Source organism: Pongo pygmaeus, chromosome 7 (assembly GCF_028885625.2).
Source record: "Pongo pygmaeus isolate AG05252 chromosome 7, NHGRI_mPonPyg2-v2.0_pri, whole genome shotgun sequence".
Lineage (NCBI taxonomy): Eukaryota > Metazoa > Chordata > Mammalia > Primates > Hominidae > Pongo > Pongo pygmaeus.
The window spans coordinates 54,197,604-54,341,782 of NC_072380.2; positions in this window are offsets into that span (position 1 = coordinate 54,197,604).

Below are 144,179 nucleotides of genomic sequence, written 5' to 3' on the forward strand. Positions count from 1 at the left end.
TAGTGTCCTTAGAAGCTTTTCTTCAAACATCAATGATTTCTTCATTCTTCCACCCAAGCTTCACCGTCAATTGGATGTTTGCTCTTGCTGCAATTTTAGCGGAATTCAAGTTGCACTGATAGGAGGCCTTTTCAGTGGATGTCTCATCCTTCTTAGTGCCTCCAATGAGATCCAGTTCAGAAAGGTTGTAAGAAGTTAGTACATGTTTATTTTAGTGAAAACGAATTGAAATCCATGCATAGATTTCTCACCATGTACATTTTCTATGAACTTTCGGAAGACCCCCTGTACTGAATATTGCCCAAATCCTGGGAGAGAAGTGGATGCGGTCCACTTCCTGTCTTCAGTTTGCCCACAGTGGAGGAGTGCACAGAGCAGGGAAAGGCAGCCCCAGAGAGAGGCATGCCCTCCAGCATGCAGCAGACTGCTGGCCCAGTCCTGGCTCCATGGGTTGCTGTGTGGGCCCAGCAAGCTGACCAACCTCCCTGAACCTTAATTTAATCCTAGGTAGCCCAATTCCACTCGCTATTATAGGACTGCTGTGCAGGGACAGTCAATTAACTTAAGAAAAGGAACCTAGCTCCAAGGTTGGCAACCGGGAATTCCAGTTGATTCCATGGGCGGACCCCCTGAGGAATTCCCAAGCTGAAGTCTCGTGGAAGATGAGGTTCAGTGTGACTAGACTGAAGCACCAATCCAATGAAGGGGAAGTCCCACCCACTCTGCCCTGTGCCTGTATAAAGGTGAGGCGGGGCGGCCGCGCCACTCATTGAAGCCGCCAGTTGGGAGAGGAGCAGAGCCAGGCCGGTGCTCCCGAAGGCAGCAAGATGTTGCGAGCCACAGCTCCCTGCTGGTTCCCACCTGCATACCCAGAAGCTAAGAAGGTGGCCGAGGAGGCGCCCCACGAGGCAAGCCGCCATTTGGGAGTGGAGCAGAGCCAGGTCGGTGTTCCCGAAGGCAGCAAGATGTTGCGAGCCACAGCTCCCTGCTGGTTCCCTCCTGCTTACCCAGAAGCCAAGAAGGTGGCCGAGGAGGCGGCCCTCGAGGCTCCAGAATTCCCACTGCCCTCTCATCAGCCTGCCCAGAGCTTCGGGCTCTGCGTGCCCCAGATGCACAACCAGGCCTCAGCACTCATGGACATCCGGGCGGAGCCCCAGAATAGGGGTCCGGCGGTGCCCCCAGCGTGGCCCAAGATGGCGACGGAGGCGTGGTACTTCCCCGCGCAGAGGGGGTCGGCCTGCTGCTTGCCAGCCGCCCCAAGGCTGACAGAGAGGCCCTGTGGAGTCCGCATCTCAGCCCTCAGGGAGAGGAAGAGGATCGCCCACTTTCCCAGCCCCTGCTTGGTCGCAGGTCGCACCGATGCCAAGAGAACCCGGGTGGCCGGCAGCAGCCAACGCTCCAATGGCTCCAGGGTCAGCACACAGCCACGGAAGACTGGTCGCAACAGACGGGGGAGGGCATGCAAGACCTCCACCACACTCAGCTCTAAGCGAATCGTCCGTCGTCCATCCTTACCGACTTGGAAGAAACCCATTATCCTCCGAAGGTCTCGCTGCCAAGTCCCCACCGTCATCCGCCGAGGCTATCTCCAACTGTTCACCAAAGAGTGTCTCAAGTTCTGCGCCTCCCAGCAGGAGGCCGAGTAGAAGGCGCTGAACGAGGAGAAGGTGGCCTACGACTGCAGCCCCAACAAGAACATGTACCTGAATGTGGTCCTGAACACCCTCAAGAGACTGAAGGGCCTGACCCCCAGCTCCATGCCGGGCCTCAGCAGGGCCGCCCTGTACAGCCGCCTCCAGGAGTTCCTGCTCACCCAGGACCAGCTCAAGGAGAACGGCTACCCCTTCCCGCACCCCGAGCGGCCCGGAGGCGCCGTCCTCTTCACTGGCCAGGGGAAGGGGCCCGGCGACTCCTCCTGCAGGGTCTGCTGCCGTTGTGGCACCGACTACCTGGTGTCCTCCTCGGGCCGCTGTCTACGCGACCAGTTGTGTTATTATCACTGGGGGCGGGTCCGCTCCAGCCAAGTGGCTGGAGGCCGGGTTAGCCAGTACACCTGCTGTGCAGCTGCTCCTGGCTCAGTGGGCTGCCAGGTGGCGAAGCAGCACGTGCGGGATGGCCGCAAGGAGAGCCTCCATGGCTTCGTGAAGACCTTCAAGAAAGAGTTTTCCACAGACGCTTATCCAGGAATCTACGCCTTGGACTGTGAGATGTGCTACACCACGCATGGCCTGGAGCTGACCCGCGTCACCGTGGTGGACGCCGACATGCAAGTGGTGTACGACACCTTCGTCAAGCCCGACAACGAGATCGTGGACTACAACACCAGGTTTTCCGGAGTGACCGAGGCCGACGTCGCCAAGACGAGCGTCACGTTGCCCGAAGTCCAAGCCATCCTGTGAGCTTTTTCAGCGCCCAAACCATCCTCATCGGGCACAGCCTGGAGAGCGATCTGCTGGCCCTCAAGCTGATCCACAGCACCGTGGTGGACACGGCCGTGCTCTTCCCGCACTACCTGGGTTTCCCCTACAAGCGTTCCCTCAGGAATCTCGCGGCCGACTACCTGGGACAGATCATCCAGGACAGCCAGGACGGCCACAACTCCAGCGAGGACGCAAACGCCTGCCTGCAGCTGGCGATGTGGAAGGTTCGACAGCGCGCCCAGATCCAGCCACGCCACCGGTCCGCCTCTCCCGCCGCCCTGGCCTGTCCTGAGCCCCAGGCCTCTTCCCAAACTGCCATCGATCCCGAGAGCTAGCCCTGTCCACCTCGCCGCAAAGCGAAAGAAACTGGAGCAGCCGGCGGCAGGAGAGGGCCAAAAGCCAAGACTAACCCCGACCCCGGACTCCCAGTCCCCCGGAGTCCCTGCCGCGGGCCGTCGTCCCTGTCCCCATCCCTCTGCCCCTCCCAGACCTCTGTCCTTCCACCAATGGGCTCCCCGAGGCCCCAGCCGCCACTCCCAGTCCCCGGAGACCCTGCCGCCGCCCCTGGCGCCTGTGCCCATCCCTCTGCCCCTCCCAGACCTCTGGCCTTCCACCACTAGCCTCCCCCAGCCCACCTGGACTTCCCCGGCCTCTGACAACAAGGCCAGCCCCCAGGCCCACCAGCCTCCTGATCGTCTTCGTTCTTGGGCCTCTTCCCCTTCTGTGGGGCTGTCTGAACCTCCCCTCCCCCACCCGATTTTTCCCCCGCCCCCGGGGCAGGCGCAGAATAAATGTCTGTATGAAGTTAAAAATTAAAAATAAAAAAAAAGCTAAAAACAACTCAAAGTCCTTTGCTTTTGAATGTGCGCTTACCTGGTTTTCTCTAGAGGCACCACTGTGAGGTGGCTCAAGCCCTTAGGCTCTGGAGTTAGACATCTGGGTTCCCATTCCAATTCCACCACTGACTAGCTTTGTCATATTGGACGCATAACCTTTTTGCGCTTCTACTTCTTGATCTTTCAAGTGTCATCAGAAGATAATTAGACACCCACACAATAGCAATGGGAGATTTTAACACCCCACCGTCAACATGAAACAGATCAACGAGACAGAAAGTTGAAAAGGATATCCAGGAACTGAACTTAGCTCTGCACCAAGCAGACCGAATAGACATCTACATTAACTCTCCACCCCAAATCAACAGAATATACATTCTTCTCAGCACCACATCACACTTATTCCAAAACTGACCACATAGTTGGAAGGAAAGCACTCCTCCGCAAATGCAAAAGAACAGAAATTACAACCAACTGTCTCTCAGACCCCAGGGCAGTCAAACTGGACCTCAGGATGAAGAAACTCACTCAAAACCGCTCAACTACACGGAAACGGAGCAATCTGCTCCTGAGTGACTACTGGGTACATAGCGAAATGAAGACAGAATAAAGATGTTCTTTGAAATCAATGAGAACAAAGACACAACATACCAGAATCTCTGGGATACATTGAAAGCAGTGTGTAGAGGGAAACGTAGCATTAAATGCCCACAAGAGAAAGCAGGAAAGATCTAAAATGGACACCCTCACGTCCCAATTCAAAGAACCAGGGAAGCAAGAGCAAACACAATGCCTGAATCAGTCAGTCAACTTCCAACAGGGCTCCAAGAGAGAATGAACCACCATGCCTCTTTAAATCCACGTTTCTATTTGGAATCTTCAATGAGAGATGAGACACTAAGCAGCTAGTTTTGGTGGAATGGCTGATTTTGTCAATGTTTTCGGTGTGTGAGTGTGTGTGTGTGTGTGTATGTATAGATAACTAAATTAAACGGATAATCTGGATGCTTACATTTCCATTCATTTAATTTGTGTATGTGAGCCCACGCACACGTATATACACACACACTAACACTTCCAGAACACTGACTTAGTGAAGAACTGGATTTCCAGTGTGTCAGACAAATTTCAGAAAGCGCTGAAGAAGGGCATTTCTGATGGATTTCACCGTTCCTGGAATTTTATTTTCCTTTATAACTTAGAGTTCTTCTCTGGAGATTTAATAGATAAAAGTCTTTTGCAGTGTACGTTATTTCATTTTATTTTTATAATTTATTTAAATTGTCATTTTAAATTGACAGATAAAAATGATATATATTTATGGTGTACAACATGATGTTTCATTTATGTATACATTGTGGAATGACACAAAAATCAAGCTAATGAACACATTCGTTTCCTCACATACTGATTTTATGGTGATGAGAACATGTTTCAAATCTACTCTGATAGCACATTTCAAGTATACAGTACATAGTTACCCACTGTGGTTGCCGTGCTGTTCAACATATCTCTAGAACTATTCGTATCTGAAATTTTGTATCATTAGACTAACATCTCCCAATCCCTCCCCGGCCCCTGCCTCGGGTAAGCAGCGTTCTGCTCTCTACGACTCTGAGTTCCACTTTTTTACATTGCACATAGAAGTGAGATCGTGCAGTATTTGTATTTCTGTGTTTGCTTTTTAAAACTTTATGATGTATTGATGTATTTTTTCAGACAGTGTCGGAGTCTGTCACCAAGGCTGGAGTACAGTGACACAAACACGGCTCACCACGGCCTCCACCTCCCGGGGTCAAGAGATCCTCCCACTTCAGCCTCCTGAGTAGCTAGGACTACAGGCGTCCAACACCACACCTGGCTAATTTTTGTATTTTTTGTAGAGATGGTTGATCTCCAACTCCTGGGCTCAACTCTTCCTCCTCCCTTCTCCTCCCAAAGTCCTGGGATTACAGGCCTGAGCCACTGTGTCTGGCCTTTGCTTTATTTCACACAGTAGAACATCCTCTAGGCTCATTCATGTTGCTAATGATAAGATTTCTTTCTTTTTCAAGGCTGAATAGGATTCTATTGGATATATGTACCTATATAGATAGAGAGATAGATAGATAGATATTTATTATTATTGTTTTGGGGGGGATATGGTTTCGCTCGTGTTCCCCAGGCTGGAGTGCAGTGGCATGATTTCGGCTCACTACAACCTCTGCCTCCCAGGCTGAAGTGATTCTCCTGCCTCAGCTGAGATTAAAGGCATGTCCCATCATGTGCGGCCAATTTTGTGTTTCTAGGAGAGATGGGTTTTCACCATGTTGGCCAGGCTGGTCTCGAACTCCAACAATTCTACTTCAACTATTTATTGGATACAAATATTTATGTGTGAGAAACAAGATTTTCAAGAGTGAAAGATTTAAAAACGACTTAATTGTACATCAGTAAGAGGCTGGCTAACTAAATCAGAGTACGTTCATCCTTACAGAAGAATACTATGCAGCTAGAACAAAACCAAATGGAGGAAACTCTTCCAAATGGTAACTTGGAATGATGTTCAAGACTTATTGTAAAATAAGTTTACAGTAAGGTGTAAGGTACATTATGGCAAAATTCTCTCAGAAATGTGTGTGTGTGGATTTCAAGTCATCCCAGTCCTAGAACATTGTGCTCTTTAGAGATGCCATACCTGTCTTTCCCTTTGTAATATCAAAGCAGTAATATCTTCTCTGGAGGCTTGTTGGGTGAATTGAATGGAAGAAAGTTAAGGAGGTACCAGAACCATTGCTGTTTCCCCTCCGTAGCCCTGCCACCCACTAAAGAAAGTTGGATGAGATTACTTAATGATTTCCCATTAAGTTGTATTTCCAAATATCATGATTACCATTTGAATGTAGTTGGTATGGAGCTTCGTGAGTGTGTGCTTCGTTTATTATGCATCACGTTCAGCTCCTTGTTATTTGCCTCCTAGTTATCATAGTAAAACTCTACTCCTCTACTCCGAGGAGCCCCTACCATCCGTATCGTCACTTTCCGGCCCAGCACTCTTCATGCTCGTTCGTTTAAAGCATTCTACATTGGGCAAATGAATCTTGGAAGGCAAAAGCTACTGAATTTAGCGAGTTTGTGGAGGCGTTCCCACCGATCAGCCAGGTGGAGTTCCACACACCCGATGACTGCACAACTCCTATAAGGCAGCAATATGCTGCAAACCCAGACGGCCACTCTTCTCACCCCTCGTCCCTTTGCTGTTCTGGATAATGAGGTCAATAGTCACCTAGGCAACTTGCAAAACTAACTGAAATGGAGAAAGGCCTTCCGGCTGGTGACTAGCCGAGGTCCACCTGGCCCCAATAAGCTGCTGAACAAGAAGGGCTGCCAGAAATTTCCCCCTAGGGAATTTGGTGGAGACGAAGACCTGCTCACTGGACAACGGTTCCTCCCAGGATACCCCCAAGCTGAAGAAGCGGGCTCTGAGCCACCCCCTTTCACCCTCCTTTTCCCCACCCTGGCCTGCTGAAGGTGCGCGTCAGGATGCGGACTACTGAGCCCTAAAGAAATAAGTCCTTCCACTTTGACCCCACGGAGGATTGCCTGTGCGGATCTTCAACGAGTCTACCAGTGTCTAGACACGGGAGCAGTTCTGTCTGGCACAGCAGCTCCCTCAAGGAAGACAAGAGTGAGGAGAAAGGAAACTCAAGTCTGACCATTCTGTCCTGGGAGACAAGAGGAGGATCTCATCTCTCATCTTTCCAAGCAAGGCAACGAGACTTTCTCTCATCTTTCCAAGCAAGGCAAGGAGACTTTTTCTCATGAGGAAACAAAAAGAAGTTGGAAGGAACGAAACCAGCCTGGAAGGTGAATTCCTAAGGATTGCCCATTGAAACTGACAAAATGGCCCTTGTTTGACGAGAGGAATGAGCAGAGCATTGATGTGGTCAAAAAGGACTCGAGTGAGACTTTCCCAGCATGTTTCTACCAAAGCTTTGTCTAAGTTTCGCAAAACACTCTCCTAATAAGCAGATGTTTGGCTCTTCAGAAAGTCAACATGCAAAATGCCTTGAGCGTCCCATAACACTGATGCCATGATGTTGCCTTTGGTCTGCCCTCCTTTTCCTTTGACTGGACCACTGCCATCTCTTGGTAGCCATCGCTTTGATGACGCTTTGTCTTCAGGATCATATTGGCAAAGCCATGTTCCAAATTCCGGTTACAATTTGTCAAACAGGTGCCCCAGGATCGTGATCCCTCCTGTTGAAAATTTCCACTGATAGCTCTCGTCGTCACTGCAGCTGATCTGGGCACAATGGTTTTCACAGCCACTGCAGGATTCATCTTCCACATCTTCTCATCTCTTCTTGAAACAAGCCATACCTCCGTAAAGAGTTGATTTCTTTGGGCTAGTGTCCTTAGAAGCTTTTCTTCAAACATCAATGATTTCTTCATTCTTCCACCCAAGCTTCACCGTCAATTGGATGTTTGCACTTGCTGCAATTTTAGCGGAATTCAAGTTGCACTGATAGGAGGCCTTTTCAGTGGATGTCTCATCCTTCTTAGTGCCTCCAATGAGATCCAGTTCAGAAAGGTTGTAAGAAGTTAGTACATGTTTATTTTAGTGAAAACGAATTGAAATCCATGCATAGATTTCTCACCATGTACATTTCCTATGAACTTTCGGAAGACCCCCTGTACTGAATATTGCCCAAATCCTGGGAGAGAAGTGGATGCGGTCCACTTCCTGTCTTCAGTTTGCCCACAGTGGAGGAGTGCACAGAGCAGGGAAAGGCAGCCCCAGAGAGAGGCATGCCCTCCAGCATGCAGCAGACTGCTGGCCCAGTCCTGGCTCCATGGGTTGCTGTGTGGGCCCAGCAAGCTGACCAACCTCCCTGAACCTTAATTTAATCCTAGGTAGCCCAATTCCACTCGCTATTATAGGACTGCTGTGCAGGGACAGTCAATTAACTTAAGAAAAGGAACCTAGCTCCAAGGTTGGCAACCGGGAATTCCAGTTGATTCCATGGGCGGACCCCCTGAGGAATTCCCAAGCTGAAGTCTCGTGGAAGATGAGGTTCAGTGTGACTAGACTGAAGCACCAATCCAATGAAGGGGAAGTCCCACCCACTCTGCCCTGTGCCTGTATAAAGGTGAGGCGGGGCGGCCGCGCCACTCATTGAAGCCGCCAGTTGGGAGAGGAGCAGAGCCAGGCCGGTGCTCCCGAAGGCAGCAAGATGTTGCGAGCCACAGCTCCCTGCTGGTTCCCACCTGCATACCCAGAAGCTAAGAAGGTGGCCGAGGAGGCGGCCCACGAGGCAAGCCGCCATTTGGGAGAGGAGCAGAGCCAGGTCGGTGTTCCCGAAGGCAGCAAGATGTTGCGAGCCACAGCTCCCTGCTGGTTCCCACCTGCATGCCCAGAAGCCAAGAAGGTGGCCGAGGAGGCGGCCCTCGAGGCAAGCCGCCAGTTGGGAGAGGAGCAGAGCCAGGCCGGTGCTCCCGAAGGCAGCAAGATGTTGCGAGCCACAGCTCCCTGCTGGTTCCCACCTGCATACCCAGAAGCTAAGAAGGTGGCCGAGGAGGCGCCCCACGAGGCAAGCCGCCATTTGGGAGTGGAGCAGAGCCAGGTCGGTGTTCCCGAAGGCAGCAAGATGTTGCGAGCCACAGCTCCCTGCTGGTTCCCTCCTGCATACCCAGAAGCCAAGAAGGTGGCCGAGGAGGCGGCCCTCGAGGCTCCAGAATTCCCACTGCCCTCTCATCAGCCTGCCCAGAGCTTCGGGCTCTGCGTGCCCCAGATGCACAACCAGGCCTCAGCACTCGTGGACATCCGGGCGGAGCCCCAGAATAGGGGTCCGGCGGTGCCCCCAGCGTGGCCCAAGATGGCGACGGAGGCGTGGTACTTCCCCGCGCAGAGGGGGTCGGCCTGCTGCTTGCCAGCCGCCCCAAGGCTGACAGAGAGGCCCTGTGGAGTCCGCATCTCAGCCCCCAGGGAGAGGAAGAGGATCGCCCACTTTCCCAGCCCCTGCTTGGTCGCAGGTCGCACCGATGCCAAGAGAACCCGGGTGGCCGGCAGCAGCCAACGCTCCAATGGCTCCAGGGTCGGCACACTGCCACGGAAGACTGGTCGCAACAGACGGGGGAGGGCATGCAAGACCTCCACCACACTCAGCTCTAAGCGAATCGTCCGTCGTCCATCCTTACCGACTTGGAAGAAACCCATTATCCTCCGAAGGTCTCGCTGCCAAGTCCCCACCGTCATCCGCCGAGGCTATCTCCAACTGTTCACCAAAGAGTGTCTCAAGTTCTGTGCCTCCCAGCAGGAGGCCGAGGAGAAGGCGCTGAACGAGGAGAAGGTGGCCTACGACTGCAGCCCCAACAAGAACATGTACCTGAATGTGGTCCTGAACACCCTCAAGAGACTGAAGGGCCTGACCCCCAGCTCCATGCCGGGCCTCAGCAGGGCCGCCCTGTACAGCCGCCTCCAGGAGTTCCTGCTCACCCAGGACCAGCTCAAGGAGAACGGCTACCCCTTCCCGCACCCCGAGCGGCCCGGAGGCGCCGTCCTCTTCACTGGCCAGGGGAAGGGGCCCGGCGACTCCTCCTGCAGGGTCTGCTGCCGTTGTGGCACCGACTATCTGGTGTCCTCCTCGGGCCGCTGTCTACGCGACCAGTTGTGTTATTATCACTGGGGGCGGGTCCGCTCCAGCCAAGTGGCTGGAGGCCGGGTTAGCCAGTACACCTGCTGTGCAGCTGCTCCTGGCTCAGTGGGCTGCCAGGTGGCAAAGCAGCACGTGCGGGACGGCCGCAAGGAGAGCCTCCATGGCTTCGTGAAGACCTTCAAGAAAGAGTTTTCCACAGACGCTTATCCAGGAATCTACGCCTTGGACTGTGAGATGTGCTACACCACGCATGGCCTGGAGCTGACCCGTGTCACCGTGGTGGACGCCGACATGCAAGTGGTGTACGACACCTTCGTCAAGCCCGACAACGAGATCGTGGACTACAACACCAGGTTTTCCGGAGTGACCGAGGCCGACGTCGCCAAGACGAGCGTCACGTTGCCCGAAGTCCAAGCCATCCTGCTGAGCTTTTTCAGCGCCCAAACCATCCTCATCGGGCACAGCCTGGAGAGCGATCTGCTGGCCCTCAAGCTGATCCACAGCACCGTGGTGGACACGGCCGTGCTCTTCCCGCACTACCTGGGTTTCCCCTACAAGCGTTCCCTCAGGAATCTCGCGGCCGACTACCTGGGACAGATCATCCAGGACAGCCAGGACGGCCACAACTCCAGCGAGGACGCAAACGCCTGCCTGCAGCTGGCGATGTGGAAGGTTCGACAGCGCGCCCAGATCCAGCCACGCCACCGGTCCGCCTCTCCCGCCGCCCTGGCCTGTCCTGAGCCCCAGGCCTCTTCCCAAACTGCCATCGATCCCGAGAGCTAGCCCTGTCCACCTCGCCGCAAAGCGAAAGAAACTGGAGCAGCCGGCGGCAGGAGAGGGCCAAAAGCCAAGACTAACCCCGACCCCGGACTCCCAGTCCCCCGGAGTCCCTGCCGCGGGCCGTCGTCCCTGTCCCCATCCCTCTGCCCCTCCCAGACCTCTGTCCTTCCACCAATGGGCTCCCCGAGGCCCCAGCCGCCACTCCCAGTCCCCGGAGACCCTGCCGCCGCCCCTGGCGCCTGTGCCCATCCCTCTGCCCCTCCCAGACCTCTGGCCTTCCACCACTAGCCTCCCCCAGCCCACCTGGACTTCCCCGGCCTCTGACAACAAGGCCAGCCCCCAGGCCCACCAGCCTCCTGATCGTCTTCGTTCTTGGGCCTCTTCCCCTTCTGTGGGGCTGTCTGAACCTCCCCTCCCCCACCCGATTTTTCCCCCGCCCCCGGGGCAGGCGCAGAATAAATGTCTGTATGAAGTTAAAAATTAAAAATAAAAAAAAAAGCTAAAAACAACTCAAAGTCCTTTGCTTTTGAATGTGCGCTTACCTGGTTTTCTCTAGAGGCACCACTGTGAGGTGGCTCAAGCCCTTAGGCTCTGGAGTTAGACATCTGGGTTCCCATTCCAATTCCACCACTGACTAGCTTTGTCATATTGGACGCATAACCTTTTTGCGCTTCTACTTCTTGATCTTTCAAGTGTCATCAGAAGATAATTAGACACCCACACAATAGCAATGGGAGATTTTAACACCCCACCGTCAACATGAAACAGATCAACGAGACAGAAAGTTGAAAAGGATATCCAGGAACTGAACTTAGCTCTGCACCAAGCAGACTGAATAGACATCTACATTAACTCTCCACCCCAAATCAACAGAATATACATTCTTCTCAGCACCACATCACACTTATTCCAAAACTGACCACATAGTTGGAAGGAAAGCACTCCTCCGCAAATGCAAAAGAACAGAAATTACAACCAACTGTCTCTCAGACCCCAGGGCAGTCAAACTGGACCTCAGGATGAAGAAACTCACTCAAAACCGCTCAACTACACGGAAACGGAGCAATCTGCTCCTGAGTGACTACTGGGTACATAGCGAAATGAAGACAGAATAAAGATGTTCTTTGAAACCAATGAGAACAAAGACACAACATACCAGAATCTCTGGGATACATTGAAAGCAGTGTGTAGAGGGAAACGTAGCATTAAATGCCCACAAGAGAAAGCAGGAAAGATCTAAAATGGACACCCTCACGTCCCAATTCAAAGAACCAGGGAAGCAAGAGCAAACACAATGCCTGAATCAGTCAGTCAACTTCCAACAGGGCTCCAAGAGAGAATGAACCACCATGCCTCTTTAAATCCACGTTTCTATTTGGAATCTTCAATGAGAGATGAGACACTAAGCAGCTAGTTTTGGTGGAATGGCTGATTTTGTCAATGTTTTCGGTGTGTGAGTGTGTGTGTGTGTGTATGTATAGATAACTAAATTAAACTGATAATCTGGATGCTTACATTTCCATTCATTTAATTTGTGTATGTGAGCCCACGCACACGTATATACACACACACTAACACTTCCAGAACACTGACTTAGTGAAGAACTGGATTTCCAGTGTGTCAGACAAATTTCAGAAAGCGCTGAAGAAGGGCATTTCTGATGGATTTCACCGTTCCTGGAATTTTATTTTCCTTTATAACTTAGAGTTCTTCTCTGGAGATTTAATAGATAAAAGTCTTTTGCAGTGTACGTTATTTCATTTTATTTTTATAATTTATTTAAATTGTCATTTTAAATTGACAGATAAAAATGATATATATTTATGGTGTACAACATGATGTTTCATATATGTATACATTGTGGAATGACACAAAAATCAAGCTAATGAACACATTCGTTTCCTCACATACTGATTTTATGGTGATGAGAACATGTTTCAAATCTACTCTGATAGCACATTTCAAGTATACAGTACATAGTTACCCACTGTGGTTGCCGTGCTGTTCAACATATCTCTAGAACTATTCGTATCTGAAATTTTGTATCATTAGACTAACATCTCCCAATCCCTCCCCGGCCCCTGCCTCGGGTAAGCAGCGTTCTGCTCTCTACGACTCTGAGTTCCACTTTTTTACATTGCACATAGAAGTGAGATCGTGCAGTATTTGTATTTCTGTGTTTGCTTTTTAAAACTTTATGATGTATTGATGTATTTTTTCAGACAGTGTCGGAGTCTGTCACCAAGGCTGGAGTTCAGTGACACAAACACGGCTCACCACGGCCTCCACCTCCCGGGGTCAAGAGATCCTCCCACTTCAGCCTCCTGAGTAGCTAGGACTACAGGCGTCCAACACCACACCTGGCTAATTTTTGTATTTTTTGTAGAGATGGTTGATCTCCAACTCCTGGGCTCAACTCTTCCTCCTCCTTTCTCCTCCCAAAGTCCTGGGATTACAGGCCTGAGCCACTGTGTCTGGCCTTTGCTTTATTTCACACAGTAGAACATCCTCTAGGCCCATTCATGTTGCTAATGATAAGATTTCTTTCTTTTTCAAGGCTGAATAGGATTCTATTGGATATATGTACCTATATAGATAGAGAGATAGATAGATAGATATTTATTATTATTGTTTTGGGGGAGATATGGTTTCGCTCGTGTTCCCCAGGCTGGAGTGCAGTGGCATGATTTCGGCTCACTACAACCTCTGCCTCCCAGGCTGAAGTGATTCTCCTGCCTCAGCTGAGATTAAAGGCATGTCCCATCATGTGCGGCCAATTTTGTGTTTCTAGGAGAGATGGGTTTTCACCATGTTGGCCAGGCTGGTCTCGAACTCCAACAATTCTACTTCAACTATTTATTGGATACAAATATTTATGTGTGAGAAACAAGATTTTCAAGAGTGAAAGATTTAAAAACGACTTAATTGTACATCAGTAAGAGGCTGGCTAACTAAATCAGAGTACGTTCATCCTTACAGAAGAATACTATGCAGCTAGAACAAAACCAAATGGAGGAAACTCTTCCAAATGGTAACTTGGAATGATGTTCAAGACTTATTGTAAAATAAGTTTACAGTAAGGTGTAAGGTACCTTATGGCAAAATTCTCTCAGAAATGTGTGTGTGTGGATTTCAAGTCATCCCAGTCCTAGAACATTGTGCTCTTTAGAGATGCCATACCTGTCTTTCCCTTTGTAATATCAAAGCAGTAATATCTTCTCTGGAGGCTTGTTGGGTGAATTTAATGGAAGAAAGTTAAGGAGGTACCAGAACCATTGCTGTTTCCCCTCCGTAGCCCTGCCACCCACTAAAGAAAGTTGGATGAGATTACTTAATGATTTCCCATTAAGTTGTATTTCCAAATATCATGATTACCATTTGAATGTAGTTGGTATGGAGCTTCGTGAGTGTGTGCTTCGTTTATTATGCATCACGTTCAGCTCCTTGTTATTTGCCTCCTAGTTATCATAGTAAAACTCTACTCCTCTACTCCGAGGAGCCCCTACCATGCGTATCGTCACTTTCCGGCCCAGCACTCTTCATGCTCGTTCGTTTAAAGCATTCTACATTGGGCAAATGAATCTTGGAAGGCAAAAGCTACTGAATTTAGCGAGTTTGTGGAGGCGTTCCCACCGATCAGCCAGGTGGAGTTCCACACACCCGATGACTGCACAACTCCTATAAGGCAGCAATATGCTGCAAACCCAGACGGCCACTCTTCTCACCCCTCGTCCCTTTGCTGTTCTGGATAATGAGGTCAATAGTCACCTAGGCAACTTGCAAAACTAACTGAAATGGAGAAAGGCCTTCCGGCTGGTGACTAGCCGAGGTCCACCTGGCCCCAATAAGCTGCTGAACAAGAAGGGCTGCCAGAAATTTCCCCCTAGGGAATTTGGTGGAGACGAAGACCTGCTCACTGGACAACGGTTCCTCCCAGGATACCCCCAAGCTGAAGAAGCGGGCTCTGAGCCACCCCCTTTCACCCTCCTTTTCCCCACCCTGGCCTGCTGAAGGTGCGCGTCAGGATGCGGACTACTGAGCCCTAAAGAAATAAGTCCTTCCACTTTGACCCCACGGAGGATTGCCTGCGCGGATCTTCAACGAGTCTACCAGTGTCTAGACACGGGAGCAGTTCTGTCTGGCACAGCAGCTCCCTCAAGGAAGACAAGAGTGAGGAGAAAGGAAACTCAAGTCTGACCATTCTGTCCTGGGAGACAAGAGGAGGATCTCATCTCTCATCTTTCCAAGCAAGGCAACGAGACTTTCTCTCATCTTTCCAAGCAAGGCAAGGAGACTTTTTCTCATGAGGAAACAAAAAGAAGTTGGAAGGAACGAAACCAGCCTGGAAGGTGAATTCCTAAGGATTGCCCATTGAAACTGACAAAATGGCCCTTGTTTGACGAGAGGAATGAGCAGAGCATTGATGTGGTCAAAAAGGACTCGAGTGAGACTTTCCCAGCATGTTTCTACCAAAGCTTTGTCTAAGTTTCGCAAAACACTCTCCTAATAAGCAGATGTTTGGCTCTTCAGAAAGTCAACATGCAAAATGCCTTGAGCGTCCCATAACACTGATGCCATGATGTTGCCTTTGGTCTGCCCTCCTTTTCCTTTGACTGGACCACTGCCATCTCTTGGTAGCCATCGCTTTGATGACGCTTTGTCTTCAGGATCATATTGGCAAAGCCATGTTCCAAATTCCGGTTACAATTTGTCAAACAGGTGCCCCAGGATCGTGATCCCTCCTGTTGAAAATTTCCACTGATAGCTCTCGTCGTCACTGCAGCTGATCTGGGCACAATGGTTTTCACAGCCACTGCAGGATTCATCTTCCACATCTTCTCATCTCTTCTTGAAACAAGCCATACCTCCGTAAAGAGTTGATTTCTTTGGGCTAGTGTCCTTAGAAGCTTTTCTTCAAACATCAATGATTTCTTCATTCTTCCACCCAAGCTTCACCGTCAATTGGATGTTTCCTCTTGCTGCAATTTTAGCGGAATTCAAGTTGCACTCATAGGAGGCCTTTTCAGTGGATGTCTCATCCTTCTTAGTGCCTCCAATGAGATCCAGTTCAGAAAGGTTGTAAGAAGTTAGTACATGTTTATTTTAGTGAAAACGAATTGAAATCCATGCATAGATTTCTCACCATGTACATTTTCTATGAACTTTCGGAAGACCCCCTGTACTGAATATTGCCCAAATCCTGGGAGAGAAGTGGATGCGGTCCACTTCCTGTCTTCAGTTTGCCCACAGTGGAGGAGTGCACAGAGCAGGGAAAGGCAGCCCCAGAGAGAGGCATGCCCTCCAGCATGCAGCAGACTGCTGGCCCAGTCCTGGCTCCATGGGTTGCTGTGTGGGCCCAGCAAGCTGACCAACCTCCCTGAACCTTAATTTAATCCTAGGTAGCCCAATTCCACTCGCTATTATAGGACTGCTGTGCAGGGACAGTCAATTAACTTAAGAAAAGGAACCTAGCTCCAAGGTTGGCAACCGGGAATTCCAGTTGATTCCATGGGCGGACCCCCTGAGGAATTCCCAAGCTGAAGTCTCGTGGAAGATGAGGTTCAGTGTGACTAGACTGAAGCACCAATCCAATGAAGGGGAAGTCCCACCCACTCTGCCCTGTGCCTGTATAAAGGTGAGGCGGGGCGGCCGCGCCACTCATTGAAGCCGCCAGTTGGGAGAGGAGCAGAGCCAGGCCGGTGCTCCCGAAGGCAGCAAGATGTTGCGAGCCACAGCTCCCTGCTGGTTCCCACCTGCATACCCAGAAGCTAAGAAGGTGGCCGAGGAGGCGGCCCACGAGGCAAGCCGCCATTTGGGAGAGGAGCAGATCCAGGTCGGTGTTCCCGAAGGCAGCAAGATGTTGCGAGCCACAGCTCCCTGCTGGTTCCCACCTGCATGCCCAGAAGCCAAGAAGGTGGCCGAGGAGGCGGCCCTCGAGGCAAGCCGCCAGTTGGGAGAGGAGCAGAGCCAGGCCGGTGCTCCCGAAGGCAGCAAGATGTTGCGAGCCACAGCTCCCTGCTGGTTCCCACCTGCATACCCAGAAGCTAAGAAGGTGGCCGAGGAGGCGCCCCACGAGGCAAGCCGCCATTTGGGGGTGGAGCAGAGCCAGGTCGGTGTTCCCGAAGGCAGCAAGATGTTGCGAGCCACAGCTCCCTGCTGGTTCCCTCCTGCATACCCAGAAGCCAAGAAGGTGGCCGAGGAGGCGGCCCTCGAGGCTCCAGAATTCCCACTGCCCTCTCATCAGCCTGCCCAGAGCTTCGGGCTCTGCGTGCCCCAGATGCACAACCAGGCCTCAGCACTCGTGGACATCCGGGCGGAGCCCCAGAATAGGGGTCCGGCGGTGCCCCCAGCGTGGCCCAAGATGGCGACGGAGGCGTGGTACTTCCCCGCGCAGAGGGGGTCGGCCTGCTGCTTGCCAGCCGCCCCAAGGCTGACAGAGAGGCCCTGTGGAGTCCGCATCTCAGCCCCCAGGGAGAGGAAGAGGATCGCCCACTTTCCCAGCCCCTGCTTGGTCGCAGGTCGCACCGATGCCAAGAGAACCCGGGTGGCCGGCAGCAGCCAACGCTCCAATGGCTCCAGGGTCGGCACACAGCCACGGAAGACTGGTCGCAACAGACGGGGGAGGGCATGCAAGACCTCCACCACACTCAGCTCTAAGCGAATCGTCCGTCGTCCATCCTTACCGACTTGGAAGAAACCCATTATCCTCCGAAGGTCTCGCTGCCAAGTCCCCACCGTCATCCGCCGAGGCTATCTCCAACTGTTCACCAAAGAGTGTCTCAAGTTCTGCGCCTCCCAGCAGGAGGCCGAGGAGAAGGCGCTGAACGAGGAGAAGGTGGCCTACGACTGCAGCCCCAACAAGAACATGTACCTGAATGTGGTCCTGAACACCCTCAAGAGACTGAAGGGCCTGACCCCCAGCTCCATGCCGGGCCTCAGCAGGGCCGCCCTGTACAGCCGCCTCCAGGAGTTCCTGCTCACCCAGGACCAGCTCAAGGAGAACGGCTACCCCTTCCCGCACCCCGAGCGGCCCGGAGGCGCCGTCCTCTTCACTGGCCAGGGGAAGGGGCCCGGCGACTCCTCCTGCAGGGTCTGCTGCCGTTGTGGCACCGACTACCTGGTGTCCTCCTCGGGCCGCTGTCTACGCGACCAGTTGTGTTATTATCACTGGGGGCGGGTCCGCTCCAGCCAAGTGGCTGGAGGCCGGGTTAGCCAGTACACCTGCTGTGCAGCTGCTCCTGGCTCAGTGGGCTGCCAGGTGGCAAAGCAGCACGTGCGGGACGGCCGCAAGGAGAGCCTCCATGGCTTCGTGAAGACCTTCAAGAAAGAGTTTTCCACAGATGCTTATCCAGGAATCTACGCCTTGGACTGTGAGATGTGCTACACCACGCATGGCCTGGAGCTGACCCGCGTCACCGTGGTGGACGCCGACATGCAAGTGGTGTACGACACCTTCGTCAAGCCCGACAACGAGATCGTGGACTACAACACCAGGTTTTCCGGAGTGACCGAGGCCGACGTCGCCAAGACGAGCGTCACGTTGCCCGAAGTCCAAGCCATCCTGCTGAGCTTTTCCAGCGCCCAAACCATCCTCATCGGGCACAGCCTGGAGAGCGATCTGCTGGCCCTCAAGCTGATCCACAGCACCGTGGTGGACACGGCCGTGCTCTTCCCGCACTACCTGGGTTTCCCCTACAAGCGTTCCCTCAGGAATCTCGCGGCCGACTACCTGGGACAGATCATCCAGGACAGCCAGGACGGCCACAACTCCAGCGAGGACGCAAACGCCTGCCTGCAGCTGGCGATGTGGAAGGTTCGACAGCGCGCCCAGATCCAGCCACGCCACCGGTCCGCCTCTCCCGCCGCCCTGGCCTGTCCTGAGCCCCAGGCCTCTTCCCAAACTGCCATCGATCCCGAGAGCTAGCCCTGTCCACCTCGCCGCAAAGCGAAAGAAACTGGAGCAGCCGGCGGCAGGAGAGGGCCAAAAGCCAAGACTAACCCCGACCCCGGACTCCCAGTCCCCCGGAGTCCCTGCCGCGGGCCGTCGTCCCTGTCCCCATCCCTCTGCCCCTCCCAGACCTCTGTCCTTCCACCAATGGGCTCCCCGAGGCCCCAGCCGCCACTCCCAGTCCCCGGAGACCCTGCCGCCGCCCCTGGCGCCTGTGCCCATCCCTCTGCCCCTCCCAGACCTCTGGCCTTCCACCACTAGCCTCCCCCAGCCCACCTGGACTTCCCCGGCCTCTGACAACAAGGCCAGCCCCCAGGCCCACCAGCCTCCTGATCGTCTTCGTTCTTGGGCCTCTTCCCCTTCTGTGGGGCTGTCTGAACCTCCCCTCCCCCACCCGATTTTTCCCCCGCCCCCGGGGCAGGCGCAGAATAAATGTCTGTATGAAGTTAAAAATTAAAAATAAAAAAAAAAGCTAAAAACAACTCAAAGTCCTTTGCTTTTGAATGTGCGCTTACCTGGTTTTCTCTAGAGGCACCACTGTGAGGTGGCTCAAGCCCTTAGGCTCTGGAGTTAGACATCTGGGTTCCCATTCCAATTCCACCACTGACTAGCTTTGTCATATTGGACGCATAACCTTTTTGCGCTTCTACTTCTTGATCTTTCAAGTGTCATCAGAAGATAATTAGACACCCACACAATAGCAATGGGAGATTTTAACACCCCACCGTCAACATGAAACAGATCAACGAGACAGAAAGTTGAAAAGGATATCCAGGAACTGAACTTAGCTCTGCACCAAGCAGACCGAATAGACATCTACATTAACTCTCCACCCCAAATCAACAGAATATACATTCTTCTCAGCACCACATCACACTTATTCCAAAACTGACCACATAGTTGGAAGGAAAGCACTCCTCCGCAAATGCAAAAGAACAGAAATTACAACCAACTGTCTCTCAGACCCCAGGGCAGTCAAACTGGACCTCAGGATGAAGAAACTCACTCAAAACCGCTCAACTACACGGAAACGGAGCAATCTGCTCCTGAGTGACTACTGGGTACATAGCGAAATGAAGACAGAATAAAGATGTTCTTTGAAACCAATGAGAACAAAGACACAACATACCAGAATCTCTGGGATACATTGAAAGCAGTGTGTAGAGGGAAACGTAGCATTAAATGCCCACAAGAGAAAGCAGGAAAGATCTAAAATGGACACCCTCACGTCCCAATTCAAAGAACCAGGGAAGCAAGAGCAAACACAATGCCTGAATCAGTCAGTCAACTTCCAACAGGGCTCCAAGAGAGAATGAACCACCATGCCTCTTTAAATCCACGTTTCTATTTGGAATCTTCAATGAGAGATGAGACACTAAGCAGCTAGTTTTGGTGGAATGGCTGATTTTGTCAATGTTTTCGGTGTGTGAGTGTGTGTGTGTGTGTATGTATAGATAACTAAATTAAACTGATAATCTGGATGCTTACATTTCCATTCATTTAATTTGTGTATGTGAGCCCACGCACACGTATATACACACACACTAACACTTCCAGAACACTGACTTAGTGAAGAACTGGATTTCCAGTGTGTCAGACAAATTTCAGAAAGCGCTGAAGAAGGGCATTTCTGATGGATTTCACCGTTCCTGGAATTTTATTTTCCTTTATAACTTAGAGTTCTTCTCTGGAGATTTAATAGATAAAAGTCTTTTGCAGTGTACGTTACTTCATTTTATTTTTATAATTTATTTAAATTGTCATTTTAAATTGACAGATAAAAATGATATATATTTATGGTGTACAACATGATGTTTCATATATGTATACATTGTGGAATGACACAAAAATCAAGCTAATTAACACATTCGTTTCCTCACATACTGATTTTATGGTGATGAGAACATGTTTCAAATCTACTCTGATAGCACATTTCAAGTATACAGTACATAGTTACCCACTGTGGTTGCCGTGCTGTTCAACATATCTCTAGAACTATTCGTATCTGAAATTTTGTATCATTAGACTAACATCTCCCAATCCCTCCCCGGCCCCTGCCTCGGGTAAGCAGCGTTCTGCTCTCTACGACTCTGAGTTCCACTTTTTTACATTGCACATAGAAGTGAGATCGTGCAGTATTTGTATTTCTGTGTTTGCTTTTTAAAACTTTATGATGTATTGATGTATTTTTTCAGACAGTGTCGGAGTCTGTCACCAAGGCTGGAGTACAGTGACACAAACACGGCTCACCACGGCCTCCACCTCCCGGGGTCAAGAGATCCTCCCACTTCAGCCTCCTGAGTAGCTAGGACTACAGGCGTCCAACACCACACCTGGCTAATTTTTGTATTTTTTGTAGAGATGGTTGATCTCCAACTCCTGGGCTCAACTCTTCCTCCTCCCTTCTCCTCCCAAAGTCCTGGGATTACAGGCCTGAGCCACTGTGTCTGGCCTTTGCTTTATTTCACACAGTAGAACATCCTCTAGGCTCATTCATGTTGCTAATGATAAGATTTCTTTCTTTTTCAAGGCTGAATAGGATTCTATTGGATATATGTACCTATATAGATAGAGAGATAGATAGATAGACATTTATTATTATTGTTTTGGGGGGGATATGGTTTCGCTCGTGTTCCCCAGGCTGGAGTGCAGTGGCATGATTTCGGCTCACTACAACCTCTGCCTCCCAGGCTGAAGTGATTCTCCTGCCTCAGCTGAGATTAAAGGCATGTCCCATCATGTGCGGCCAATTTTGTGTTTCTAGGAGAGATGGGTTTTCACCATGTTGGCCAGGCTGGTCTCGAACTCCAACAATTCTACTTCAACTATTTATTGGATACAAATATTTATGTGTGAGAAACAAGATTTTCAAGAGTGAAAGATTTAAAAACGACTTAATTGTACATCAGTAAGAGGCTGGCTAACTAAATCAGAGTACGTTCATCCTTACAGAAGAATACTATGCAGCTAGAACAAAACCAAATGGAGGAAACTCTTCCAAATGGTAACTTGGAATGATGTTCAAGACTTATTGTAAAATAAGTTTACAGTAAGGTGTAAGGTACCTTATGGCAAAATTCTCTCAGAAATGTGTGTGTGTGGATTTCAAGTCATCCCAGTCCTAGAACATTGTGCTCTTTAGAGATGCCATACCTGTCTTTCCCTTTGTAATATCAAAGCAGTAATATCTTCTCTGGAGGCTTGTTGGGTGAATTGAATGGAAGAAAGTTAAGGAGGTACCAGAACCATTGCTGTTTCCCCTCCGTAGCCCTGCCACCCACTAAAGAAAGTTGGATGAGATTACTTAATGATTTCCCATTAAGTTGTATTTCCAAATATCATGATTACCATTTGAATGTAGTTGGTATGGAGCTTCGTGAGTGTGTGCTTCGTTTATTATGCATCACGTTCAGCTCCTTGTTATTTGCCTCCTAGTTATCATAGTAAAACTCTACTCCTCTACTCCGAGGAGCCCCTACCATCCGTATCGTCACTTTCCGGCCCAGCACTCTTCATGCTCGTTCGTTTAAAGCATTCTACATTGGGCAAATGAATCTTGGAAGGCAAAAGCTACTGAATTTAGCGAGTTTGTGGAGGCGTTCCCACCGATCAGCCAGGTGGAGTTCCACACACCCGATGACTGCACAACTCCTATAAGGCAGCAATATGCTGCAAACCCAGACGGCCACTCTTCTCACCCCTCGTCCCTTTGCTGTTCTGGATAATGAGGTCAATAGTCACCTAGGCAACTTGCAAAACTAACTGAAATGGAGAAAGGCCTTCCGGCTGGTGACTAGCCGAGGTCCACCTGGCCCCAATAAGCTGCTGAACAAGAAGGGCTGCCAGAAATTTCCCCCTAGGGAATTTGGTGGAGACGAAGACCTGCTCACTGGACAACGGTTCCTCCCAGGATACCCCCAAGCTGAAGAAGCGGGCTCTGAGCCACCCCCTTTCACCCTCCTTTTCCCCACCCTGGCCTGCTGAAGGTGCGCGTCAGGATGCGGACTACTGAGCCCTAAAGAAATAAGTCCTTCCACTTTGACCCCACGGAGGATTGCCTGTGCGGATCTTCAACGAGTCTACCAGTGTCTAGACACGGGAGCAGTTCTGTCTGGCACAGCAGCTCCCTCAAGGAAGACAAGAGTGAGGAGAAAGGAAACTCAAGTCTGACCATTCTGTCCTGGGAGACAAGAGGAGGATCTCATCTCTCATCTTTCCAAGCAAGGCAACGAGACTTTCTCTCATCTTTCCAAGCAAGGCAAGGAGACTTTTTCTCATGAGGAAACAAAAAGAAGTTGGAAGGAACGAAACCAGCCTGGAAGGTGAATTCCTAAGGATTGCCCATTGAAACTGACAAAATGGCCCTTGTTTGACGAGAGGAATGAGCAGAGCATTGATGTGGTCAAAAAGGACTCGAGTGAGACTTTCCCAGCATGTTTCTACCAAAGCTTTGTCTAAGTTTCGCAAAACACTCTCCTAATAAGCAGATGTTTGGCTCTTCAGAAAGTCAACATGCAAAATGCCTTGAGCGTCCCATAACACTGATGCCATGATGTTGCCTTTGGTCTGCCCTCCTTTTCCTTTGACTGGACCACTGCCATCTCTTGGTAGCCATCGCTTTGATGACGCTTTGTCTTCAGGATCATATTGGCAAAGCCATGTTCCAAATTCCGGTTACAATTTGTCAAACAGGTGCCCCAGGATCGTGATCCCTCCTGTTGAAAATTTCCACTGATAGCTCTCGTCGTCACTGCAGCTGATCTGGGCACAATGGTTTTCACAGCCACTGCAGGATTCATCTTCCACATCTTCTCATCTCTTCTTGAAACAAGCCATACCTCCGTAAAGAGTTGATTTCTTTGGGCTAGTGTCCTTAGAAGCTTTTCTTCAAACATCAATGATTTCTTCATTCTTCCACCCAAGCTTCACCGTCAATTGGATGTTTGCTCTTGCTGCAATTTTAGCGGAATTCAAGTTGCACTGATAGGAGGCCTTTTCAGTGGATGTCTCATCCTTCTTAGTGCCTCCAATGAGATCCAGTTCAGAAAGGTTGTAAGAAGTTAGTACATGTTTATTTTAGTGAAAACGAATTGAAATCCATGCATAGATTTCTCACCATGTACATTTTCTATGAACTTTCGGAAGACCCCCTGTACTGAATATTGCCCAAATCCTGGGAGAGAAGTGGATGCGGTCCACTTCCTGTCTTCAGTTTGCCCACAGTGGAGGAGTGCACAGAGCAGGGAAAGGCAGCCCCAGAGAGAGGCATGCCCTCCAGCATGCAGCAGACTGCTGGCCCAGTCCTGGCTCCATGGGTTGCTGTGTGGGCCCAGCAAGCTGACCAACCTCCCTGAACCTTAATTTAATCCTAGGTAGCCCAATTCCACTCGCTATTATAGGACTGCTGTGCAGGGACAGTCAATTAACTTAAGAAAAGGAACCTAGCTCCAAGGTTGGCAACCGGGAATTCCAGTTGATTCCATGGGCGGACCCCCTGAGGAATTCCCAAGCTGAAGTCTCGTGGAAGATGAGGTTCAGTGTGACTAGACTGAAGCACCAATCCAATGAAGGGGAAGTCCCACCCACTCTGCCCTGTGCCTGTATAAAGGTGAGGCGGGGCGGCCGCGCCACTCATTGAAGCCGCCAGTTGGGAGAGGAGCAGAGCCAGGCCGGTGCTCCCGAAGGCAGCAAGATGTTGCGAGCCACAGCTCCCTGCTGGTTCCCACCTGCATACCCAGAAGCTAAGAAGGTGGCCGAGGAGGCGGCCCACGAGGCAAGCCGCCATTTGGGAGAGGAGCAGAGCCAGGTCGGTGTTCCCGAAGGCAGCAAGATGTTGCGAGCCACAGCTCCCTGCTGGTTCCCACCTGCATGCCCAGAAGCCAAGAAGGTGGCCGAGGAGGCGGCCCTCGAGGCAAGCCGCCAGTTGGGAGAGGAGCAGAGCCAGGCCGGTGCTCCCGAAGGCAGCAAGATGTTGCGAGCCACAGCTCCCTGCTGGTTCCCACCTGCATACCCAGAAGCTAAGAAGGTGGCCGAGGAGGTGCCCCACGAGGCAAGCCGCCATTTGGGAGTGGAGCAGAGCCAGGTCGGTGTTCCCGAAGGCAGCAAGATGTTGCGAGCCACAGCTCCCTGCTGGTTCCCTCCTGCATACCCAGAAGCCAAGAAGGTGGCCGAGGAGGCGGCCCTCGAGGCTCCAGAATTCCCACTGCCCTCTCATCAGCCTGCCCAGAGCTTCGGGCTCTGCGTGCCCCAGATGCACAACCAGGCCTCAGCACTCGTGGACATCCGGGCGGAGCCCCAGAATAGGGGTCCGGCGGTGCCCCCAGCGTGGCCCAAGATGGCGACGGAGGCGTGGTACTTCCCCACGCAGAGGGGGTCGGCCTGCTGCTTGCCAGCCGCCCCAAGGCTGACAGAGAGGCCCTGTGGAGTCCGCATCTCAGCCCCCAGGGAGAGGAAGAGGATCGCCCACTTTCCCAGCCCCTGCTTGGTCGCAGGTCGCACCGATGCCAAGAGAACCCGGGTGGCCGGCAGCAGCCAACGCTCCAATGGCTCCAGGGTCGGCACACAGCCACGGAAGACTGGTCGCAACAGACGGGGGAGGGCATGCAAGACCTCCACCACACTCAGCTCTAAGCGAATCGTCCGTCGTCCATCCTTACCGACTTGGAAGAAACCCATTATCCTCCGAAGGTCTCGCTGCCAAGTCCCCACCGTCATCCGCCGAGGCTATCTCCAACTGTTCACCAAAGAGTGTCTCAAGTTCTGCGCCTCCCAGCAGGAGGCCGAGGAGAAGGCGCTGAACGAGGAGAAGGTGGCCTACGACTGCAGCCCCAACAAGAACATGTACCTGAATGTGGTCCTGAACACCCTCAAGAGACTGAAGGGCCTGACCCCCAGCTCCATGCCGGGCCTCAGCAGGGCCGCCCTGTACAGCCGCCTCCAGGAGTTCCTGCTCACCCAGGACCAGCTCAAGGAGAACGGCTACCCCTTCCCGCACCCCGAGCGGCCCGGAGGCGCCGTCCTCTTCACTGGCCAGGGGAAGGGGCCCGGCGACTCCTCCTGCAGGGTCTGCTGCCGTTGTGGCACCGACTACCTGGTGTCCTCCTCGGGCCGCTGTCTACGCGACCAGTTGTGTTATTATCACTGGGGGCGGGTCCGCTCCAGCCAAGTGGCTGGAGGCCGGGTTAGCCAGTACACCTGCTGTGCAGCTGCTCCTGGCTCAGTGGGCTGCCAGGTGGCGAAGCAGCACGTGCGGGACGGCCGCAAGGAGAGCCTCCATGGCTTCGTGAAGACCTTCAAGAAAGAGTTTTCCACAGACGCTTATCCAGGAATCTACGCCTTGGACTGTGAGATGTGCTACACCACGCATGGCCTGGAGCTGACCCGCGTCACCGTGGTGGACGCCGACATGCAAGTGGTGTACGACACCTTCGTCAAGCCCGACAACGAGATCGTGGACTACAACACCAGGTTTTCCGGAGTGACCGAGGCCGACGTCGCCAAGACGAGCGTCACGTTGCCCGAAGTCCAAGCCATCCTGTGAGCTTTTTCAGCGCCCAAACCATCCTCATCGGGCACAGCCTGGAGAGCGATCTGCTGGCCCTCAAGCTGATCCACAGCACCGTGGTGGACACGGCCGTGCTCTTCCCGCACTACCTGGGTTTCCCCTACAAGCGTTCCCTCAGGAATCTCGCGGCCGACTACCTGGGACAGATCATCCAGGACAGCCAGGACGGCCACAACTCCAGCGAGGACGCAAACGCCTGCCTGCAGCTGGCGATGTGGAAGGTTCGACAGCGCGCCCAGATCCAGCCACGCCACCGGTCCGCCTCTCCCGCCGCCCTGGCCTGTCCTGAGCCCCAGGCCTCTTCCCAAACTGCCATCGATCCCGAGAGCTAGCCCTGTCCACCTCGCCGCAAAGCGAAAGAAACTGGAGCAGCCGGCGGCAGGAGAGGGCCAAAAGCCAAGACTAACCCCGACCCCGGACTCCCAGTCCCCCGGAGTCCCTGCCGCGGGCCGTCGTCCCTGTCCCCATCCCTCTGCCCCTCCCATACCTCTGTCCTTCCACCAATGGGCTCCCCGAGGCCCCTGCCGCCACTCCCAGTCCCCGGAGACCCTGCCGCCGCCCCTGGCGCCTGTGCCCATCCCTCTGCTCCTCCCAGACCTCTGGCCTTCCACCACTAGCCTCCCCCAGCCCACCTGGACTTCCCCGGCCTCTGACAACAAGGCCAGCCCCCAGGCCCACCAGCCTCCTCATCGTCTTCGTTCTTGGGCCTCTTCCCCTTCTGTGGGGCTGTCTGAACCTCCCCTCCCCCACCCGATTTTTCCCCCGCCCCCGGGGCAGGCGCAGAATAAATGTCTGTATGAAGTTAAAAATTAAAAATAAAAAAAAAGCTAAAAACAACTCAAAGTCCTTTGCTTTTGAATGTGCGCTTACCTGGTTTTCTCTAGAGGCACCACTGTGAGGTGGCTCAAGCCCTTAGGCTCTGGAGTTAGACATCTGGGTTCCCATTCCAATTCCACCACTGACTAGCTTTGTCATATTGGACGCATAACCTTTTTGCGCTTCTACTTCTTGATCTTTCAAGTGTCATCAGAAGATAATTAGACACCCACACAATAGCAATGGGAGATTTTAACACCCCACCGTCAACATGAAACAGATCAACGAGACAGAAAGTTGAAAAGGATATCCAGGAACTGAACTTAGCTCTGCACCAAGCAGACCGAATAGACATCTACATTAACTCTCCACCCCAAATCAACAGAATATACATTCTTCTCAGCACCACATCACACTTATTCCAAAACTGACCACATAGTTGGAAGGAAAGCACTCCTCCGCAAATGCAAAAGAACAGAAATTACAACCAACTGTCTCTCAGACCCCAGGGCAGTCAAACTGGACCTCAGGATGAAGAAACTCACTCAAAACCGCTCAACTACACGGAAACGGAGCAATCTGCTCCTGAGTGACTACTGGGTACATAGCGAAATGAAGACAGAATAAAGATGTTCTTTGAAACCAATGAGAACAAAGACACAACATACCAGAATCTCTGGGATACATTGAAAGCAGTGTGTAGAGGGAAACGTAGCATTAAATGCCCACAAGAGAAAGCAGGAAAGATCTAAAATGGACACCCTCACGTCCCAATTCAAAGAACCAGGGAAGCAAGAGCAAACACAATGCCTGAATCAGTCAGTCAACTTCCAACAGGGCTCCAAGAGAGAATGAACCACCATGCCTCTTTAAATCCACGTTTCTATTTGGAATCTTCAATGAGAGATGAGACACTAAGCAGCTAGTTTTGGTGGAATGGCTGATTTTGTCAATGTTTTCGGTGTGTGAGTGTGTGTGTGTGTGTATGTATAGATAACTAAATTAAACTGATAATCTGGATGCTTACATTTCCATTCATTTAATTTGTGTATGTGAGCCCACGCACACGTATATACACACACACTAACACTTCCAGAACACTGACTTAGTGAAGAACTGGATTTCCAGTGTGTCAGACAAATTTCAGAAAGCGCTGAAGAAGGGCATTTCTGATGGATTTCACCGTTCCTGGAATTTTATTTTCCTTTATAACTTAGAGTTCTTCTCTGGAGATTTAATAGATAAAAGTCTTTTGCAGTGTACGTTATTTCATTTTATTTTTATAATTTATTTAAATTGTCATTTTAAATTGACAGATAAAAATGATATATATTTATGGTGTACAACATGATGTTTCATATATGTATACATTGTGGAATGACACAAAAATCAAGCTAATTAACACATTCGTTTCCTCACATACTGATTTTATGGCGATGAGAACATGTTTCAAATCTACTCTGATAGCACATTTCAAGTATACAGTACATAGTTACCCACTGTGGTTGCCGTGCTGTTCAACATATCTCTAGAACTATTCGTATCTGAAATTTTGTATCATTAGACTAACATCTCCCAATCCCTCCCCGGCCCCTGCCTCGGGTAAGCAGCGTTCTGCTCTCTACGACTCTGAGTTCCACTTTTTTACATTGCACATAGAAGTGAGATCGTGCAGTATTTGTATTTCTGTGTTTGCTTTTTAAAACTTTATGATGTATTGATGTATTTTTTCAGACAGTGTCGGAGTCTGTCACCAAGGCTGGAGTACAGTGACACAAACACGGCTCACCACGGCCTCCACCTCCCGGGGTCAAGAGATCCTCCCACTTCAGCCTCCTGAGTAGCTAGGACTACAGGCGTCCAACACCACACCTGGCTAATTTTTGTATTTTTTGTAGAGATGGTTGATCTCCAACTCCTGGGCTCAACTCTTCCTCCTCCCTTCTCCTCCCAAAGTCCTGGGATTACAGGCCTGAGCCACTGTGTCTGGCCTTTGCTTTATTTCACACAGTAGAACATCCTCTAGGCTCATTCATGTTGCTAATGATAAGATTTCTTTCTTTTTCAAGGCTGAATAGGATTCTATTGGATATATGTACCTATATAGATAGAGAGATAGATAGATAGACATTTATTATTATTGTTTTGGGGGGGATATGGTTTCGCTCGTGTTCCCCAGGCTGGAGTGCAGTGGCATGATTTCGGCTCACTACAACCTCTGCCTCCCAGGCTGAAGTGATTCTCCTGCCTCAGCTGAGATTAAAGGCATGTCCCATCATGTGCGGCCAATTTTGTGTTTCTAGGAGAGATGGGTTTTCACCATGTTGGCCAGGCTGGTCTCGAACTCCAACAATTCTACTTCAACTATTTATTGGATACAAATATTTATGTGTGAGAAACAAGATTTTCAAGAGTGAAAGATTTAAAAACGACTTAATTGTACATCAGTAAGAGGCTGGCTAACTAAATCAGAGTACGTTCATCCTTACAGAAGAATACTATGCAGCTAGAACAAAACCAAATGGAGGAAACTCTTCCAAATGGTAACTTGGAATGATGTTCAAGACTTATTGTAAAATAAGTTTACAGTAAGGTGTAAGGTACCTTATGGCAAAATTCTCTCAGAAATGTGTGTGTGTGGATTTCAAGTCATCCCAGTCCTAGAACATTGTGCTCTTTAGAGATGCCATACCTGTCTTTCCCTTTGTAATATCAAAGCAGTAATATCTTCTCTGGAGGCTTGTTGGGTGAATTTAATGGAAGAAAGTTAAGGAGGTACCAGAACCATTGCTGTTTCCCCTCCGTAGCCCTGCCACCCACTAAAGAAAGTTGGATGAGATTACTTAATGATTTCCCATTAAGTTGTATTTCCAAATATCATGATTACCATTTGAATGTAGTTGGTATGGAGCTTCGTGAGTGTGTGCTTCGTTTATTATGCATCACGTTCAGCTCCTTGTTATTTGCCTCCTAGTTATCATAGTAAAACTCTACTCCTCTACTCCGAGGAGCCCCTACCATCCGTATCGTCACTTTCCGGCCCAGCACTCTTCATGCTCGTTCGTTTAAAGCATTCTACATTGGGCAAATGAATCTTGGAAGGCAAAAGCTACTGAATTTAGCGAGTTTGTGGAGGCGTTCCCACCGATCAGCCAGGTGGAGTTCCACACACCCGATGACTGCACAACTCCTATAAGGCAGCAATATGCTGCAAACCCAGACGGCCACTCTTCTCACCCCTCGTCCCTTTGCTGTTCTGGATAATGAGGTCAATAGTCACCTAGGCAACTTGCAAAACTAACTGAAATGGAGAAAGGCCTTCCGGCTGGTGACTAGCCGAGGTCCACCTGGCCCCAATAAGCTGCTGAACAAGAAGGGCTGCCAGAAATTTCCCCCTAGGGAATTTGGTGGAGACGAAGACCTGCTCACTGGACAACGGTTCCTCCCAGGATACCCCCAAGCTGAAGAAGCGGGCTCTGAGCCACCCCCTTTCACCCTCCTTTTCCCCACCCTGGCCTGCTGAAGGTGCGCGTCAGGATGCGGACTACTGAGCCCTAAAGAAATAAGTCCTTCCACTTTGACCCCACGGAGGATTGCCTGTGCGGATCTTCAACGAGTCTACCAGTGTCTAGACACGGGAGCAGTTCTGTCTGGCACAGCAGCTCCCTCAAGGAAGACAAGAGTGAGGAGAAAGGAAACTCAAGTCTGACCATTCTGTCCTGGGAGACAAGAGGAGGATCTCATCTCTCATCTTTCCAAGCAAGGCAACGAGACTTTCTCTCATCTTTCCAAGCAAGGCAAGGAGACTTTTTCTCATGAGGAAACAAAAAGAAGTTGGAAGGAACGAAACCAGCCTGGAAGGTGAATTCCTAAGGATTGCCCATTGAAACTGACAAAATGGCCCTTGTTTGACGAGAGGAATGAGCAGAGCATTGATGTGGTCAAAAAGGACTCGAGTGAGACTTTCCCAGCATGTTTCTACCAAAGCTTTGTCTAAGTTTCGCAAAACACTCTCCTAATAAGCAGATGTTTGGCTCTTCAGAAAGTCAACATGCAAAATGCCTTGAGCGTCCCATAACACTGATGCCATGATGTTGCCTTTGGTCTGCCCTCCTTTTCCTTTGACTGGACCACTGCCATCTCTTGGTAGCCATCGCTTTGATGACGCTTTGTCTTCAGGATCATATTGGCAAAGCCATGTTCCAAATTCCGGTTACAATTTGTCAAACAGGTGCCCCAGGATCGTGATCCCTCCTGTTGAAAATTTCCACTGATAGCTCTCGTCGTCACTGCAGCTGATCTGGGCACAATGGTTTTCACAGCCACTGCAGGATTCATCTTCCACATCTTCTCATCTCTTCTTGAAACAAGCCATACCTCCGTAAAGAGTTGATTTCTTTGGGCTAGTGTCCTTAGAAGCTTTTCTTCAAACATCAATGATTTCTTCATTCTTCCACCCAAGCTTCACCGTCAATTGGATGTTTGCTCTTGCTGCAATTTTAGCGGAATTCAAGTTGCACTGATAGGAGGCCTTTTCAGTGGATGTCTCATCCTTCTTAGTGCCTCCAATGAGATCCAGTTCAGAAAGGTTGTAAGAAGTTAGTACATGTTTATTTTAGTGAAAACGAATTGAAATCCATGCATAGATTTCTCACCATGTACATTTTCTATGAACTTTCGGAAGACCCCCTGTACTGAATATTGCCCAAATCCTGGGAGAGAAGTGGATGCGGTCCACTTCCTGTCTTCAGTTTGCCCACAGTGGAGGAGTGCACAGAGCAGGGAAAGGCAGCCCCAGAGAGAGGCATGCCCTCCAGCATGCAGCAGACTGCTGGCCCAGTCCTGGCTCCATGGGTTGCTGTGTGGGCCCAGCAAGCTGACCAACCTCCCTGAACCTTAATTTAATCCTAGGTAGCCCAATTCCACTCGCTATTATAGGACTGCTGTGCAGGGACAGTCAATTAACTTAAGAAAAGGAACCTAGCTCCAAGGTTGGCAACCGGGAATTCCAGTTGATTCCATGGGCGGACCCCCTGAGGAATTCCCAAGCTGAAGTCTCGTGGAAGATGAGGTTCAGTGTGACTAGACTGAAGCACCAATCCAATGAAGGGGAAGTCCCACCCACTCTGCCCTGTGCCTGTATAAAGGTGAGGCGGGGCGGCCGCGCCACTCATTGAAGCCGCCAGTTGGGAGAGGAGCAGAGCCAGGCCGGTGCTCCCGAAGGCAGCAAGATGTTGCGAGCCACAGCTCCCTGCTGGTTCCCACCTGCATACCCAGAAGCTAAGAAGGTGGCCGAGGAGGCGGCCCACGAGGCAAGCCGCCATTTGGGAGAGGAGCAGAGCCAGGTCGGTGTTCCCGAAGGCAGCAAGATGTTGCGAGCCACAGCTCCCTGCTGGTTCCCACCTGCATGCCCAGAAGCCAAGAAGGTGGCCGAGGAGGCGGCCCTCGAGGCAAGCCGCCAGTTGGGAGAGGAGCAGAGCCAGGCCGGTGCTCCCGAAGGCAGCAAGATGTTGCGAGCCACAGCTCCCTGCTGGTTCCCACCTGCATACCCAGAAGCTAAGAAGGTGGCCGAGGAGGCGCCCCACGAGGCAAGCCGCCATTTGGGAGTGGAGCAGAGCCAGGTCGGTGTTCCCGAAGGCAGCAAGATGTTGCGAGCCACAGCTCCCTGCTGGTTCCCTCCTGCATACCCAGAAGCCAAGAAGGTGGCCGAGGAGGCGGCCCTCGAGGCTCCAGAATTCCCACTGCCCTCTCATCAGCCTGCCCAGAGCTTCGGGCTCTGCGTGCCCCAGATGCACAACCAGGCCTCAGCACTCGTGGACATCCGGGCGGAGCCCCAGAATAGGGGTCCGGCGGTGCCCCCAGCGTGGCCCAAGATGGCGACGGAGGCGTGGTACTTCCCCGCGCAGAGGGGGTCGGCCTGCTGCTTGCCAGCCGCCCCAAGGCTGACAGAGAGGCCCTGTGGAGTCCGCATCTCAGCCCCCAGGGAGAGGAAGAGGATCGCCCACTTTCCCAGCCCCTGCTTGGTCGCAGGTCGCACCGATGCCAAGAGAACCCGGGTGGCCGGCAGCAGCCAACGCTCCAATGGCTCCAGGGTCGGCACATAGCCACGGAAGACTGGTCGCAACAGACGGGGGAGGGCATGCAAGACCTCCACCACACTCAGCTCTAAGCGAATCGTCCGTCGTCCATCCTTACCGACTTGGAAGAAACCCATTATCCTCCGAAGGTCTCGCTGCCAAGTCCCCACCGTCATCCGCCGAGGCTATCTCCAACTGTTCACCAAAGAGTGTCTCAAGTTCTGCGCCTCCCAGCAGGAGGCCGAGGAGAAGGCGCTGAACGAGGAGAAGGTGGCCTACGACTGCAGCCCCAACAAGAACATGTACCTGAATGTGGTCCTGAACACCCTCAAGAGACTGAAGGGCCTGACCCCCAGCTCCATGCCGGGCCTCAGCAGGGCCGCCCTGTACAGCCGCCTCCAGGAGTTCCTGCTCACCCAGGACCAGCTCAAGGAGAACGGCTACCCCTTCCCGCACCCCGAGCGGCCCGGAGGCGCCGTCCTCTTCACTGGCCAGGGGAAGGGGCCCGGCGACTCCTCCTGCAGGGTCTGCTGCCGTTGTGGCACCGACTACCTGGTGTCCTCCTCGGGCCGCTGTCTATGCGACCAGTTGTGTTATTATCACTGGGGGCGGGTCCGCTCCAGCCAAGTGGCTGGAGGCCGGGTTAGCCAGTACACCTGCTGTGCAGCTGCTCCTGGCTCAGTGGGCTGCCAGGTGGCGAAGCAGCACGTGCGGGACGGCCGCAAGGAGAGCCTCCATGGCTTCGTGAAGACCTTCAAGAAAGAGTTTTCCACAGACGCTTATCCAGGAATCTACGCCTTGGACTGTGAGATGTGCTACACCACGCATGGCCTGGAGCTGACCCGCGTCACCGTGGTGGACGCCGACATGCAAGTGGTGTACGACACCTTCGTCAAGCCCGACAACGAGATCGTGGACTACAACACCAGGTTTTCCGGAGTGACCGAGGCCGACGTCGCCAAGACGAGCGTCACGTTGCCCGAAGTCCAAGCCATCCTGTGAGCTTTTTCAGCGCCCAAACCATCCTCATCGGGCACAGCCTGGAGAGCGATCTGCTGGCCCTCAAGCTGATCCACAGCACCGTGGTGGACACGGCCGTGCTCTTCCCGCACTACCTGGGTTTCCCCTACAAGCGTTCCCTCAGGAATCTCGCGGCCGACTACCTGGGACAGATCATCCAGGACAGCCAGGACGGCCACAACTCCAGCGAGGACGCAAACGCCTGCCTGCAGCTGGCGATGTGGAAGGTTCGACAGCGCGCCCAGATCCAGCCACGCCACCGGTCCGCCTCTCCCGCCGCCCTGGCCTGTCCTGAGCCCCAGGCCTCTTCCCAAACTGCCATCGATCCCGAGAGCTAGCCCTGTCCACCTCGCCGCAAAGCGAAAGAAACTGGAGCAGCCGGCGGCAGGAGAGGGCCAAAAGCCAAGACTAACCCCGACCCCGGACTCCCAGTCCCCCGGAGTCCCTGCCGCGGGCCGTCGTCCCTGTCCCCATCCCTCTGCCCCTCCCAGACCTCTGTCCTTCCACCAATGGGCTCCCCGAGGCCCCAGCCGCCACTCCCAGTCCCCGGAGACCCTGCCGCCGCCCCTGGCGCCTGTGCCCATCCCTCTGCCCCTCCCAGACCTCTGGCCTTCCACCACTAGCCTCCCCCAGCCCACCTGGACTTCCCCGGCCTCTGACAACAAGGCCAGCCCCCAGGCCCACCAGCCTCCTGATCGTCTTCGTTCTTGGGCCTCTTCCCCTTCTGTGGGGCTGTCTGAACCTCCCCTCCCCCACCCGATTTTTCCCCCGCCCCCGGGGCAGGCGCAGAATAAATGTCTGTATGAAGTTAAAAATTAAAAATAAAAAAAAAGCTAAAAACAACTCAAAGTCCTTTGCTTTTGAATGTGCGCTTACCTGGTTTTCTCTAGAGGCACCACTGTGAGGTGGCTCAAGCCCTTAGGCTCTGGAGTTAGACATCTGGGTTCCCATTCCAATTCCACCACTGACTAGCTTTGTCATATTGGACGCATAACCTTTTTGCGCTTCTACTTCTTGATCTTTCAAGTGTCATCAGAAGATAATTAGACACCCACACAATAGCAATGGGAGATTTTAACACCCCACCGTCAACATGAAACAGATCAACGAGACAGAAAGTTGAAAAGGATATCCAGGAACTGAACTTAGCTCTGCACCAAGCAGACCGAATAGACATCTACATTAACTCTCCACCCCAAATCAACAGAATATACATTCTTCTCAGCACCACATCACACTTATTCCAAAACTGACCACATAGTTGGAAGGAAAGCACTCCTCCGCAAATGCAAAAGAACAGAAATTACAACCAACTGTCTCTCAGACCCCAGGGCAGTCAAACTGGACCTCAGGATGAAGAAACTCACTCAAAACCGCTCAACTACACGGAAACGGAGCAATCTGCTCCTGAGTGACTACTGGGTACATAGCGAAATGAAGACAGAATAAAGATGTTCTTTGAAACCAATGAGAACAAAGACACAACATACCAGAATCTCTGGGATACATTGAAAGCAGTGTGTAGAGGGAAACGTAGCATTAAATGCCCACAAGAGAAAGCAGGAAAGATCTAAAATGGACACCCTCACGTCCCAATTCAAAGAACCAGGGAAGCAAGAGCAAACACAATGCCTGAATCAGTCAGTCAACTTCCAACAGGGCTCCAAGAGAGAATGAACCACCATGCCTCTTTAAATCCACGTTTCTATTTGGAATCTTCAATGAGAGATGAGACACTAAGCAGCTAGTTTTGGTGGAATGGCTGATTTTGTCAATGTTTTCGGTGTGTGAGTGTGTGTGTGTGTGTATGTATAGATAACTAAATTAAACTGATAATCTGGATGCTTACATTTCCATTCATTTAATTTGTGTATGTGAGCCCACGCACACGTATATACACACACACTAACACTTCCAGAACACTGACTTAGTGAAGAACTGGATTTCCAGTGTGTCAGACAAATTTCAGAAAGCGCTGAAGAAGGGCATTTCTGATGGATTTCACCGTTCCTGGAATTTTATTTTCCTTTATAACTTAGAGTTCTTCTCTGGAGATTTAATAGATAAAAGTCTTTTGCAGTGTACGTTATTTCATTTTATTTTTATAATTTATTTAAATTGTCATTTTAAATTGACAGATAAAAATGATATATATTTATGGTGTACAACATGATGTTTCATATATGTATACATTGTGGAATGACACAAAAATCAAGCTAATTAACACATTCGTTTCCTCACATACTGATTTTATGGCGATGAGAACATGTTTCAAATCTACTCTGATAGCACATTTCAAGTATACAGTACATAGTTACCCACTGTGGTTGCCGTGCTGTTCAACATATCTCTAGAACTATTCGTATCTGAAATTTTGTATCATTAGACTAACATCTCCCAATCCCTCCCCGGCCCCTGCCTCGGGTAAGCAGCGTTCTGCTCTCTACGACTCTGAGTTCCACTTTTTTACATTGCACATAGAAGTGAGATCGTGCAGTATTTGTATTTCTGTGTTTGCTTTTTAAAACTTTATGATGTATTGATGTATTTTTTCAGACAGTGTCGGAGTCTGTCACCAAGGCTGGAGTACAGTGACACAAACACGGCTCACCACGGCCTCCACCTCCCGGGGTCAAGAGATCCTCCCACTTCAGCCTCCTGAGTAGCTAGGACTACAGGCGTCCAACACCACACCTGGCTAATTTTTGTATTTTTTGTAGAGATGGTTGATCTCCAACTCCTGGGCTCAACTCTTCCTCCTCCCTTCTCCTCCCAAAGTCCTGGGATTACAGGCCTGAGCCACTGTGTCTGGCCTTTGCTTTATTTCACACAGTAGAACATCCTCTAGGCTCATTCATGTTGCTAATGATAAGATTTCTTTCTTTTTCAAGGCTGAATAGGATTCTATTGGATATATGTACCTATATAGATAGAGAGATAGATAGATAGACATTTATTATTATTGTTTTGGGGGGGATATGGTTTCGCTCGTGTTCCCCAGGCTGGAGTGCAGTGGCATGATTTCGGCTCACTACAACCTCTGCCTCCCAGGCTGAAGTGATTCTCCTGCCTCAGCTGAGATTAAAGGCATGTCCCATCATGTGCGGCCAATTTTGTGTTTCTAGGAGAGATGGGTTTTCACCATGTTGGCCAGGCTGGTCTCGAACTCCAACAATTCTACTTCAACTATTTATTGGATACAAATATTTATGTGTGAGAAACAAGATTTTCAAGAGTGAAAGATTTAAAAACGACTTAATTGTACATCAGTAAGAGGCTGGCTAACTAAATCAGAGTACGTTCATCCTTACAGAAGAATACTATGCAGCTAGAACAAAACCAAATGGAGGAAACTCTTCCAAATGGTAACTTGGAATGATGTTCAAGACTTATTGTAAAATAAGTTTACAGTAAGGTGTAAGGTACCTTATGGCAAAATTCTCTCAGGAATGTGTGTGTGTGGATTTCAAGTCATCCCAGTCCTAGAACATTGTGCTCTTTAGAGATGCCATACCTGTCTTTCCCTTTGTAATATCAAAGCAGTAATATCTTCTCTGGAGGCTTGTTGGGTGAATTTAATGGAAGAAAGTTAAGGAGGTACCAGAACCATTGCTGTTTCCCCTCCGTAGCCCTGCCACCCACTAAAGAAAGTTGGATGAGATTACTTAATGATTTCCCATTAAGTTGTATTTCCAAATATCATGATTACCATTTGAATGTAGTTGGTATGGAGCTTCGTGAGTGTGTGCTTCGTTTATTATGCATCACGTTCAGCTCCTTGTTATTTGCCTCCTAGTTATCATAGTAAAACTCTACTCCTCTACTCCGAGGAGCCCCTACCATCCGTATCGTCACTTTCCGGCCCAGCACTCTTCATGCTCGTTCGTTTAAAGCATTCTACATTGGGCAAATGAATCTTGGAAGGCAAAAGCTACTGAATTTAGCGAGTTTGTGGAGGCGTTCCCACCGATCAGCCAGGTGGAGTTCCACACACCCGATGACTGCACAACTCCTATAAGGCAGCAATATGCTGCAAACCCAGACGGCCACTCTTCTCACCCCTCGTCCCTTTGCTGTTCTGGATAATGAGGTCAATAGTCACCTAGGCAACTTGCAAAACTAACTGAAATGGAGAAAGGCCTTCCGGCTGGTGACTAGCCGAGGTCCACCTGGCCCCAATAAGCTGCTGAACAAGAAGGGCTGCCAGAAATTTCCCCCTAGGGAATTTGGTGGAGACGAAGACCTGCTCACTGGACAACGGTTCCTCCCAGGATACCCCCAAGCTGAAGAAGCGGGCTCTGAGCCACCCCCTTTCACCCTCCTTTTCCCCACCCTGGCCTGCTGAAGGTGCGCGTCAGGATGCGGACTACTGAGCCCTAAAGAAATAAGTCCTTCCACTTTGACCCCACGGAGGATTGCCTGTGCGGATCTTCAACGAGTCTACCAGTGTCTAGACACGGGAGCAGTTCTGTCTGGCACAGCAGCTCCCTCAAGGAAGACAAGAGTGAGGAGAAAGGAAACTCAAGTCTGACCATTCTGTCCTGGGAGACAAGAGGAGGATCTCATCTCTCATCTTTCCAAGCAAGGCAACGAGACTTTCTCTCATCTTTCCAAGCAAGGCAAGGAGACTTTTTCTCATGAGGAAACAAAAAGAAGTTGGAAGGAACGAAACCAGCCTGGAAGGTGAATTCCTAAGGATTGCCCATTGAAACTGACAAAATGGCCCTTGTTTGACGAGAGGAATGAGCAGAGCATTGATGTGGTCAAAAAGGACTCGAGTGAGACTTTCCCAGCATGTTTCTACCAAAGCTTTGTCTAAGTTTCGCAAAACACTCTCCTAATAAGCAGATGTTTGGCTCTTCAGAAAGTCAACATGCAAAATGCCTTGAGCGTCCCATAACACTGATGCCATGATGTTGCCTTTGGTCTGCCCTCCTTTTCCTTTGACTGGACCACTGCCATCTCTTGGTAGCCATCGCTTTGATGACGCTTTGTCTTCAGGATCATATTGGCAAAGCCATGTTCCAAATTCCGGTTACAATTTGTCAAACAGGTGCCCCAGGATCGTGATCCCTCCTGTTGAAAATTTCCACTGATAGCTCTCGTCGTCACTGCAGCTGATCTGGGCACAATGGTTTTCACAGCCACTGCAGGATTCATCTTCCACATCTTCTCATCTCTTCTTGAAACAAGCCATACCTCCGTAAAGAGTTGATTTCTTTGGGCTAGTGTCCTTAGAAGCTTTTCTTCAAACATCAATGATTTCTTCATTCTTCCACCCAAGCTTCACCGTCAATTGGATGTTTGCTCTTGCTGCAATTTTAGCGGAATTCAAGTTGCACTGATAGGAGGCCTTTTCAGTGGATGTCTCATCCTTCTTAGTGCCTCCAATGAGATCCAGTTCAGAAAGGTTGTAAGAAGTTAGTACATGTTTATTTTAGTGAAAACGAATTGAAATCCATGCATAGATTTCTCACCATGTACATTTTCTATGAACTTTCGGAAGACCCCCTGTACTGAATATTGCCCAAATCCTGGGAGAGAAGTGGATGCGGTCCACTTCCTGTCTTCAGTTTGCCCACAGTGGAGGAGTGCACAGAGCAGGGAAAGGCAGCCCCAGAGAGAGGCATGCCCTCCAGCATGCAGCAGACTGCTGGCCCAGTCCTGGCTCCATGGGTTGCTGTGTGGGCCCAGCAAGCTGACCAACCTCCCTGAACCTTAATTTAATCCTAGGTAGCCCAATTCCACTCGCTATTATAGGACTGCTGTGCAGGGACAGTCAATTAACTTAAGAAAAGGAACCTAGCTCCAAGGTTGGCAACCGGGAATTCCAGTTGATTCCATGGGCGGACCCCCTGAGGAATTCCCAAGCTGAAGTCTCGTGGAAGATGAGGTTCAGTGTGACTAGACTGAAGCACCAATCCAATGAAGGGGAAGTCCCACCCACTCTGCCCTGTGCCTGTATAAAGGTGAGGCGGGGCGGCCGCGCCACTCATTGAAGCCGCCAGTTGGGAGAGGAGCAGAGCCAGGCCGGTGCTCCCGAAGGCAGCAAGATGTTGCGAGCCACAGCTCCCTGCTGGTTCCCACCTGCATACCCAGAAGCTAAGAAGGTGGCCGAGGAGGCGGCCCACGAGGCAAGCCGCCATTTGGGAGTGGAGCAGAGCCAGGTCGGTGTTCCCGAAGGCAGCAAGATGTTGCGAGCCACAGCTCCCTGCTGGTTCCCACCTGCATGCCCAGAAGCCAAGAAGGTGGCCGAGGAGGCGGCCCTCGAGGCAAGCCGCCAGTTGGGAGAGGAGCAGAGCCAGGCCGGTGCTCCCGAAGGCAGCAAGATGTTGCGAGCCACAGCTCCTTGCTGGTTCCCACCTGCATACCCAGAAGCTAAGAAGGTGGCCGAGGAGGCGCCCCACGAGGCAAGCCGCCATTTGGGGGTGGAGCAGAGCCAGGTCGGTGTTCCCGAAGGCAGCAAGATGCTGCCAGCCACAGCTCCCTGCTGGTTCCCTCCTGCATACCCAGAAGCCAAGAAGGTGGCCGAGGAGGCGGCCCTCGAGGCTCCAGAATTCCCACTGCCCTCTCATCAGCCTGCCCAGAGCTTCGGGCTCTGCGTGCCCCAGATGCACAACCAGGCCTCAGCACTCGTGGACATCCGGGCGGAGCCCCAGAATAGGGGTCCGGCGGTGCCCCCAGCGTGGCCCAAGATGGCGACGGAGGCGTGGTACTTCCCCGCGCAGAGGGGGTCGGCCTGCTGCTTGCCAGCCGCCCCAAGGCTGACAGAGAGGCCCTGTGGAGTCCGCATCTCAGCCCCCAGGGAGAGGAAGAGGATCGCCCACTTTCCCAGCCCCTGCTTGGTCGCAGGTCGCACCGATGCCAAGAGAACCCGGGTGGCCGGCAGCAGCCAACGCTCCAATGGCTCCAGGGTCGGCACACAGCCACGGAAGACTGGTCGCAACAGACGGGGGAGGGCATGCAAGACCTCCACCACACTCAGCTCTAAGCGAATCGTCCGTCGTCCATCCTTACCGACTTGGAAGAAACCCATTATCCTCCGAAGGTCTCGCTGCCAAGTCCCCACCGTCATCCGCCGAGGCTATCTCCAACTGTTCACCAAAGAGTGTCTCAAGTTCTGCGCCTCCCAGCAGGAGGCCGAGTAGAAGGCGCTGAACGAGGAGAAGGTGGCCTACGACTGCAGCCCCAACAAGAACATGTACCTGAATGTGGTCCTGAACACCCTCAAGAGACTGAAGGGCCTGACCCCCAGCTCCATGCCGGGCCTCAGCAGGGCCGCCCTGTACAGCCGCCTCCAGGAGTTCCTGCTCACCCAGGACCAGCTCAAGGAGAACGGCTACCCCTTCCCGCACCCCGAGCGGCCCGGAGGCGCCGTCCTCTTCACTGGCCAGGGGAAGGGGCCCGGCGACTCCTCCTGCAGGGTCTGCTGCCGTTGTGGCACCGACTACCTGGTGTCCTCCTCGGGCCGCTGTCTACGCGACCAGTTGTGTTATTATCACTGGGGGCGGGTCCGCTCCAGCCAAGTGGCTGGAGGCCGGGTTAGCCAGTACACCTGCTGTGCAGCTGCTCCTGGCTCAGTGGGCTGCCAGGTGGCAAAGCAGCACGTGCGGGACGGCCGCAAGGAGAGCCTCCATGGCTTCGTGAAGACCTTCAAGAAAGAGTTTTCCACAGACGCTTATCCAGGAATCTACGCCTTGGACTGTGAGATGTGCTACACCACGCATGGCCTGGAGCTGACCCGCGTCACCGTGGTGGACGCCGACATGCAAGTGGTGTACGACACCTTCGTCAAGCCCGACAACGAGATCGTGGACTACAACACCAGGTTTTCCGGAGTGACCGAGGCCGACGTCGCCAAGACGAGCGTCACGTTGCCCGAAGTCCAAGCCATCCTGCTGAGCTTTTTCAGCGCCCAAACCATCCTCATCGGGCACAGCCTGGAGAGCGATCTGCTGGCCCTCAAGCTGATCCACAGCACCGTGGTGGACACGGCCGTGCTCTTCCCGCACTACCTGGGTTTCCCCTACAAGCGTTCCCTCAGGAATCTCGCGGCCGACTACCTGGGACAGATCATCCAGGACAGCCAGGACGGCCACAACTCCAGCGAGGACGCAAACGCCTGCCTGCAGCTGGCGATGTGGAAGGTTCGACAGCGCGCCCAGATCCAGCCACGCCACCGGTCCGCCTCTCCCGCCGCCCTGGCCTGTCCTGAGCCCCAGGCCTCTTCCCAAACTGCCATCGATCCCGAGAGCTAAGCCCTGTCCAGCTCGCCGCAAAGCGAAAGAAACTGGAGCAGCCGGTGGCAGGAGAGGGCCAAAAGCCAAGACTAACCCCGACCCCGGACTCCCAGTCCCCCGGAGTCCCTGCCGCGGGCCGTCGTCCCTGTCCCCATCCCTCTGCCCCTCCCAGACCTCTGTCCTTCCACCAATGGGCTCCCCGAGGCCCCAGCCGCCACTCCCAGTCCCCGGAGACCCTGCCGCCGCCCCTGGCGCCTGTGCCCATCCCTCTGCCCCTCCCAGACCTCTGGCCTTCCACCACTAGCCTCCCCCAGCCCACCTGGACTTCCCCGGCCTCTGACAACAAGGCCAGCCCCCAGGCCCACCAGCCTCCTGATCGTCTTCGTTCTTGGGCCTCTTCCCCTTCTGTGGGGCTGTCTGAACCTCCCTTCCCCCACCCGATTTTTCCCCTGCCCCCGTGGCAGGCGCAGAATAAATGTCTGTATGAAGTTAAAAATTAAAAATAAAAAAAAAGCTAAAAACAACTGAAAGTCCTTTGCTTTTGAATGTGCGCTTACCTGGTTTTCTCTAGAGGCACCACTGTGAGGTGGCTCAAGCGCTTAGGCTCTGGAGTTAGACATCTGGGTTCCCATTCCAATTCCACCACTTACTAGCTTTGTCATATTGGATGCATAACTTTTTTGCGCTTCTACTTCTTGATCTTTCAAGTGTCATCAGAAGATAATTAGACACCCACACAATAGCAATGGGAGATTTTAACACCCCACCGTCAACATGAAACAGATCAACGAGACAGAAAGTTGAAAAGGATATCCAGGAACTGAACTTAGCTCTGCACCAAGCAGACCGAATAGACATCTACATTAACTCTCCACCCCAAATCAACAGAATATACATTCTTCTCAGCACCACATCACACTTATTCCAAAACTGACCACATAGTTGGAAGGAAAGCACTCCTCCGCAAATGCAAAAGAACAGAAATTACAACCAACTGTCTCTCAGACCACAGGGCAGTCAAACTGGACCTCAGGATGAAGAAACTCACTCAAAACCGCTCAACTACACGGAAACGGAGCAATCTGCTCCTGAGTGACTACTGGGTACATAGCGAAATGAAGACAGAATAAAGATGTTCTTTGAAACCAATGAGAACAAAGACACAACATACCAGAATCTCTGGGATACATTGAAAGCAGTGTGTAGAGGGAAACGTAGCATTAAATGCCCACAAGAGAAAGCAGGAAAGATCTAAAATGGACACCCTCACGTCCCAATTCAAAGAATCAGGGAAGCAAGAGCAAACACCATGCCTGAATCAGTCAGTCAACTTCCAACAGGGCTCCAAGAGAGAATGAACCACCATGCCTCTTTAAATCCACGTTTCTATTTGGAATCTTCAATGAGAGATGAGACACTAAGCAGCTAGTTTTGGTGGAATGGCTGATTTTGTCAATGTTTTCGGTGTGTGAGTGTGTGTGTGTGTGTGTATGTATAGATAACTAAATTAAACTGATAATCTGGATGCTTACATTTCCATTCATTTAATTTGTGTATGTGAGCCCACGCACACGTATATACACACACACTAACACTTCCAGAACACTGACTTAGTGAAGAACTGGATTTCCAGTGTGTCAGACAAATTTCAGAAAGCGCTGAAGAAGGGCATTTCTGATGGATTTCACCGTTCCTGGAATTTTACTTTCCTTTATAACTTACAGTTCTTCTCTGGAGATTTAATAGATAAAAGTCTTTTGCAGTGTACGTTATTTCATTTTATTTTTATAATTTATTTAAATTGTCATTTTAAATTGACAAATAAAAATGATATATATTTATGGTGTACAACATGATGTTTCATATATGTATACATTGTGGAATGACACAAAAATCAAGCTAATTAACACATTCGTTTCCTCACATACTGATTTTATGGTGATGAGAACATGTTTCAAATCTACTCTGATAGCACATTTCAAGTATACAGTACATAGTTACCCACTGTCGTTGCCGTGCTGTTCAACATATCTCTAGAACTATTCGTATCTGAAATTTTGTATCATTAGACTAACATCTCCCAATCCCTCCCCGGCCCCTGCCTCGGGTAAGCAGCGTTCTGCTCTCTACGACTCTGAGTTCCACTTTTTTACATTGCACATAGAAGTGAGATCGTGCAGTATTTGTATTTCTGTGTTTGCTTTTTAAAACTTTATGATGTATTGATGTATTTTTTCAGACAGTGTCGGAGTCTGTCACCAAGGCTGGAGTACAGTGACACAAACACGGCTCACCACGGCCTCCACCTCCCGGGGTCAAGAGATCCTCCCACTTCAGCCTCCTGAGTAGCTAGGACTACAGGCGTCCAACACCACACCTGGCTAATTTTTGTATTTTTTGTAGAGATGGTTGATCTCCAACTCCTGGGCTCAACTCTTCCTCCTCCCTTCTCCTCCCAAAGTCCTGGGATTACAGGCCTGAGCCACTGTGTCTGGCCTTTGCTTTATTTCACACAGTAGAACATCCTCTAGCTCATTCATGTTGCTAATGATAAGATTTCTTTCTTTTTCAAGGCTGAATAGGATTCTATTGGATATATGTACCTATATAGATAGATAGATAGATAGATATACATTTATTATTATTGTTTTGGGGGGGATATGGTTTCGCTCGTGTTCCCCAGGCTGGAGTGCAGTGGCATGATTTCGGCTCACTACAACCTCTGCCTCCCAGGCTGAAGTGATTCTCCTGCCTCAGCTGAGATTAAAGGCCTGTCCCATCATGTGCGGCCAATTTTGTGTTTCTAGGAGAGATGGGTTTTCACCATGTTGGCCAGGCTGGTCTCGAACTCCAACAATTCTACTTCAACTATTTATTGGATACAAATATTTATGTGTGAGAAACAAGATTTTCAAGAGTGAAAGATTTAAAAACGACTTAATTGTACATCAGTAAGAGGCTGGCTAACTAAATCAGAGTACGTTCATCCTTACAGAAGAATACTATGCAGCTAGAACAAAACCAAATGGAGGAAACTCTTCCAAATGGTAACTTGGAATGATGTTCAAGACTTATTGTAAAATAAGTTTACAGTAAGGTGTAAGGTACCTTATGGCAAAATTCTCTCAGAAATGTGTGTGTGGATTTCAAGTCATCCCAGTCCTAGAACATTGTGCTCTTTAGAGGTGCCATACCTGTCTTTCCCTTTGTAATATCAAAGCAGTAATATCTTCTCTGGAGGCTTGTTGGGTGAATTTAATGGAAGAAAGTTAAGGAGGTAGCAGAACCATTGCTGTTTCCCCTCCATAGCCCTGCCACCCACTAAAGAAAGTTGGATGAGATTACTTAATGATTTCCCATTAAGTTGTATTTCCAAATATCATGATTACCATTTGAATGTAGTTGGTATGGAGCTTCGTGAGTGTGTGCTTCGTTTATTATGCATCACGTTCAGCTCCTTGTTATTTGCCTCCTAGTTATCATAGTAAAACTCTACTCCTCTACTCCGAGGAGCCCCTACCATCCGTATCGTCACTTTCCGGCCCAGCACTCTTCATGCTCGTTCGTTTAAAGTATTCTACATTGGGCAAATGAATCTTGGAAGGCAAAAGCTACTGAATTTAGCGAGTTTGTGGAGGCGTTCCCACCGATCAGCAAGGTGGAGTTCCACACACCCGATGACTGCACAACTCCTATAAGGCAGCAATATGCTGCAAACCCAGACGGCCACTCTTCTCACCCCTCGTCCCTTTGCTGTTCTGGATAATGAGGTCAATAGTCACCAAGGCAACTTGCAAAACTAACTGAAATGGAGAAAGGCCTTCCGGCTGGTGACTAGCCGAGGTCCACCTGGCCCCAATAAGCTGCTGAACAAGAAGGGCTGCCAGAAATTTCCCCCTAGGGAATTTGGTGGAGACGAAGACCTGCTCACTGGACAACGGTTCCTCCCAGGATACCCCCAAGCTGAAGAAGCGGGCTCTGAGCCACCCCCTTTCACCCTCCTTTTCCCCACCCTGGCCTGCTGAAGGTGCGCGTCAGGATGTGGACTACTGAGCCCTAAAGAAACAAGTCCTTCCACTTTGACCCCACGGAGGATTGCCTGTGCGGATCTTCAACGAGTCTACCAGTGTCTAGACACGGGAGCAGTTCTGTCTGGCACAGCAGCTCCCTCAAGGAAGACAAGAGTGAGGAGAAAGGAAACTCAAGTCTGACCATTCTGTCCTGGGAGACAAGAGGAGGATCTCATCTCTCATCTTTCCAAGCAAGGCAACGAGACTTTCTCTCATCTTTCCAAGCAAGGCAAGGAGACTTTTTCTCATGAGGAAACAAAAAGAAGTTGGAAGGAACGAAACCAGCCTGGAAGGTGAATTCCTAAGGATTGCCCATTGAAACTGACGAAATGGCCCTTGTTTGACGAGAGGAATGAGCAGAGCATTGATGTGGTCAAAAAGGACTCGAGTGAGACTTTCCCAGCACGTTTCTACCAAAGCTTTGTCTAAGTTTCGCAAAACACTCTCCTAATAAGCAGATGTTTGGCTCTTCAGAAAGTCAACATGCAAAATGCCTTGAGCGTCCCATAACACTGATGCCATGATGTTGCCTTTGGTCTGCCCTCCTTTTCCTTTGACTGGACCACTGCCATCTCTTGGTAGCCATCGCTTTGATGACGCTTTGTCTTCAGGATCATATTGGCAAAGCCATGTTCCAAATTCCGGTTACAATTTGTCAAAGAGGTGCCCCAGGATCGTGATCCCTCCTGTTGAAAATTTCCACTGATAGCTCTCGTCGTCACTGCAGCTGATCTGGGCACAATGGTTTTCACAGCCACTGCAGGATTCATCTTCCACATCTTCTCATCTCTTCTTGAAACAAGCCATACCTCCGTAAAGAGTTGATTTCTTTGGGCTAGTGTCCTTAGAAGCTTTTCTTCAAACATCAATGATTTCTTCATTCTCCACCCAAGCTTCACCGTCAGTTGGATGTTTCCTCTTGCTGCAATTTTAGCGGAATTCAAGTTGCACTGATAGGAGGCCTTTTCAGTGGATGTCTCATCCTTCTTAGTGCCTCCAATGAGATCCAGTTCAGAAAGGTTGTAAGAAGTTAGTACATGTTTATTTTAGTGAAAACGAATTGAAATCCATGCATAGATTTCTCACCATGTACATTTTCTATGAACTTTCGGAAGACCCCCTGTACTGAATATTGCCCAAATCCTGGGAGAGAAGTGGATGCGGTCCACTTCCTGTCTTCAGTTTGCCCACAGTGGAGGAGTGCACAGAGCAGGGAAAGGCAGCCCCAGAGAGAGGCATGCCCTCCAGCATGCAGCAGACTGCTGGCCCAGTCCAGGCTCCATGGGTTGCTGTGTGGGCCCAGCAAGCTGACCAACCTCCCTGAACCTTAATTTAATCCTAGGTAGCCCAATTCCACTCGCTATTATAGGACTGCTGTGCAGGGACAGTCAATTAACTTAAGAAAAGGAACCTAGCTCCAAGGTTGGCAACCGGGAATTCCAGTTGATTCCATGGGCGGACCCCCTGAGGAATTCCCAAGCTGAAGTCTCGTGGAAGATGAGGTTCAGTGTGACTAGACTGAAGCACCAATCCAATGAAGGGGAAGTCCCACCCACTCTGCCCTGTGCCTGTATAAAGGTGAGGCGGGGCGGCCGCGCCACTCATTGAAGCCGCCAGTTGGGAGAGGAGCAGAGCCAGGCCGGTGCTCCCGAAGGCAGCAAGATGTTGCGAGCCACAGCTCCCTGCTGGTTCCCACCTGCATACCCAGAAGCGAAGAAGGTGGCCGAGGAGGCGGCCCACGAGGCAAGCCGCCATTTGGGAGTGGAGCAGAGCCAGGTCGGTGTTCCCGAAGGCAGCAAGATGTTGCGAGCCACAGCTCCCTGCTGGTTCCCACCTGCATGCCCAGAAGCCAAGAAGGTGGCCGAGGAGGCGGCCCTCGAGGCAAGCCGCCAGTTGGGAGAGGAGCAGAGCCAGGCCGGTGCTCCCGAAGGCAGCAAGATGTTGCGAGCCACAGCTCCTTGCTGGTTCCCACCTGCATACCCAGAAGCTAAGAAGGTGGCCGAGGAGGCGGCCCACGAGGCAAGCCACCATTTGGGAGAGGAGCAGAGCCAGGTCGGTGTTCCCGAAGGCAGCAAGATGTTGCGAGCCACAGCTCCCTGCTGGTTCCCACCTGCATGCCCAGAAGCCAAGAAGGTGGCCGAGGAGGAGGCCCTCGAGGCAAGCCGCCAGTTGGGAGAGGAGCAGAGCCAGGCCGGTGCTCCCGAAGGCAGCAAGATGTTGCGAGCCACAGCTCCCTGCTGGTTCCCACCTGCATACCCAGAAGCTAAGAAGGTGGCCGAGGAGGCGCCCCACGAGGCAAGCCGCCATTTGGGGGTGGAGCAGAGCCAGGTCGGTGTTCCCGAAGGCAGCAAGATGCTGCAAGCCACAGCTCCCTGCTGGTTCCCTCCTGCATACCCAGAAGCCAAGAAGGTGGCCGAGGAGGCGGCCCTCGAGGCTCCAGAATTCCCACTGCCCTCTCATCAGCCTGCCCAGAGCTTCGGGCTCTGCGTGCCCCAGATGCACAACCAGGCCTCAGCACTCGTGGACATCCGGGCGGAGCCCCAGAATAGGGGTCCGGCGGTGCCCCCAGCGTGGCCCAAGATGGCGACGGAGGCGTGGTACTTCCCCGCGCAGAGGGGGTCGGCCTGCTGCTTGCCAGCCGCCCCAAGGCTGACAGAGAGGCCCTGTGGAGTCCGCATCTCAGCCCCCAGGGAGAGGAAGAGGATCGCCCACTTTCCCAGCCCCTGCTTGGTCGCAGGTCGCACCGATGCCAAGAGAACCCGGGTGGCCGGCAGCAGCCAACGCTCCAATGGCTCCAGGGTCGGCACACAGCCACGGAAGACTGGTCGCAACAGACGGGGGAGGGCATGCAAGACCTCCACCACACTCAGCTCTAAGCGAATCGTCCGTCGTCCATCCTTACCGACTTGGAAGGAACCCATTATCCTCCGAAGGTCTCGCTGCCAAGTCCCCACCGTCATCCGCCGAGGCTATCTCCAACTGTTCACCAAAGAGTGTCTCAAGTTCTGCGCCTCCCAGCAGGAGGCCGAGGAGAAGGCGCTGAACGAGGAGAAGGTGGCCTACGACTGCAGCCCCAACAAGAACATGTACCTGAATGTGGTCCTGAACACCCTCAAGAGACTGAAGGGCCTGACCCCCAGCTCCATGCCGGGCCTCAGCAGGGCCGCCCTGTACAGCCGCCTCCAGGAGTTCCTGCTCACCCAGGACCAGCTCAAGGAGAACGGCTACCCCTTCCCGCACCCCGAGCGGCCCGGAGGCGCCGTCCTCTTCACTGGCCAGGGGAAGGGGCCCGGCGACTCCTCCTGCAGGGTCTGCTGCCGTTGTGGCACCGACTACCTGGTGTCCTCCTCGGGCCGCTGTCTACGCGACCAGTTGTGTTATTATCACTGGGGGCGGGTCCGCTCCAGCCAAGTGGCTGGAGGCCGGGTTAGCCAGTACACCTGCTGTGCAGCTGCTCCTGGCTCAGTGGGCTGCCAGGTGGCGAAGCAGCACGTGCGGGACGGCCGCAAGGAGAGCCTCCATGGCTTCGTGAAGACCTTCAAGAAAGAGTTTTCCACAGACGCTTATCCAGGAATCTACGCCTTGGACTGTGAGATGTGCTACACCACGCATGGCCTGGAGCTGACCCGCGTCACCGTGGTGGACGCCGACATGCAAGTGGTGTACGACACCTTCGTCAAGCCCGACAACGAGATCGTGGACTACAACACCAGGTTTTCCGGAGTGACCGAGGCCGACGTCGCCAAGACGAGCGTCACGTTGCCCGAAGTCCAAGCCATCCTGCTGAGCTTTTTCAGCGCCCAAACCATCCTCATCGGGCACAGCCTGGAGAGCGATCTGCTGGCCCTCAAGCTGATCCACAGCACCGTGGTGGACACGGCCGTGCTCTTCCCGCACTACCTGGGTTTCCCCTACAAGCGTTCCCTCAGGAATCTCGCGGCCGACTACCTGGGACAGATCATCCAGGACAGCCAGGACGGCCACAACTCCAGCGAGGACGCAAACGCCTGCCTGCAGCTGGCGATGTGGAAGGTTCGACAGCGCGCCCAGATCCAGCCACGCCACCGGTCCGCCTCTCCCGCCGCCCTGGCCTGTCCTGAGCCCCAGGCCTCTTCCCAAACTGCCATCGATCCCGAGAGCTAAGCCCTGTCCAGCTCGCCGCAAAGCGAAAGAAACTGGAGCAGCCGGTGGCAGGAGAGGGCCAAAAGCCAAGACTAACCCCGACCCCGGACTCCCAGTCCCCCGGAGTCCCTGCCGCGGGCCGTCGTCCCTGTCCCCATCCCTCTGCCCCTCCCAGACCTCTGTCCTTCCACCAATGGGCTCCCCGAGGCCCCAGCCGCCACTCCCAGTCCCCGGAGACCCTGCCGCCGCCCCTGGCGCCTGTGCCCATCCCTCTGCCCCTCCCAGACCTCTGGCCTTCCACCACTAGCCTCCCCCAGCCCACCTGGACTTCCCCGGCCTCTGACAACAAGGCCAGCCCCCAGGCCCACCAGCCTCCTGATCGTCTTCGTTCTTGGGCCTCTTCCCCTTCTGTGGGGCTGTCTGAACCTCCCTTCCCCCACCCGATTTTTCCCCTGCCCCCGGGGCAGGCGCAGAATAAATGTCTGTATGAAGTTAAAAATTAAAAATAAAAAAAAAGCTAAAAACAACTGAAAGTCCTTTGCTTTTGAATGTGCGCTTACCTGGTTTTCTCTAGAGGCACCACTGTGAGGTGGCTCAAGCGCTTAGGCTCTGGAGTTAGACATCTGGGTTCCCATTCCAATTCCACCACTTACTAGCTTTGTCATATTGGACGCATAACTTTTTTGCGCTTCTACTTCTTGATCTTTCAAGTGTCATCAGAAGATAATTAGACACCCACACAATAGCAATGGGAGATTTTAACACCCCACCGTCAACATGAAACAGATCAACGAGACAGAAAGTTGAAAAGGATATCCAGGAACTGAACTTAGCTCTGCACCAAGCAGACCGAATAGACATCTACATTAACTCTCCACCCCAAATCAACAGAATATACATTCTTCTCAGCACCACATCACACTTATTCCAAAACTGACCACATAGTTGGAAGGAAAGCACTCCTCCGCAAATGCAAAAGAACAGAAATTACAACCAACTGTCTCTCAGACCACAGGGCAGTCAAACTGGACCTCAGGATGAAGAAACTCACTCAAAACCGCTCAACTACACGGAAACGGAGCAATCTGCTCCTGAGTGACTACTGGGTACATAGCGAAATGAAGACAGAATAAAGATGTTCTTTGAAACCAATGAGAACAAAGACACAACATACCAGAATCTCTGGGATACATTGAAAGCAGTGTGTAGAGGGAAACGTAGCATTAAATGCCCACAAGAGAAAGCAGGAAAGATCTAAAATGGACACCCTCACGTCCCAATTCAAAGAATCAGGGAAGCAAGAGCAAACACCATGCCTGAATCAGTCAGTCAACTTCCAACAGGGCTCCAAGAGAGAATGAACCACCATGCCTCTTTAAATCCACGTTTCTATTTGGAATCTTCAATGAGAGATGAGACACTAAGCAGCTAGTTTTGGTGGAATGGCTGATTTTGTCAATGTTTTCGGTGTGTGAGTGTGTGTGTGTGTGTATGTATAGATAACTAAATTAAACTGATAATCTGGATGCTTACATTTCCATTCATTTAATTTGTGTATGTGAGCCCACGCACACGTATATACACACACACTAACACTTCCAGAACACTGACTTAGTGAAGAACTGGATTTCCAGTGTGTCAGACAAATTTCAGAAAGCGCTGAAGAAGGGCATTTCTGATGGATTTCACCGTTCCTGGAATTTTACTTTCCTTTATAACTTACAGTTCTTCTCTGGAGATTTAATAGATAAAAGTCTTTTGCAGTGTACGTTATTTCATTTTATTTTTATAATTTATTTAAATTGTCATTTTAAATTGACAAATAAAAATGATATATATTTATGGTGTACAACATGATGTTTCATATATGTATACATTGTGGAATGACACAAAAATCAAGCTAATTAACACATTCGTTTCCTCACATACTGATTTTATGGTGATGAGAACATGTTTCAAATCTACTCTGATAGCACATTTCAAGTATACAGTACATAGTTACCCACTGTCGTTGCCGTGCTGTTCAACATATCTCTAGAACTATTCGTATCTGAAATTTTGTATCATTAGACTAACATCTCCCAATCCCTCCCCGGCCCCTGCCTCGGGTAAGCAGCGTTCTGCTCTCTACGACTCTGAGTTCCACTTTTTTACATTGCACATAGAAGTGAGATCGTGCAGTATTTGTATTTCTGTGTTTGCTTTTTAAAACTTTATGATGTATTGATGTATTTTTTCAGACAGTGTCGGAGTCTGTCACCAAGGCTGGAGTACAGTGACACAAACACGGCTCACCACGGCCTCCACCTCCCGGGGTCAAGAGATCCTCCCACTTCAGCCTCCTGAGTAGCTAGGACTACAGGCGTCCAACACCACACCTGGCTAATTTTTGTATTTTTTGTAGAGATGGTTGATCTCCAACTCCTGGGCTCAACTCTTCCTCCTCCCTTCTCCTCCCAAAGTCCTGGGATTACAGGCCTGAGCCACTGTGTCTGGCCTTTGCTTTATTTCACACAGTAGAACATCCTCTAAGCTCATTCATGTTGCTAATGATAAGATTTCTTTCTTTTTCAAGGCTGAATAGGATTCTATTGGATATATGTACCTATATAGATAGATAGATAGATAGATATACATTTATTATTATTGTTTTGGGGGGGATATGGTTTCGCTCGTGTTCCCCAGGCTGGAGTGCAGTGGCATGATTTCGGCTCACTACAACCTCTGCCTCCCAGGCTGAAGTGATTCTCCTGCCTCAGCTGAGATTAAAGGCATGTCCCATCATGTGCGGCCAATTTTGTGTTTCTAGGAGAGATGGGTTTTCACCATGTTGGCCAGGCTGGTCTCGAACTCCAACAATTCTACTTCAACTATTTATTGGATACAAATATTTATGTGTGAGAAACAAGATTTTCAAGAGTGAAAGATTTAAAAACGACTTAATTGTACATCAGTAAGAGGCTGGCCAACTAAATCAGAGTACGTTCATCCTTACAGAAGAATACTATGCAGCTAGAACAAAACCAAATGGAGGAAACTCTTCCAAATGGTAACTTGGAATGATGTTCAAGACTTATTGTAAAATAAGTTTACAGTAAGGTGTAAGGTACCTTATGGCAAAATTCTCTCAGAAATGTGTGTGTGGATTTCAAGTCATCCCAGTCCTAGAACATTGTGCTCTTTAGAGATGCCATACCTGTCTTTCCCTTTGTAATATCAAAGCAGTAATATCTTCTCTGGAGGCTTGTTGGGTGAATTTAATGGAAGAAAGTTAAGGAGGTAGCAGAACCATTGCTGTTTCCCCTCCATAGCCCTGCCACCCACTAAAGAAAGTTGGATGAGATTACTTAATGATTTCCCATTAAGTTGTATTTCCAAATATCATGATTACCATTTGAATGTAGTTGGTATGGAGCTTCGTGAGTGTGTGCTTCGTTTATTATGCATCACGTTCAGCTCCTTGTTATTTGCCTCCTAGTTATCATAGTAAAACTCTACTCCTCTACTCCGAGGAGCCCCTACCATCCGTATCGTCACTTTCCGGCCCAGCACTCTTCATGCTCGTTCGTTTAAAATATTCTACATTGGGCAAATGAATCTTGGAAGGCAAAAGCTACTGAATTTAGCGAGTTTGTGGAGGCGTTCCCACCGATCAGCAAGGTGGAGTTCCGCACACCCGATGACTGCACAACTCCTATAAGGCAGCAATATGCTGCAAACCCAGACGGCCACTCTTCTCACCCCTCGTCCCTTTGCTGTTCTGGATAATGAGGTCAATAGTCACCTAGGCAACTTGCAAAACTAACTGAAATGGAGAAAGTCCTTCCGGCTGGTGACTAGCCGAGGTCCACCTGGCCCCAATAAGCTGCTGAACAAGAATGGCTGCCAGAAATTTCCCCCTAGGGAATTTGGTGGAGACGAAGACCTGCTCACTGGACAACGGTTCCTCCCAGGATACCCCCAAGCTGAAGAAGCGGGCTCTGAGCCACCCCCTTTCACCCTCCTTTTCCCCACCCTGGCCTGCTGAAGGTGCGCGTCAGGATGTGGACTACTGAGCCCTAAAGAAACAAGTCCTTCCACTTTGACCCCACGGAGGATTGCCTGTGCGGATCTTCAACGAGTCTACCAGTGTCTAGACACGGGAGCAGTTCTGTCTGGCACAGCAGCTCCCTCAAGGAAGACAAGAGTGAGGAGAAAGGAAACTCAAGTCTGACCATTCTGTCCTGGGAGACAAGAGGAGGATCTCATCTCTCATCTTTCCAAGCAAGGCAACGAGACTTTCTCTCATCTTTCCAAGCAAGGCAAGGAGACTTTTTCTCATGAGGAAACAAAAAGAAGTTGGAAGGAACGAAACCAGCCTGGAAGGTGAATTCCTAAGGATTGCCCATTGAAACTGACAAAATGGCCCTTGTTTGACGAGAGGAATGAGCAGAGCATTGATGTGGTCAAAAAGGACTCGAGTGAGACTTTCCCAGCACGTTTCTACCAAAGCTTTGTCTAAGTTTCGCAAAACACTCTCCTAATAAGCAGATGTTTGGCTCTTCAGAAAGTCAACATGCAAAATGCCTTGAGCGTCCCATAACACTGATGCCATGATGTTGCCTTTGGTCTGCCCTCCTTTTCCTTTGACTGGACCACTGCCATCTCTTGGTAGCCATCGCTTTGATGACGCTTTGTCTTCAGGATCATATTGGCAAAGCCATGTTCCAAATTCCGGTTACAATTTGTCAAAGAGGTGCCCCAGGATCGTGATCCCTCCTGTTGAAAATTTCCACTGATAGCTCTCGTCGTCACTGCAGCTGATCTGGGCACAATGGTTTTCACAGCCACTGCAGGATTCATCTTCCACATCTTCTCATCTCTTCTTGAAACAAGCCATACCTCCGTAAAGAGTTGATTTCTTTGGGCTAGTGTCCTTAGAAGCTTTTCTTCAAACATCAATGATTTCTTCATTCTTCCACCCAAGCTTCACCGTCAGTTGGATGTTTCCTCTTGCTGCAATTTTAGCGGAATTCAAGTTGCACTGATAGGAGGCCTTTTCAGTGGATGTCTCATCCTTCTTAGTGCCTCCAATGAGATCCAGTTCAGAAAGGTTGTAAGAAGTTAGTACATGTTTATTTTAGTGAAAACGAATTGAAATCCATGCATAGATTTCTCACCATGTACATTTTCTATGAACTTTCGGAAGACCCCCTGTACTGAATATTGCCCAAATCCTGGGAGAGAAGTGGATGCGGTCCACTTCCTGTCTTCAGTTTGCCCACAGCGGAGGAGTGCACAGAGCAGGGAAAGGCAGCCCCAGAGAGAGGCATGCCCTCCAGCATGCAGCAGACTGCTGGCCCAGTCCTGGCTCCATGGGTTGCTGTGTGGGCCCAGCAAGCTGACCAACCTCCCTGAACCTTAATTTAATCCTAGGTAGCCCAATTCCACTCGCTATTATAGGACTGCTGTGCAGGGACAGTCAATTAACTTAAGAAAAGGAACCTAGCTCCAAGGTTGGCAACCGGGAATTCCAGTTGATTCCATGGGCGGACCCCCTGAGGAATTCCCAAGCTGAAGTCTCGTGGAAGATGAGGTTCAGTGTGACTAGACTGAAGCACCAATCCAATGAAGGGGAAGTCCCACCCACTCTGCCCTGTGCCTGTATAAAGGTGAGGCGGGGCGGCCGCGCCACTCATTGAAGCCGCCAGTTGGGAGAGGAGCAGAGCCAGGCCGGTGCTCCCGAAGGCAGCAAGATGTTGCGAGCCACAGCTCCCTGCTGGTTCCCACCTGCATACCCAGAAGCTAAGAAGGTGGCCGAGGAGGCGGCCCACGAGGCAAGCCACCATTTGGGAGAGGAGCAGAGCCAGGTCGGTGTTCCCGAAGGCAGCAAGATGTTGCGAGCCACAGCTCCCTGCTGGTTCCCACCTGCATGCCCAGAAGCCAAGAAGGTGGCCGAGGAGGCGGCCCTCGAGGCAAGCCGCCAGTTGGGAGAGGAGCAGAGCCAGGCCGGTGCTCCCGAAGGCAGCAAGATGTTGCGAGCCACAGCTCCCTGCTGGTTCCCACCTGCATACCCAGAAGCTAAGAAGGTGGCCGAGGAGGCGCCCCACGAGGCAAGCCGCCATTTGGGGGTGGAGCAGAGCCAGGTCGGTGTTCCCGAAGGCAGCAAGATGCTGCGAGCCACAGCTCCCTGCTGGTTCCCTCCTGCATACCCAGAAGCCAAGAAGGTGGCCGAGGAGGCGGCCCTCGAGGCTCCAGAATTCCCACTGCCCTCTCATCAGCCTGCCCAGAGCTTCGGGCTCTGCGTGCCCCAGATGCACAACCAGGCCTCAGCACTCGTGGACATCCGGGCGGAGCCCCAGAATAGGGGTCCGGCGGTGCCCCCAGCGTGGCCCAAGATGGCGACGGAGGCGTGGTACTTCCCCGCGCAGAGGGGGTCGGCCTGCTGCTTGCCAGCCGCCCCAAGGCTGACAGAGAGGCCCTGTGGAGTCCGCATCTCAGCCCCCAGGGAGAGGAAGAGGATCGCCCACTTTCCCAGCCCCTGCTTGGTCGCAGGTCGCACCGATGCCAAGAGAACCCGGGTGGCCGGCAGCAGCCAACGCTCCAATGGCTCCAGGGTCGGCACACAGCCACGGAAGACTGGTCGCAACAGACGGGGGAGGGCATGCAAGACCTCCACCACACTCAGCTCTAAGCGAATCGTCCGTCGTCCATCCTTACCGACTTGGAAGAAACCCATTATCCTCCGAAGGTCTCGCTGCCAAGTCCCCACCGTCATCCGCCGAGGCTATCTCCAACTGTTCACCAAAGAGTGTCTCAAGTTCTGCGCCTCCAAGCAGGAGGCCGAGGAGAAGGCGCTGAACGAGGAGAAGGTGGCCTACGACTGCAGCCCCAACAAGAACATGTACCTGAATGTGGTCCTGAACACCCTCAAGAGACTGAAGGGCCTGACCCCCAGCTCCATGCCGGGCCTCAGCAGGGCCGCCCTGTACAGCCGCCTCCAGGAGTTCCTGCTCACCCAGGACCAGCTCAAGGAGAACGGCTACCCCTTCCCGCACCCCGAGCGGCCCGGAGGCGCCGTCCTCTTCACTGGCCAGGGGAAGGGGCCCGGCGACTCCTCCTGCAGGGTCTGCTGCCGTTGTGGCACCGACTACCTGGTGTCCTCCTCGGGCCGCTGTCTACGCGACCAGTTGTGTTATTATCACTGGGGGCGGGTCCGCTCCAGCCAAGTGGCTGGAGGCCGGGTTAGCCAGTACACCTGCTGTGCAGCTGCTCCTGGCTCAGTGGGCTGCCAGGTGGCAAAGCAGCACGTGCGGGACGGCCGCAAGGAGAGCCTCCATGGCTTCGTGAAGACCTTCAAGAAAGAGTTTTCCACAGACGCTTATCCAGGAATCTACGCCTTGGACTGTGAGATGTGCTACACCACGCATGGCCTGGAGCTGACCCGCGTCACCGTGGTGGACGCCGACATGCAAGTGGTGTACGACACCTTCGTCAAGCCCGACAACGAGATCGTGGACTACAACACCAGGTTTTCCGGAGTGACCGAGGCCGACGTCGCCAAGACGAGCGTCACGTTGCCCGAAGTCCAAGCCATCCTGCTGAGCTTTTTCAGCGCCCAAACCATCCTCATCGGGCACAGCCTGGAGAGCGATCTGCTGGCCCTCAAGCTGATCCACAGCACCGTGGTGGACACGGCCGTGCTCTTCCCGCACTACCTGGGTTTCCCCTACAAGCGTTCCCTCAGGAATCTCGCGGCCGACTACCTGGGACAGATCATCCAGGACAGCCAGGACGGCCACAACTCCAGCGAGGACGCAAACCCCTGCCTGCAGCTGGCGATGTGGAAGGTTCGACAGCGCGCCCAGATCCAGCCACGCCACTGGTCCGCCTCTCCCGCCGCCCTGGCCTGTCCTGAGCCCCAGGCCTCTTCCCAAACTGCCATCGATCCCGAGAGCTAGCCCTGTCCACCTCGCCGCAAAGCGAAAGAAACTGGAGCAGCCGGCGGCAGGAGAGGGCCAAAAGCCAAGACTAACCCCGACCCCGGACTCCCAGTCCCCCGGAGTCCCTGCCGCGGGCCGTCGTCCCTGTCCCCATCCCTCTGCCCCTCCCAGACCTCTGTCCTTCCACCAATGGGCTCCCCGAGGCCCCAGCCGCCACTCCCAGTCCCCGGAGACCCTGTCGCCGCCCCTGGCGCCTGTGCCCATCCCTCTGCCCCTCCCAGACCTCTGGCCTTCCACCACTAGCCTCCCCCAGCCCACCTGGACTACCGCGGCCTCTGACAACAAGGCCAGCCCCCAGGCCCACCAGCCTCCTGATCGTCTTCGTTCTTGGGCCTCTTCCCCTTCTGTGGGGCTGTCTGAACCTCCCCTCCCCCACCCGATTTTTCCCCCGCCCCCGGGGCAGGCGCAGAATAAATGTCTCTATGAAGTTAAAAATTAAAAATAAAAAAAAAGCTAAAAACAACTGAAAGTCCTTTGCTTTTGAATGTGCGCTTACCTGGTTTTCTCTAGAGGCACCACTGTGAGGTGGCTCAAGCCCTTAGGCTCTGGAGTTAGACATCTGGGTTCCCATTCCAATTCCACCACTTACTAGCTTTGTCATATTGGACGCATAACTTTTTTGCGCTTCTACTTCTTGATCTTTCAAGTGTCATCAGAAGATAATTAGACACCCACACAATAGCAATGGGAGATTTTAACACCCCACCGTCAACATGAAACAGATCAACGAGACAGAAAGTTGAAAAGGATATCCAGGAACTGAACTTAGCTCTGCACCAAGCAGACCGAATAGACATCTACATTAACTCTCCACCCCAAATCAACAGAATATACATTCTTCTCAGCACCACATCACACTTATTCCAAAACTGACCACATAGTTGGAAGGAAAGCACTCCTCCGCAAATGCAAAAGAACAGAAATTACAACCAACTGTCTCTCAGACCCCAGGGCAGTCAAACTGGACCTCAGGATGAAGAAACTCACTCAAAACCGCTCAACTACACGGAAACGGAGCAATCTGCTCCTGAGTGACTACTGGGTACATAGCGAAATGAAGACAGAATAAAGATGTTCTTTGAAACCAATGAGAACAAAGACACAACATACCAGAATCTCTGGGATACATTGAAAGCAGTGTGTAGAGGGAAACGTAGCATTAAATGCCCACAAGAGAAAGCAGGAAAGATCTAAAATGGACACCCTCACGTCCCAATTCAAAGAACCAGGGAAGCAAGAGCAAACACAATGTCTGAATCAGTCAGTCAACTTCCAACAGGGCTCCAAGAGAGAATGAACCACCATGCCTCTTTAAATCCACGTTTCTATTTGGAATCTTCAATGAGAGATGAGACACTAAGCAGCTAGTTTTGGTGGAATGGCTGATTTTGTCAATGTTTTCGGTGTGTGAGTGTGTGTGTGTGTGTATGTATAGATAACTAAATTAAACTGATAATCTGGATGCTTACATTTCCATTCATTTAATTTGTGTATGTGAGCCCACGCACACGTATATACACACACACTAACACTTCCAGAACACTGACTTAGTGAAGAACTGGATTTCCAGTGTGTCAGACAAATTTCAGAAAGCGCTGAAGAAGGGCATTTCTGATGGATTTCACCGTTCCTGGAATTTTACTTTCCTTTATAACTTACAGTTCTTCTCTGGAGATTTAATAGATAAAAGTCTTTTGCAGTGTACGTTATTTCATTTTATTTTTATAATTTATTTAAATTGTCATTTTAAATTGACAAATAAAAATGATATATATTTATGGTGTACAACATGATGTTTCATATATGTATACATTGTGGAATGACACAAAAATCAAGCTAATTAACACATTCGTTTCCTCACATACTGATTTTATGGTGATGAGAACATGTTTCAAATCTACTCTGATAGCACATTTCAAGTATACAGTACACAGTTACCCACTGTAGTTGCCGTGCTGTTCAACATATCTCTAGAACTATTCGTATCTGAAATTTTGTATCATTAGACTAACATCTCCCAATCCCTCCCCGGCCCCTGCCTCGGGTAAGCAGCGTTCTGCTCTCTACGACTCTGAGTTCCACTTTTTTACATTGCACATAGAAGTGAGATCGTGCAGTATTTGTATTTCTGTGTTTGCTTTTTAAAACTTTATGATGTATTGATGTATTTTTTCAGACAGTGTCGGAGTCTGTCACCAAGGCTGGAGTACAGTGACACAAACACGGCTCACCACGGCCTCCACCTCCCGGGGTCAAGAGATCCTCCCACTTCAGCCTCCTGAGTAGCTAGGACTACAGGCGTCCAACACCACACCTGGCTAATTTTTGTATTTTTTGTAGAGATGGTTGATCTCCAACTCCTGGGCTCAACTCTTCCTCCTCCCTTCTCCTCCCAAAGTCCTGGGATTACAGGCCTGAGCCACTGTGTCTGGCCTTTGCTTTATTTCACACAGTAGAACATCCTCTAAGCTCATTCATGTTGCTAATGATAAGATTTCTTTCTTTTTCAAGGCTGAATAGGATTCTATTGGATATATGTACCTATATAGATAGATAGATAGATAGATATACATTTATTATTATTGTTTTGGGGGGGATATGGTTTCGCTCGTGTTCCCCAGGCTGGAGTGCAGTGGCATGATTTCGGCTCACTACAACCTCTGCCTCCCAGGCTGAAGTGATTCTCCTGCCTCAGCTGAGATTAAAGGCATGTCCCATCATGTGCGGCCAATTTTGTGTTTCTAGGAGAGATGGGTTTTCACCATGTTGGCCAGGCTGGTCTCGAACTCCAACAATTCTACTTCAACTATTTATTGGATACAAATATTTATGTGTGAGAAACAAGATTTTCAAGAGTGAAAGATTTAAAAACGACTTAATTGTACATCAGTAAGAGGCTGGCCAACTAAATCAGAGTACGTTCATCCTTACAGAAGAATACTATGCAGCTAGAACAAAACCAAATGGAGGAAACTCTTCCAAATGGTAACTTGGAATGATGTTCAAGACTTATTGTAAAATAAGTTTACAGTAAGGTGTAAGGTACCTTATGGCAAAATTCTCTCAGAAATGTGTGTGTGGATTTCAAGTCATCCCAGTCCTAGAACATTGTGCTCTTTAGAGATGCCATACCTGTCTTTCCCTTTGTAATATCAAAGCAGTAATATCTTCTCTGGAGGCTTGTTGGGTGAATTGAATGGAAGAAAGTTAAGGAGGTAGCAGAACCATTGCTGTTTCCCCTCCATAGCCCTGCCACCCACTAAAGAAAGTTGGATGAGATTACTTAATGATTTCCCATTAAGTTGTATTTCCAAATATCATGATTACCATTTGAATGTAGTTGGTATGGAGCTTCGTGAGTGTGTGCTTCGTTTATTATGCATCACGTTCAGCTCCTTGTTATTTGCCTCCTAGTTATCATAGTAAAACTCTACTCCTCTACTCCGAGGAGCCCCTACCATCCGTATCGTCACTTTCCGGCCCAGCACTCTTCATGCTCGTTCGTTTAAAGTATTCTACATTGGGCAAATGAATCTTGGAAGGCAAAAGCTACTGAATTTAGCGAGTTTGTGGAGGCGTTCCCACCGATCAGCAAGGTGGAGTTCCGCACACCCGATGACTGCACAACTCCTATAAGGCAGCAATATGCTGCAAACCCAGACGGCCACTCTTCTCACCCCTCGTCCCTTTGCTGTTCTGGATAATGAGGTCAATAGTCACCTAGGCAACTTGCAAAACTAACTGAAATGGAGAAAGTCCTTCCGGCTGGTGACTAGCCGAGGTCCACCTGGCCCCAATAAGCTGCTGAACAAGAAGGGCTGCCAGAAATTTCCCCCTAGGGAATTTGGTGGAGACGAAGACCTGCTCACTGGACAACGGTTCCTCCCAGGATACCCCCAAGCTGAAGAAGCGGGCTCTGAGCCACCCCCTTTCACCCTCCTTTTCCCCACCCTGGCCTGCTGAAGGTGCGCGTCAGGATGTGGACTACTGAGCCCTAAAGAAACAAGTCCTTCCACTTTGACCCCACGGAGGATTGCCTGTGCGGATCTTCAACGAGTCTACCAGTGTCTAGACACGGGAGCAGTTCTGTCTGGCACAGCAGCTCCCTCAAGGAAGACAAGAGTGAGGAGAAAGGAAACTCAAGTCTGACCATTCTGTCCTGGGAGACAAGAGGAGGATCTCATCTCTCATCTTTCCAAGCAAGGCAACGAGACTTTCTCTCATCTTTCCAAGCAAGGCAAGGAGACTTTTTCTCATGAGGAAACAAAAAGAAGTTGGAAGGAACGAAACCAGCCTGGAAGGTGAATTCCTAAGGATTGCCCATTGAAACTGACAAAATGGCCCTTGTTTGACGAGAGGAATGAGCAGAGCATTGATGTGGTCAAAAAGGACTCGAGTGAGACTTTCCCAGCACGTTTCTACCAAAGCTTTGTCTAAGTTTCGCAAAACACTCTCCTAATAAGCAGATGTTTGGCTCTTCAGAAAGTCAACATGCAAAATGCCTTGAGCGTCCCATAACACTGATGCCATGATGTTGCCTTTGGTCTGCCCTCCTTTTCCTTTGACTGGACCACTGCCATCTCTTGGTAGCCATCGCTTTGATGACGCTTTGTCTTCAGGATCATATTGGCAAAGCCATGTTCCAAATTCCGGTTACAATTTGTCAAAGAGGTGCCCCAGGATCGTGATCCCTCCTGTTGAAAATTTCCACTGATAGCTCTCGTCGTCACTGCAGCTGATCTGGGCACAATGGTTTTCACAGCCACTGCAGGATTCATCTTCCACATCTTCTCATCTCTTCTTGAAACAAGCCATACCTCCGTAAAGAGTTGATTTCTTTGGGCTAGTGTCCTTAGAAGCTTTTCTTCAAACATCAATGATTTCTTCATTCTTCCACCCAAGCTTCACCGTCAGTTGGATGTTTCCTCTTGCTGCAATTTTAGCGGAATTCAAGTTGCACTGATAGGAGGCCTTTTCAGTGGATGTCTCATCCTTCTTAGTGCCTCCAATGAGATCCAGTTCAGAAAGGTTGTAAGAAGTTAGTACATGTTTATTTTAGTGAAAACGAATTGAAATCCATGCATAGATTTCTCACCATGTACATTTTCTATGAACTTTCGGAAGACCCCCTGTACTGAATATTGCCCAAATCCCGGGAGAGAAGTGGATGCGGTCCACTTCCTGTCTTCAGTTTGCCCACAGCGGAGGAGTGCACAGAGCAGGGAAAGGCAGCCCCAGAGAGAGGCATGCCCTCCAGCATGCAGCAGACTGCTGGCCCAGTCCTGGCTCCATGGGTTGCTGTGTGGGCCCAGCAAGCTGACCAACCTCCCTGAACCTTAATTTAATCCTAGGTAGCCCAATTCCACTCGCTATTATAGGACTGCTGTGCAGGGACAGTCAATTAACTTAAGAAAAGGAACCTAGCTCCAAGGTTGGCAACCGGGAATTCCAGTTGATTCCATGGGCGGACCCCCTGAGGAATTCCCAAGCTGAAGTCTCGTGGAAGATGAGGTTCAGTGTGACTAGACTGAAGCACCAATCCAATGAAGGGGAAGTCCCACCCACTCTGCCCTGTGCCTGTATAAAGGTGAGGCGGGGCGGCCGCGCCACTCATTGAAGCCGCCAGTTGGGAGAGGAGCAGAGCCAGGCCGGTGCTCCCGAAGGCAGCAAGATGTTGCGAGCCACAGCTCCCTGCTGGTTCCCACCTGCATACCCAGAAGCTAAGAAGGTGGCCGAGGAGGCGGCCCACGAGGCAAGCCACCATTTGGGAGAGGAGCAGAGCCAGGTCGGTGTTCCCGAAGGCAGCAAGATGTTGCGAGCCACAGCTCCCTGCTGGTTCCCACCTGCATGCCCAGAAGCCAAGAAGGTGGCCGAGGAGGCGGCCCTCGAGGCAAGCCGCCAGTTGGGAGAGGAGCAGAGCCAGGCCGGTGCTCCCGAAGGCAGCAAGATGTTGCGAGCCACAGCTCCCTGCTGGTTCCCACCTGCATACCCAGAAGCTAAGAAGGTGGCCGAGGAGGCGCCCCACGAGGCAAGCCGCCATTTGGGGGTGGAGCAGAGCCAGGTCGGTGTTCCCGAAGGCAGCAAGATGCTGCGAGCCACAGCTCCCTGCTGGTTCCCTCCTGCATACCCAGAAGCCAAGAAGGTGGCCGAGGAGGCGGCCCTCGAGGCTCCAGAATTCCCACTGCCCTCTCATCAGCCTGCCCAGAGCTTCGGGCTCTGCGTGCCCCAGATGCACAACCAGGCCTCAGCACTCGTGGACATCCGGGCGGAGCCCCAGAATAGGGGTCCGGCGGTGCCCCCAGCGTGGCCCAAGATGGCGACGGAGGCGTGGTACTTCCCCGCGCAGAGGGGGTCGGCCTGCTGCTTGCCAGCCGCCCCAAGGCTGACAGAGAGGCCCTGTGGAGTCCGCATCTCAGCCCCCAGGGAGAGGAAGAGGATCGCCCACTTTCCCAGCCCCTGCTTGGTCGCAGGTCGCACCGATGCCAAGAGAACCCGGGTGGCCGGCAGCAGCCAACGCTCCAATGGCTCCAGGGTCGGCACACAGCCACGGAAGACTGGTCGCAACAGACGGGGGAGGGCATGCAAGACCTCCACCACACTCAGCTCTAAGCGAATCGTCCGTGGTCCATCCTTACCGACTTGGAAGAAACCCATTATCCTCCGAAGGTCTCGCTGCCAAGTCCCCACCGTCATCCGCCGAGGCTATCTCCAACTGTTCACCAAAGAGTGTCTCAAGTTCTGCGCCTCCCAGCAGGAGGCCGAGGAGAAGGCGCTGAACGAGGAGAAGGTGGCCTACGACTGCAGCCCCAACAAGAACATGTACCTGAATGTGGTCCTGAACACCCTCAAGAGACTGAAGGGCCTGACCCCCAGCTCCATGCCGGGCCTCAGCAGGGCCGCCCTGTACAGCCGCCTCCAGGAGTTCCTGCTCACCCAGGACCAGCTCAAGGAGAACGGCTACCCCTTCCCGCACCCCGAGCGGCCCGGAGGCGCCGTCCTCTTCACTGGCCAGGGGAAGGGGCCCGGCGACTCCTCCTGCAGGGTCTGCTGCCGTTGTGGCACCGACTACCTGGTGTCCTCCTCGGGCCGCTGTCTACGCGACCAGTTGTGTTATTATCACTGGGGGCGGGTCCGCTCCAGCCAAGTGGCTGGAGGCCGGGTTAGCCAGTACACCTGCTGTGCAGCTGCTCCTGGCTCAGTGGGCTGCCAGGTGGCAAAGCAGCACGTGCGGGACGGCCGCAAGGAGAGCCTCCATGGCTTCGTGAAGACCTTCAAGAAAGAGTTTTCCACAGACGCTTATCCAGGAATCTACGCCTTGGACTGTGAGATGTGCTACACCACGCATGGCCTGGAGCTGACCCGCGTCACCGTGGTGGACGCCGACATGCAAGTGGTGTACGACACCTTCGTCAAGCCCGACAACGAGATCGTGGACTACAACACCAGGTTTTCCGGAGTGACCGAGGCCGACGTCGCCAAGACGAGCGTCACGTTGCCCGAAGTCCAAGCCATCCTGCTGAGCTTTTTCAGCGCCCAAACCATCCTCATCGGGCACAGCCTGGAGAGCGATCTGCTGGCCCTCAAGCTGATCCACAGCACCGTGGTGGACACGGCCGTGCTCTTCCCGCACTACCTGGGTTTCCCCTACAAGCGTTCCCTCAGGAATCTCGCGGCCGACCACCTGGGACAGATCATCCAGGACAGCCAGGACGGCCACAACTCCAGCGAGGACGCAAACCCCTGCCTGCAGCTGGCGATGTGGAAGGTTCGACAGCGCGCCCAGATCCAGCCACGCCACCGGTCCGCCTCTCCCGCCGCCCTGGCCTGTCCTGAGCCCCAGGCCTCTTCCCAAACTGCCATCGATCCCGAGAGCTAGCCCTGTCCACCTCGCCGCAAAGCGAAAGAAACTGGAGCAGCCGGCGGCAGGAGAGGGCCAAAAGCCAAGACTAACCCCGACCCCGGACTCCCAGTCCCCCGGAGTCCCTGCCGCGGGCCGTCGTCCCTGTCCCCATCCCTCTGCCCCTCCCAGACCTCTGTCCTTCCACCAATGGCTCCCCGAGGCCCCAGCCGCCACTCCCAGTCCCCGGAGACCCTGTCGCCGCCCCTGGCGCCTGTGCCCATCCCTCTGCCCCTCCCAGACCTCTGGCCTTCCACCACTAGCCTCCCCCAGCCCACCTGGACTACCGCGGCCTCTGACAACAAGGCCAGCCCCCAGGCCCACCAGCCTCCTGATCGTCTTCGTTCTTGGGCCTCTTCCCCTTCTGTGGGGCTGTCTGAACCTCCCCTCCCCCACCCGATTTTTCTCCCGCCCCCGGGGCAGGCGCAGAATAAATGTCTCTATGAAGTTAAAAATTAAAAATAAAAAAAAAGCTAAAAACAACTGAAAGTCCTTTGCTTTTGAATGTGCGCTTACCTGGTTTTCTCTAGAGGCACCACTGTGAGGTGGCTCAAGCCCTTAGGCTCTGGAGTTAGACATCTGGGTTCCCATTCCAATTCCACCACTTACTAGCTTTGTCATATTGGACGCATAACTTTTTTGCGCTTCTACTTCTTGATCTTTCAAGTGTCATCAGAAGATAATTAGACACCCACACAATAGCAATGGGAGATTTTAACACCCCACCGTCAACATGAAACAGATCAACGAGACAGAAAGTTGAAAAGGATATCCAGGAACTGAACTTAGCTCTGCACCAAGCAGACCGAATAGACATCTACATTAACTCTCCACCCCAAATCAACAGAATATACATTCTTCTCAGCACCACATCACACTTATTCCAAAACTGACCACATAGTTGGAAGGAAAGCACTCCTCCGCAAATGCAAAAGAACAGAAATTACAACCAACTGTCTCTCAGACCCCAGGGCAGTCAAACTGGACCTCAGGATGAAGAAACTCACTCAAAACCGCTCAACTACACGGAAACGGAGCAATCTGCTCCTGAGTGACTACTGGGTACATAGCGAAATGAAGACAGAATAAAGATGTTCTTTGAAACCAATGAGAACAAAGACACAACATACCAGAATCTCTGGGATACATTGAAAGCAGTGTGTAGAGGGAAACGTAGCATTACATGCCCACAAGAGAAAGCAGGAAAGATCTAAAATGGACACCCTCACGTCCCAATTCAAAGAACCAGGGAAGCAAGAGCAAACACAATGTCTGAATCAGTCAGTCAACTTCCAACAGGGCTCCAAGAGAGAATGAACCACCATGCCTCTTTAAATCCACGTTTCTATTTGGAATCTTCAATGAGAGATGAGACACTAAGCAGCTAGTTTTGGTGGAATGGCTGATTTTGTCAATGTTTTCGGTGTGTGAGTGTGTGTGTGTGTGTATATATAGATAACTAAATTAAACTGATAATCTGGATGCTTACATTTCCATTCATTTAATTTGTGTATGTGAGCCCACGCACACGTATATACACACACACTAACACTTCCAGAACACTGACTTAGTGAAGAACTGGATTTCCAGTGTGTCAGACAAATTTCAGAAAGCGCTGAAGAAGGGCATTTCTGATGGATTTCACCGTTCCTGGAATTTTACTTTCCTTTATAACTTACAGTTCTTCTCTGGAGATTTAATAGATAAAAGTCTTTTGCAGTGTACGTTATTTCATTGTATTTTTATAATTTATTTAAATTGTCATTTTAAATTGACAAATAAAAATGATATATATTTATGGTGTACAACATGATGTTTCATATATGTATACATTGTGGAATGACACAAAAATCAAGCTAATTAACACATTCGTTTCCTCACATACTGATTTTATGGTGATGAGAACATGTTTCAAATCTACTCTGATAGCACATTTCAAGTATACAGTACATAGTTACCCACTGTAGTTGCCGTGCTGTTCAACATATCTCTAGAACTATTCGTATCTGAAATTTTGTATCATTAGACTAACATCTCCCAATCCCTCCCCGGCCCCTGCCTCGGGTAAGCAGCGTTCTGCTCTCTACGACTCTGAGTTCCACTTTTTTACATTGCACATAGAAGTGAGATCGTGCAGTATTTGTATTTCTGTGTTTGCTTTTTAAAACTTTATGATGTATTGATGTATTTTTTCAGACAGTGTCGGAGTCTGTCACCAAGGCTGGAGTACAGTGACACAAACACGGCTCACCACGGCCTCCACCTCCCGGGGTCAAGAGATCCTCCCACTTCAGCCTCCTGAGTAGCTAGGACTACAGGCGTCCAACACCACACCTGGCTAATTTTTGTATTTTTTGTAGAGATGGTTGATCTCCAACTCCTGGGCTCAACTCTTCCTCCTCCCTTCTCCTCCCAAAGTCCTGGGATTACAGGCCTGAGCCACTGTGTCTGGCCTTTGCTTTATTTCACACAGTAGAACATCCTCTAAGCTCATTCATGTTGCTAATGATAAGATTTCTTTCTTTTTCAAGGCTGAATAGGATTCTATTGGATATATGTACCTATATAGATAGATAGATAGATAGATATACATTTATTATTATTGTTTTGGGGGGGATATGGTTTCGCTCGTGTTCCCCAGGCTGGAGTGCAGTGGCATGATTTCGGCTCACTACAACCTCTGCCTCCCAGGCTGAAGTGATTCTCCTGCCTCAGCTGAGATTAAAGGCATGTCCCATCATGTGCGGCCAATTTTGTGTTTCTAGGAGAGATGGGTTTTCACCATGTTGGCCAGGCTGGTCTCGAACTCCAACAATTCTACTTCAACTATTTATTGGATACAAATATTTATGTGTGAGAAACAAGATTTTCAAGAGTGAAAGATTTAAAAACGACTTAATTGTACATCAGTAAGAGGCTGGCCAACTAAATCAGAGTACGTTCATCCTTACAGAAGAATACTATGCAGCTAGAACAAAACCAAATGGAGGAAACTCTTCCAAATGGTAACTTGGAATGATGTTCAAGACTTATTGTAAAATAAGTTTACAGTAAGGTGTAAGGTACCTTATGGCAAAATTCTCTCAGAAATGTGTGTGTGGATTTCAAGTCATCCCAGTCCTAGAACATTGTGCTCTTTAGAGATGCCATACCTGTCTTTCCCTTTGTAATATCAAAGCAGTAATATCTTCTCTGGAGGCTTGTTGGGTGAATTTAATGGAAGAAAGTTAAGGAGGTAGCAGAACCATTGCTGTTTCCCCTCCATAGCCCTGCCACCCACTAAAGAAAGTTGGATGAGATTACTTAATGATTTCCCATTAAGTTGTATTTCCAAATATCATGATTACCATTTGAATGTAGTTGGTATGGAGCTTCGTGAGTGTGTGCTTCGTTTATTATGCATCACGTTCAGCTCCTTGTTATTTGCCTCCTAGTTATCATAGTAAAACTCTACTCCTCTACTCCGAGGAGCCCCTACCATCCGTATCGTCACTTTCCGGCCCAGCACTCTTCATGCTCGTTCGTTTAAAGTATTCTACATTGGGCAAATGAATCTTGGAAGGCAAAAGCTACTGAATTTAGCGAGTTTGTGGAGGCGTTCCCACCGATCAGCAAGGTGGAGTTCCGCACACCCGATGACTGCACAACTCCTATAAGGCAGCAATATGCTGCAAACCCAGACGGCCACTCTTCTCACCCCTCGTCCCTTTGCTGTTCTGGATAATGAGGTCAATAGTCACCTAGGCAACTTGCAAAACTAACTGAAATGGAGAAAGTCCTTCCGGCTGGTGACTAGCCGAGGTCCACCTGGCCCCAATAAGCTGCTGAACAAGAAGGGCTGCCAGAAATTTCCCCCTAGGGAATTTGGTGGAGACGAAGACCTGCTCACTGGACAACGGTTCCTCCCAGGATACCCCCAAGCTGAAGAAGCGGGCTCTGAGCCACCCCCTTTCACCCTCCTTTTCCCCACCCTGGCCTGCTGAAGGTGCGCGTCAGGATGTGGACTACTGAGCCCTAAAGAAACAAGTCCTTCCACTTTGACCCCACGGAGGATTGCCTGTGCGGATCTTCAACGAGTCTACCAGTGTCTAGACACGGGAGCAGTTCTGTCTGGCACAGCAGCTCCCTCAAGGAAGACAAGAGTGAGGAGAAAGGAAACTCAAGTCTGACCATTCTGTCCTGGGAGACAAGAGGAGGATCTCATCTCTCATCTTTCCAAGCAAGGCAACGAGACTTTCTCTCATCTTTCCAAGCAAGGCAAGGAGACTTTTTCTCATGAGGAAACAAAAAGAAGTTGGAAGGAACGAAACCAGCCTGGAAGGTGAATTCCTAAGGATTGCCCATTGAAACTGACAAAATGGCCCTTGTTTGACGAGAGGAATGAGCAGAGCATTGATGTGGTCAAAAAGGACTCGAGTGAGACTTTCCCAGCACGTTTCTACCAAAGCTTTGTCTAAGTTTCGCAAAACACTCTCCTAATAAGCAGATGTTTGGCTCTTCAGAAAGTCAACATGCAAAATGCCTTGAGCGTCCCATAACACTGATGCCATGATGTTGCCTTTGGTCTGCCCTCCTTTTCCTTTGACTGGACCACTGCCATCTCTTGGTAGCCATCGCTTTGATGACGCTTTGTCTTCAGGATCATATTGGCAAAGCCATGTTCCAAATTCCGGTTACAATTTGTCAAAGAGGTGCCCCAGGATCGTGATCCCTCCTGTTGAAAATTTCCACTGATAGCTCTCGTCGTCACTGCAGCTGATCTGGGCACAATGGTTTTCACAGCCACTGCAGGATTCATCTTCCACATCTTCTCATCTCTTCTTGAAACAAGCCATACCTCCGTAAAGAGTTGATTTCTTTGGGCTAGTGTCCTTAGAAGCTTTTCTTCAAACATCAATGATTTCTTCATTCTTCCACCCAAGCTTCACCGTCAGTTGGATGTTTCCTCTTGCTGCAATTTTAGCGGAATTCAAGTTGCACTGATAGGAGGCCTTTTCAGTGGATGTCTCATCCTTCTTAGTGCCTCCAATGAGATCCAGTTCAGAAAGGTTGTAAGAAGTTAGTACATGTTTATTTTAGTGAAAACGAATTGAAATCCATGCATAGATTTCTCACCATGTACATTTTCTATGAACTTTCGGAAGACCCCCTGTACTGAATATTGCCCAAATCCTGGGAGAGAAGTGGATGCGGTCCACTTCCTGTCTTCAGTTTGCCCACAGCGGAGGAGTGCACAGAGCAGGGAAAGGCAGCCCCAGAGAGAGGCATGCCCTCCAGCATGCAGCAGACTGCTGGCCCAGTCCTGGCTCCATGGGTTGCTGTGTGGGCCCAGCAAGCTGACCAACCTCCCTGAACCTTAATTTAATCCTAGGTAGCCCAATTCCACTCGCTATTATAGGACTGCTGTGCAGGGACAGTCAATTAACTTAAGAAAAGGAACCTAGCTCCAAGGTTGGCAACCGGGAATTCCAGTTGATTCCATGGGCGGACCCCCTGAGGAATTCCCACGCTGAAGTCTCGTGGAAGATGAGGTTCAGTGTGACTAGACTGAAGCACCAATCCAATGAAGGGGAAGTCCCACCCACTCTGCCCTGTGCCTGTATAAAGGTGAGGCGGGGCGGCCGCGCCACTCATTGAAGCCGCCAGTTGGGAGAGGAGCAGAGCCAGGCCGGTGCTCCCGAAGGCAGCAAGATGTTGCGAGCCACAGCTCCCTGCTGGTTCCCACCTGCATGCCCAGAAGCCAAGAAGGTGGCCGAGGAGGCGGCCCTCGAGGCAAGCCGCCAGTTGGGAGAGGAGCAGAGCCAGGCCGGTGCTCCCGAAGGCAGCAAGATGTTGCGAGCCACAGCTCCCTGCTGGTTCCCACCTGCATACCCAGAAGCTAAGAAGGTGGCCGAGGAGGCGCCCCACGAGGCAAGCTGCCATTTGGGGGTGGAGCAGAGCCAGGTCGGTGTTCCCGAAGGCAGCAAGATGCTGCGAGCCACAGCTCCCTGCTGGTTCCCTCCTGCATACCCAGAAGCCAAGAAGGTGGCCGAGGAGGCGGCCCTCGAGGCTCCAGAATTCCCACTGCCCTCTCATCAGCCTGCCCAGAGCTTCGGGCTCTGCGTGCCCCAGATGCACAACCAGGCCTCAGCACTCGTGGACATCCGGGCGGAGCCCCAGAATAGGGGTCCGGCGGTGCCCCCAGCGTGGCCCAAGATGGCGACGGAGGCGTGGTACTTCCCCGCGCAGAGGGGGTCGGCCTGCTGCTTGCCAGCCGCCCCAAGGCTGACAGAGAGGCCCTGTGGAGTCCGCATCTCAGCCCCCAGGGAGAGGAAGAGGATCGCCCACTTTCCCAGCCCCTGCTTGGTCGCAGGTCGCACCGATGCCAAGAGAACCCGGGTGGCCGGCAGCAGCCAACGCTCCAATGGCTCCAGGGTCGGCACACAGCCACGGAAGACTGGTCGCAACAGACGGGGGAGGGCATGCAAGACCTCCACCACCCTCAGCTCTAAGCGAATCGTCCGTGGTCCATCCTTACCGACTTGGAAGAAACCCATTATCCTCCGAAGGTCTCGCTGCCAAGTCCCCACCGTCATCCGCCGAGGCTATCTCCAACTGTTCACCAAAGAGTGTCTCAAGTTCTGCGCCTCCAAGCAGGAGGCCGAGGAGAAGGCGCTGAACGAGGAGAAGGTGGCCTACGACTGCAGCCCCAACAAGAACATGTACCTGAATGTGGTCCTGAACACCCTCAAGAGACTGAAGGGCCTGACCCCCAGCTCCATGCCGGGCCTCAGCAGGGCCGCCCTGTACAGCCGCCTCCAGGAGTTCCTGCTCACCCAGGACCAGCTCAAGGAGAACGGCTACCCCTTCCCGCACCCCGAGCGGCCCGGAGGCGCCGTCCTCTTCACTGGCCAGGGGAAGGGGCCCGGCGACTCCTCCTGCAGGGTCTGCTGCCGTTGTGGCACCGACTACCTGGTGTCCTCCTCGGGCCGCTGTCTACGCGACCAGTTGTGTTATTATCACTGGGGGCGGGTCCGCTCCAGCCAAGTGGCTGCAGGCCGGGTTAGCCAGTACACCTGCTGTGCAGCTGCTCCTGGCTCAGTGGGCTGCCAGGTGGCAAAGCAGCACGTGCGGGACGGCCGCAAGGAGAGCCTCCATGGCTTCGTGAAGACCTTCAAGAAAGAGTTTTCCACAGACGCTTATCCAGGAATCTACGCCTTGGACTGTGAGATGTGCTACACCACGCATGGCCTGGAGCTGACCCGCGTCACCGTGGTGGACGCCGACATGCAAGTGGTGTACGACACCTTCGTCAAGCCCGACAACGAGATCGTGGACTACAACACCAGGTTTTCCGGAGTGACCGAGGCCGACGTCGCCAAGACGAGCGTCACGTTGCCCGAAGTCCAAGCCATCCTGCTGAGCTTTTTCAGCGCCCAAACCATCCTCATCGGGCACAGCCTGGAGAGCGATCTGCTGGCCCTCAAGCTGATCCACAGCACCGTGGTGGACACGGCCGTGCTCTTCCCGCACTACCTGGGTTTCCCCTACAAGCGTTCCCTCAGGAATCTCGCGGCCGACTACCTGGGACAGATCATCCAGGACAGCCAGGACGGCCACAACTCCAGCGAGGACGCAAACCCCTGCCTGCAGCTGGCGATGTGGAAGGTTCGACAGCGCGCCCAGATCCAGCCACGCCACTGGTCCGCCTCTCCCGCCGCCCTGGCCTGTCCTGAGCCCCAGGCCTCTTCCCAAACTGCCATCGATCCCGAGAGCTAGCCCTGTCCACCTCGCCGCAAAGCGAAAGAAACTGGAGCAGCCGGCGGCAGGAGAGGGCCAAAAGCCAAGACTAACCCCGACCCCGGACTCCCAGTCCCCCGGAGTCCCTGCCGCGGGCCGTCGTCCCTGTCCCCATCCCTCTGCCCCTCCCAGACCTCTGTCCTTCCACCAATGGGCTCCCCGAGGCCCCAGCCGCCACTCCCAGTCCCCGGAGACCCTGTCGCCGCCCCTGGCGCCTGTGCCCATCCCTCTGCCCCTCCCAGACCTCTGGCCTTCCACCACTAGCCTCCCCCAGCCCACCTGGACTACCGCGGCCTCTGACAACAAGGCCAGCCCCCAGGCCCACCAGCCTCCTGATCGTCTTCGTTCTTGGGCCTCTTCCCCTTCTGTGGGGCTGTCTGAACCTCCCCTCCCCCACCCGATTTTTCCCCCGCCCCCGGGGCAGGCGCAGAATAAATGTCTCTATGAAGTTAAAAATTAAAAATAAAAAAAAAGCTAAAAACAACTGAAAGTCCTTTGCTTTTGAATGTGCGCTTACCTGGTTTTCTCTAGAGGCACCACTGTGAGGTGGCTCAAGCCCTTAGGCTCTGGAGTTAGACATCTGGGTTCCCATTCCAATTCCACCACTGACTAGCTTTGTCATATTGGACGCATAACTTTTTTGCGCTTCTACTTCTTGATCTTTCAAGTGTCATCAGAAGATAATTAGACACCCACACAATAGCAATGGGAGATTTTAACACCCCACCGTCAACATGAAACAGATCAACGAGACAGAAAGTTGAAAAGGATATCCAGGAACTGAACTTAGCTCTGCACCAAGCAGACCGAATAGACATCTACATTAACTCTCCACCCCAAATCAACAGAATATACATTCTTCTCAGCACCACATCACACTTATTCCAAAACTGACCACATAGTTGGAAGGAAAGCACTCCTCCGCAAATGCAAAAGAACAGAAATTACAACCAACTGTCTCTCAGACCCCAGGGCAGTCAAACTGGACCTCAGGATGAAGAAACTCACTCAAAACCGCTCAACTACACGGAAACGGAGCAATCTGCTCCTGAGTGACTACTGGGTACATAGCGAAATGAAGACAGAATAAAGATGTTCTTTGAAACCAATGAGAACCAAGACACAACATACCAGAATCTCTGGGATACATTGAAAGCAGTGTGTAGAGGGAAACGTAGCATTAAATGCCCACAAGAGAAAGCAGGAAAGATCTAAAATGGACACCCTCACGTCCCAATTCAAAGAACCAGGGAAGCAAGAGCAAACACAATGCCTGAATCAGTCAGTCAACTTCCAACAGGGCTCCAAGAGAGAATGAACCACCATGCCTCTTTAAATCCACGTTTCTATTTGGAATCTTCAATGAGAGATGAGACACTAAGCAGCTAGTTTTGGTGGAATGGCTGATTTTGTCAATGTTTTCGGTGTGTGAGTGTGTGTGTGTGTGTGTATGTATGGATAACTAAATTAAACTGATAATCTGGATGCTTACATTTCCATTCATTTAATTTGTGTATGTGAGCCCACGCACACGTATATACACACACACTAACACTTCCAGAACACTGACTTAGTGAAGAACTGGATTTCCAGTGTGTCAGACAAATTTCAGAAAGCGCTGAAGAAGGGCATTTCTGATGGATTTCACCGTTCCTGGAATTTTATTTTCCTTTATAACTTAGAGTTCTTCTCTGGAGATTTAATAGATAAAAGTCTTTTGCAGTGTACGTTATTTCATTTTATTTTTATAATTTATTTAAATTGTCATTTTAAATTGACAAATAAAAATGATAGATATTTATGGTGTACAACATGATGTTTCATATATGTATACATTGTGGAATGACACAAAAATCAAGGTAATTAACACATTCGTTTCCTCACATACTGATTTTATGGTGATGAGAACATGTTTCAAATCTACTCTGATAGCACATTTCAAGTATACAGTACATAGTTACCCACTGTGGTTGCCGTGCTGTTCAACATATCTCTAGAACTATTCGTATCTGAAATTTTGTATCATTAGACTAACATCTCCCAATCCCTCCCCGACCCCTGCCTCGGGTAAGCAGCGTTCTGCTCTCTACGACTCTGAGTTCCACTTTTTTACATTGCACATAGAAGTGAGATCGTGCAGTATTTGTATTTCTGTGTTTGCTTTTTAAAACTTTATGATGTATTGATGTATTTTTTCAGACAGTGTCGGAGTCTGTCACCAAGGCTGGAGTACAGTGACACAAACACGGCTCACCACGGCCTCCACCTCCCGGGGTCAAGAGATCCTCCCACTTCAGCCTCCTGAGTAGCTAGGACTACAGGCGTCCAACACCACACCTGGCTAATTTTTGTATTTTTTGTAGAGATGGTTGATCTCCAACTCCTGGGCTCAACTCTTCCTCCTCCCTTCTCCTCCCAAAGTCCTGGGATTACAGGCCTGAGCCACTGTGTCTGGCCTTTGCTTTATTTCACACAGTAGAACATCCTCTAGGCTCATTCATGTTGCTAATGATAAGATTTCTTTCTTTTTCAAGGCTGAATAGGATTCTATTGGATATATGTACCTATATAGATAGAGAGATAGATAGATAGACATTTATTATTATTGTTTTGGGGGGGATATGGTTTCGCTCGTGTTCCCCAGGCTGGAGTGCAGTGGCATGATTTCGGCTCACTACAACCTCTGCCTCCCAGGCTGAAGTGATTCTCCTGCCTCAGCTGAGATTAAAGGCATGTCCCATCATGTGCGGCCAATTTTGTGTTTCTAGGAGAGATGGGTTTTCACCATGTTGGCCAGGCTGGTCTCGAACTCCAACAATTCTACTTCAACTATTTATTGGATACAAATATTTATGTGTGAGAAACAAGATTTTCAAGAGTGAAAGATTTAAAAACGACTTAATTGTACATCAGTAAGAGGCTGGCTAACTAAATCAGAGTACGTTCATCCTTACAGAAGAATACTATGCAGCTAGAACAAAACCAAATGGAGGAAACTCTTCCAAATGGTAACTTGGAATGATGTTCAAGACTTATTGTAAAATAAGTTTACAGTAAGGTGTAAGGTACCTTATGGCAAAATTCTCTCAGAAATGTGTGTGTGTGGATTTCAAGTCATCCCAGTCCTAGAACATTGTGCTCTTTAGAGATGCCATACCTGTCTTTCCCTTTGTAATATCAAAGCAGTAATATCTTCTCTGGAGGCTTGTTGGGTGAATTGAATGGAAGAAAGTTAAGGAGGTACCAGAACCATTGCTGTTTCCCCTCCGTAGCCCTGCCACCCACTAAAGAAAGTTGGATGAGATTACTTAATGATTTCCCATTAAGTTGTATTTCCAAATATCATGATTACCATTTGAATGTAGTTGGTATGGAGCTTCGTGAGTGTGTGCTTCGTTTATTATGCATCACGTTCAGCTCCTTGTTATTTGCCTCCTAGTTATCATAGTAAAACTCTACTCCTCTACTCCGAGGAGCCCCTACCATCCGTATCGTCACTTTCCGGCCCAGCACTCTTCATGCTCGTTCGTTTAAAGCATTCTACATTGGGCAAATGAATCTTGGAAGGCAAAAGCTACTGAATTTAGCGAGTTTGTGGAGGCGTTCCCACCGATCAGCCAGGTGGAGTTCCACACACCCGATGACTGCACAACTCCTATAAGGCAGCAATATGCTGCAAACCCAGACGGCCACTCTTCTCACCCCTCGTCCCTTTGCTGTTCTGGATAATGAGGTCAATAGTCACCTAGGCAACTTGCAAAACTAACTGAAATGGAGAAAGGCCTTCCGGCTGGTGACTAGCCGAGGTCCACCTGGCCCCAATAAGCTGCTGAACAAGAAGGGCTGCCAGAAATTTCCCCCTAGGGAATTTGGTGGAGACGAAGACCTGCTCACTGGACAACGGTTCCTCCCAGGATACCCCCAAGCTGAAGAAGCGGGCTCTGACCCACCCCCTTTCACCCTCCTTTTCCCCACCCTGGCCTGCTGAAGGTGCGCGTCAGGATGCGGACTACTGAGCCCTAAAGAAATAAGTCCTTCCACTTTGACCCCACGGAGGATTGCCTGCGCGGATCTTCAACGAGTCTACCAGTGTCTAGACACGGGAGCAGTTCTGTCTGGCACAGCAGCTCCCTCAAGGAAGACAAGAGTGAGGAGAAAGGAAACTCAAGTCTGACCATTCTGTCCTGGGAGACAAGAGGAGGATCTCATCTCTCATCTTTCCAAGCAAGGCAACGAGACTTTCTCTCATCTTTCCAAGCAAGGCAAGGAGACTTTTTCTCATGAGGAAACAAAAAGAAGTTGGAAGGAACGAAACCAGCCTGGAAGGTGAATTCCTAAGGATTGCCCATTGAAACTGACAAAATGGCCCTTGTTTGACGAGAGGAATGAGCAGAGCATTGATGTGGTCAAAAAGGACTCGAGTGAGACTTTCCCAGCATGTTTCTACCAAAGCTTTGTCTAAGTTTCGCAAAACACTCTCCTAATAAGCAGATGTTTGGCTCTTCAGAAAGTCAACATGCAAAATGCCTTGAGCGTCCCATAACACTGATGCCATGATGTTGCCTTTGGTCTGCCCTCCTTTTCCTTTGACTGGACCACTGCCATCTCTTGGTAGCCATCGCTTTGATGACGCTTTGTCTTCAGGATCATATTGGCAAAGCCATGTTCCAAATTCCGGTTACAATTTGTCAAACAGGTGCCCCAGGATCGTGATCCCTCCTGTTGAAAATTTCCACTGATAGCTCTCGTCCTCACTGCAGCTGATCTGGGCACAATGGTTTTCACAGCCACTGCAGGATTCATCTTCCACATCTTCTCATCTCTTCTTGAAACAAGCCATACCTCCGTAAAGAGTTGATTTCTTTGGGCTAGTGTCCTTAGAAGCTTTTCTTCAAACATCAATGATTTCTTCATTCTTCCACCCAAGCTTCACCGTCAATTGGATGTTTGCTCTTGCTGCAATTTTAGCGGAATTCAAGTTGCACTGATAGGAGGCCTTTTCAGTGGATGTCCCATCCTTCTTAGTGCCTCCAATGAGATCCAGTTCAGAAAGGTTGTAAGAAGTTAGTACATGTTTATTTTAGTGAAAACGAATTGAAATCCATGCATAGATTTCTCACCATGTACATTTTCTATGAACTTTCGGAAGACCCCCTGTACTGAATATTGCCCAAATCCTGGGAGAGAAGTGGATGCGGTCCACTTCCTGTCTTCAGTTTGCCCACAGTGGAGGAGTGCACAGAGCAGGGAAAGGCAGCCCCAGAGAGAGGCATGCCCTCCAGCATGCGGCAGACTGCTGGCCCAGTCCTGGCTCCATGGGTTGCTGTGTGGGCCCAGCAAGCTGACCAACCTCCCTGAACCTTAATTTAATCCTAGGTAGCCCAATTCCACTCGCTATTATAGGACTGCTGTGCAGGGACAGTCAATTAACTTAAGAAAAGGAACCTGGCTCCAAGGTTGGCAACCGGGAATTCCAGTTGATTCCATGGGCGGACCCCCTGAGGAATCCCCAAGCTGAAGTCTCGTGGAAGATGAGGTTCAGTGTGACTAGACTGAAGCACCAATCCAATGAAGGGGAAGTCCCACCCACTCTGCCCTGTGCCTGTATAAAGGTGAGGCGGGGCGGCCGCGCCACTCATTGAAGCCGCCAGTTGGGAGAGGAGCAGAGCCAGGCCGGTGCTCCCGAAGGCAGCAAGATGTTGCGAGCCACAGCTCCCTGCTGGTTCCCACCTGCATACCCAGAAGCTAAGAAGGTGGCCGAGGAGGCGGCCCACGAGGCAAGCCGCCATTTGGGAGAGGAGCAGAGCCAGGTCGGTGTTCCCGAAGGCAGCAAGATGTTGCGAGCCACAGCTCCCTGCTGGTTCCCACCTGCATGCCCAGAAGCCAAGAAGGTGGCCGAGGAGGCGGCCCTCGAGGCAAGCCGCCAGTTGGGAGAGGAGCAGAGCCAGGCCGGTGCTCCCGAAGGCAGCAAGATGTTGCGAGCCACAGCTCCCTGCTGGTTCCCACCTGCATACCCAGAAGCTAAGAAGGTGGCCGAGGAGGCGCCCCACGAGGCAAGCCGCCATTTGGGAGTGGAGCAGAGCCAGGTCGGTGTTCCCGAAGGCAGCAAGATGTTGCGAGCCACAGCTCCCTGCTGGTTCCCTCCTGCATACCCAGAAGCCAAGAAGGTGGCCGAGGAGGCGGCCCTCGAGGCTCCAGAATTCCCACTGCCCTCTCATCAGCCTGCCCAGAGCTTCGGGCTCTGCTTGCCCCAGATGCACAACCAGGCCTCAGCACTCGTGGACATCCGGGCGGAGCCCCAGAATAGGGGTCCGGCGGTGCCCCCAGCGTGGCCCAAGATGGCGACGGAGGCGTGGTACTTCCCCGCGCAGAGGGGGTCGGCCTGCTGCTTGCCAGCCGCCCCAAGGCTGACAGAGAGGCCCTGTGGAGTCCGCATCTCAGCCCCCAGGGAGAGGAAGAGGATCGCCCACTTTCCCAGCCCCTGCTTGGTCGCAGGTCGCACCGATGCCAAGAGAACCCGGGTGGCCGGCAGCAGCCAACGCTCCAATGGCTCCAGGGTCGGCACACAGCCACGGAAGACTGGTCGCAACAGACGGGGGAGGGCATGCAAGACCTCCACCACACTCAGCTCTAAGCGAATCGTCCGTCGTCCATCCTTACCGACTTGGAAGAAACCCATTATCCTCCGAAGGTCTCGCTGCCAAGTCCCCACCGTCATCCGCCGAGGCTATCTCCAACTGTTCACCAAAGAGTGTCTCAAGTTCTGCGCCTCCCAGCAGGAGGCCGAGGAGAAGGCGCTGAACGAGGAGAAGGTGGCCTACGACTGCAGCCCCAACAAGAACATGTACCTGAATGTGGTCCTGAACACCCTCAAGAGACTGAAGGGCCTGACCCCCAGCTCCATGCCGGGCCTCAGCAGGGCCGCCCTGTACAGCCGCCTCCAGGAGTTCCTGCTCACCCAGGACCAGCTCAAGGAGAACGGCTACCCCTTCCCGCACCCCGAGCGGCCCGGAGGCGCCGTCCTCTTCACTGGCCAGGGGAAGGGGCCCGGCGACTCCTCCTGCAGGGTCTGCTGCCGTTGTGGCACCGACTACCTGGTGTCCTCCTCGGGCCGCTGTCTACGCGACCAGTTGTGTTATTATCACTGGGGGCGGGTCCGCTCCAGCCAAGTGGCTGGAGGCCGGGTTAGCCAGTACACCTGCTGTGCAGCTGCTCCTGGCTCAGTGGGCTGCCAGGTGGCGAAGCAGCACGTGCGGGACGGCCGCAAGGAGAGCCTCCATGGCTTCGTGAAGACCTTCAAGAAAGAGTTTTCCACAGACGCTTATCCAGGAATCTACGCCTTGGACTGTGAGATGTGCTACACCACGCATGGCCTGGAGCTGACCCGCGTCACCGTGGTGGACGCCGACATGCAAGTGGTGTACGACACCTTCGTCAAGCCCGACAACGAGATCGTGGACTACAACACCAGGTTTTCCGGAGTGACCGAGGCCGACGTCGCCAAGACGAGCGTCACGTTGCCCGAAGTCCAAGCCATCCTGCTGAGCTTTTTCAGCGCCCAAACCATCCTCATCGGGCACAGCCTGGAGAGCGATCTGCTGGCCCTCAAGCTGATCCACAGCACCGTGGTGGACACGGCCGTGCTCTTCCCGCACTACCTGGGTTTCCCCTACAAGCGTTCCCTCAGGAATCTCGCGGCCGACTACCTGGGACAGATCATCCAGGACAGCCAGGACGGCCACAACTCCAGCGAGGACGCAAACGCCTGCCTGCAGCTGGCGATGTGGAAGGTTCGACAGCGCGCCCAGATCCAGCCACGCCACCGGTCCGCCTCTCCCGCCGCCCTGGCCTGTCCTGAGCCCCAGGCCTCTTCCCAAACTGCCATCGATCCCGAGAGCTAGCCCTGTCCACCTCGCCGCAAAGCGAAAGAAACTGGAGCAGCCGGCGGCAGGAGAGGGCCAAAAGCCAAGACTAACCCCGACCCCAGACTCCCAGTCCCCCGGAGTCCCTGCCGCGGGCCGTCGTCCCTGTCCCCATCCCTCTGCCCCTCCCAGACCTCTGTCCTTCCACCAATGGGCTCCCCGAGGCCCCAGCCGCCACTCCCAGTCCCCGGAGACCCTGCCGCCGCCCCTGGCGCCTGTGCCCATCCCTCTGCCCCTCCCAGACCTCTGGCCTTCCACCACTAGCCTCCCCCAGCCCACCTGGACTTCCCCGGCCTCTGACAACAAGGCCAGCCCCCAGGCCCACCAGCCTCCTGATCGTCTTCGTTCTTGGGCCTCTTCCCCTTCTGTGGGGCTGTCTGAACCTCCCCTCCCCCACCCGATTTTTCCCCCGCCCCCGGGGCAGGCGCAGAATAAATGTCTGTATGAAGTTAAAAATTAAAAATAAAAAAAAAGCTAAAAACAACTCAAAGTCCTTTGCTTTTGAATGTGCGCTTACCTGGTTTTCTCTAGAGGCACCACTGTGAGGTGGCTCAAGCCCTTAGGCTCTGGAGTTAGACATCTGGGTTCCCATTCCAATTCCACCACTGACTAGCTTTGTCATATTGGACGCATAACTTTTTTGCGCTTCTACTTCTTGATCTTTCAAGTGTCATCAGAAGATAATTAGACACCCACACAATAGCAATGGGAGATTTTAACACCCCACCGTCAACATGAAACAGATCAACGAGACAGAAAGTTGAAAAGGATATCCAGGAACTGAACTTAGCTCTGCACCAAGCAGACCGAATAGACATCTACATTAACTCTCCACCCCAAATCAACAGAATATACATTCTTCTCAGCACCACATCACACTTATTCCAAAACTGACCACATAGTTGGAAGGAAAGCACTCCTCCGCAAATGCAAAAGAACAGAAATTACAACCAACTGTCTCTCAGACCCCAGGGCAGTCAAACTGGACCTCAGGATGAAGAAACTCACTCAAAACCGCTCAACTACACGGAAACGGAGCAATCTGCTCCTGAGTGACTACTGGGTACATAGCGAAATGAAGACAGAATAAAGATGTTCTTTGAAACCAATGAGAACAAAGACACAACATACCAGAATCTCTGGGATACATTGAAAGCAGTGTGTAGAGGGAAACGTAGCATTAAATGCCCACAAGAGAAAGCAGGAAAGATCTAAAATGGACACCCTCACGTCCCAATTCAAAGAACCAGGGAAGCAAGAGCAAACACAATGCCTGAATCAGTCAGTCAACTTCCAACAGGGCTCCAAGAGAGAATGAACCACCATGCCTCTTTAAATCCACGTTTCTATTTGGAATCTTCAATGAGAGATGAGACACTAAGCAGCTAGTTTTGGTGGAATGGCTGATTTTGTCAATGTTTTCGGTGTGTGAGTGTGTGTGTGTGTGTGTATGTATGGATAACTAAATTAAACTGATAATCTGGATGCTTACATTTCCATTCATTTAATTTGTGTATGTGAGCCCACGCACACGTATATACACACACACTAACACTTCCAGAACACTGACTTAGTGAAGAACTGGATTTCCAGTGTGTCAGACAAATTTCAGAAAGCGCTGAAGAAGGGCATTTCTGATGGATTTCACCGTTCCTGGAATTTTATTTTCCTTTATAACTTAGAGTTCTTCTCTGGAGATTTAATAGATAAAAGTCTTTTGCAGTGTACGTTATTTCATTTTATTTTTATAATTTATTTAAATTGTCATTTTAAATTGACAAATAAAAATGATATATATTTATGGTGTACAACATGATGTTTCATATATGTATACATTGTGGAATGACACAAAAATCAAGCTAATTAACACATTCGTTTCCTCACATACTGATTTTATGGTGATGAGAACATGTTTCAAATCTACTCTGATAGCACATTTCAAGTATACAGTACATAGTTACCCACTGTGGTTGCCGTGCTGTTCAACATATCTCTAGAACTATTCGTATCTGAAATTTTGTATCATTAGACTAACATCTCCCAATCCCTCCCCGGCCCCTGCCTCGGGTAAGCAGCGTTCTGCTCTCTACGACTCTGAGTTCCACTTTTTTACATTGCACATAGAAGTGAGATCGTGCAGTATTTGTATTTCTGTGTTTGCTTTTTAAAACTTTATGATGTATTGATGTATTTTTTCAGACAGTGTCGGAGTCTGTCACCAAGGCTGGAGTACAGTGACACAAACACGGCTCACCACGGCCTCCACCTCCCGGGGTCAAGAGATCCTCCCACTTCAGCCTCCTGAGTAGCTAGGACTACAGGCGTCCAACACCACACCTGGCTAATTTTTGTATTTTTTGTAGAGATGGTTGATCTCCAACTCCTGGGCTCAACTCTTCCTCCTCCCTTCTCCTCCCAAAGTCCTGGGATTACAGGCCTGAGCCACTGTGTCTGGCCTTTGCTTTATTTCACACAGTAGAACATCCTCTAGGCTCATTCATGTTGCTAATGATAAGATTTCTTTCTTTTTCAAGGCTGAATAGGATTCTATTGGATATATGTACCTATATAGATAGAGAGATAGATAGATAGACATTTATTATTATTGTTTTGGGGGGGATATGGTTTCGCTCGTGTTCCCCAGGCTGGAGTGCAGTGGCATGATTTCGGCTCACTACAACCTCTGCCTCCCAGGCTGAAGTGATTCTCCTGCCTCAGCTGAGATTAAAGGCATGTCCCATCATGTGCGGCCAATTTTGTGTTTCTAGGAGAGATGGGTTTTCACCATGTTGGCCAGGCTGGTCTCGAACTCCAACAATTCTACTTCAACTATTTATTGGATACAAATATTTATGTGTGAGAAACAAGATTTTCAAGAGTGAAAGATTTAAAAACGACTTAATTGTACATCAGTAAGAGGCTGGCTAACTAAATCAGAGTACGTTCATCCTTACAGAAGAATACTATGCAGCTAGAACAAAACCAAATGGAGGAAACTCTTCCAAATGGTAACTTGGAATGATGTTCAAGACTTATTGTAAAATAAGTTTACAGTAAGGTGTAAGGTACCTTATGGCAAAATTCTCTCAGAAATGTGTGTGTGTGGATTTCAAGTCATCCCAGTCCTAGAACATTGTGCTCTTTAGAGATGCCATACCTGTCTTTCCCTTTGTAATATCAAAGCAGTAATATCTTCTCTGGAGGCTTGTTGGGTGAATTGAATGGAAGAAAGTTAAGGAGGTACCAGAACCATTGCTGTTTCCCCTCCGTAGCCCTGCCACCCACTAAAGAAAGTTGGATGAGATTACTTAATGATTTCCCATTAAGTTGTATTTCCAAATATCATGATTACCATTTGAATGTAGTTGGTATGGAGCTTCGTGAGTGTGTGCTTCGTTTATTATGCATCACGTTCAGCTCCTTGTTATTTGCCTCCTAGTTATCATAGTAAAACTCTACTCCTCTACTCCGAGGAGCCCCTACCATCCGTATCGTCACTTTCCGGCCCAGCACTCTTCATGCTCGTTCGTTTAAAGCATTCTACATTGGGCAAATGAATCTTGGAAGGCAAAAGCTACTGAATTTAGCGAGTTTGTGGAGGCGTTCCCACCGATCAGCCAGGTGGAGTTCCACACACCCGATGACTGCACAACTCCTATAAGGCAGCAATATGCTGCAAACCCAGACGGCCACTCTTCTCACCCCTCGTCCCTTTGCTGTTCTGGATAATGAGGTCAATAGTCACCTAGGCAACTTGCAAAACTAACTGAAATGGAGAAAGGCCTTCCGGCTGGTGACTAGCCGAGGTCCACCTGGCCCCAATAAGCTGCTGAACAAGAAGGGCTGCCAGAAATTTCCCCCTAGGGAATTTGGTGGAGACGAAGACCTGCTCACTGGACAACGGTTCCTCCCAGGATACCCCCAAGCTGAAGAAGCGGGCTCTGAGCCACCCCCTTTCACCCTCCTTTTCCCCACCCTGGCCTGCTGAAGGTGCGCGTCAGGATGCGGACTACTGAGCCCTAAAGAAATAAGTCCTTCCACTTTGACCCCACGGAGGATTGCCTGCGCGGATCTTCAACGAGTCTACCAGTGTCTAGACACGGGAGCAGTTCTGTCTGGCACAGCAGCTCCCTCAAGGAAGACAAGAGTGAGGAGAAAGGAAACTCAAGTCTGACCATTCTGTCCTGGGAGACAAGAGGAGGATCTCATCTCTCATCTTTCCAAGCAAGGCAACGAGACTTTCTCTCATCTTTCCAAGCAAGGCAAGGAGACTTTTTCTCATGAGGAAACAAAAAGAAGTTGGAAGGAACGAAACCAGCCTGGAAGGTGAATTCCTAAGGATTGCCCATTGAAACTGACAAAATGGCCCTTGTTTGACGAGAGGAATGAGCAGAGCATTGATGTGGTCAAAAAGGACTCGAGTGAGACTTTCCGAGCATGTTTCTACCAAAGCTTTGTCTAAGTTTCGCAAAACACTCTCCTAATAAGCAGATGTTTGGCTCTTCAGAAAGTCAACATGCAAAATGCCTTGAGCGTCCCATAACACTGATGCCATGATGTTGCCTTTGGTCTGCCCTCCTTTTCCTTTGACTGGACCACTGCCATCTCTTGGTAGCCATCGCTTTGATGACGCTTTGTCTTCAGGATCATATTGGCAAAGCCATGTTCCAAATTCCGGTTACAATTTGTCAAACAGGTGCCCCAGGATCGTGATCCCTCCTGTTGAAAATTTCCACTGATAGCTCTCGTCGTCACTGCAGCTGATCTGGGCACAATGGTTTTCACAGCCACTGCAGGATTCATCTTCCACATCTTCTCATCTCTTCTTGAAACAAGCCATACCTCCGTAAAGAGTTGATTTCTTTGGGCTAGTGTCCTTAGAAGCTTTTCTTCAAACATCAATGATTTCTTCATTCTTCCACCCAAGCTTCACCGTCAATTGGATGTTTGCTCTTGCTGCAATTTTAGCGGAATTCAAGTTGCACTGATAGGAGGCCTTTTCAGTGGATGTCTCATCCTTCTTAGTGCCTCCAATGAGATCCAGTTCAGAAAGGTTGTAAGAAGTTAGTACATGTTTATTTTAGTGAAAACGAATTGAAATCCATGCATAGATTTCTCACCATGTACATTTTCTATGAACTTTCGGAAGACCCCCTGTACTGAATATTGCCCAAATCCTGGGAGAGAAGTGGATGCGGTCCACTTCCTGTCTTCAGTTTGCCCACAGTGGAGGAGTGCACAGAGCAGGGAAAGGCAGCCCCAGAGAGAGGCATGCCCTCCAGCATGCGGCAGACTGCTGGCCCAGTCCTGGCTCCATGGGTTGCTGTGTGGGCCCAGCAAGCTGACCAACCTCCCTGAACCTTAATTTAATCCTAGGTAGCCCAATTCCACTCGCTATTATAGGACTGCTGTGCAGGGACAGTCAATTAACTTAAGAAAAGGAACCTAGCTCCAAGGTTGGCAACCGGGAATTCCAGTTGATTCCATGGGCGGACCCCCTGAGGAATCCCCAAGCTGAAGTCTCGTGGAAGATGAGGTTCAGTGTGACTAGACTGAAGCACCAATCCAATGAAGGGGAAGTCCCACCCACTCTGCCCTGTGCCTGTATAAAGGTGAGGCGGGGCGGCCGCGCCACTCATTGAAGCCGCCAGTTGGGAGAGGAGCAGAGCCAGGCCGGTGCTCCCGAAGGCAGCAAGATGTTGCGAGCCACAGCTCCCTGCTGGTTCCCACCTGCATACCCAGAAGCTAAGAAGGTGGCCGAGGAGGCGGCCCACGAGGCAAGCCGCCATTTGGGAGAGGAGCAGAGCCAGGTCGGTGTTCCCGAAGGCAGCAAGATGTTGCGAGCCACAGCTCCCTGCTGGTTCCCACCTGCATGCCCAGAAGCCAAGAAGGTGGCCGAGGAGGCGGCCCTCGAGGCAAGCCGCCAGTTGGGAGAGGAGCAGAGCCAGGCCGGTGCTCCCGAAGGCAGCAAGATGTTGCGAGCCACAGCTCCCTGCTGGTTCCCACCTGCATACCCAGAAGCTAAGAAGGTGGCCGAGGAGGCGCCCCACGAGGCAAGCCGCCATTTGGGAGTGGAGCAGAGCCAGGTCGGTGTTCCCGAAGGCAGCAAGATGTTGCGAGCCACAGCTCCCTGCTGGTTCCCTCCTGCATACCCAGAAGCCAAGAAGGTGGCCGAGGAGGCGGCCCTCGAGGCTCCAGAATTCCCACTGCCCTCTCATCAGCCTGCCCAGAGCTTCGGGCTCTGCTTGCCCCAGATGCACAACCAGGCCTCAGCACTCGTGGACATCCGGGCGGAGCCCCAGAATAGGGGTCCGGCGGTGCCCCCAGCGTGGCCCAAGATGGCGACGGAGGCGTGGTACTTCCCCGCGCAGAGGGGGTCGGCCTGCTGCTTGCCAGCCGCCCCAAGGCTGACAGAGAGGCCCTGTGGAGTCCGCATCTCAGCCCCCAGGGAGAGGAAGAGGATCGCCCACTTTCCCAGCCCCTGCTTGGTCGCAGGTCGCACCGATGCCAAGAGAACCCGGGTGGCCGGCAGCAGCCAACGCTCCAATGGCTCCAGGGTCGGCACACAGCCACGGAAGACTGGTCGCAACAGACGGGGGAGGGCATGCAAGACCTCCACCACACTCAGCTCTAAGCGAATCGTCCGTCGTCCATCCTTACCGACTTGGAAGAAACCCATTATCCTCCGAAGGTCTCGCTGCCAAGTCCCCACCGTCATCCGCCGAGGCTATCTCCAACTGTTCACCAAAGAGTGTCTCAAGTTCTGCGCCTCCCAGCAGGAGGCCGAGGAGAAGGCGCTGAACGAGGAGAAGGTGGCCTACGACTGCAGCCCCAACAAGAACATGTACCTGAATGTGGTCCTGAACACCCTCAAGAGACTGAAGGGCCTGACCCCCAGCTCCATGCCGGGCCTCAGCAGGGCCGCCCTGTACAGCCGCCTCCAGGAGTTCCTGCTCACCCAGGACCAGCTCAAGGAGAACGGCTACCCCTTCCCGCACCCCGAGCGGCCCGGAGGCGCCGTCCTCTTCACTGGCCAGGGGAAGGGGCCCGGCGACTCCTCCTGCAGGGTCTGCTGCCGTTGTGGCACCGACTACCTGGTGTCCTCCTCGGGCCGCTGTCTACGCGACCAGTTGTGTTATTATCACTGGGGGCGGGTCCGCTCCAGCCAAGTGGCTGGAGGCCGGGTTAGCCAGTACACCTGCTGTGCAGCTGCTCCTGGCTCAGTGGGCTGCCAGGTGGCGAAGCAGCACGTGCGGGACGGCCGCAAGGAGAGCCTCCATGGCTTCGTGAAGACCTTCAAGAAAGAGTTTTCCACAGACGCTTATCCAGGAATCTACGCCTTGGACTGTGAGATGTGCTACACCACGCATGGCCTGGAGCTGACCCGCGTCACCGTGGTGGACGCCGACATGCAAGTGGTGTACGACACCTTCGTCAAGCCCGACAACGAGATCGTGGACTACAACACCAGGTTTTCCGGAGTGACCGAGGCCGACGTCGCCAAGACGAGCGTCACGTTGCCCGAAGTCCAAGCCATCCTGCTGAGCTTTTTCAGCGCCCAAACCATCCTCATCGGGCACAGCCTGGAGAGCGATCTGCTGGCCCTCAAGCTGATCCACAGCACCGTGGTGGACACGGCCGTGCTCTTCCCGCACTACCTGGGTTTCCCCTACAAGCGTTCCCTCAGGAATCTCGCGGCCGACTACCTGGGACAGATCATCCAGGACAGCCAGGACGGCCACAACTCCAGCGAGGACGCAAACGCCTGCCTGCAGCTGGCGATGTGGAAGGTTCGACAGCGCGCCCAGATCCAGCCACGCCACCGGTCCGCCTCTCCCGCCGCCCTGGCCTGTCCTGAGCCCCAGGCCTCTTCCCAAACTGCCATCGATCCCGAGAGCTAGCCCTGTCCACCTCGCCGCAAAGCGAAAGAAACTGGAGCAGCCGGCGGCAGGAGAGGGCCAAAAGCCAAGACTAACCCCGACCCCGGACTCCCAGTCCCCCGGAGTCCCTGCCGCGGGCCGTCGTCCCTGTCCCCATCCCTCTGCCCCTCCCAGACCTCTGTCCTTCCACCAATGGGCTCCCCGAGGCCCCAGCCGCCACTCCCAGTCCCCGGAGACCCTGCCGCCGCCCCTGGCGCCTGTGCCCATCCCTCTGCCCCTCCCAGACCTCTGGCCTTCCACCACTAGCCTCCCCCAGCCCACCTGGACTTCCCCGGCCTCTGACAACAAGGCCAGCCCCCAGGCCCACCAGCCTCCTGATCGTCTTCGTTCTTGGGCCTCTTCCCCTTCTGTGGGGCTGTCTGAACCTCCCCTCCCCCACCCGATTTTTCCCCCGCCCCCGGGGCAGGCGCAGAATAAATGTCTGTATGAAGTTAAAAATTAAAAATAAAAAAAAAGCTAAAAACAACTCAAAGTCCTTTGCTTTTGAATGTGCGCTTACCTGGTTTTCTCTAGAGGCACCACTGTGAGGTGGCTCAAGCCCTTAGGCTCTGGAGTTAGACATCTGGGTTCCCATTCCAATTCCACCACTGACTAGCTTTGTCATATTGGACGCATAACTTTTTTGCGCTTCTACTTCTTGATCTTTCAAGTGTCATCAGAAGATAATTAGACACCCACACAATAGCAATGGGAGATTTTAACACCCCACCGTCAACATGAAACAGATCAACGAGACAGAAAGTTGAAAAGGATATCCAGGAACTGAACTTAGCTCTGCACCAAGCAGACCGAATAGACATCTACATTAACTCTCCACCCCAAATCAACAGAATATACATTCTTCTCAGCACCACATCACACTTATTCCAAAACTGACCACATAGTTGGAAGGAAAGCACTCCTCCGCAAATGCAAAAGAACAGAAATTACAACCAACTGTCTCTCAGACCCCAGGGCAGTCAAACTGGACCTCAGGATGAAGAAACTCACTCAAAACCGCTCAACTACACGGAAACGGAGCAATCTGCTCCTGAGTGACTACTGGGTACATAGCGAAATGAAGACAGAATAAAGATGTTCTTTGAAACCAATGAGAACAAAGACACAACATACCAGAATCTCTGGGATACATTGAAAGCAGTGTGTAGAGGGAAACGTAGCATTAAATGCCCACAAGAGAAAGCAGGAAAGATCTAAAATGGACACCCTCACGTCCCAATTCAAAGAACCAGGGAAGCAAGAGCAAACACAATGCCTGAATCAGTCAGTCAACTTCCAACAGGGCTCCAAGAGAGAATGAACCACCATGCCTCTTTAAATCCACGTTTCTATTTGGAATCTTCAATGAGAGATGAGACACTAAGCAGCTAGTTTTGGTGGAATGGCTGATTTTGTCAATGTTTTCGGTGTGTGAGTGTGTGTGTGTGTGTGTATGTATGGATAACTAAATTAAACTGATAATCTGGATGCTTACATTTCCATTCATTTAATTTGTGTATGTGAGCCCACGCACACGTATATACACACACACTAACACTTCCAGAACACTGACTTAGTGAAGAACTGGATTTCCAGTGTGTCAGACAAATTTCAGAAAGCGCTGAAGAAGGGCATTTCTGATGGATTTCACCGTTCCTGGAATTTTATTTTCCTTTATAACTTAGAGTTCTTCTCTGGAGATTTAATAGATAAAAGTCTTTTGCAGTGTACGTTATTTCATTTTATTTTTATAATTTATTTGAATTGTCGTTTTAAATTGACAAATAAAAATGATATATATTTATGGTGTACAACATGATGTTTCATGTATGTATACATTGTGGAATGACACAAAAATCAAGCTAATTAACACATTCGTTTCCTCACATACTGATTTTATGGTGATGAGAACATGTTTCAAATCTACTCTGATAGCACATTTCAAGTATACAGTACATAGTTACCCACTGTGGTTGCCGTGCTGTTCAACATATCTCTAGAACTATTCGTATCTGGAATTTTGTATCATTAGACTAACATCTCCCAATCCCTCCCCGGCCCCTGCCTCGGGTAAGCAGCGTTCTGCTCTCTACGACTCTGAGTTCCACTTTTTTACATTGCACATAGAAGTGAGATCGTGCAGTATTTGTATTTCTGTGTTTGCTTTTTAAAACTTTATGATGTATTGATGTATTTTTTCAGACAGTGTCGGAGTCTGTCACCAAGGCTGGAGTACAGTGACACAAACACGGCTCACCACGGCCTCCACCTCCCAGGGTCAAGAGATCCTCCCACTTCAGCCTCCTGAGTAGCTAGGACTACAGGCGTCCAACACCACACCTGGCTAATTTTTGTATTTTTTGTAGAGATGGTTGATCTCCAACTCCTGGGCTCAACTCTTCCTCCTCCCTTCTCCTCCCAAAGTCCTGGGATTACAGGCCTGAGCCACTGTGTCTGGCCTTTGCTTTATTTCACACAGTAGAACATCCTCTAGGCTCATTCATGTTGCTAATGATAAGATTTCTTTCTTTTTCAAGGCTGAATAGGATTCTATTGGATATATGTACCTATATAGATAGATAGATAGATAGATAGATAGATATACATTTATTATTATTGTTTTGGGGGGGATATGGTTTCGCTCGTGTTCCCCAGGCTGGAGTGCAGTGGCATGATTTCGGCTCACTACAACCTCTGCCTCCCAGGCTGAAGTGATTCTCCTGCCTCAGCTGAGATTAAAGGCATGTCCCATCATGTGCGGCCAATTTTGTGTTTCTAGGAGAGATGGGTTTTCACCATGTTGGCCAGGCTGGTCTCGAACTCCAACAATTCTACTTCAACTATTTATTGGAAACAAATACTTATGTGTGAGAAACAAGATTTTCAAGAGTGAAAGATTTAAAAACGACTTAATTGTACATCAGTAAGAGGCTGGCTAACTAAATCAGAGTACGTTCATCCTTACAGAAGAATACTATGCAGCTAGAACAAAACCAAATGGAGGAAACTCTTCCAAATGGTAACTTGGAATGATGTTCAAGACTTATTGTAAAATAAGTTTACAGTAAGGTGTAAGGTACCTTATGGCAAAATTCTCTCAGAAATGTGTGTGTGTGGATTTCAAGTCATCCCAGTCCTAGAACATTGTGCTCTTTAGAGATGCCATACCTGTCTTTCCCTTTGTAATATCAAAGCAGTAATATCTTCTCTGGAGGCTTGTTGGGTGAATTGAATGGAAGAAAGTTAAGGAGGTACCAGAACCATTGCTGTTTCCCCTCCGTAGCCCTGCGACCCACTAAAGAAAGTTGGATGAGATTACTTAATGATTTCCCATTAAGTTGTATTTCCAAATATCATGATTACCATTTGAATGTAGTTGGTATGGAGCTTCGTGAGTGTGTGCTTCGTTTATTATGCATCACGTTCAGCTCCTTGTTATTTGCCTCCTAGTTATCATAGTAAAACTCTACTCCTCTACTCCGAGGAGCCCCTACCATCCGTATCGTCACTTTCCGGCCCAGCACTCTTCATGCTCGTTCGTTTAAAGTATTCTACATTGGGCAAATGAATCTTGGAAGGCAAAAGCTACTGAATTTAGCGAGTTTGTGGAGGCGTTCCCACCGATCAGCCAGGTGGAGTTCCACACACCCGATGACTGCACAACTCCTATAAGGCAGCAATATGCTGCAAACCCAGACGGCCACTCTTCTCACCCCTTGTCCCTTTGCTGTTCTGGATAATGAGGTCAATAGTCACCTAGGCAACTTGCAAAACTAACTGAAATGGAGAAAGGCCTTCCGGCTGGTGACTAGCCGAGGTCCACCTGGCCCCAATAAGCTGCTGAACAAGAAGGGCTGCCAGAAATTTCCCCCTAGGGAATTTGGTGGAGACGAAGACCTGCTCACTGGACAACGGTTCCTCCCAGGATACCCCCAAGCTGAAGAAGCGGGCTCTGAGCCACCCCCTTTCACCCTCCTTTTCCCCACCCTGGCCTGCTGAAGGTGCGCGTCAGGATGCGGACTACTGAGCCCTAAAGAAATAAGTCCTTCCACTTTGACCCCACGGAGGATTGCCTGTGCGGATCTTCAACGAGTCTACCAGTGTCTAGACACGGGAGCAGTTCTGTCTGGCACAGCAGCTCCCTCAAGGAAGACAAGAGTGAGGAGAAAGGAAACTCAAGTCTGACCATTCTGCCCTGGGAGACAAGAGGAGGATCTCATCTCTCATCTTTCCAAGCAAGGCAACGAGACTTTCTCTCATCTTTCCAAGCAAGGCAAGGAGACTTTTTCTCATGAGGAAACAAAAAGAAGTTGGAAGGAACGAAACCAGCCTGGAAGGTGAATTCCTAAGGATTGCCCATTGAAACTGACAAAATGGCCCTTGTTTGACGAGAGGAATGAGCAGAGCATTGATGTGGTCAAAAAGGACTCGAGTGAGACTTTCCCAGCATGTTTCTACCAAAGCTTTGTCTAAGTTTCGCAAAACACTCTCCTAATAAGCAGATGTTTGGCTCTTCAGAAAGTCAACATGCAAAATGCCTTGAGCGTCCCATAACACTGATGCCATGATGTTGCCTTTGGTCTGCCCTCCTTTTCCTTTGACTGGACCACTGTCATCTCTTGGTAGCCATCGCTTTGATGACGCTTTGTCTTCAGGATCATATTGGCAAAGCCATGTTCCAAATTCCGGTTACAATTTGTCAAACAGGTGCCCCAGGATCGTGATCCCTCCTGTTGAAAATTTCCACTGATAGCTCTCGTCGTCACTGCAGCTGATCTGGGCACAATGGTTTTCACAGCCACTGCAGGATTCATCTTCCACATCTTCTCATCTCTTCTTGAAACAAGCCATACCTCCGTAAAGAGTTGATTTCTTTGGGCTAGTGTCCTTAGAAGCTTTTCTTCAAACATCAATGATTTCTTCATTCTTCCACCCAAGCTTCACCGTCAATTGGATGTTTGCTCTTGCTGCAATTTTAGCGGAATTCAAGTTGCACTGATAGGAGGCCTTTTCAGTGGATGTCTCATCCTTCTTAGTGCCTCCAATGAGATCCAGTTCAGAAAGGTTGTAAGAAGTTAGTACATGTTTATTTTAGTGAAAACGAATTGAAATCCATGCATAGATTTCTCACCATGTACATTTTCTATGAACTTTCGGAAGACCCCCTGTACTGAATATTGCCCAAATCCTGGGAGAGAAGTGGATGCGGTCCACTTCCTGTCTTCAGTTTGCCCACAGTGGAGGAGTGCACAGAGCAGGGAAAGGCAGCCCCAGAGAGAGGCATGCCCTCCAGCATGCGGCAGACTGCTGGCCCAGTCCTGGCTCCATGGGTTGCTGTGTGGGCCCAGCAAGCTGACCAACCTCCCTGAACCTTAATTTAATCCTAGGTAGCCCAATTCCACTCGCTATTATAGGACTGCTGTGCAGGGACAGTCAATTAACTTAAGAAAAGGAACCTAGCTCCAAGGTTGGCAACCGGGAATTCCAGTTGATTCCATGGGCGGACCCCCTGAGGAATCCCCAAGCTGAAGTCTCGTGGAAGATGAGGTTCAGTGTGACTAGACTGAAGCACCAATCCAATGAAGGGGAAGTCCCACCCACTCTGCCCTGTGCCTGTATAAAGGTGAGGCGGGGCGGCCGCGCCACTCATTGAAGCCGCCAGTTGGGAGAGGAGCAGAGCCAGGCCGGTGCTCCCGAAGGCAGCAAGATGTTGCGAGCCACAGCTCCCTGCTGGTTCCCACCTGCATACCCAGAAGCTAAGAAGGTGGCCGAGGAGGCGGCCCACGAGGCAAGCCGCCATTTGGGAGAGGAGCAGAGCCAGGTCGGTGTTCCCGAAGGCAGCAAGATGTTGCGAGCCACAGCTCCCTGCTGGTTCCCACCTGCATGCCCAGAAGCCAAGAAGGTGGCCGAGGAGGCGGCCCTCGAGGCAAGCCGCCAGTTGGGAGAGGAGCAGAGCCAGGCCGGTGCTCCCGAAGGCAGCAAGATGTTGCGAGCCACAGCTCCCTGCTGGTTCCCACCTGCATACCCAGAAGCTAAGAAGGTGGCCGAGGAGGCGCCCCACGAGGCAAGCCGCCATTTGGGAGTGGAGCAGAGCCAGGTCGGTGTTCCCGAAGGCAGCAAGATGTTGCGAGCCACAGCTCCCTGCTGGTTCCCTCCTGCATACCCAGAAGCCAAGAAGGTGGCCGAGGAGGCGGCCCTCGAGGCTCCAGAATTCCCACTGCCCTCTCATCAGCCTGCCCAGAGCTTCGGGCTCTGCGTGCCCCAGATGCACAACCAGGCCTCAGCACTCGTGGACATCCGGGCGGAGCCCCAGAATAGGGGTCCGGCGGTGCCCCCAGCGTGGCCCAAGATGGCGACGGAGGCGTGGTACTTCCCCGCGCAGAGGGGGTCGGCCTGCTGCTTGCCAGCCGCCCCAAGGCTGACAGAGAGGCCCTGTGGAGTCCGCATCTCAGCCCCCAGGGAGAGGAAGAGGATCGCCCACTTTCCCAGCCCCTGCTTGGTCGCAGGTCGCACCGATGCCAAGAGAACCCGGGTGGCCGGCAGCAGCCAACGCTCCAATGGCTCCAGGGTCGGCACACAGCCACGGAAGACTGGTCGCAACAGACGGGGGAGGGCATGCAAGACCTCCACCACACTCAGCTCTAAGCGAATCGTCCGTCGTCCATCCTTACCGACTTGGAAGAAACCCATTATCCTCCGAAGGTCTCGCTGCCAAGTCCCCACCGTCATCCGCCGAGGCTATCTCCAACTGTTCACCAAAGAGTGTCTCAAGTTCTGCGCCTCCCAGCAGGAGGCCGAGGAGAAGGCGCTGAACGAGGAGAAGGTGGCCTACGACTGCAGCCCCAACAAGAACATGTACCTGAATGTGGTCCTGAACACCCTCAAGAGACTGAAGGGCCTGACCCCCAGCTCCATGCCGGGCCTCAGCAGGGCCGCCCTGTACAGCCGCCTCCAGGAGTTCCTGCTCACCCAGGACCAGCTCAAGGAGAACGGCTACCCCTTCCCGCACCCCGAGCGGCCCGGAGGCGCCGTCCTCTTCACTGGCCAGGGGAAGGGGCCCGGCGACTCCTCCTGCAGGGTCTGCTGCCGTTGTGGCACCGACTACCTGGTGTCCTCCTCGGGCCGCTGTCTACGCGACCAGTTGTGTTATTATCACTGGGGGCGGGTCCGCTCCAGCCAAGTGGCTGGAGGCCGGGTTAGCCAGTACACCTGCTGTGCAGCTGCTCCTGGCTCAGTGGGCTGCCAGGTGGCGAAGCAGCACGTGCGGGACGGCCGCAAGGAGAGCCTCCATGGCTTCGTGAAGACCTTCAAGAAAGAGTTTTCCACAGACGCTTATCCAGGAATCTACGCCTTGGACTGTGAGATGTGCTACACCACGCATGGCCTGGAGCTGACCCGCGTCACCGTGGTGGACGCCGACATGCAAGTGGTGTACGACACCTTCGTCAAGCCCGACAACGAGATCGTGGACTACAACACCAGGTTTTCCGGAGTGACCGAGGCCGACGTCGCCAAGACGAGCGTCACGTTGCCCGAAGTCCAAGCCATCCTGCTGAGCTTTTTCAGCGCCCAAACCATCCTCATCGGGCACAGCCTGGAGAGCGATCTGCTGGCCCTCAAGCTGATCCACAGCACCGTGGTGGACACGGCCGTGCTCTTCCCGCACTACCTGGGTTTCCCCTACAAGCGTTCCCTCAGGAATCTCGCGGCCGACTACCTGGGACAGATCATCCAGGACAGCCAGGACGGCCACAACTCCAGCGAGGACGCAAACGCCTGCCTGCAGCTGGCGATGTGGAAGGTTCGACAGCGCGCCCAGATCCAGCCACGCCACCGGTCCGCCTCTCCCGCCGCCCTGGCCTGTCCTGAGCCCCAGGCCTCTTCCCAAACTGCCATCGATCCCGAGAGCTAGCCCTGTCCACCTCGCCGCAAAGCGAAAGAAACTGGAGCAGCCGGCGGCAGGAGAGGGCCAAAAGCCAAGACTAACCCCGACCCCGGACTCCCAGTCCCCCGGAGTCCCTGCCGCGGGCCGTCGTCCCTGTCCCCATCCCTCTGCCCCTCCCAGACCTCTGTCCTTCCACCAATGGGCTCCCCGAGGCCCCAGCCGCCACTCCCAGTCCCCGGAGACCCTGCCGCCGCCCCTGGCGCCTGTGCCCATCCCTCTGCCCCTCCCAGACCTCTGGCCTTCCACCACTAGCCTCCCCCAGCCCACCTGGACTTCCCCGGCCTCTGACAACAAGGCCAGCCCCCAGGCCCACCAGCCTCCTGATCGTCTTCGTTCTTGGGCCTCTTCCCCTTCTGTGGGGCTGTCTGAACCTCCCCTCCCCCACCCGATTTTTCCCCCGCCCCCGGGGCAGGCGCAGAATAAATGTCTGTATGAAGTTAAAAATTAAAAATAAAAAAAAAGCTAAAAACAACTCAAAGTCCTTTGCTTTTGAATGTGCGCTTACCTGGTTTTCTCTAGAGGCACCACTGTGAGGTGGCTCAAGCCCTTAGGCTCTGGAGTTAGACATCTGGGTTCCCATTCCAATTCCACCACTGACTAGCTTTGTCATATTGGACGCATAACTTTTTTGCGCTTCTACTTCTTGATCTTTCAAGTGTCATCAGAAGATAATTAGACACCCACACAATAGCAATGGGAGATTTTAACACCCCACCGTCAACATGAAACAGATCAACGAGACAGAAAGTTGAAAAGGATATCCAGGAACTGAACTTAGCTCTGCACCAAGCAGACCGAATAGACATCTACATTAACTCTCCACCCCAAATCAACAGAATATACATTCTTCTCAGCACCACATCACACTTATTCCAAAACTGACCACATAGTTGGAAGGAAAGCACTCCTCCGCAAATGCAAAAGAACAGAAATTACAACCAACTGTCTCTCAGACCCCAGGGCAGTCAAACTGGACCTCAGGATGAAGAAACTCACTCAAAACCGCTCAACTACACGGAAACGGAGCAATCTGCTCCTGAGTGACTACTGGGTACATAGCGAAATGAAGACAGAATAAAGATGTTCTTTGAAACCAATGAGAACAAAGACACAACATACCAGAATCTCTGGGATACATTGAAAGCAGTGTGTAGAGGGAAACGTAGCATTAAATGCCCACAAGAGAAAGCAGGAAAGATCTAAAATGGACACCCTCACGTCCCAATTCAAAGAACCAGGGAAGCAAGAGCAAACACAATGCCTGAATCAGTCAGTCAACTTCCAACAGGGCTCCAAGAGAGAATGAACCACCATGCCTCTTTAAATCCACGTTTCTATTTGGAATCTTCAATGAGAGATGAGACACTAAGCAGCTAGTTTTGGTGGAATGGCTGATTTTGTCAATGTTTTCGGTGTGTGAGTGTGTGTGTGTGTTTGTATGTATGGATAACTAAATTAAACTGATAATCTGGATGCTTACATTTCCATTCATTTAATTTGTGTATGTGAGCCCACGCACACGTATATACACACACACTAACACTTCCAGAACACTGACTTAGTGAAGAACTGGATTTCCAGTGTGTCAGACAAATTTCAGAAAGCGCTGAAGAAGGGCATTTCTGATGGATTTCACCGTTCCTGGAATTTTATTTTCCTTTATAACTTAGAGTTCTTCTCTGGAGATTTAATAGATAAAAGTCTTTTGCAGTGTACGTTATTTCATTTTATTTTTATAATTTATTTGAATTGTCATTTTAAATTGACAAATAAAAATGATATATATTTATGGTGTACAACATGATGTTTCATGTATGTATACATTGTGGAATGACACAAAAATCAAGCTAATTAACACATTCGTTTCCTCACATACTGATTTTATGGTGATGAGAACATGTTTCAAATCTACTCTGATAGCACATTTCAAGTATACAGTACATAGTTACCCACTGTGGTTGCCGTGCTGTTCAACATATCTCTAGAACTATTCGTATCTGGAATTTTGTATCATTAGACTAACATCTCCCAATCCCTCCCCGGCCCCTGCCTCGGGTAAGCAGCGTTCTGCTCTCTACGACTCTGAGTTCCACTTTTTTACATTGCACATAGAAGTGAGATCGTGCAGTATTTGTATTTCTGTGTTTGCTTTTTAAAACTTTATGATGTATTGATGTATTTTTTCAGACAGTGTCGGAGTCTGTCACCAAGGCTGGAGTACAGTGACACAAACACGGCTCACCACGGCCTCCACCTCCCGGGGTCAAGAGATCCTCCCACTTCAGCCTCCTGAGTAGCTAGGACTACAGGCGTCCAACACCACACCTGGCTAATTTTTGTATTTTTTGTAGAGATGGTTGATCTCCAACTCCTGGGCTCAACTCTTCCTCCTCCCTTCTCCTCCCAAAGTCCTGGGATTACAGGCCTGAGCCACTGTGTCTGGCCTTTGCTTTATTTCACACAGTAGAACATCCTCTAGGCTCATTCATGTTGCTAATGATAAGATTTCTTTCTTTTTCAAGGCTGAATAGGATTCTATTGGATATATGTACCTATATAGATAGATAGATAGATAGATAGATATACATTTATTATTATTGTTTTGGGGGGGATATGGTTTCGCTCGTGTTCCCCAGGCTGGAGTGCAGTGGCATGATTTCGGCTCACTACAACCTCTGCCTCCCAGGCTGAAGTGATTCTCCTGCCTCAGCTGAGATTAAAGGCATGTCCCATCATGTGCGGCCAATTTTCTGTTTCTAGGAGAGATGGGTTTTCACCATGTTGGCCAGGCTGGTCTCGAACTCCAACAATTCTACTTCAACTATTTATTGGAAACAAATACTTATGTGTGAGAAACAAGATTTTCAAGAGTGAAAGATTTAAAAACGACTTAATTGTACATCAGTAAGAGGCTGGCTAACTAAATCAGAGTACGTTCATCCTTACAGAAGAATACTATGCAGCTAGAACAAAACCAAATGGAGGAAACTCTTCCAAATGGTAACTTGGAATGATGTTCAAGACTTATTGTAAAATAAGTTTACAGTAAGGTGTAAGGTACCTTATGGCAAAATTCTCTCAGAAATGTGTGTGTGTGGATTTCAAGTCATCCCAGTCCTAGAACATTGTGCTCTTTAGAGATGCCATACCTGTCTTTCCCTTTGTAATATCAAAGCAGTAATATCTTCTCTGGAGGCTTGTTGGGTGAATTGAATGGAAGAAAGTTAAGGAGGTACCAGAACCATTGCTGTTTCCCCTCCGTAGCCCTGCGACCCACTAAAGAAAGTTGGATGAGATTACTTAATGATTTCCCATTAAGTTGTATTTCCAAATATCATGATTACCATTTGAATGTAGTTGGTATGGAGCTTCGTGAGTGTGTGCTTCGTTTATTATGCATCACGTTCAGCTCCTTGTTATTTGCCTCCTAGTTATCATAGTAAAACTCTACTCCTCTACTCCGAGGAGCCCCTACCATCCGTATCGTCACTTTCCGGCCCAGCACTCTTCATGCTCGTTCGTTTAAAGTATTCTACATTGGGCAAATGAATCTTGGAAGGCAAAAGCTACTGAATTTAGCGAGTTTGTGGAGGCGTTCCCACCGATCAGCCAGGTGGAGTTCCACACACCCGATGACTGCACAACTCCTATAAGGCAGCAATATGCTGCAAACCCAGACGGCCACTCTTCTCACCCCTTGTCCCTTTGCTGTTCTGGATAATGAGGTCAATAGTCACCTAGGCAACTTGCAAAACTAACTGAAATGGAGAAAGGCCTTCCGGCTGGTGACTAGCCGAGGTCCACCTGGCCCCAATAAGCTGCTGAACAAGAAGGGCTGCCAGAAATTTCCCCCTAGGGAATTTGGTGGAGACGAAGACCTGCTCACTGGACAACGGTTCCTCCCAGGATACCCCCAAGCTGAAGAAGCGGGCTCTGAGCCACCCCCTTTCACCCTCCTTTTCCCCACCCTGGCCTGCTGAAGGTGCGCGTCAGGATGCGGACTACTGAGCCCTAAAGAAATAAGTCCTTCCACTTTGACCCCACGGAGGATTGCCTGTGCGGATCTTCAACGAGTCTACCAGTGTCTAGACACGGGAGCAGTTCTGTCTGGCACAGCAGCTCCCTCAAGGAAGACAAGAGTGAGGAGAAAGGAAACTCAAGTCTGACCATTCTGCCCTGGGAGACAAGAGGAGGATCTCATCTCTCATCTTTCCAAGCAAGGCAACGAGACTTTCTCTCATCTTTCCAAGCAAGGCAAGGAGACTTTTTCTCATGAGGAAACAAAAAGAAGTTGGAAGGAACGAAACCAGCCTGGAAGGTGAATTCCTAAGGATTGCCCATTGAAACTGACAAAATGGCCCTTGTTTGACGAGAGGAATGAGCAGAGCATTGATGTGGTCAAAAAGGACTCGAGTGAGACTTTCCCAGCATGTTTCTACCAAAGCTTTGTCTAAGTTTCGCAAAACACTCTCCTAATAAGCAGATGTTTGGCTCTTCAGAAAGTCAACATGCAAAATGCCTTGAGCGTCCCATAACACTGATGCCATGATGTTGCCTTTGGTCTGCCCTCCTTTTCCTTTGACTGGACCACTGTCATCTCTTGGTAGCCATCGCTTTGATGACGCTTTGTCTTCAGGATCATATTGGCAAAGCCATGTTCCAAATTCCGGTTACAATTTGTCAAACAGGTGCCCCAGGATCGTGATCCCTCCTGTTGAAAATTTCCACTGATAGCTCTCGTCGTCACTGCAGCTGATCTGGGCACAATGGTTTTCACAGCCACTGCAGGATTCATCTTCCACATCTTCTCATCTCTTCTTGAAACAAGCCATACCTCCGTAAAGAGTTGATTTCTTTGGGCTAGTGTCCTTAGAAGCTTTTCTTCAAACATCAATGATTTCTTCATTCTTCCACCCAAGCTTCACCGTCAATTGGATGTTTGCTCTTGCTGCAATTTTAGCGGAATTCAAGTTGCACTGATAGGAGGCCTTTTCAGTGGATGTCTCATCCTTCTTAGTGCCTCCAATGAGATCCAGTTCAGAAAGGTTGTAAGAAGTTAGTACATGTTTATTTTAGTGAAAACGAATTGAAATCCATGCATAGATTTCTCACCATGTACATTTTCTATGAACTTTCGGAAGACCCCCTGTACTGAATATTGCCCAAATCCTGGGAGAGAAGTGGATGCGGTCCACTTCCTGTCTTCAGTTTGCCCACAGTGGAGGAGTGCACAGAGCAGGGAAAGGCAGCCCCAGAGAGAGGCATGCCCTCCAGCATGCGGCAGACTGCTGGCCCAGTCCTGGCTCCATGGGTTGCTGTGTGGGCCCAGCAAGCTGACCAACCTCCCTGAACCTTAATTTAATCCTAGGTAGCCCAATTCCACTCGCTATTATAGGACTGCTGTGCAGGGACAGTCAATTAACTTAAGAAAAGGAACCTAGCTCCAAGGTTGGCAACCGGGAATTCCAGTTGATTCCATGGGCGGACCCCCTGAGGAATCCCCAAGCTGAAGTCTCGTGGAAGATGAGGTTCAGTGTGACTAGACTGAAGCACCAATCCAATGAAGGGGAAGTCCCACCCACTCTGCCCTGTGCCTGTATAAAGGTGAGGCGGGGCGGCCGCGCCACTCATTGAAGCCGCCAGTTGGGAGAGGAGCAGAGCCAGGCCGGTGCTCCCGAAGGCAGCAAGATGTTGCGAGCCACAGCTCCCTGCTGGTTCCCACCTGCATACCCAGAAGCTAAGAAGGTGGCCGAGGAGGCGGCCCACGAGGCAAGCCGCCATTTGGGAGAGGAGCAGAGCCAGGTCGGTGTTCCCGAAGGCAGCAAGATGTTGCGAGCCACAGCTCCCTGCTGGTTCCCACCTGCATGCCCAGAAGCCAAGAAGGTGGCCGAGGAGGCGGCCCTCGAGGCAAGCCGCCAGTTGGGAGAGGAGCAGAGCCAGGCCGGTGCTCCCGAAGGCAGCAAGATGTTGCGAGCCACAGCTCCCTGCTGGTTCCCACCTGCATACCCAGAAGCTAAGAAGGTGGCCGAGGAGGCGCCCCACGAGGCAAGCCGCCATTTGGGAGTGGAGCAGAGCCAGGTCGGTGTTCCCGAAGGCAGCAAGATGTTGTGAGCCACAGCTCCCTGCTGGTTCCCTCCTGCATACCCAGAAGCCAAGAAGGTGGCCGAGGAGGCGGCCCTCGAGGCTCCAGAATTCCCACTGCCCTCTCATCAGCCTGCCCAGAGCTTCGGGCTCTGCGTGCCCCAGATGCACAACCAGGCCTCAGCACTCGTGGACATCCGGGCGGAGCCCCAGAATAGGGGTCCGGCGGTGCCCCCAGCGTGGCCCAAGATGGCGACGGAGGCGTGGTACTTCCCCGCGCAGAGGGGGTCGGCCTGCTGCTTGCCAGCCGCCCCAAGGCTGACAGAGAGGCCCTGTGGAGTCCGCATCTCAGCCCCCAGGGAGAGGAAGAGGATCGCCCACTTTCCCAGCCCCTGCTTGGTCGCAGGTCGCACCGATGCCAAGAGAACCCGGGTGGCCGGCAGCAGCCAACGCTCCAATGGCTCCAGGGTCGGCACACAGCCACGGAAGACTGGTCGCAACAGACGGGGGAGGGCATGCAAGACCTCCACCACACTCAGCTCTAAGCGAATCGTCCGTCGTCCATCCTTACCGACTTGGAAGAAACCCATTATCCTCCGAAGGTCTCGCTGCCAAGTCCCCACCGTCATCCGCCGAGGCTATCTCCAACTGTTCACCAAAGAGTGTCTCAAGTTCTGCGCCTCCCAGCAGGAGGCCGAGGAGAAGGCGCTGAACGAGGAGAAGGTGGCCTACGACTGCAGCCCCAAGAAGAACATGTACCTGAATCTGGTCCTGAACACCCTCAAGAGACTGAAGGGCCTGACCCCCAGCTCCATGCCGGGCCTCAGCAGGGCCGCCCTGTACAGCCGCCTCCAGGAGTTCCTGCTCACCCAGGACCAGCTCAAGGAGAACGGCTACCCCTTCCCGCACCCCGAGCGGCCCGGAGGCGCCGTCCTCTTCACTGGCCAGGGGAAGGGGCCCGGCGACTCCTCCTGCAGGGTCTGCTGCCGTTGTGGCACCGACTACCTGGTGTCCTCCTCGGGCCGCTGTCTACGCGACCAGTTGTGTTATTATCACTGGGGGCGGGTCCGCTCCAGCCAAGTGGCTGGAGGCCGGGTTAGCCAGTACACCTGCTGTGCAGCTGCTCCTGGCTCAGTGGGCTGCCAGGTGGCGAAGCAGCACGTGCGGGACGGCCGCAAGGAGAGCCTCCATGGCTTCGTGAAGACCTTCAAGAAAGAGTTTTCCACAGACGCTTATCCAGGAATCTACGCCTTGGACTGTGAGATGTGCTACACCACGCATGGCCTGGAGCTGACCCGCGTCACCGTGGTGGACGCCGACATGCAAGTGGTGTACGACACCTTCGTCAAGCCCGACAACGAGATCGTGGACTACAACACCAGGTTTTCCGGAGTGACCGAGGCCGACGTCGCCAAGACGAGCGTCACGTTGCCCGAAGTCCAAGCCATCCTGCTGAGCTTTTTCAGCGCCCAAACCATCCTCATCGGGCACAGCCTGGAGAGCGATCTGCTGGCCCTCAAGCTGATCCACAGCACCGTGGTGGACACGGCCGTGCTCTTCCCGCACTACCTGGGTTTCCCCTACAAGCGTTCCCTCAGGAATCTCGCGGCCGACTACCTGGGACAGATCATCCAGGACAGCCAGGACGGCCACAACTCCAGCGAGGACGCAAACGCCTGCCTGCAGCTGGCGATGTGGAAGGTTCGACAGCGCGCCCAGATCCAGCCACGCCACCGGTCCGCCTCTCCCGCCGCCCTGGCCTGTCCTGAGCCCCAGGCCTCTTCCCAAACTGCCATCGATCCCGAGAGCTAGCCCTGTCCACCTCGCCGCAAAGCGAAAGAAACTGGAGCAGCCGGCGGCAGGAGAGGGCCAAAAGCCAAGACTAACCCCGACCCCGGACTCCCAGTCCCCCGGAGTCCCTGCCGCGGGCCGTCGTCCCTGTCCCCATCCCTCTGCCCCTCCCAGACCTCTGTCCTTCCAGCAATGGGCTCCCCGAGGCCCCAGCCGCCACTCCCAGTCCCCGGAGACCCTGCCGCCGCCCCTGGCGCCTGTGCCCATCCCTCTGCCCCTCCCAGACCTCTGGCCTTCCACCACTAGCCTCCCCCAGCCCACCTGGACTTCCCCGGCCTCTGACAACAAGGCCAGCCCCCAGGCCCACCAGCCTCCTGATCGTCTTCGTTCTTGGGCCTCTTCCCCTTCTGTGGGGCTGTCTGAACCTCCCCTCCCCCACCCGATTTTTCCCCCGCCCCCGGGGCAGGCGCAGAATAAATGTCTGTATGAAGTTAAAAATTAAAAATAAAAAAAAAGCTAAAAACAACTCAAAGTCCTTTGCTTTTGAATGTGCGCTTACCTGGTTTTCTCTAGAGGCACCACTGTGAGGTGGCTCAAGCCCTTAGGCTCTGGAGTTAGACATCTGGGTTCCCATTCCAATTCCACCACTGACTAGCTTTGTCATATTGGACGCATAACTTTTTTGCGCTTCTACTTCTTGATCTTTCAAGTGTCATCAGAAGATAATTAGACACCCACACAATAGCAATGGGAGATTTTAACACCCCACCGTCAACATGAAACAGATCAACGAGACAGAAAGTTGAAAAGGATATCCAGGAACTGAACTTAGCTCTGCACCAAGCAGACCGAATAGACATCTACATTAACTCTCCACCCCAAATCAACAGAATATACATTCTTCTCAGCACCACATCACACTTATTCCAAAACTGACCACATAGTTGGAAGGAAAGCACTCCTCCGCAAATGCAAAAGAACAGAAATTACAACCAACTGTCTCTCAGACCCCAGGGCAGTCAAACTGGACCTCAGGATGAAGAAACTCACTCAAAACCGCTCAACTACACGGAAACGGAGCAATCTGCTCCTGAGTGACTACTGGGTACATAGCGAAATGAAGACAGAATAAAGATGTTCTTTGAAACCAATGAGAACAAAGACACAACATACCAGAATCTCTGGGATACATTGAAAGCAGTGTGTAGAGGGAAACGTAGCATTAAATGCCCACAAGAGAAAGCAGGAAAGATCTAAAATGGACACCCTCACGTCCCAATTCAAAGAACCAGGGAAGCAAGAGCAAACACAATGCCTGAATCAGTCAGTCAACTTCCAACAGGGCTCCAAGAGAGAATGAACCACCATGCCTCTTTAAATCCACGTTTCTATTTGGAATCTTCAATGAGAGATGAGACACTAAGCAGCTAGTTTTGGTGGAATGGCTGATTTTGTCAATGTTTTCGGTGTGTGAGTGTGTGTGTGTGTGTGTATGTATGGATAACTAAATTAAACTGATAATCTGGATGCTTACATTTCCATTCATTTAATTTGTGTATGTGAGCCCACGCACACGTATATACACACACACTAACACTTCCAGAACACTGACTTAGTGAAGAACTGGATTTCCAGTGTGTCAGACAAATTTCAGAAAGCGCTGAAGAAGGGCATTTCTGATGGATTTCACCGTTCCTGGAATTTTATTTTCCTTTATAACTTAGAGTTCTTCTCTGGAGATTTAATAGATAAAAGTCTTTTGCAGTGTACGTTATTTCATTTTATTTTTATAATTTATTTAAATTGTCATTTTAAATTGACAAATAAAAATGATATATATTTATGGTGTACAACATGATGTTTCATATATGTATACATTGTGGAATGACACAAAAATCAAGCTAATTAACACATTCGTTTCCTCACATACTGATTTTATGGTGATGAGAACATGTTTCAAATCTACTCTGATAGCACATTTCAAGTATACAGTACATAGTTACCCACTGTGGTTGCCGTGCTGTTCAACATATCTCTAGAACTATTCGTATCTGAAATTTTGTATCATTAGACTAACATCTCCCAATCCCTCCCCGGCCCCTGCCTCGGGTAAGCAGCGTTCTGCTCTCTACGACTCTGAGTTCCACTTTTTTACATTGCACATAGAAGTGAGATCGTGCAGTATTTGTATTTCTGTGTTTGCTTTTTAAAACTTTATGATGTATTGATGTATTTTTTCAGACAGTGTCGGAGTCTGTCACCAAGGCTGGAGTACAGTGACACAAACACGGCTCACCACGGCCTCCACCTCCCGGGGTCAAGAGATCCTCCCACTTCAGCCTCCTGAGTAGCTAGGACTACAGGCGTCCAACACCACACCTGGCTAATTTTTGTATTTTTTGTAGAGATGGTTGATCTCCAACTCCTGGGCTCAACTCTTCCTCCTCCCTTCTCCTCCCAAAGTCCTGGGATTACAGGCCTGAGCCACTGTGTCTGGCCTTTGCTTTATTTCACACAGTAGAACATCCTCTAGGCTCATTCATGTTGCTAATGATAAGATTTCTTTCTTTTTCAAGGCTGAATAGGATTCTATTGGATATATGTACCTATATAGATAGATAGATAGATAGATAGATATACATTTATTATTATTGTTTTGGGGGGGATATGGTTTCGCTCGTGTTCCCCAGGCTGGAGTGCAGTGGCATGATTTCGGCTCACTACAACCTCTGCCTCCCAGGCTGAAGTGATTCTCCTGCCTCAGCTGAGATTAAAGGCATGTCCCATCATGTGCGGCCAATTTTGTGTTTCTAGGAGAGATGGGTTTTCACCATGTTGGCCAGGCTGGTCTCGAACTCCAACAATTCTACTTCAACTATTTATTGGATACAAATATTTATGTGTGAGAAACAAGATTTTCAAGAGTGAAAGATTTAAAAACGACTTAATTGTACATCAGTAAGAGGCTGGCTAACTAAATCAGAGTACGTTCATCCTTACAGAAGAATACTATGCAGCTAGAACAAAACCAAATGGAGGAAACTCTTCCAAATGGTAACTTGGAATGATGTTCAAGACTTATTGTAAAATAAGTTTACAGTAAGGTGTAAGGTACCTTATGGCAAAATTCTCTCAGAAATGTGTGTGTGTGGATTTCAAGTCATCCCAGTCCTAGAACATTGTGCTCTTTAGAGATGCCATACCTGTCTTTCCCTTTGTAATATCAAAGCAGTAATATCTTCTCTGGAGGCTTGTTGGGTGAATTGAATGGAAGAAAGTTAAGGAGGTACCAGAACCATTGCTGTTTCCCCTCCGTAGCCCTGCCACCCACTAAAGAAAGTTGGATGAGATTACTTAATGATTTCCCATTAAGTTGTATTTCCAAATATCATGATTACCATTTGAATGTAGTTGGTATGGAGCTTCGTGAGTGTGTGCTTCGTTTATTATGCATCACGTTCAGCTCCTTGTTATTTGCCTCCTAGTTATCATAGTAAAACTCTACTCCTCTACTCCGAGGAGCCCCTACCATCCGTATCGTCACTTTCCGGCCCAGCACTCTTCATGCTCGTTCGTTTAAAGCATTCTACATTGGGCAAATGAATCTTGGAAGGCAAAAGCTACTGAATTTAGCGAGTTTGTGGAGGCGTTCCCACCGATCAGCCAGGTGGAGTTCCACACACCCGATGACTGCACAACTCCTATAAGGCAGCAATATGCTGCAAACCCAGACGGCCACTCTTCTCACCCCTCGTCCCTTTGCTGTTCTGGATAATGAGGTCAATAGTCACCTAGGCAACTTGCAAAACTAACTGAAATGGAGAAAGGCCTTCCGGCTGGTGACTAGCCGAGGTCCACCTGGCCCCAATAAGCTGCTGAACAAGAAGGGCTGCCAGAAATTTCCCCCTAGGGAATTTGGTGGAGACGAAGACCTGCTCACTGGACAACGGTTCCTCCCAGGATAAACCCAAGCTGAAGAAGCGGGCTCTGAGCCACCCCCTTTCACCCTCCTTTTCCCCACCCTGGCCTGCTGAAGGTGCGCGTCAGGATGCGGACTACTGAGCCCTAAAGAAATAAGTCCTTCCACTTTGACCCCACGGAGGATTGCCTGCGCGGATCTTCAACGAGTCTACCAGTGTCTAGACACGGGAGCAGTTCTGTCTGGCACAGCAGCTCCCTCAAGGAAGACAAGAGTGAGGAGAAAGGAAACTCAAGTCTGACCATTCTGCCCTGGGAGACAAGAGGAGGATCTCATCTCTCATCTTTCCAAGCAAGGCAACGAGACTTTCTCTCATCTTTCCAAGCAAGGCAAGGAGACTTTTTCTCATGAGGAAACAAAAAGAAGTTGGAAGGAACGAAACCAGCCTGGAAGGTGAATTCCTAAGGATTGCCCATTGAAACTGACAAAATGGCCCTTGTTTGACGAGAGGAATGAGCAGAGCATTGATGTGGTCAAAAAGGACTCGAGTGAGACTTTCCCAGCATGTTTCTACCAAAGCTTTGTCTAAGTTTCGCAAAACACTCTCCTAATAAGCAGATGTTTGGCTCTTCAGAAAGTCAACATGCAAAATGCCTTGAGCGTCCCATAACACTGATGCCATGATGTTGCCTTTGGTCTGCCCTCCTTTTCCTTTGACTGGACCACTGCCATCTCTTGGTAGCCATCGCTTTGATGACGCTTTGTCTTCAGGATCATATTGGCAAAGCCATGTTCCAAATTCCGGTTACAATTTGTCAAACAGGTGCCCCAGGATCGTGATCCCTCCTGTTGAAAATTTCCACTGATAGCTCTCGTCCTCACTGCAGCTGATCTGGGCACAATGGTTTTCACAGCCACTGCAGGATTCATCTTCCACATCTTCTCATCTCTTCTTGAAACAAGCCATACCTCCGTAAAGAGTTGATTTCTTTGGGCTAGTGTCCTTAGAAGCTTTTCTTCAAACATCAATGATTTCTTCATTCTTCCACCCAAGCTTCACCGTCAATTGGATGTTTGCTCTTGCTGCAATTTTAGCGGAATTCAAGTTGCACTGATAGGAGGCCTTTTCAGTGGATGTCCCATCCTTCTTAGTGCCTCCAATGAGATCCAGTTCAGAAAGGTTGTAAGAAGTTAGTACATGTTTATTTTAGTGAAAACGAATTGAAATCCATGCATAGATTTCTCACCATGTACATTTTCTATGAACTTTCGGAAGACCCCCTGTACTGAATATTGCCCAAATCCTGGGAGAGAAGTGGATGCGGTCCACTTCCTGTCTTCAGTTTGCCCACAGTGGAGGAGTGCACAGAGCAGGGAAAGGCAGCCCCAGAGAGAGGCATGCCCTCCAGCATGTAGCAGACTGCTGGCCCAGTCCTGGCTCCATGGGTTGCTGTGTGGGCCCAGCAAGCTGACCAACCTCCCTGAACCTTAATTTAATCCTAGGTAGCCCAATTCCACTCGCTATTATAGGACTGCTGTGCAGGGACAGTCAATTAACTTAAGAAAAGGAACCTAGCTCCAAGGTTGGCAACCGGGAATTCCAGTTGATTCCATGGGCGGACCCCCTGAGGAATTCCCAAGCTGAAGTCTCGTGGAAGATGAGGTTCAGTGTGACTAGACTGAAGCACCAATCCAATGAAGGGGAAGTCCCACCCACTCTGCCCTGTGCCTGTATAAAGGTGAGGCGGGGCGGCCGCGCCACTCATTGAAGCCGCCAGTTGGGAGAGGAGCAGAGCCAGGCCGGTGCTCCCGAAGGCAGCAAGATGTTGCGAGCCACAGCTCCCTGCTGGTTCCCACCTGCATACCCAGAAGCTAAGAAGGTGGCCGAGGAGGCGGCCCACGAGGCAAGCCGCCATTTGGGAGAGGAGCAGAGCCAGGTCGGTGTTCCCGAAGGCAGCAAGATGTTGCGAGCCACAGCTCCCTGCTGGTTCCCACCTGCATGCCCAGAAGCCAAGAAGGTGGCCGAGGAGGCGGCCCTCGAGGCAAGCCGCCAGTTGGGAGAGGAGCAGAGCCAGGCCGGTGCTCCCGAAGGCAGCAAGATGTTGCGAGCCACAGCTCCCTGCTGGTTCCCACCTGCATACCCAGAAGCTAAGAAGGTGGCCGAGGAGGCGCCCCACGAGGCAAGCCGCCATTTGGGAGTGGAGCAGAGCCAGGTCGGTGTTCCCGAAGGCAGCAAGATGTTGCGAGCCACAGCTCCCTGCTGGTTCCCTCCTGCATACCCAGAAGCCAAGAAGGTGGCCGAGGAGGCGGCCCTCGAGGCTCCAGAATTCCCACTGCCCTCTCATCAGCCTGCCCAGAGCTTCGGGCTCTGCGTGCCCCAGATGCACAACCAGGCCTCAGCACTCGTGGACATCCGGGCGGAGCCCCAGAATAGGGGTCCGGCGGTGCCCCCAGCGTGGCCCAAGATGGCGACGGAGGCGTGGTACTTCCCCGCGCAGAGGGGGTCGGCCTGCTGCTTGCCAGCCGCCACAAGGCTGACAGAGAGGCCCTGTGGAGTCCGCATCTCAGCCCCCAGGGAGAGGAAGAGGATCGCCCACTTTCCCAGCCCCTGCTTGGTCGCAGGTCACACCGATGCCAAGAGAACCCGGGTGGCCGGCAGCAGCCAACGCTCCAATGGCTCCAGGGTCGGCACACAGCCACGGAAGACTGGTCGCAACAGACGGGGGAGGGCATGCAAGACCTCCACCACACTCAGCTCTAAGCGAATCGTCCGTCGTCCATCCTTACCGACTTGGAAGAAACCCATTATCCTCCGAAGGTCTCGCTGCCAAGTCCCCACCGTCATCCGCCGAGGCTATCTCCAACTGTTCACCAAAGAGTGTCTCAAGTTCTGCGCCTCCCAGCAGGAGGCCGAGGAGAAGGCGCTGAACGAGGAGAAGGTGGCTTAAGACTGCAGCCCCAACAAGAACATGTACCTGAATCTGGTCCTGAACACCCTCAAGAGACTGAAGGGCCTGACCCCCAGCTCCATGCCGGGCCTCAGCAGGGCCGCCCTGTACAGCCGCCTCCAGGAGTTCCTGCTCACCCAGGACCAGCTGAAGGAGAACGGCTACCCCTTCCCGCACCCCGAGCGGCCCGGAGGCGCCGTCCTCTTCACTGGCCAGGGGAAGGGGCCCGGCGACTCCTCCTGCAGGGTCTGCTGCCGTTGTGGCACCGACTACCTGGTGTCCTCCTCGGGCCGCTGTCTACGCGACCAGTTGTGTTATTATCACTGGGGGCGGGTCCGCTCCAGCCAAGTGGCTGGAGGCCGGGTTAGCCAGTACACCTGCTGTGCAGCTGCTCCTGGCTCAGTGGGCTGCCAGGTGGCGAAGCAGCACGTGCGGGACGGCCGCAAGGAGAGCCTCCATGGCTTCGTGAAGACCTTCAAGAAAGAGTTTTCCACAGACGCTTATCCAGGAATCTACGCCTTGGACTGTGAGATGTGCTACACCACGCATGGCCTGGAGCTGACCCGCGTCACCGTGGTGGACGCCGACATGCAAGTGGTGTACGACACCTTCGTCAAGCCCGACAACGAGATCGTGGACTACAACACCAGGTTTTCCGGAGTGACCGAGGCCGACGTCGCCAAGACGAGCGTCACGTTGCCGGAAATCCAAGCCATCCTGCTGAGCTTTTTCAGCGCCCAAACCATCCTCATCGGGCACAGCCTGGAGAGCGATCTGCTGGCCCTCAAGCTGATCCACAGCACCGTGGTGGACACGGCCGTGCTCTTCCCGCACTACCTGGGTTTCCCCTACAAGCGTTCCCTCAGGAATCTCGCGGCCGACTACCTGGGACAGATCATCCAGGACAGCCAGGACGGCCACAACTCCAGCGAGGACGCAAACGCCTGCCTGCAGCTGGCGATGTGGAAGGTTCGACAGCGCGCCCAGATCCAGCCACGCCACCGGTCCGCCTCTCCCGCCGCCCTGGCCTGTCCTGAGCCCCAGGCCTCTTCCCAAACTGCCATCGATCCCGAGAGCTAGCCCTGTCCACCTCGCCGCAAAGCGAAAGAAACTGGAGCAGCCGGCGGCAGGAGAGGGCCAAAAGCCAAGACTAACCCCGACCCCGGACTCCCAGTCCCCCGGAGTCCCTGCCGCGGGCCGTCGTCCCTGTCCCCATCCCTCTGCCCCTCCCAGACCTCTGTCCTTCCAGCAATGGGCTCCCCGAGGCCCCAGCCGCCACTCCCAGTCCCCGGAGACCCTGCCGCCGCCCCTGGCGCCTGTGCCCATCCCTCTGCCCCTCCCAGACCTCTGGCCTTCCACCACTAGCCTCCCCCAGCCCACCTGGACTTCCCCGGCCTCTGACAACAAGGCCAGCCCCCAGGCCCACCAGCCTCCTGATCGTCTTCGTTCTTGGGCCTCTTCCCCTTCTGTGGGGCTGTCTGAACCTCCCCTCCCCCACCCGATTTTTCCCCCGCCCCCGGGGCAGGCGCAGAATAAATGTCTGTATGAAGTTAAAAATTAAAAATAAAAAAAAAGCTAAAAACAACTGAAAGTCCTTTGCTTTTGAATGTGCGCTTACCTGGTTTTCTCTAGAGGCACCACTGTGAGGTGGCTCAAGCCCTTAGGCTCTGGAGTTAGACATCTGGGTTCCCATTCCAATTCCACCACTGACTAGCTTTGTCATATTGGACGCATAACTTTTTTGCGCTTCTACTTCTTGATCTTTCAAGTGTCATCAGAAGATAATTAGACACCCACACAATAGCAATGGGAGATTTTAACACCCCACCGTCAACATGAAACAGATCAACGAGACAGAAAGTTGAAAAGGATATCCAGGAACTGAACTTAGCTCTGCACCAAGCAGACCGAATAGACATCTACATTAACTCTCCACCCCAAATCAACAGAATATACATTCTTCTCAGCACCACATCACACTTATTCCAAAACTGACCACATAGTTGGAAGGAAAGCACTCCTCCGCAAATGCAAAAGAACAGAAATTACAACCAACTGTCTCTCAGACCCCAGGGCAGTCAAACTGGACCTCAGGATGAAGAAACTCACTCAAAACCGCTCAACTACACGGAAACGGAGCAATCTGCTCCTGAGTGACTACTGGGTACATAGCGAAATGAAGACAGAATAAAGATGTTCTTTGAAACCAATGAGAACAAAGACACAACATACCAGAATCTCTGGGATACATTGAAAGCAGTGTGTAGAGGGAAACGTAGCATTAAATGCCCACAAGAGAAAGCAGGAAAGATCTAAAATGGACACCCTCACGTCCCAATTCAAAGAACCAGGGAAGCAAGAGCAAACACAATGCCTGAATCAGTCAGTCAACTTCCAACAGGGCTCCAAGAGAGAATGAACCACCATGCCTCTTTAAATCCACGTTTCTATTTGGAATCTTCAATGAGAGATGAGACACTAAGCAGCTAGTTTTGGTGGAATGGCTGATTTTGTCAATGTTTTCGGTGTGTGAGTGTGTGTGTGTGTGTGTATGTATGGATAACTAAATTAAACTGATAATCTGGATGCTTACATTTCCATTCATTTAATTTGTGTATGTGAGCCCACGCACACGTATATACACACACACTAACACTTCCAGAACACTGACTTAGTGAAGAACTGGATTTCCAGTGTGTCAGACAAATTTCAGAAAGCGCTGAAGAAGGGCATTTCTGATGGATTTCACCGTTCCTGGAATTTTATTTTCCTTTATAACTTAGAGTTCTTCTCTGGAGATTTAATAGATAAAAGTCTTTTGCAGTGTACGTTATTTCATTTTATTTTTATAATTTATTTAAATTGTCATTTTAAATTGACAAATAAAAATGATATATATTTATGGTGTACAACATGATGTTTCATATATGTATACATTGTGGAATGACACAAAAATCAAGCTAATTAACACATTCGTTTCCTCACATACTGATTTTATGGTGATGAGAACATGTTTCAAATCTACTCTGATAGCACATTTCAAGTATACAGTACATAGTTACCCACTGTGGTTGCCGTGCTGTTCAACATATCTCTAGAACTATTCGTATCTGAAATTTTGTATCATTAGACTAACATCTCCCAATCCCTCCCCGGCCCCTGCCTCGGGTAAGCAGCGTTCTGCTCTCTACGACTCTGAGTTCCACTTTTTTACATTGCACATAGAAGTGAGATCGTGCAGTATTTGTATTTCTGTGTTTGCTTTTTAAAACTTTATGATGTATTGATGTATTTTTTCAGACAGTGTCGGAGTCTGTCACCAAGGCTGGAGTACAGTGACACAAACACGGCTCACCACGGCCTCCACCTCCCGGGGTCAAGAGATCCTCCCACTTCAGCCTCCTGAGTAGCTAGGACTACAGGCGTCCAACACCACACCTGGCTAATTTTTGTATTTTTTGTAGAGATGGTTGATCTCCAACTCCTGGGCTCAACTCTTCCTCCTCCCTTCTCCTCCCAAAGTCCTGGGATTACAGGCCTGAGCCACTGTGTCTGGCCTTTGCTTTATTTCACACAGTAGAACATCCTCTAGGCTCATTCATGTTGCTAATGATAAGATTTCTTTCTTTTTCAAGGCTGAATAGGATTCTATTGGATATATGTACCTATATAGATAGATAGATAGATAGATATACATTTATTATTATTGTTTTGGGGGGGATATGGTTTCGCTCGTGTTCCCCAGGCTGGAGTGCAGTGGCATGATTTCGGCTCACTACAACCTCTGCCTCCCAGGCTGAAGTGATTCTCCTGCCTCAGCTGAGATTAAAGGCATGTCCCATCATGTGCGGCCAATTTTGTGTTTCTAGGAGAGATGGGTTTTCACCATGTTGGCCAGGCTGGTCTCGAACTCCAACAATTCTACTTCAACTATTTCTTGGATACAAATATTTATGTGTGAGAAACAAGATTTTCAAGAGTGAAAGATTTAAAAACGACTTAATTGTACATCAGTAAGAGGCTGGCTAACTAAATCAGAGTACGTTCATCCTTACAGAAGAATACTATGCAGCTAGAACAAAACCAAATGGAGGAAACTCTTCCAAATGGTAACTTGGAATGATGTTCAAGACTTATTGTAAAATAAGTTTACAGTAAGGTGTAAGGTACCTTATGGCAAAATTCTCTCAGAAATGTGTGTGTGTGGATTTCAAGTCATCCCAGTCCTAGAACATTGTGCTCTTTAGAGATGCCATACCTGTCTTTCCCTTTGTAATATCAAAGCAGTAATATCTTCTCTGGAGGCTTGTTGGGTGAATTGAATGGAAGAAAGTTAAGGAGGTACCAGAACCATTGCTGTTTCCCCTCCGTAGCCCTGCCACCCACTAAAGAAAGTTGGATGAGATTACTTAATGATTTCCCATTAAGTTGTATTTCCAAATATCATGATTACCATTTGAATGTAGTTGGTATGGAGCTTCGTGAGTGTGTGCTTCGTTTATTATGCATCACGTTCAGCTCCTTGTTATTTGCCTCCTAGTTATCATAGTAAAACTCTACTCCTCTACTCCGAGGAGCCCCTACCATCCGTATCGTCACTTTCCGGCCCAGCACTCTTCATGCTCGTTCGTTTAAAGTATTCTACATTGGGCAAATGAATCTTGGAAGGCAAAAGCTACTGAATTTAGCGAGTTTGTGGAGGCGTTCCCACCGATCAGCAAGGTGGAGTTCCACACACCCGATGACTGCACAACTCCTATAAGGCAGCAATATGCTGCAAACCCAGACGGCCACTCTTCTCACCCCTCGTCCCTTTGCTGTTCTGGATAATGAGGTCAATAGTCACCTAGGCAACTTGCAAAACTAACTGAAATGGAGAAAGGCCTTCCGGCTGGTGACTAGCCGAGGTCCACCTGGCCCCAATAAGCTGCTGAACAAGAAGGGCTGCCAGAAATTTCCCCCTAGGGAATTTGGTGGAGACGAAGACCTGCTCACTGGACAACGGTTCCTCCCAGGATACCCCCAAGCTGAAGAAGCGGGCTCTGAGCCACCCCCTTTCACCCTCCTTTTCCCCACCCTGGCCTGCTGAAGGTGCGCGTCAGGATGTGGACTACTGAGCCCTAAAGAAACAAGTCCTTCCACTTTGACCCCACGGAGGATTGCCTGTGCGGATCTTCAACGAGTCTACCAGTGTCTAGACACGGGAGCAGTTCTGTCTGGCACAGCAGCTCCCTCAAGGAAGACAAGAGTGAGGAGAAAGGAAACTCAAGTCTGACCATTCTGTCCTGGGAGACAAGAGGAGGATCTCATCTCTCATCTTTCCAAGCAAGGCAACGAGACTTTCTCTCATCTTTCCAAGCAAGGCAAGGAGACTTTTTCTCATGAGGAAACAAAAAGAAGTTGGAAGGAACGAAACCAGCCTGGAAGGTGAACTCCTAAGGATTGCCCATTGAAACTGACAAAATGGCCCTTGTTTGACGAGAGGAATGAGCAGAGCATTGATGTGGTCAAAAAGGACTCGAGTGAGACTTTCCCAGCATGTTTCTACCAAAGCTTTGTCTAAGTTTCGCAAAACACTCTCCTAATAAGCAGATGTTTGGCTCTTCAGAAAGTCAACATGCAAAATGCCTTGAGCGTCCCATAACACTGATGCCATGATGTTGCCTTTGGTCTGCCCTCCTTTTCCTTTGACTGGACCACTGCCATCTCTTGGTAGCCATCGCTTTGATGACGCTTTGTCTTCAGGATCATATTGGCAAAGCCATGTTCCAAATTCCGGTTACAATTTGTCAAAGAGGTGCCCCAGGATCGTGATCCCTCCTGTTGAAAATTTCCACTGATAGCTCTCGTCGTCACTGCAGCTGATCTGGGCACAATGGTTTTCACAGCCACTGCAGGATTCATCTTCCACATCTTCTCATCTCTTCTTGAAACAAGCCATACCTCCGTAAAGAGTTGATTTCTTTGGGCTAGTGTCCTTAGAAGCTTTTCTTCAAACATCAATGATTTCTTCATTCTTCCACCCAAGCTTCACCGTCAGTTGGATGTTTCCTCTTGCTGCAGTTTTAGCGGAATTCAAGTTGCACTGATAGGAGGCCTTTTCAGTGGATGTCTCATCCTTCTTAGTGCCTCCAATGAGATCCAGTTCAGAAAGGTTGTAAGAAGTTAGTACATGTTTATTTTAGTGAAAACGAATTGAAATCCATGCATAGATTTCTCACCATGTACATTTTCTATGAACTTTCGGAAGACCCCCTGTACTGAATATTGCCCAAATCCTGGGAGAGAAGTGGATGCGGTCCACTTCCTGTCTTCAGTTTGCCCACAGTGGAGGAGTGCACAGAGCAGGGAAAGGCAGCCCCAGAGAGAGGCATGCCCTCCAGCATGCAGCAGACTGCTGGCCCAGTCCTGGCTCCATGGGTTGCTGTGTGGGCCCAGCAAGCTGACCAACCTCCCTGAACCTTAATTTAATCCTAGGTAGCCCAATTCCACTCGCTATTATAGGACTGCTGTGCAGGGACAGTCAATTAACTTAAGAAAAGGAACCTAGCTCCAAGGTTGGCAACCGGGAATTCCAGTTGATTCCATGGGCGGACCCCCTGAGGAATTCCCAAGCTGAAGTCTCGTGGAAGATGAGGTTCAGTGTGACTAGACTGAAGCACCAATCCAATGAAGGGGAAGTCCCACCCACTCTGCCCTGTGCCTGTATAAAGGTGAGGCGGGGCGGCCGCGCCACTCATTGAAGCCGCCAGTTGGGAGAGGAGCAGAGCCAGGCCGGTGCTCCCGAAGGCAGCAAGATGTTGCGAGCCACAGCTCCCTGCTGGTTCCCACCTGCATACCCAGAAGCTAAGAAGGTGGCCGAGGAGGCGGCCCACGAGGCAAGCCGCCATTTGGGAGAGGAGCAGAGCCAGGTCGGTGTTCCCGAAGGCAGCAAGATGTTGCGAGCCACAGCTCCCTGCTGGTTCCCACCTGCATGCCCAGAAGCCAAGAAGGTGGCCGAGGAGGCGGCCCTCGAGGCAAGCCGCCAGTTGGGAGAGGAGCAGAGCCAGGCCGGTGCTCCCGAAGGCAGCAAGATGTTGCGAGCCACAGCTCCCTGCTGGTTCCCACCTGCATACCCAGAAGCTAAGAAGGTGGCCGAGGAGGCGCCCCACGAGGCAAGCCGCCATTTGGGAGTGGAGCAGAGCCAGGTCGGTGTTCCCGAAGGCAGCAAGATGTTGCGAGCCACAGCTCCCTGCTGGTTCCCTCCTGCATACCCAGAAGCCAAGAAGGTGGCCGAGGAGGCGGCCCTCGAGGCTCCAGAATTCCCACTGCCCTCTCATCAGCCTGCCCAGAGCTTCGGGCTCTGCGTGCCCCAGATGCACAACCAGGCCTCAGCACTCGTGGACATCCGGGCGGAGCCCCAGAATAGGGGTCCGGCGGTGCCCCCAGCGTGGCCCAAGATGGCGACGGAGGCGTGGTACTTCCCCGCGCAGAGGGGGTCGGCCTGCTGCTTGCCAGCTGCCCCAAGGCTGACAGAGAGGCCCTGTGGAGTCCGCATCTCAGCCCCCAGGGAGAGGAAGAGGATCGCCCACTTTCCCAGCCCCTGCTTGGTCGCAGGTCGCACCGATGCCAAGAGAACCCGGGTGGCCGGCAGCAGCCAACGCTCCAATGGCTCCAGGGTCGGCACACAGCCACGGAAGACTGGTCGCAACAGACGGGGGAGGGCATGCAAGACCTCCACCACACTCAGCTCTAAGCGAATCGTCCGTCGTCCATCCTTACCGACTTGGAAGAAACCCATTATCCTCCGAAGGTCTCGCTGCCAAGTCCCCACCGTCATCCGCCGAGGCTATCTCCAACTCTTCACCAAAGAGTGTCTCAAGTTCTGCGCCTCCAAGCAGGAGGCCGGGGAGAAGGCGCTGAACGAGGAGAAGGTGGCCTACGACTGCAGCCCCAACAAGAACATGTACCTGAATGTGGTACTGAACACCCTCAAGAGACTGAAGGGCCTGACCCCCAGCTCCATGCCGGGCCTCAGCAGGGCCGCCCTGTACAGCCGCCTCCAGGAGTTCCTGCTCACCCAGGACCAGCTCAAGGAGAACGGCTACCCCTTCCCGCACCCCGAGCGGCCCGGAGGCGCCGTCCTCTTCACTGGCCAGGGGAAGGGGCCCGGCGACTCCTCCTGCAGGGTCTGCTGCCGTTGTGGCACCGACTACCTGGTGTCCTCCTCGGGCCGCTGTCTACGCGACCAGTTGTGTTATTATCACTGGGGGCGGGTCCGCTCCAGCCAAGTGGCTGGAGGCCGGGTTAGCCAGTACACCTGCTGTGCAGCTGCTCCTGGCTCAGTGGGCTGCCAGGTGGCGAAGCAGCACGTGCGGGACGGCCGCAAGGAGAGCCTCCATGGCTTCGTGAAGACCTTCAAGAAAGAGTTTTCCACAGACGCTTATCCAGGAATCTACGCCTTGGACTGTGAGATGTGCTACACCACGCATGGCCTGGAGCTGACCCGCGTCACCGTGGTGGACGCCGACATGCAAGTGGTGTACGACACCTTCGTCAAGCCCGACAACGAGATCGTGGACTACAACACCAGGTTTTCCGGAGTGACCGAGGCCGACGTCGCCAAGACGAGCGTCACGTTGCCCGAAGTCCAAGCCATCCTGCTGAGCTTTTTCAGCGCCCAAACCATCCTCATCGGGCACAGCCTGGAGAGCGATCTGCTGGCCCTCAAGCTGATCCACAGCACCGTGGTGGACACGGCCGTGCTCTTCCCGCACTACCTGGGTTTCCCCTACAAGCGTTCCCTCAGGAATCTCGCGGCCGACTACCTGGGACAGATCATCCAGGACAGCCAGGACGGCCACAACTCCAGCGAGGACGCTAACGCCTGCCTGCAGCTGGCGATGTGGAAGGTTCGACAGCGCGCCCAGATCCAGCCACGCCACCGGTCCGCCTCTCCCGCCGCCCTGGCCTGTCCTGAGCCCCAGGCCTCTTCCCAAACTGCCATCGATCCCGAGAGCTAGCCCTGTCCACCTCGCCGCAAAGCGAAAGAAGCTGGAGCAGCCGGCGGCAGGAGAGGGCCAAAAGCCAAGACTAACCCCGACCCCGGACTCCCAGTCCCCCGGAGTCCCTGCCGCGGGCCGTCGTCCCTGTCCCCATCCCTCTGCCCCTCCCAGACCTCTGTCCTTCCACCAGTGGGCTCCCCGAGGCCCCAGCCGCCACTCCCAGTCCCCGGAGACCCTGCCGCCGCCCCTGGCGCCTGTGCCCATCCCTCTGCCCCTCCCAGACCTCTGGCCTTCCACCACTAGCCTCCCCCAGCCCACCTGGACTTCCCCGGCCTCTGACAACAAGGCCAGCCCCCAGGCCCACCAGCCTCCTGATCGTCTTCGTTCTTGGGCCTCTTCCCCTTCTGTGGGGCTGTCTGAACCTCCCCTCCCCCACCCGATTTTTCCCCCGCCCCCGGGGCAGGCGCAGAATTAATGTCTGTATGAAGTTAAAAATTAAAAATAAAAAAAAAGCTAAAAACAACTGAAAGTCCTTTGCTTTTGAATGTGCGCTTACCTGGTTTTCTCTAGAGGCACCACTGTGAGGTGGCTCAAGCCCTTAGGCTCTGGAGTTAGACATCTGGGTTCCCATTCCAATTCCACCACTGACTAGCTTTGTCATATTGGACGCATAACTTTTTTGCGCTTCTACTTCTTGATCTTTCAAGTGTCATCAGAAGATAATTAGACACCCACACAATAGCAATGGGAGATTTTAACACCCCACCGTCAACATGAAACAGATCAACGAGACAGAAAGTTGAAAAGGATATCCAGGAACTGAACTTAGCTCTGCACCAAGCAGACCGAATAGACATCTACATTAACTCTCCACCCCAAATCAACAGAATATACATTCTTCTCAGCACCACATCACACTTATTCCAAAACTGACCACATAGTTGGAAGGAAAGCACTCCTCCGCAAATGCAAAAGAACAGAAATTACAACCAACTGTCTCTCAGACCCCAGGGCAGTCAAACTGGACCTCAGGATGAAGAAACTCACTCAAAACCGCTCAACTACACGGAAACGGAGCAATCTGCTCCTGAGTGACTACTGGGTACATAGCGAAATGAAGACAGAATAAAGATGTTCTTTGAAACCAATGAGAACAAAGACACAACATACCAGAATCTCTGGGATACATTGAAAGCAGTGTGTAGAGGGAAACGTAGCATTAAATGCCCACAAGAGAAAGCAGGAAAGATCTAAAATGGACACCCTCACGTCCCAATTCAAAGAACCAGGGAAGCAAGAGCAAACACAATGCCTGAATCAGTCAGTCAACTTCCAACAGGGCTCCAAGAGAGAATGAACCACCATGCCTCTTTAAATCCACGTTTCTATTTGGAATCTTCAATGAGAGATGAGACAGTAAGCAGCTAGTTTTGGTGGAATGGCTGATTTTGTCAATGTTTTCGGTGTGTGAGTGTGTGTGTGTGTGTGTATGTATAGATAACTAAATTAAACTGATAATCTGGATGCTTACATTTCCATTCATTTAATTTGTGTATGTGAGCCCACGCACACGTATATACACACACACTAACACTTCCAGAACACTGACTTAGTGAAGAACTGGATTTCCAGTGTGTCAGACAAATTTCAGAAAGCGCTGAAGAAGGGCATTTCTGATGGATTTCACCGTTCCTGGAATTTTATTTTCCTTTATAACTTAGAGTTCTTCTCTGGAGATTTAATAGATAAAAGTCTTTTGCAGTGTACGTTATTTCATTTTATTTTTATAATTTATTTAAATTGTCATTTTAAATTGACAAATAAAAATGATATATATTTATGGTGTACAACATGATGTTTCATATATGTATACATTGTGGAATGACACAAAAATCAAGCTAATTAACACATTCGTTTCCTCACATACTGATTTTATGGTGATGAGAACATGTTTCAAATCTACTCTGATAGCACATTTCAAGTATACAGTACATAGTTACCCACTGTGGTTGCCGTGCTGTTCAACATATCTCTAGAACTATTCGTATCTGAAATTTTGTATCATTAGACTAACATCTCCCAATCCCTCCCCGGCCCCTGCCTCGGGTAAGCAGCGTTCTGCTCTCTACGACTCTGAGTTCCACTTTTTTACATTGCACATAGAAGTGAGATCGTGCAGTATTTGTATTTCTGTGTTTGCTTTTTAAAACTTTATGATGTATTGATGTATTTTTTCAGACAGTGTCGGAGTCTGTCACCAAGGCTGGAGTACAGTGACACAAACACGGCTCACCACGGCCTCCACCTCCCGGGGTCAAGAGATCCTCCCACTTCAGCCTCCTGAGTAGCTAGGACTACAGGCGTCCAACACCACACCTGGCTAATTTTTGTATATTTTGTAGAGATGGTTGATCTCCAACTCCAGGACTCAACTCTTCCTCCTCCCTTCTCCTCCCAAAGTCCTGGGATTACAGGCCTGAGCCACTGTGTCTGGCCTTTGCTTTATTTCACACAGTAGAACATCCTCTAGGCTCATTCATGTTGCTAATGATAAGATTTCTTTCTTTTTCAAGGCTGAATAGGATTCTATTGGATATATGTACCTATATAGATAGAGAGATAGATAGATATACATTTATTATTATTGTTTTGGGGGGGATATGGTTTCGCTCGTGTTCCCCAGGCTGGAGTGCAGTGGCATGATTTCGGCTCACTACAACCTCTGCCTCCCAGGCTGAAGTGATTCTCCTGCCTCAGCTGAGATTAAAGGCTTGTCCCATCATGTGCGGCCAATTTTGTGTTTCTAGGAGAGATGGGTTTTCACCATGTTGGCCAGGCTGGTCTCGAACTCCAACAATTCTACTTCAACTATTTATTGGATACAAATATTTATGTGTGAGAAACAAGATTTTCAAGAGTGAAAGATTTAAAAACGACTTAATTGTACATCAGTAAGAGGCTGGCTAACTAAATCAGAGTACGTTCATCCTTACAGAAGAATACTATGCAGCTAGAACAAAACCAAATGGAGGAAACTCTTCCAAATGGTAACTTGGAATGATGTTCAAGACTTATTGTAAAATAAGTTTACAGTAAGGTGTAAGGTACCTTATGGCAAAATTCTCTCAGAAATGTGTGTGTGTGGATTTCAAGTCATCCCAGTCCTAGAACATTGTGCTCTTTAGAGATGCCATACCTGTCTTTCCCTTTGTAATATCAAAGCAGTAATATCTTCTCTGGAGGCTTGTTGGGTGAATTGAATGGAAGAAAGTTAAGGAGGTACCAGAACCATTGCTGTTTCCCCTCCGTAGCCCTGCCACCCACTAAAGAAAGTTGGATGAGATTACTTAATGATTTCCCATTAAGTTGTATTTCCAAATATCATGATTACCATTTGAATGTAGTTGGTATGGAGCTTCGTGAGTGTGTGCTTCGTTTATTATGCATCACGTTCAGCTCCTTGTTATTTGCCTCCTAGTTATCATAGTAAAACTCTACTCCTCTACTCCGAGGAGCCCCTACCATCCGTATCGTCACTTTCCGGCCCAGCACTCTTCATGCCCGTTCGTTTAAAGCATTCTACATTGGGCAAATGAATCTTGGAAGGCAAAAGCTACTGAATTTAGCGAGTTTGTGGAGGCGTTCCCACCGATCAGCCAGGTGGAGTTCCACACACCCGATGACTGCACAACTCCTATAAGGCAGCAATATGCTGCAAACCCAGACGGCCACTCTTCTCACCCCTCGTCCCTTTGCTGTTCTGGATAATGAGGTCAATAGTCACCTAGGCAACTTGCAAAACTAACTGAAATGGAGAAAGGCCTTCCGGCTGGTGACTAGCCGAGGTCCACCTGGCCCCAATAAGCTGCTGAACAAGAAGGGCTGCCAGAAATTTCCCCCTAGGGAATTTGGTGGAGACGAAGACCTGCTCACTGGACAACGGTTCCTCCCAGGATACCCCCAAGCTGAAGAAGCGGGCTCTGAGCCTCCCCCTTTCACCCTCCTTTTCCCCACCCTGGCCTGCTGAAGGTGCGCGTCAGGATGCGGACTACTGAGCCCTAAAGAAATAAGTCCTTCCACTTTGACCCCACGGAGGATTGCCTGTGCGGATCTTCAACGAGTCTACCAGTGTCTAGACACGGGAGCAGTTCTGTCTGGCACAGCAGCTCCCTCAAGGAAGACAAGAGTGAGGAGAAAGGAAACTCAAGTCTGACCATTCTGTCCTGGGAGACAAGAGGAGGATCTCATCTCTCATCTTTCCAAGCAAGGCAATGAGACTTTCTCTCATCTTTCCAAGCAAGGCAAGGAGACTTTTTCTCATGAGGAAACAAAAAGAAGTTGGAAGGAACGAAACCAGCCTGGAAGGTGAATTCCTAAGGATTGCCCATTGAAACTGACAAAATGGCCCTTGTTTGACGAGAGGAATGAGCAGAGCATTGATGTGGTCAAAAAGGACTCGAGTGAGACTTTCCCAGCATGTTTCTACCAAAGCTTTGTCTAAGTTTCGCAAAACACTCTCCTAATAAGCAGATGTTTGGCTCTTCAGAAAGTCAACATGCAAAATGCCTTGAGCGTCCCATAACACTGATGCCATGATGTTGCCTTTGGTCTGCCCTCCTTTTCCTTTGACTGGACCACTGCCATCTCTTGGTAGCCATCGCTTTGATGACGCTTTGTCTTCAGGATCATATTGGCAAAGCCATGTTCCAAATTCCGGTTACAATTTGTCAAACAGGTGCCCCAGGATCGTGATCCCTCCTGTTGAAAATTTCCACTGATAGCTCTCGTCCTCACTGCAGCTGATCTGGGCACAATGGTTTACACAGCCACTGCAGGATTCATCTTCCACATCTTCTCATCTCTTCTTGAAACAAGCCATACCTCCGTAAAGAGTTGATTTCGTTGGGCTAGTGTCCTTAGAAACTTTTCTTCAAACATCAATGATTTCTTCATTCTTCCACCCAAGCTTCACCGTCAATTGGATGTTTGCTCTTGCTGCAATTTTAGCGGAATTCAAGTTGCACTGATAGGAGGCCTTTTCAGTGGATGTCTCATCCTTCTTAGTGCCTCCAATGAGATCCAGTTCAGAAAGGTTGTAAGAAGTTAGTACATGTTTATTTTAGTGAAAACGAATTGAAATCCATGCATAGATTTCTCACCATGTACATTTCCTATGAACTTTCGGAAGACCCCCTGTACTGAATATTGCCCAAATCCTGGGAGAGAAGTGGATGCGGTCCACTTCCTGTCTTCAGTTTGCCCACAGTGGAGGAGTGCACAGAGCAGGGAAAGGCAGCCCCAGAGAGAGGCATGCCCTCCAGCATGCGGCAGACTGCTGGCCCAGTCCTGGCTCCATGGGTTGCTGTGTGGGCCCAGCAAGCTGACCAACCTCCCTGAACCTTAATTTAATCCTAGGTAGCCCAATTCCACTCGCTATTATAGGACTGCTGTGCAGGGACAGTCAATTAACTTAAGAAAAGGAACCTAGCTCCAAGGTTGGCAACCGGGAATTCCAGTTGATTCCATGGGCGGACCCCCTGAGGAATTCCCAAGCTGAAGTCTCGTGGAAGATGAGGTTCAGTGTGACTAGACTGAAGCACCAATCCAATGAAGGGGAAGTCCCACCCACTCTGCCCTGTGCCTGTATAAAGGTGAGGCGGGGCGGCCGCGCCACTCATTGAAGCCGCCAGTTGGGAGAGGAGCAGAGCCAGGCCGGTGCTCCCGAAGGCAGCAAGATGTTGCGAGCCACAGCTCCCTGCTGGTTCCCACCTGCATACCCAGAAGCTAAGAAGGTGGCCGAGGAGGCGCCCCACGAGGCAAGCCGCCATTTGGGAGTGGAGCAGAGCCAGGTCGTTGTTCCCGAAGGCAGCAAGATGTTGCGAGCCACAGCTCCCTGCTGGTTCCCTCCTGCATACCCAGAAGCCAAGAAGGTGGCCGAGGAGGCGGCCCTCGAGGCAAGCCGCCATTTGGGAGAGGAGCAGAGCCAGGTCGGTGTTCCCGAAGGCAGCAAGATGTTGCGAGCCACAGCTCCCTGCTGGTTCCCACCTGCATGCCCAGAAGCCAAGAAGGTGGCCGAGGAGGCGGCCCTCGAGGCAAGCCGCCAGTTGGGAGAGGAGCAGAGCCAGGCCGGTGCTCCCGAAGGCAGCAAGATGTTGCGAGCCACAGCTCCCTGCTGGTTCCCACCTGCATACCCAGAAGCTAAGAAGGTGGCCGAGGAGGCGCCCCACGAGGCAAGCCGCCATTTGGGAGTGGAGCAGAGCCAGGTCGGTGTTCCCGAAGGCAGCAAGATGTTGCGAGCCACAGCTCCCTGCTGGTTCCCTCCTGCATACCCAGAAGCCAAGAAGGTGGCCGAGGAGGCGGCCCTCGAGGCTCCAGAATTCCCACTGCCCTCTCATCAGCCTGCCCAGAGCTTCGGGCTCTGCGTGCCCCAGATGCACAACCAGGCCTCAGCACTCGTGGACATCCGGGCGGAGCCCCAGAATAGGGGTCCGGCGGTGCCCCCAGCGTGGCCCAAGATGGCGACGGAGGCGTGGTACTTCCCCGCGCAGAGGGGGTCGGCCTGCTGCTTGCCAGCCGCCCCAAGGCTGACAGAGAGGCCCTGTGGAGTCCGCATCTCAGCCCCCAGGGAGAGGAAGAGGATCGCCCACTTTCCCAGCCCCTGCTTGGTCGCAGGTCGCACCGATGCCAAGAGAACCCGGGTGGCCGGCAGCAGCCAACGCTCCAATGGCTCCAGGGTCGGCACACAGCCACGGAAGACTGGTCGCAACAGACGGGGGAGGGCATGCAAGACCTCCACCACACTCAGCTCTAAGCGAATCGTCCGTCGTCCATCCTTACCGACTTGGAAGAAACCCATTATCCTCCGAAGGTCTCGCTGCCAAGTCCCCACCGTCATCCGCCGAGGCTATCTCCAACTGTTCACCAAAGAGTGTCTCAAGTTCTGCGCCTCCCAGCAGGAGGCCGAGGAGAAGGCGCTGAACGAGGAGAAGGTGGCCTACGACTGCAGCCCCAACAAGAACATGTACCTGAATGTGGTCCTGAACACCCTCAAGAGACTGAAGGGCCTGACCCCCAGCTCCATGCCGGGCCTCAGCAGGGCCGCCCTGTACAGCCGCCTCCAGGAGTTCCTGCTCACCCAGGACCAGCTCAAGGAGAACGGCTACCCCTTCCCGCACCCCGAGCGGCCCGGGGGCGCCGTCCTCTTCACTGGCCAGGGGAAGGGGCCCGGCGACTCCTCCTGCAGGGTCTGCTGCCGTTGTGGCACCGACTACCTGGTGTCCTCCTCGGGCCGCTGTCTACGCGACCAGTTGTGTTATTATCACTGGGGGCGGGTCCGCTGCAGCCAAGTGGCTGGAGGCCGGGTTAGCCAGTACACCTGCTGTGCAGCTGCTCCTGGCTCAGTGGGCTGCCAGGTGGCGAAGCAGCACGTGCGGGACGGCCGCAAGGAGAGCCTCCATGGCTTCGTGAAGACCTTCAAGAAAGAGTTTTCCACAGACGCTTATCCAGGAATCTACGCCTTGGACTGTGAGATGTGCTACACCACGCATGGCCTGGAGCTGACCCGCGTCACCGTGGTGGACGCCGACATGCAAGTGGTGTACGACACCTTCGTCAAGCCCGACAACGAGATCGTGGACTACAACACCAGGTTTTCCGGAGTGACCGAGGCCGACGTCGCCAAGACGAGCGTCACGTTGCCCGAAGTCCAAGCCATCCTGCTGAGCTTTTTCAGCGCCCAAACCATCCTCATCGGGCACAGCCTGGAGAGCGATCTGCTGGCCCTCAAGCTGATCCACAGCACCGTGGTGGACACGGCCGTGCTCTTCCCGCACTACCTGGGTTTCCCCTACAAGCGTTCCCTCAGGAATCTCGCGGCCGACTACCTGGGACAGATCATCCAGGACAGCCAGGACGGCCACAACTCCAGCGAGGACGCAAACGCCTGCCTGCAGCTGGCGATGTGGAAGGTTCGACAGCGCGCCCAGATCCAGCCACGCCACCGGTCCGCCTCTCCCGCCGCCCTGGCCTGTCCTGAGCCCCAGGCCTCTTCCCAAACTGCCATCGATCCCGAGAGCTAGCCCTGTCCACCTCGCCGCAAAGCGAAAGAAACTGGAGCAGCCGGCGGCAGGAGAGGGCCAAAAGCCAAGACTAACCCCGACCCCGGACTCCCAGTCCCCCGGAGTCCCTGCCGCGGGCCGTCGTCCCTGTCCCCATCCCTCTGCCCCTCCCAGACCTCTGTCCTTCCACCAATGGGCTCCCCGAGGCCCCAGCCGCCACTCCCAGTCCCCGGAGACCCTGCCGCCGCCCCTGGCGCCTGTGCCCATCCCTCTGCCCCTCCCAGACCTCTGGCCTTCCACCACTAGCCTCCCCCAGCCCACCTGGACTTCCCCGGCCTCTGACAACAAGGCCAGCCCCCAGGCCCACCAGCCTCCTGATCGTCTTCGTTCTTGGGCCTCTTCCCCTTCTGTGGGGCTGTCTGAACCTCCCCTCCCCCACCCGATTTTTCCCCCGCCCCCGGGGCAGGCGCAGAATAAATGTCTGTATGAAGTTAAAAATTAAAAATAAAAAAAAAGCTAAAAACAACTCAAAGTCCTTTGCTTTTGAATGTGCGCTTACCTGGTTTTCTCTAGAGGCACCACTGTGAGGTGGCTCAAGCCCTTAGGCTCTGGAGTTAGACATCTGGGTTCCCATTCCAATTCCACCACTGACTAGCTTTGTCATATTGGACGCATAACGTTTTTGCGCTTCTACTTCTTGATCTTTCAAGTGTCATCAGAAGATAATTAGACACCCACACAATAGCAATGGGAGATTTTAACACCCCACCGTCAACATGAAACAGATCAACGAGACAGAAAGTTGAAAAGGATATCCAGGAACTGAACTTAGCTCTGCACCAAGCAGACCGAATAGACATCTACATTAACTCTCCACCCCAAATCAACAGAATATACATTCTTCTCAGCACCACATCACACTTATTCCAAAACCGACCACATAGTTGGAAGGAAAGCACTCCTCCGCAAATGCAAAAGAACAGAAATTACAACCAACTGTCTCTCAGACCCCAGGGCAGTCAAACTGGACCTCAGGATGAAGAAACTCACTCAAAACCGCTCAACTACACGGAAACGGAGCAATCTGCTCCTGAGTGACTACTGGGTACATAGCGAAATGAAGACAGAATAAAGATGTTCTTTGAAACCAATGAGAACAAAGACACAACATACCAGAATCTCTGGGATACATTGAAAGCAGTGTGTAGAGGGAAACGTAGCATTAAATGCCCACAAGAGAAAGCAGGAAAGATCTAAAATGGACACCCTCACGTCCCAATTCAAAGAACCAGGGAAGCAAGAGCAAACACAATGCCTGAATCAGTCAGTCAACTTCCAACAGGGCTCCAAGAGAGAATGAACCACCATGCCTCTTTAAATCCACGTTTCTATTTGGAATCTTCAATGAGAGATGAGACACTAAGCAGCTAGTTTTGGTGGAATGGCTGATTTTGTCAATGTTTTCGGTGTGTGAGTGTGTGTGTGTGTGTGTATGTATAGATAACTAAATTAAACTGATAATCTGGATGCTTACATTTCCATTCATTTAATTTGTGTATGTGAGCCCACGCACACGTATATACACACACACTAACACTTCCAGAACACTGACTTAGTGAAGAACTGGATTTCCAGTGTGTCAGACAAATTTCAGAAAGCGCTGAAGAAGGGCATTTCTGATGGATTTCACCGTTCCTGGAATTTTACTTTCCTTTATAACTTAGAGTTCTTCTCTGGAGATTTAATAGATAAAAGTCTTTTGCAGTGTACGTTATTTCATTTTATTTTTATAATTTATTTAAATTGTCATTTTAAATTGACAAATAAAAATGATATATATTTATGGTGTACAACATGATGTTTCATATATGTATACATTGTGGAATGACACAAAAATCAAGCTAATTAACACATTCGTTTCCTCACATACTGATTTTATGGTGATGAGAACATGTTTCAAATCTACTCTGATAGCACATTTCAAGTATACAGTACATAGTTACCCACTGTCGTTGCCGTGCTGTTCAACATATCTCTAGAACTATTCGTATCTGAAATTTTGTATCATTAGACTAACATCTCCCAATCCCTCCCCGGCCCCTGCCTCGGGTAAGCAGCGTTCTGCTCTCTACGACTCTGAGTTCCACTTTTTTACATTGCACATAGAAGTGAGATCGTGCAGTATTTGTATTTCTGTGTTTGCTTTTTAAAACTTTATGATGTATTGATGTATTTTTTCAGACAGTGTCGGAGTCTGTCACCAAGGCTGGAGTACAGTGACACAAACACGGCTCACCACGGCCTCCACCTCCCGGGGTCAAGAGATCCTCCCACTTCAGCCTCCTGAGTAGCTAGGACTACAGGCGTCCAACACCACACCTGGCTAATTTTTGTATTTTTTGTAGAGATGGTTGATCTCCAACTCCTGGGCTCAACTCTTCCTCCTCCCTTCTCCTCCCAAAGTCCTGGGATTACAGGCCTGAGCCACTGTGTCTGGCCTTTGCTTTATTTCACACAGTAGAACATCCTCTAAGCTCATTCATGTTGCTAATGATAAGATTTCTTTCTTTTTCAAGGCTGAATAGGATTCTATTGGATATATGTACCTATATAGATAGATAGATAGATAGATATACATTTATTATTATTGTTTTGGGGGGGATATGGTTTCGCTCGTGTTCCCCAGGCTGGAGTGCAGTGGCATGATTTCGGCTCACTACAACCTCTGCCTCCCAGGCTGAAGTGATTCTCCTGCCTCAGCTGAGATTAAAGGCATGTCCCATCATGTGCGGCCAATTTTGTGTTTCTAGGAGAGATGGGTTTTCACCATGTTGGCCAGGCTGGTCTCGAACTCCAACAATTCTACTTCAACTATTTATTGGATACAAATATTTATGTGTGAGAAACAAGATTTTCAAGAGTGAAAGATTTAAAAACGACTTAATTGTACATCAGTAAGAGGCTGGCTAACTAAATCAGAGTACGTTCATCCTTACAGGAGAATACTATGCAGCTAGAACAAAACCAAATGGAGGAAACTCTTCCAAATGGTAACTTGGAATGATGTTCAAGACTTATTGTAAAATAAGTTTACAGTAAGGTGTAAGGTACCTTATGGCAAAATTCTCTCAGAAATGTGTGTGTGGATTTCAAGTCATCCCAGTCCTAGAACATTGTGCTCTTTAGAGATGCCATACCTGTCTTTCCCTTTGTAATATCAAAGCAGTAATATCTTCTCTGGAGGCTTGTTGGGTGAATTGAATGGAAGAAAGTTAAGGAGGTAGCAGAACCATTGCTGTTTCCCCTCCATAGCCCTGCCACCCACTAAAGAAAGTTGGATGAGATTACTTAATGATTTCCCATTAAGTTGTATTTCCAAATATCATGATTACCATTTGAATGTAGTTGGTATGGAGCTTCGTGAGTGTGTGCTTCGTTTATTATGCATCACGTTCAGCTCCTTGTTATTTGCCTCCTAGTTATCATAGTAAAACTCTACTCCTCTACTCCGAGGAGCCCCTACCATCCGTATCGTCACTTTCCGGCCCAGCACTCTTCATGCTCGTTCGTTTAAAGTATTCTACATTGGGCAAATGAATCTTGGAAGGCAAAAGCTACTGAATTTAGCGAGTTTGTGGAGGCGTTCCCACCGATCAGCAAGGTGGAGTTCCACACACCCGATGACTGCACAACTCCTATAAGGCAGCAATATGCTGCAAACCCAGACGGCCACTCTTCTCACCCCTCGTCCCTTTGCTGTTCTGGATAATGAGGTCAATAGTCACCTAGGCAACTTGCAAAACTAACTGAAATGGAGAAAGGCCTTCCGGCTGGTGACTAGCCGAGGTCCACCTGGCCCCAATAAGCTGCTGAACAAGAAGGGCTGCCAGAAATTTCCCCCTAGGGAATTTGGTGGAGACGAAGACCTGCTCACTGGACAACGGTTCCTCCCAGGATACCCCCAAGCTGAAGAAGCGGGCTCTGAGCCACCCCCTTTCACCCTCCTTTTCCCCACCCTGGCCTGCTGAAGGTGCGCGTCAGGATGTGGACTACTGAGCCCTAAAGAAACAAGTCCTTCCACTTTGACCCCACGGAGGATTGCCTGTGCGGATCTTCAACGAGTCTACCAGTGTCTAGACACGGGAGCAGTTCTGTCTGGCACAGCAGCTCCCTCAAGGAAGACAAGAGTGAGGAGAAAGGAAACTCAAGTCTGACCATTCTGTCCTGGGAGACAAGAGGAGGATCTCATCTCTCATCTTTCCAAGCAAGGCAACGAGACTTTCTCTCATCTTTCCAAGCAAGGCAAGGAGACTTTTTCTCATGAGGAAACAAAAAGAAGTTGGAAGGAACGAAACCAGCCTGGAAGGTGAACTCCTAAGGATTGCCCATTGAAACTGACAAAATGGCCCTTGTTTGACGAGAGGAATGAGCAGAGCATTGATGTGGTCAAAAAGGACTCGAGTGAGACTTTCCCAGCACGTTTCTACCAAAGCTTTGTCTAAGTTTCGCAAAACACTCTCCTAATAAGCAGATGTTTGGCTCTTCAGAAAGTCAACATGCAAAATGCCTTGAGCGTCCCATAACACTGATGCCATGATGTTGCCTTTGGTCTGCCCTCCTTTTCCTTTGACTGGACCACTGCCATCTCTTGGTAGCCATCGCTTTGATGACGCTTTGTCTTCAGGATCATATTGGCAAAGCCATGTTCCAAATTCCGGTTACAATTTGTCAAAGAGGTGCCCCAGGATCGTGATCCCTCCTGTTGAAAATTTCCACTGATAGCTCTCGTCGTCACTGCAGCTGATCTGGGCACAATGGTTTTCACAGCCACTGCAGGATTCATCTTCCACATCTTCTCATCTCTTCTTGAAACAAGCCATACCTCCGTAAAGAGTTGATTTCTTTGGGCTAGTGTCCTTAGAAGCTTTTCTTCAAACATCAATGATTTCTTCATTCTTCCACCCAAGCTTCACCGTCAGTTGGATGTTTCCTCTTGCTGCAATTTTAGCGGAATTCAAGTTGCACTGATAGGAGGCCTTTTCAGTGGATGTCTCATCCTTCTTAGTGCCTCCAATGAGATCCAGTTCAGAAAGGTTGTAAGAAGTTAGTACATGTTTATTTTAGTGAAAACGAATTGAAATCCATGCATAGATTTCTCACCATGTACATTTTCTATGAACTTTCGGAAGACCCCCTGTACTGAATATTGCCCAAATCCTGGGAGAGAAGTGGATGCGGTCCACTTCCTGTCTTCAGTTTGCCCACAGTGGAGGAGTGCACAGAGCAGGGAAAGGCAGCCCCAGAGAGAGGCATGCCCTCCAGCATGCAGCAGACTGCTGGCCCAGTCCTGGCTCCATGGGTTGCTGTGTGGGCCCAGCAAGCTGACCAACCTCCCTGAACCTTAATTTAATCCTAGGTAGCCCAATTCCACTCGCTATTATAGGACTGCTGTGCAGGGACAGTCAATTAACTTAAGAAAAGGAACCTAGCTCCAAGGTTGGCAACCGGGAATTCCAGTTGATTCCATGGGCGGACCCCCTGAGGAATTCCCAAGCTGAAGTCTCGTGGAAGATGAGGTTCAGTGTGACTAGACTGAAGCACCAATCCAATGAAGGGGAAGTCCCACCCACTCTGCCCTGTGCCTGTATAAAGGTGAGGCGGGGCGGCCGCGCCACTCATTGAAGCCGCCAGTTGGGAGAGGAGCAGAGCCAGGCCGGTGCTCCCGAAGGCAGCAAGATGTTGCGAGCCACAGCTCCCTGCTGGTTCCCACCTGCATACCCAGAAGCTAAGAAGGTGGCCGAGGAGGCGGCCCACGAGGCAAGCCGCCATTTGGGAGAGGAGCAGAGCCAGGTCGGTGTTCCCGAAGGCAGCAAGATGTTGCGAGCCACAGCTCCCTGCTGGTTCCCACCTGCATGCCCAGAAGCCAAGAAGGTGGCCGAGGAGGCGGCCCTCGAGGCAAGCCGCCAGTTGGGAGAGGAGCAGAGCCAGGCCGGTGCTCCCGAAGGCAGCAAGATGTTGCGAGCCACAGCTCCCTGCTGGTTCCCACCTGCATACCCATAAGCTAAGAAGGTGGCCGAGGAGGCGCCCCACGAGGCAAGCCGCCATTTGGGAGTGGAGCAGAGCCAGGTCGGTGTTCCCGAAGGCAGCAAGATGTTGCGAGCCACAGCTCCCTGCTGGTTCCCTCCTGCATACCCAGAAGCCAAGAAGGTGGCCGAGGAGGCGGCCCTCGAGGCTCCAGAATTCCCACTGCCCTCTCATCAGCCTGCCCAGAGCTTCGGGCTCTGCGTGCCCCAGATGCACAACCAGGCCTCAGCACTCGTGGACATCCGGGCGGAGCCCCAGAATAGGGGTCCGGCGGTGCCCCCAGCGTGGCCCAAGATGGCGACGGAGGCGTGGTACTTCCCCGCGCAGAGGGGGTCGGCCTGCTGCTTGCCAGCTGCCCCAAGGCTGACAGAGAGGCCCTGTGGAGTCCGCATCTCAGCCCCCAGGGAGAGGAAGAGGATCGCCCACTTTCCCAGCCCCTGCTTGGTCGCAGGTCGCACCGATGCCAAGAGAACCCGGGTGGCCGGCAGCAGCCAACGCTCCAATGGCTCCAGGGTCGGCACACAGCCACGGAAGACTGGTCGCAACAGACGGGGGAGGGCATGCAAGACCTCCACCACACTCAGCTCTAAGCGAATCGTCCGTCGTCCATCCTTACCGACTTGGAAGAAACCCATTATCCTCCGAAGGTCTCGCTGCCAAGTCCCCACCGTCATCCGCCGAGGCTATCTCCAACTCTTCACCAAAGAGTGTCTCAAGTTCTGCGCCTCCAAGCAGGAGGCCGGGGAGAAGGCGCTGAACGAGGAGAAGGTGGCCTACGACTGCAGCCCCAACAAGAACATGTACCTGAATGTGGTACTGAACACCCTCAAGAGACTGAAGGGCCTGACCCCCAGCTCCATGCCGGGCCTCAGCAGGGCCGCCCTGTACAGCCGCCTCCAGGAGTTCCTGCTCACCCAGGACCAGCTCAAGGAGAACGGCTACCCCTTCCCGCACCCCGAGCGGCCCGGAGGCGCCGTCCTCTTCACTGGCCAGGGGAAGGGGCCCGGCGACTCCTCCTGCAGGGTCTGCTGCCGTTGTGGCACCGACTACCTGGTGTCCTCCTCGGGCCGCTGTCTACGCGACCAGTTTTGTTATTATCACTGGGGGCGGGTCCGCTCCAGCCAAGTGGCTGGAGGCCGGGTTAGCCAGTACACCTGCTGTGCAGCTGCTCCTGGCTCAGTGGGCTGCCAGGTGGCAAAGCAGCACGTGCGGGACGGCCGCAAGGAGAGCCTCCATGGCTTCGTGAAGACCTTCAAGAAAGAGTTTTCCACAGACGCTTATCCAGGAATCTACGCCTTGGACTGTGAGATGTGCTACACCACGCATGGCCTGGAGCTGACCCGCGTCACCGTGGTGGACGCCGACATGCAAGTGGTGTACGACACCTTCGTCAAGCCCGACAACGAGATCGTGGACTACAACACCAGGTTTTCCGGAGTGACCGAGGCCGACGTCGCCAAGACGAGCGTCACGTTGCCCGAAGTCCAAGCCATCCTGCTGAGCTTTTTCAGCGCCCAAACCATCCTCATCGGGCACAGCCTGGAGAGCGATCTGCTGGCCCTCAAGCTGATCCACAGCACCGTGGTGGACACGGCCGTGCTCTTCCCGCACTACCTGGGTTTCCCCTACAAGCGTTCCCTCAGGAATCTCGCGGCCGACTACCTGGGACAGATCATCCAGGACAGCCAGGACGGCCACAACTCCAGCGAGGACGCAAACGCCTGCCTGCAGCTGGCGATGTGGAAGGTTCGACAGCGCGCCCAGATCCAGCCACGCCACCGGTCCGCCTCTCCCGCCGCCCTGGCCTGTCCTGAGCCCCAGGCCTCTTCCCAAACTGCCATCGATCCCGAGAGCTAGCCCTGTCCACCTCGCCGCAAAGCGAAAGAAACTGGAGCAGCCGGCGGCAGGAGAGGGCCAAAAGCCAAGACTAACCCCGACCCCGGACTCCCAGTCCCCCGGAGTCCCTGCCGCGGGCCGTCGTCCCTGTCCCCATCCCTCTGCCCCTCCCAGACCTCTGTCCTTCCACCAATGGGCTCCCCGAGGCCCCAGCCGCCACTCCCAGTCCCCGGAGACCCTGCCGCCGCCTCTGGCGCCTGTGCCCATCCCTCTGCCCCTCCCAGACCTCTGGCCTTCCACCACTAGCCTCCCCCAGCCCACCTGGACTTCCCCGGCCTCTGACAACAAGGCCAGCCCCCAGGCCCACCAGCCTCCTGATCGTCTTCGTTCTTGGGCCTCTTCCCCTTCTGTGGGGCTGTCTGAACCTCCCCTACCCCACCCGATTTTTCCCCCGCCCCCGGGGCAGGCGCAGAATAAATGTCTGTATGAAGTTAAAAATTAAAAATAAAAAAAAAGCTAAAAACAACTGAAAGTCCTTTGCTTTTGAATGTGCGCTTACCTGGTTTTCTCTAGAGGCACCACTGTGAGGTGGCTCAAGCCCTTAGGCTCTGGAGTTAGACATCTGGGTTCCCATTCCAATTCCACCACTTACTAGCTTTGTCATATTGGACGCATAACTTTTTTGCGCTTCTACTTCTTGATCTTTCAAGTGTCATCAGAAGATAATTAGACACCCACACAATAGCAATGGGAGATTTTAACACCCCACCGTCAACATGAAACAGATCAACGAGACAGAAAGTTGAAAAGGATATCCAGGAACTGAACTTAGCTCTGCACCAAGCAGACCGAATAGACATCTACATTAACTCTCCACCCCAAATCAACAGAATATACATTCTTCTCAGCACCACATCACACTTATTCCAAAACTGACCACATAGTTGGAAGGAAAGCACTCCTCCGCAAATGCAAAAGAACAGAAATTACAACCAACTGTCTCTCAGACCACAGGGCAGTCAAACTGGACCTCAGGATGAAGAAACTCACTCAAAACCGCTCAACTACACGGAAACGGAGCAATCTGCTCCTGAGTGACTACTGGGTACATAGCGAAATGAAGACAGAATAAAGATGTTCTTTGAAACCAATGAGAACAAAGACACAACATACCAGAATCTCTGGGATACATTGAAAGCAGTGTGTAGAGGGAAACGTAGCATTAAATGCCCACAAGAGAAAGCAGGAAAGATCTAAAATGGACACCCTCACGTCCCAATTCAAAGAATCAGGGAAGCAAGAGCAAACACCATGCCTGAATCAGTCAGTCAACTTCCAACAGGGCTCCAAGAGAGAATGAACCACCATGCCTCTTTAAATCCACGTTTCTATTTGGAATCTTCAATGAGAGATGAGACACTAAGCAGCTAGTTTTGGTGGAATGGCTGATTTTGTCAATGTTTTCGGTGTGTGAGTGTGTGTGTGTGTGTATGTATAGATAACTAAATTAAACTGATAATCTGGATGCTTACATTTCCATTCATTTAATTTGTGTATGTGAGCCCACGCACACGTATATACACACACACTAACACTTCCAGAACACTGACTTAGTGAAGAACTGGATTTCCAGTGTGTCAGACAAATTTCAGAAAGCGCTGAAGAAGGGCATTTCTGATGGATTTCACCGTTCCTGGAATTTTACTTTCCTTTATAACTTAGAGTTCTTCTCTGGAGATTTAATAGATAAAAGTCTTTTGCAGTGTACGTTATTTCATTTTATTTTTATAATTTATTTAAATTGTCATTTTAAATTGACAAATAAAAATGATATATATTTATGGTGTACAACATGATGTTTCATATATGTATACATTGTGGAATGACACAAAAATCAAGCTAATTAACACATTCGTTTCCTCACATACTGATTTTATGGTGATGAGAACATGTTTCAAATCTACTCTGATAGCACATTTCAAGTATACAGTACATAGTTACCCACTGTCGTTGCCGTGCTGTTCAACATATCTCTAGAACTATTCGTATCTGAAATTTTGTATCATTAGACTAACATCTCCCAATCCCTCCCCGGCCCCTGCCTCGGGTAAGCAGCGTTCTGCTCTCTACGACTCTGAGTTCCACTTTTTTACATTGCACATAGAAGTGAGATCGTGCAGTATTTGTATTTCTGTGTTTGCTTTTTAAAACTTTATGATGTATTGATGTATTTTTTCAGACAGTGTCGGAGTCTGTCACCAAGGCTGGAGTACAGTGACACAAACACGGCTCACCACGGCCTCCACCTCCCGGGGTCAAGAGATCCTCCCACTTCAGCCTCCTGAGTAGCTAGGACTACAGGCGTCCAACACCACACCTGGCTAATTTTTGTATTTTTTGTAGAGATGGTTGATCTCCAACTCCGGGGCTCAACTCTTCCTCCTCCCTTCTCCTCCCAAAGTCCTGGGATTACAGGCCTGAGCCACTGTGTCTGGCCTTTGCTTTATTTCACACAGTAGAACATCCTCTAAGCTCATTCATGTTGCTAATGATAAGATTTCTTTCTTTTTCAAGGCTGAATAGGATTCTATTGGATATATGTACCTATATAGATAGATAGATAGATAGATATACATTTATTATTATTGTTTTGGGGGGGATATGGTTTCGCTCGTGTTCCCCAGGCTGGAGTGCAGTGGCATGATTTCGGCTCACTACAACCTCTGCCTCCCAGGCTGAAGTGATTCTCCTGCCTCAGCTGAGATTAAAGGCATGTCCCATCATGTGCGGCCAATTTTGTGTTTCTAGGAGAGATGGGTTTTCACCATGTTGGCCAGGCTGGTCTCGAACTCCAACAATTCTACTTCAACTATTTATTGGATACAAATATTTATGTGTGAGAAACAAGATTTTCAAGAGTGAAAGATTTAAAAACGACTTAATTGTACATCAGTAAGAGGCTGGCTAACTAAATCAGAGTACGTTCATCCTTACAGGAGAATACTATGCAGCTAGAACAAAACCAAATGGAGGAAACTCTTCCAAATGGTAACTTGGAATGATGTTCAAGACTTATTGTAAAATAAGTTTACAGTAAGGTGTAAGGTACCTTATGGCAAAATTCTCTCAGAAATGTGTGTGTGGATTTCAAGTCATCCCAGTCCTAGAACATTGTGCTCTTTAGAGATGCCATACCTGTCTTTCCCTTTGTAATATCAAAGCAGTAATATCTTCTCTGGAGGCTTGTTGGGTGAATTGAATGGAAGAAAGTTAAGGAGGTAGCAGAACCATTGCTGTTTCCCCTCCATAGCCCTGCCACCCACTAAAGAAAGTTGGATGAGATTACTTAATGATTTCCCATTAAGTTGTATTTCCAAATATCATGATTACCATTTGAATGTAGTTGGTATGGAGCTTCGTGAGTGTGTGCTTCGTTTATTATGCATCACGTTCAGCTCCTTGTTATTTGCCTCCTAGTTATCATAGTAAAACTCTACTCCTCTACTCCGAGGAGCCCCTACCATCCGTATCGTCACTTTCCGGCCCAGCACTCTTCATGCTCGTTCGTTTAAAGTATTCTACATTGGGCAAATGAATCTTGGAAGGCAAAAGCTACTGAATTTAGCGAGTTTGTGGAGGCGTTCCCACCGATCAGCAAGGTGGAGTTCCACACACCCGATGACTGCACAACTCCTATAAGGCAGCAATATGCTGCAAACCCAGACGGCCACTCTTCTCACCCCTCGTCCCTTTGCTGTTCTGGATAATGAGGTCAATAGTCACCTAGGCAACTTGCAAAACTAACTGAAATGGAGAAAGGCCTTCCGGCTGGTGACTAGCCGAGGTCCACCTGGCCCCAATAAGCTGCTGAACAAGAAGGGCTGCCAGAAATTTCCCCCTAGGGAATTTGGTGGAGACGAAGACCTGCTCACTGGACAACGGTTCCTCCCAGGATACCCCCAAGCTGAAGAAGCGGGCTCTGAGCCACCCCCTTTCACCCTCCTTTTCCCCACCCTGGCCTGCTGAAGGTGCGCGTCAGGATGTGGACTACTGAGCCCTAAAGAAACAAGTCCTTCCACTTTGACCCCACGGAGGATTGCCTGTGCGGATCTTCAACGAGTCTACCAGTGTCTAGACACGGGAGCAGTTCTGTCTGGCACAGCAGCTCCCTCAAGGAAGACAAGAGTGAGGAGAAAGGAAACTCAAGTCTGACCATTCTGTCCTGGGAGACAAGAGGAGGATCTCATCTCTCATCTTTCCAAGCAAGGCAACGAGACTTTCTCTCATCTTTCCAAGCAAGGCAAGGAGACTTTTTCTCATGAGGAAACAAAAAGAAGTTGGAAGGAACGAAACCAGCCTGGAAGGTGAATTCCTAAGGATTGCCCATTGAAACTGACAAAATGGCCCTTGTTTGACGAGAGGAATGAGCAGAGCATTGATGTGGTCAAAAAGGACTCGAGTGAGACTTTCCCAGCACGTTTCTACCAAAGCTTTGTCTAAGTTTCGCAAAACACTCTCCTAATAAGCAGATGTTTGGCTCTTCAGAAAGTCAACATGCAAAATGCCTTGAGCGTCCCATAACACTGATGCCATGATGTTGCCTTTGGTCTGCCCTCCTTTTCCTTTGACTGGACCACTGCCATCTCTTGGTAGCCATCGCTTTGATGACGCTTTGTCTTCAGGATCATATTGGCAAAGCCATGTTCCAAATTCCGGTTACAATTTGTCAAAGAGGTGCCCCAGGATCGTGATCCCTCCTGTTGAAAATTTCCACTGATAGCTCTCGTCGTCACTGCAGCTGATCTGGGCACAATGGTTTTCACAGCCACTGCAGGATTCATCTTCCACATCTTCTCATCTCTTCTTGAAACAAGCCATACCTCCGTAAAGAGTTGATTTCTTTGGGCTAGTGTCCTTAGAAGCTTTTCTTCAAACATCAATGATTTCTTCATTCTTCCACCCAAGCTTCACCGTCAGTTGGATGTTTCCTCTTGCTGCAATTTTAGCGGAATTCAAGTTGCACTGATAGGAGGCCTTTTCAGTGGATGTCTCATCCTTCTTAGTGCCTCCAATGAGATCCAGTTCAGAAAGGTTGTAAGAAGTTAGTACATGTTTATTTTAGTGAAAACGAATTGAAATCCATGCATAGATTTCTCACCATGTACATTTTCTATGAACTTTCGGAAGACCCCCTGTACTGAATATTGCCCAAATCCTGGGAGAGAAGTGGATGCGGTCCACTTCCTGTCTTCAGTTTGCCCACAGTGGAGGAGTGCACAGAGCAGGGAAAGGCAGCCCCAGAGAGAGGCATGCCCTCCAGCATGCAGCAGACTGCTGGCCCAGTCCTGGCTCCATGGGTTGCTGTGTGGGCCCAGCAAGCTGACCAACCTCCCTGAACCTTAATTTAATCCTAGGTAGCCCAATTCCACTCGCTATTATAGGACTGCTGTGCAGGGACAGTCAATTAACTTAAGAAAAGGAACCTAGCTCCAAGGTTGGCAACCGGGAATTCCAGTTGATTCCATGGGCGGACCCCCTGAGGAATTCCCAAGCTGAAGTCTCGTGGAAGATGAGGTTCAGTGTGACTAGACTGAAGCACCAATCCAATGAAGGGGAAGTCCCACCCACTCTGCCCTGTGCCTGTATAAAGGTGAGGCGGGGCGGCCGCGCCACTCATTGAAGCCGCCAGTTGGGAGAGGAGCAGAGCCAGGCCGGTGCTCCCGAAGGCAGCAAGATGTTGCGAGCCACAGCTCCCTGCTGGTTCCCACCTGCATACCCAGAAGCTAAGAAGGTGGCCGAGGAGGCGGCCCACGAGGCAAGCCGCCATTTGGGAGAGGAGCAGAGCCAGGTCGGTGTTCCCGAAGGCAGCAAGATGTTGCGAGCCACAGCTCCCTGCTGGTTCCCACCTGCATGCCCAGAAGCCAAGAAGGTGGCCGAGGAGGCGGCCCTCGAGGCAAGCCGCCAGTTGGGAGAGGAGCAGAGCCAGGCCGGTGCTCCCGAAGGCAGCAAGATGTTGCGAGCCACAGCTCCCTGCTGGTTCCCACCTGCATACCCATAAGCTAAGAAGGTGGCCGAGGAGGCGCCCCACGAGGCAAGCCGCCATTTGGGAGTGGAGCAGAGCCAGGTCGGTGTTCCCGAAGGCAGCAAGATGTTGCGAGCCACAGCTCCCTGCTGGTTCCCTCCTGCATACCCAGAAGCCAAGAAGGTGGCCGAGGAGGCGGCCCTCGAGGCTCCAGAATTCCCACTGCCCTCTCATCAGCCTGCCCAGAGCTTCGGGCTCTGCGTGCCCCAGATGCACAACCAGGCCTCAGCACTCGTGGACATCCGGGCGGAGCCCCAGAATAGGGGTCCGGCGGTGCCCCCAGCGTGGCCCAAGATGGCGACGGAGGCGTGGTACTTCCCCGCGCAGAGGGGGTCGGCCTGCTGCTTGCCAGCTGCCCCAAGGCTGACAGAGAGGCCCTGTGGAGTCCGCATCTCAGCCCCCAGGGAGAGGAAGAGGATCGC